Source organism: Ictidomys tridecemlineatus, chromosome 7 (assembly GCF_052094955.1).
Source record: "Ictidomys tridecemlineatus isolate mIctTri1 chromosome 7, mIctTri1.hap1, whole genome shotgun sequence".
In the NCBI taxonomy this organism is placed as follows: domain Eukaryota; kingdom Metazoa; phylum Chordata; class Mammalia; order Rodentia; family Sciuridae; genus Ictidomys; species Ictidomys tridecemlineatus.
Window position 1 is genome coordinate 1260486 of NC_135483.1, and position 121970 is coordinate 1382455.

General features: G+C 55.6%; 2 protein-coding genes across 3 annotated transcripts; both read left to right on the plus strand.

Annotated features, from left to right (window-relative positions):
- Positions 1–17580: 17580 nt before the first annotated feature.
- On the plus strand, positions 17581–101560 carry Zc3h3 (zinc finger CCCH-type containing 3). Of its 2 annotated transcripts, XM_013355930.4 has the most exons (12): positions 17581–17751; positions 18902–20219; positions 21895–22088; positions 49093–49246; positions 75160–75311; positions 80453–80495; positions 80570–80728; positions 80827–80896; positions 83258–83389; positions 98284–98468; positions 99052–99401; positions 101071–101560. In XM_013355930.4, exons 1-12 carry the CDS (start codon positions 17664–17666, stop codon positions 101100–101102), a joined length of 2877 nt encoding a protein of 958 aa, XP_013211384.2. In that variant the 5' UTR covers positions 17581–17663; the 3' UTR covers positions 101103–101560. The 2 variants fall into 2 exon arrangements, with proteins under 2 accessions (XP_013211384.2, XP_077872691.1); XM_078016565.1 differs by lacking the exons at positions 17581–17751; positions 18902–20219; positions 21895–22088; positions 75160–75311 and having other exon boundaries at positions 49114–49246.
- Positions 101561–103916: 2356 nt separating this feature from the next.
- On the plus strand, positions 103917–112770 carry Mafa (MAF bZIP transcription factor A). Its single transcript, XM_005316098.5, has one exon. It carries the CDS (start codon positions 110399–110401, stop codon positions 111479–111481), a length of 1083 nt encoding a protein of 360 aa, XP_005316155.1. The 5' UTR covers positions 103917–110398; the 3' UTR covers positions 111482–112770.
- The last annotated feature ends 9200 nt before the right edge of the window (positions 112771–121970 follow it).

A 121970-nucleotide genomic window follows, 5' to 3' on the forward strand; every position in this document is an offset into this window, starting at 1 on the left:
AATGGAGGAATTGTATAGTTCATGAAGAGTATCTAAAATGTGGAGCCTAGTAGCAGTACTGAAGTTGGCCTCAGGCCCCTCAGTGCCCCACTGTCTCAGTTTGCCGTGGGCTGGGTCGGTCCCCCAGCCTGCTCTAGATTGTGGACTAGGCTATTCTGGACTGAGCCCCAGGCCTGGTGCAGGGCCTCTGAGAGACTGCCCTTCTCCCTGGCCTGGTCATAACAGGGACAGCCACAGTCAGGTCTCTCCAGTGCTGTCTCCTGGCTCTCTCGGGAACTGTCCTGCAGACCAGGTGGGTCTAAGGTTTCATCTCAGGACATGCTGCTGGGCAGAGCAGGCCTCTCAGGACTAGTGGGCAAGGAGCCCACCCACATTAAAGTCCCTGGGTGGAGGCTGCGTGCTCCCTGCTGGGCAAGAGAGAGCAGCATATATGGGCACCGCCATGGTGCAGTCCCACAGAGAAGACTACTAGACTAACTGGGCATGTGCCATCCCCGGAGGCCACAGCGCTGGGCTGCTCCACTGTGCCCTAGCAGCTCCTCCTGAGGGGTCCAGGTCCTGGCTTGTACAAAGGTGTTGGAGAGCCAGCCTCTGCTCATCTGCTGACCCAAGTCCTGAAGCCCAACCTCAAGCCAGGCTGGGGGTGCCCAGGACAGGAGTGCGGTGGCATTCGGGGCCCTGGAACCCCTCCCCATCCCACCACCGTAGGCCTTGACCTGGAAGGCCTTCTGGGACCCACCTAAGTCCCCCACCTCACTCTGCCTGGCAGGGCTGGCCTGAGATGCACCCTGAAGCATCTGCCACTCTTTCGTGCACTTGACAAATGGGATCTTCTAGTGGCAGTTTCTAGTGGTGACCAAGACAAGGTCTCTGCTTCACCTGAAGGCAATTTCTGGTGTGTGTGTTGGAAGCTGTAGCTGCAGACAAGTAGAAAATCAGATTCAAATAAAAAGGAAACATCACCTTGTGCAGGCAGAAGCCCAGAACTGCTGTGTACCCCAGGTCAAGCTCCACTGTCAGGGCCCCTGGGGGAAGTGGGCAATTTTGGGCTCTGTCCAGCCCACTTGCTGGACAGATGTCCTTGCTAGTGCTAGAAAAAGACTCCAGGAGGCTGAGTAGGGCCAAGTGTGTGTTTACACATATGCATATGTATGTGCATGTTGTATGTTGTTGTATGTGTTGGTGTATCGCTATAGGTGTGTGCACATACGCGTATGTGTGATTACACATGTACACGTATTCACGTTCCTATGCTCATAAACCTGCATTTGAGCACATGTGTGTGTGCATCTGTGTTTGTGTGTGTGCATTTGTCTGTGTGCTTGTGTGTGAGGTGCTAGGTTAGGGTGGTCCCCTGCGAGCAGGTGATCCTACTAGGCCTCTCCCTCCTCCAGCTCAGACTGGCTCCCTGGTCTTTTTCTGTGCCCAGCCTTGCCTCTCCAACACCTCCTGCCCTTATCTCCATCTCTCCAGATGGGCCAGCTCTAGTTCAAGGGCAGGAGGTGGAGGCCTCTTGTGTGCAGGGTGAGCCTTGTTGTGAGCTTCCAAAAAGGTGAGACAGGACAAGCCCTGGATTACTTTTCCAGAGGGCATAGATACCTTGCAGGGGAACGGGGTGGCAGCCACTGCAGGTCTCTGTCTGAGGCAGTGATACCAAGCAGTGCCATCTACAGCCAGGGGAAGCCACACAGTGGCCTTGGCAACTGAGGAAGCTGTCACCTGCCCTCGGCCTGCAGACAGTGTCCTGGGGTGGCCACAGTTTCCAGTTGGGCACTGGCCTAAACCAGACATTGAAGGAGTACTCCTTGTTCATGTTCTCTGCTCTTTTTCATATGCATTATTTTATTTATTTATTTTATGTGGTGCTGAGGATCGAACCCAGAGCCTTGCATGTGCTAGGTGAGTGCTCTGCCACTGAGCCGCAGCCCCAGCGCCATGTTTTCTGTTCTTTAGTAATAAACCAGACAGGAAATGCTGGGCTTCAAGGCTCCAGATTGAGGACATAGTCTGGTGGATATGAGAAAAGGCGGAAGGAAGAGAGCACAGGCCCGGCACTGGCATCGCTTCCCTCTCAGCCCATCGCACGCTGAGGGGCCCTGATTCTCCTGAGAGCCAGGGGCGGGACTCCTTGGAGGGCCCTGGGCAAGGTCTGAGTAGGCCCTCAGGGTCCAGAGTTGGGAAGACACAGTGTCCCTGGGTCTGAGCAGGGACCAATGGCTTCTGGCCAAGGTGGGCGGGTGGGCTGGGCACTGAGGAAGAGGAGCCTCACTGCGCAGCAGTGGCCTGCAAGGCTGGCCCCTTGCCTAGCGCTGTCCCTGGTCGTGAAGCTGGGAAGGAAGGGATGGGTGAGGCAGGTGGGGACCTGGATAGGCAAGTGGGGCGCCAGGGCTACCAGGGCCCTGGTGGCAAGCTGCGCTGCACCCGGGCTGTGGGACCCTGCTCCCTCGGGTGTCTGTGCTGGGCTCGGCTGGGGTATGTTTGGGTTGGCAGTTCAGGGGCCACCCCAGAGGCCCAGAGCAGAGGCTCCCAGCAATGTTGGTGGGGCGCAGGGAAGGTGGCTGGAGGGGTCTTGGCTCACACGCCTAGTGGAGATGGGAAATACCCCAGACTGGGTTCAGGCTGGTCAGTGGAGGGGAGAGGTCTGCAGGGTGATGTCGGGAGGCCGGTGGTTACAGGCCCCCGGCTCTGACATCCTGGGCAGCACTCCCAGGTGAAAGTGTTTCTTGTGGCTCTTAGTTCCCAGGACCCCCTTCGCTGGGGCAATGCCCCAGGTGGCCTTAGGAGGTAGGGCTGCAGAGGAGGGGGGTGGCCAGCCCCCCGCACACCCGAGGTGGGGTGGCACACAGCTCAAGAGAAAAGCTGCCTGGGCTCAGTGCAGAGAAAGTCTCCGCTGTGGACGAGGTGAGATGGGCGTTGGCAGCATGAGGGGAGTATGAGGGGAGGAGAGGGGAAAGGGTGGTCGAGCCTCAGGGTGGTCTCCTAGCTTGAGGTCCCTAATGGCAGTCCCTTCCCGCCCCAGACCTGCACCCGCCAGCCCTGCCAGAGGGTGTGTGGTCAGAAGGAAGCAGAAAAGAGACCCGAGGGAGGCTGGGCCTCAGCAAGCAGGTCCTGTGCGCCTGCCTGGGCAGGACTGGAGGCCTGCCTGTCCAGCCCGCTGGGCGGTGGGAGGCTGACCAGGGTCACGTGACCAGGTGGCGGGCTGGAACTCGCACTCGTGCTGACGGTGCGGGTGGCCCCAGTGTGGCTCTGGGTGCGCTGATCCTTCCCCTCTGAGGTGCACAGGACCCTGACGAGGTCACCGTGAAGGTCGGGTAAGCTGTGGCCTGGCATGTCCTGGGAAAGGCCACGCGGGCCCCTTGTACTTTGATATTCATGAACAATGTTCACTTGGGGTCTGTTCGCTACAGGAGACTGAGCCTGGAGGTTGCTCTACCACGGAGACCATCCATTGATACAGGGTCTCACTCCGTTGCTGAGACTGGCCTTGAGCTTACGATCCTCCTGCCTTGGCCTCCGGAGTCACCGGGATGACAGGCGTGGGCCGCTGCCCTGCTCACTTGGCATTTTTGTCCTTTGGGGGATTTCTCAAGAATGAGGTTGCTCCAGAGGCCTCCCCAGTCACATGCTTCCTGCAGACAGCCCGAGGCAGAGGTTCGGGAGGCTCTGCCCCCTGCTGACACAGAACAGAGGTGCCTGTGGTTTCTGTCTTGGCCAGTTTGACGGGCATCAGTTGTAGGCAGACCTGCTGAGATGGGTTTCTGAGGGTGGGCTGGGAAAGCCCCCGTGCCCCTTCCACAGCTGCACAGCCCTGATAAAAAAGGCAGTGGCTGTCAGGCCTCACCGGCCACCCGAGACTGGAGGTGGCAGAGGAGAACTCCTGGAGCGGGCAGCTTGGGATCATCCGAGTGGCTCAGCCTGCTACGTGCGTGTGGCACAGGGCTGGCAGCTGAGGCCTGGTGCTGGTGGTGTCTGTCAGCACAGGTGGTGTCGGTCACATGGCTGCTCTGACCGTCCCCGTGCAGTGGCTGGCTTGGACAGCAAGTCGGTGCTCACAGGTCAGGGTCTCGGGGGTTGACAGAGGGTCCTCTTGCTGTGAGCTGAGTCTCTGGCTTCTCCTGCCCGCCTCCTCCTCCTCCTCCTCCTCCTCCTCCTCCTCCTCCTCCTCCTCCTCCTTCTCCCCCCCCCTTTTTTTGGACTAGGAATGGAACCCAGGAGTACTTTACCACTGAGCCACATCCCTAGCCCTTTTTTTAAATTTTTGAGACAGGGTCTTGCTAAGTTGCTTAGGGCCTTGCTAAGTTGCTGAGGCTGGCTTTGAACTTGTAATCCTCCAGCCTCAGCCTCCTGAGTTGCTGGGATTATAGGTGTGAGCCACCGTACCCAATTCTGGCCTCACGATGGGGGTCAGGACTTCAACATATGAATTTGAGGGGGACATAAAAATATTTGTCCTAGGGGCTGGGGATGTGGCTCAAGTGGCAGCATGCTCGCCTGGCATGCGCAGGGCGCTGGGTTCGATCCTCAGCACCACATAAAAATAAAATGAAGATTTCGTGTCTGCCGAGAGCTGAAAAATAAATATTGAAAAATTCTCTCTCTCTCTCTCTCTTAAAAAAAGTTATATATATAAATATAAATAAATAAAACCCAGACACATGCTGCTCACCCTCCAGCAGGCCAGCCCTGGCTCCTTCGTGAGACAGAGGTTGCAGGCGTCCCCTGAAGTGGGGCAGGGCTGGCCAGGGCATCGCCCCTCCCCTCCTGAGCTTTGCAGGCTCTGGGGATCTTAATGTCTGGGTGTGGGCAGGGCCCATGGTCACCAATCCTGGAACATAGGTTATCCAGAGCTACCCATGGGCCTGTCCCACTGGCCACTCCTCTGGCTACCTTGAGGAGTAGTCCCAGGAAGGGAAGAGACAGAAACCTCAGCTGAGGGTCCAGCCAGGCATCCGGCCTTCTGAGTGCTGGGATTACAGGCATGTGTCGCCACACCTGGCAAATTTTTTAAAATGTTTGCTGAAGCTATTTAATTGTGCTTTTGAGACCCAGAGCTCCTGCCACACAGGGCCCAGCTGCTCTGTCCTCTCCCTAGGTCTCCTCTCTCTCTCTTCTTTTCCGCTTGGTGCCATGGTTTCCCCCTCTCCCTGCTTGTGACTGTTTCTGGTGAATACCTTGAGACAGCTCTTGGGCTGCAATGGTGGTTAACTGTAAGACCTCTCCATCTGATTTCAGTCTCTCTCTCTCCCTCTCCCCCTCCCCTCCCTCTCCCTCTCCCCCTCCCTCCCCTCCCCTCCCCTCCCCTCTCCCTCCCCCTCCCTCCCCCTCCCCTCCCTCTCCCCTCCCCTCCCCCTCCCCTCCCTCCCCCTCCCCCTCCCCCTCCCCCTCCCTCTCCCGCCATCCATACTAAGATAACTTGTAAGGATTGTTGCAAAATGTAAATTTAAAAAGGGAACAAGGGGGCTGGGTTGTGGCTTGGTGGTAGAGGACTCACCTAGCATGCTGAGCACTGGGCTCCATGTTTAGCACCAGATAAAAATAAAATAAAGGTATTGTGTTTCACTTACAACTTAAAAAAATATTTTAAAAAAAAGGAAACAAGGCAGGAAAGAACCAATAAGTCCGAAATAAGGAAACAACATGAAGCAAGTTATGGGTATGAGGCCACAATTTTGGTAATAAAGGTTCAAAATAAAAGAGAATATTTGGGGAGAAGAAATAATTTTCTATGACAAGGTTTTTGTTCTAAGATAAAATGCCAAAATGGAAAGAAAGAAAGATAAGGCAAACCAGAGAATCACAGCATGTGGCAGGGGATCTGAGATGTCACAGCTCAGAAAGGAAAGTGTGGCTAAGTCAGCTACAGGCAGGGAGGTCTACACTACATGCATGATGGAAAACCAGGGTCTGATTATGTTTAAAGTAGCTAGATTTTATGCTATAGCTGAGGTTTATATGGCTTAAAGAACAAAGCTTTTGTGTTTTATTGAGATAATTTCTTGTATTTTCTGTTGCATTTGTTAAGCCTTTTGATTACTTAGGAAAATGAGTCTTAGCAAAGCCAAGGTTTAAGTGTCTATTCATTCTATTTATTTATTTTTGAGTTGGAATCATTTTTAATAAATACAAAAAGTGAGCGCTGCCTTTTTTTTTTTTTTTACACACAGGTCTAATAGCCAGAATGTGCAGAAGAAGCGGGCCTCTGCTCTGTCCTCCACACTCACTGTCCCCATTTTGTGGCTGAAGCGGTAAACAGCTCCCTTCTCTTCAGTGCTTTACAAGACAGCCACCGTGCTCTTTGTCAGTTTTATAATATGTGCATGTCCCTCCCCAACATCGCCTTTCTTAAAAAATAAATAAAAGAAAGAAAGAAGAAAAGAAAGAAAATCAGGACCCTTCCCTCCGGTTGTGGGGCATCATTTCTGCCCCATAATGAGACAGACAGTGAGCCTCCCTGGGAGCAATGTACTGGAAGGGGTGAGGTGGCCAGCGAGCCCTCTGCACAGCTGCACTGCGGTGTCCCTGCGAGGACAGAAGGAACATTGAGGACAGCTGGAGGGCACGGTGGACAACGAGGGGAGAATTCTTCCCACCAGGTTGGGATCAATGTGCCACAGTTAATAGAGGTTTTTTTTTCTTCCCAAATAGTCAGCAGTTCAGATTGAATTGAATTTCAAATTTCTCCATGGAGACAGCTCCCAGAGCGCAGTCACCACCATCCTCCAGGTCTGGGCAGCTCCCCTGCAGCCTGACCAGCTGGTTAGCCTAGAGGTGGCGCTGGGTGACTTCTCTGTCTGAGGACGACGTCACACAGGAGGTGCTGTCCAGGCTGCCCTGGAAAACCCGGCCGTTTCTGAGCCACTAAGGGGGAGAGATAAAAAGTGGCTCGGCCGCCGACCGGACCCTCTCCGGGAACGTCTCCGACAGAGTCTCTCCGAAGGGTCCCATCTGGCTCATCCTCGTCCTCTTCCAGCTCTTCCTCGGTTTCCTCCGTCGCCTTCCGGGAACAATTCTTCGGGGACAGCAGCTCCCCAGCGCCGGCAGCAGCCAAGGTCGTGTGTCTGTTCATTTTAAGGTCTCTGAAGTGACCACTTAATGACTGATGAAATCGACCACAGTCCTTGTGAGTCGACACTGTGTCTGTGAGTCAAGCTGTGCTGCCAAGTCCGCTGTGTAGCCGAGCTTTCTCCAAACGTCACCACAAGCTCGTCCCTAAGTGTAAGGTCGCTCAGGCCTAGCAGGGCCAGGTGCCCCTAAGTGCTTTCTTTCACACAACGTGCACTGTATTTGGACCTTCAGCACATCAAATAGTCCAGAAGACTTTGGGCATTTCTGCCACTTTCATTCGGGACCATGAAGATGGAAAGAAACTTACCAGTTGGGAAGTCCACCATTAAAACGTGTTGAGCGCCTGTTTGCTCGGCGTGTTGGTGACTGTGATATTAGATGCACTTGGACATGATGCAATAGATCCATTTGTGGTCATTAGCACTGTTTCCTAGTCTTATTAGAGGTCTAAAGCTATTCTTTGATTTTTTTTTCAATTTTGTTAGTCTTTGTAGTCCTGTTAAAGGCAGAATCTCACAGTTATAGTTCTCCTACTGAGCTATGGATTCTAAATTTTGCTTCGAAAGTAAAAGCTAAACTAATACATAAAGGATTTCTGTGTAGCTGTGATGCTGTTCATGACTGTGGGTTAAACATGTCTGTGTTTCCCACGTTCACGGTCGGGAGAGCGTTTTCCCAAGCTGGTGTCTCCCAGACAAGACTCATTTGCAGGGACAGCTTTTCCCAGGCTTATGTCTGTGTGCTTCTGCTGTGTTTGACTCTCTCCTCTGTGCGCGCTACGGGACGTGCCTAAACACTGTCTCAGGCAGCACCACTCTGGAAATTAAACGACGGGGCACTAGTCACCTAGGAAGTGAACCTACAAACAAAACGCACTCTACTTTTTAAATATTAAAAGAAATATTTTTTTTATGGTACTGGGAATGAAACCCAGGGGAGCTCTACACTGAGCCATATCCCAGGCCTTCTTATTTTTTTATTTTGAGACGGTTTCTCACTAAGTCGCCCAGGCTGGCCTTGAACTTTCAACCCTCCTCCCTCAGCCTCCCATGGCACTAGGATTATAGGGCTGTGTCGCTGTGCCCAGCACGTTTTGTTTGTTTATTTATTTATTTTTCAGTATTAGGGATAGAACCAGGGGCATTTTACCACTGAGCTACATCCCCAGCCTTTTTTTTTTTTTTTTGAGCAGGGTCTAAGTTGCTCAGGGTCTTGGAATGCTGAGGCTGGTCTCAAACTTATGCTTCTCCTACCTCAGCCTCCTGAGTTGCTGGGATTATGCCTGGCTTCATTTCTTTTAGTTTTAATAGTAGATGGACACAATACATTTATTTTTTTTTAATGTGGTGCTGAGGATCAAACCCAGTGCCTCACACGTGCTAGGCAAGCACTCTACCAACTGAGCTACAGCCCCAGCCCTCATTTCTTTTAGTTTTAAAAGTCAAAGTTGCATTGAGATTTATTTGTGCCATTTAATGCTGTGCAATGGATAGAAATGGCCTGTGGTCAGTAGGTGACCCAGGGAGGATTGTGTTGTACATTCACACTGGGATGGTAAACTGGAGAGGGTGAGGATATGCTGCCTACAGTGGAATATCAAATCGCCTGACAGTTGCTAAATCATCCAATCCTGGCTGTTTGAAGTCCTTTGCCACCCACAGTTTCCTATCTCTGAAGCGCTGGTCAACAGATTCACAGAGACGCCTCTAATGACTGCTCTTCAATACGTCTTCCTGACAAGGAGAGACCCATTTTTCTGCAGACTAGTTGGATTTTCTTTAGATGCCATTGAGAAAATTGGCATATTATAAAATAAAATTTTGTTTTTTTGGTTTGGAACTATCATATGACCTGGATTGGCCTGTTGGCTTTTTATTTCTCTGTTAAAACTTATGGTTTCCTCTTAAAACTCTGCAGAAGTACTACCACTGATATTATCTGAGCCAGTGTTCTTGGCTGCTAGCCATCACCTGAGAACAGGGAAGTTAGATTGCGCCCTGGGCTCCAGCCACGCTCAGCCTGGGAGCTACTGCTCAGCCTGGGAGCTACTCCGTTGAGAACCGTGCTGCCCCCCCGGGTAGTTCTAGGGTTTTGATGCTGAGTCCAACATTCATTCTTTCCTTTTCAGTGTGGGACCACGCCCAGGACGGCATCCTGGCGAGCAGGGACAATGGAAACCTTCCACAGGTGTCGTCACGCCAGGGGAACTGGGCTGCATGAAGTAACCAGAGACAGAGAGACCTTTTTCTTTGGGTCCTGTGACGGCTCCTCTGACCTTAGGGGTCCATGAAAAGAGTGAGGAGCCCGTGCTGAACCCTTTTATTGGGGAGAAGCCATTCAAATGAGGCCAGGGGTCAGGTGTCAGGGGGTTGAGTCCAGCTTCCTGATGTCTGCTGTCAGCAGGTCAACTGACATCTAGGGAGGCCATGCCCATCTCATGAGCTGTGTGGGGATCATGGCAGAGCCAGGCCCAGCCCAACAGAGGGACAACGTCGGGCCTGTCCACCCTGTGGGCTCAGTGCCCATAGTCCACACACACAGCCCATGGCTGGCTTCCACATCTCCATATTGTCATCGCTCAAGGCTAGGGGCCCTCGGTTCCTATGTGGCAACTTCCGACATATTCCCCCTTTCTAAATATATAAAAAAAGAGCATTGGGGAATTATATCTTCCAGTCACTGGATTCTTGGTCCAAGGTCATCATGATCTACTATTGACACACAAATGAATTAGTAGAAAACAGATTTTAATAACATAATCAACTTGGAAGCTCCAGATTATTATTATTATTCTGCCAAACTCATCAGAATATTTTTAAACTTTTCCCAATTTTATTGGGAAGCATGGCATTTGGCCATAGTAACATAGACATGTTTATTTGGCATGGCATTTAAGCCTTTCCACAAACCACAGGGCAGAGGGGTCAGTCACATTATTCATTACAGTGGCTTCTATAGAGCATTTTAATTTAGTTCCCGTCCTTCCATCAGCACTTCTCTGACTGTGAAGGATCTTGGAAGTAATTTAAGTCAATTATTAAGAAAACCCATATGTTGTAAGTTTGAGACATAGCCATAAAGGCTGTATTGTAGAAGCAAGGAATAATATTTAAAGTAGTGACTTTAAGGATCATGAGACCAGCAGCTTGCCTAGTTCTGGTTAATTGACTTGCACCTGTTTCAAAGCCTGAATATTAACTTCAGCATATTATAGCTCTGAAATATCAGCTGGCAATAACTAGTGATACAGTAAGATAAGTTGTATTCTTACAGGCTACAGGATATTCATCATCCTTCCTCTTAATTCTCACATTTAGGGAGTTTATTGGTCTGTCAGTAATGTAAATATTTTGAAGGCAGAAGTCAAACATCAAAACATCCTTTTGGGTGCCATCTCACATAGAGTTAAAGTTTCTAGGAATTATGGCATCCTCATGTGATTGTTCTTGTCCATTTTAGAGACCAGCCTAAAATATCCACTATTTCTAGATATCTTATGTTCTACTGACATGCACAATCCATCCACTTAGGAAAGGTGCCAGTTTCTACTGTAGAATGATTAGGGCAACAATACATTGGTGGATATTTATGTAAATAACTGGTCTGTATAGGAAAAATCTATTTTTGTAATCTTTCTGACAATTGTTCAGACAGGTAAATATAGTCTTAATCTCTAAGGACCAGCATGATTGGCTGGTTTAGTTTCTGATATGCTGTCTTTTTCTCAAAGGATACTCCCAGACAGCCTGTTACCATAGGATCAACAGCTAGGGATAACTGACCATTACCGTCAGCACAATTCATCTAGTTTCCTTGGTGGGCTTTCCAGTCCACACCACAATGTACATTAAAAACAGACCTGGGAAATGGGTCCACAGAAGTCTCTTCATGATTTTTACTTACCTGACGAGCTCGTGAAGCTGCATGGTCACGAACTCTGCAGCTGGAAATTTACCTTTTTGGGCCAGGTTTCTCAGTCATTTTCACAATGACAGGTTTAAAGTCTATCTTTTGAAATCTGACTTAATTTACTGAATCATGTTCAGCAGCAGTGAAACTCTCAGAATCAAAGTTTAAGAAAAAGTTTTAAAACATTTTATAAGATCTAGTATGTGTCTGTGGAGTCCTGTTTCCCCCTTTCTTTATTTAGTAAAATTGAGCAAAGACCTTCTTTGTTAGTAGTAATTGAGGTTAGAGATGAAAATGAGAAGCTTTTTATTGATTGTAACTTCCTAATATATAGACTAGATAATTTATCCTAACGATTTAGAAAAAACCCTCAATCTCTTTCTGAGAGAAGGTCTCAAAATATCTCTGTGTTTCAGAATATTATCATTTAATTAGGTGTCTCTTAATTGTCTTTCAGAAAACATGATTAAGTTTACTTCCCAGTATAGGCAGTAGTATATTCATCTTACCATATTTTTATGGATAATAGGTCCAGTCAGAGAACTTATATAATATCAATAAATTTCCAACAAAGTTTGTAACTTTTATTGTTCAAAATTAACATACAACTTTAATTTGGAGAACTTCAGTCCTAATAAAATGTCCTCCCAAATCTCATAACTATCCAACAAACAAAAGTAATGTTCAAGAATCAGCAGTGTCGTCCAATCAATCAAATTTAGTCTCCAAGGAGAATTGTCAAAATTGGGATCAAAGTCAGCAGTTTAATATATTTAGTGTTTAATCAAGGATGTGAGTTTATTCACCAAAATGAATCCTTGTCTTAAACAGTAAGAATCACTAGGCAATAAAGACCTTCCTTAAAGGAAATAAACTTAACATCTTAATAGGTCTTTATCATGTCAAAATATGGACAAAATCTCAGCTCACATCAGGGAAATAGCCTGAAATAGCCGTGACTCAATCAGTTAGAATTTCTATAGTCAGTCCAGGACACATATGGTGAAGGCACCTCCCCGCTGCCCACTGATTGACAGAGTCACAGTGAGGATAAGTGCTTTGGGAAACCGAAACCATGAGACCCTTTTTTATGTCCTTGGGACTTTTCATGTTCATGCTCGTGTTCCTGACAGGAGGCCTGAGTATGCTTAATGCCCAACCAAATTAAACTTCAGAGGGCTAGAACCTAACAGGCAGTTCACGCCTTGAAGGCTGTTCTACCACCTCTCGGCATATCGGGGCAAAACAGAAGGCTGCTCTTCTGTGTCAGTACATTGAGGACAAAACTGATATAATGAACAATAATCATTTTCCAAAAGGTCATGAGAACTTTAGGCACCACATTAATTATATCACTAAGAACCCAAGCCCAAATTTCCAGCCCCTTAGAAAGCCTAATCATCATGCTTACTGCACAAAGCCCACCCTATGTAGTTTTATTTGATTAAGGGAAAGTCATGTTATGCACTTAGGAAAGTTAAGGTAAATAAAGATACATTCCCCTCTTTTCTATAAATCCTCTTTTACCTCACATAGGGACTTATGATGAACATAGTTAATATTGGCGGTAAGTGGACTGATGTTCAGAACTTGCCTTTCACTGAGAGAGATTACAAAAACATAAGAACTCGTGTACCTTGACCAAGAAACAAAGAAAGTCTTAGAGAAAGTAGTCCCAACCAGTTTTATAAGAATAAATGTAGGAATTGATTAAAGTAGCTTTATAAGACATATTTAGACATATGTTGGGACATTAGAGCAGGCTTCTGAGATGGTGTGCTCAGCAGATACGGACAAGACACAGTCAGTAAGACCAAACCCTCGTAACTTAGGGGACAGGACAATATTCTGCCCTGTTCTGCAAATATTAGGGACTCTCCCAGATTTGATAAGGAGCAAATTCTAGATGGGAAGGACACAAGTAGGCACAGAATCATCACTGAAGTAACTCGAAGTTACTTTTACGCTATCAGCATAGTAAAAAGCACACCCCAACATGAAGACTTAACCCATTTAGTTTTTAAAAATATTCTTTTTTTTTTGAGAGAGTGATAGAGAGAGAGAGAGAGAGAGAGAGAGAGAGAGAGAATTTTTTAATATTTATTTTTTAGTTATTGGCGGACACAACATCGTTGTTGGTATGTGGTGCTGAGGATCGAACCCGGGCCGCACGCACGCCAGAGGAGCGCGCTACCGCTTGAGCCACATTCCCAGCCCAAAAAATATTCTTTATTGTTGATGAAATTTTAAATTTTATTTATTTGTATGCGGTGCTGAGAATAGAACCCAGTGCCTCACACATGCTAGGCAAGCGCTCTACCACTAAGCCACAATTTCCCAGCCCAGTTCCAAGTTTTTAATTCTGCAAATATTTCAATGACATGGGTGCATTAAAGTACATTGGAAATCATTACCATCACCTGCAGCATATTTGTCGTTTATTATCAGTGAGGAAAAAAATACCTACAAACAGGACACGGGAACAATACACTATCCTAGAAATATATAAGCCATCCAACGAACAGGACATTGGGCGCACATCCCAGAGTTTACCGAGAAGCGGCTGTGACAACCTGCTCCACAACAGTGAGGAGGAGCCAACCTCCTCAGACACAGGATCACACTGAATTCCTGATGTCTGCTGTCTCCTTTGACTTGTTCTTACATCACTGTTCCCACAGTTTGAAGATAAGATGGCCTCTCATGTCCAGTCTGACCCCATTGTGGACAGTAGTAGCCCCAGGAGCATGACCCTTTCTTCCTTCTGGTGATTTAGAGAGCTAGGCAGATGGCTCTTCTGAAATCTAACAGATTTGAGATTTTTGTCTTTGTTCACAAATCTGTAAATAATTTATACGCTTATGATACGTGTATCAATTATTCAAGTGAAGAGTCCAATATCATTGTTTACCTCAAATAGAAGTGAAATACCTGGAAACCAATCAGGTCTATTGCACCACACTGAAATTGTTATAAGTACCTACTACCTGTGGTTGGGTACATTGGCTCATAATCTTTTAAAATGTCTATTTAATTGTAGATGGACACAATACCTTTATTTTACTTATTTTTATGTGGTGGTGAGGATCAAACCCAGTGCCTCACACGTGCTAGGCAAGTGCTCTACCGCTGAGCCCCAGCCCCAATGTTTTTTTTCCTTTTCTTTTGTACTGGGCATTAAACACAAGGGTGCCTTGCCTCTGGGCTGTATCCCCAGCCCTTTTCATTTTTGGGTCTGGAGCTCAACATGAGGGCACTGGGACTGCGGGATGTGCTGTGGTGCCCGCCTTCACCTGCTCTTCGCTGCAGTTCTCTACCATGGACAGCTGCGGAGTACTCCATTGTACTGTAGTTCATTCCAACAAGGACATGTTTATTATCCCACCATTTTACAGCAAGGACTTCATCATGAGCACTGAATCTGTAACCAGGTGACCCTCTTGCTTATTTTATCATCAAGGTCGTTGGTTTCAGAAGATACTTGTTCAGTCTGTTTTTCCTCACAGTGCCTGGTGCTTAGAATCCAACATTTCAAAGGTGTATCAACAAATCATAAGCAGTGAACAGACTGTTGGGAAAAAACGGTGTGATTCAGAGTGTGATTGTGTATTCTTGACTATTTCAAGCATTTATAGAACCACTTTATTCTCAAGGAAGAAAAGGAAAATTGATTTTTTTGGGGGGGTACCAGGGATTGAACTTAGAGGCACTCATCCACTGAGCCACATCCCCAACCCTATTTTGTATTTTATTTAGAGATAGGGACTCACTGAATTGCTTAGTCCCTTGCTTTTCGCTGAGGCTGGCTTTGAACTTGCGATCCTCCTTCCTCAGCTTCCTGAGCTGTTAGGGTTACAGGCATGTGCCATTGTGCCTGGCTGGAAAATGGATTTTGAGTAGATGACTAGAAATATTCAATTATACATCCAGTGTGCTTTTTGGTTTATTTTTATTACAGCATCAGGCATAAAACATTTATTTATATATCTAGCTTGCTATGACTATTAAAGGCAGTATAGTAACCAGGGCCTTAACAGCAAAAGAATGGCACAGAAAAGGGGTGTTTGAAGAGAGTGTAAAAAAATGAACATTTACAAAGATACAGACAGGATTGTGGGAACTGACCAGACATGGTGAACACCAGGGACTGCAAAAGAGGTGGCAATTATTACCCACCTGATTGTCCGCTGCTAGTAAAACCAGCCAGTGCTGAGGCAGCAGATGCTGTGCTCAGCCTCAGCCAGTCTTACAGGGTTAAAAGATGCACCTGAAAATTAGGACTTAAACAGTGGGCCATCACAACAGTCATGGAGATTGTGACACAACAATCATGGAGAATAACACTCTGACCCTCATCTCCTTTCTGGCTGTGCCTTTAATTGGGCAAGTCCAACAGGAAGCCAGAGGGAAAACACAGGCCATATAAGTCAGCCTCTTTGAACTCCAGGCAGAGGCAAAGATGAATTTTGATGTACAAAGAGGATAATGAGGGCAAGTGGATATTGCTTCTGTGGCCCAGAACTTTCAGGCAATCCAATGCCTGTTATTGTGCAGTCCACAGTGTCCCAGTGTCCTATGTGTAGGACAGTTATTTTCCACCATTGAATTTGAAATACAGTTTGAAATACAGTGCATTCCTTGAAATAAAATGACAACTCAGTTCTAAAAAATACTTCCATGATTTCTTATATTATGTATCAGTTCAGTACATAGTACATAATATTTTGTCATTAAAACTCTAAAAATAGTTACTTCAAAGTTACCATAGTAGCATATTTATTGCTTAGCTTTATAGGTGCTCCACCTCTGGGACAATGGGCAGATGGGTTAAGATGGTAAAGAGACATTGTAAGGATGGCCTTAAGTAACTCCATAGTCCCCACCAGGGAGGGGAGACCTCCAATATGGTCATCAGCCTGATAAAAGCAAGTCACTTCTCAAAATTCTGACAAACTCAAAGAGTGAAGTCTCTGTCACATTGCCCTCGCCCTGATAAAGGCAAGAGATGAGAAAATCAGGGTGGGAACCACCAGACCAGATGCCTTAAACTCAGGACAAATAATGTCACTGAGAAACCTGGTAACAGCTGATAGGGATTGAAAAAATTTAGTATAAATGATGGGACCAATGAATAGACATTCAGCCAGTGACACTGATACCCTGAGAGCCTGATGAGGCCCTGGACTGACATCCCAACTCTTCTCATCATCTGCCTGATCCTCTGCATCTTCCTCACCTCTTTCAAACTCTACAACCACATCTTAACCCTGGTGAGAACAGCAACTTCCCCTTATGACCCCCTCCTCATGGAGAAGCCTGCCTTGGTTCCTCATGTGATCACTGAGGTCTGAGAGAGTGTGTATCTGCTGGACTTAAAGCCTAAGGCTTGAGACTTTAGATCTGGCACTTGAGCTTAGCATGCAGAGGGAATGTCTGTCATGATTAAGTGGGGTTGCAGTGCTTGGAATTAACTTAGAATTGTTTGCTGTGGATTGATTATGTCTCTTTCAGTGCCCAGCATTAAGGATCACATGTTCTTGATTAAGAACCTACAGAGTGGGCTGGGGCTGTAGCTCCGGGCCGAGTGCCTGCCTCGCACGTGTGAGGCAATGGGTTTGATCCTCAGCACCACATAAAAATAAAACAAAGTTATTGTGTCCATTTACATCTAAAAAATTTTTTTAAAAAAGAACCTACAGAGTGAAATTGTATTGCGTGATTTGATTGAATAAAAATATTGAAAGGGGCAGAAGCGCATGGGCATTCTTTATTTCTCCCCCTCAACTGTATGAGTCGCATCTTTGCCCATTGAGACAGGTATGAATGGCACTCAAGAGGCACGATGAAGACCAGGCCCAGCGAAGACTGTGCCTCCGCCCTCATGACATCGAGCAGCAGTCCCGTGGATGTCATGAAAGCTGCACACCTTTGCCTTTGAGTCAGCCTGGGATGTCTGTCTCCCCCTCCTTTATGCTCAAGCCTAAGAATCAGGTCTTGTTTCTGCTTTGATCTGATTCTTCTGGCAGGGAGTAGTGGAGCCCACACTTTTACTCAGCATAGTTTTCAGAGTTCGTCCACGCGACAGCACAGGTCAATCTTCATTCCTTTCCAAGGTGAATAACACCCCATCACATGCACGTGGACATTCTGCTCTGCACACACGCTGGCGCTGCTTCCACCTGGCTGTGCTGACTGCCCAGTCGGGGCCTGCGGTTCTCCTGGGTGTCCACCAGGTGGGGGCTGGCCACAGTCCTACCTTTACCTTTCTGAGGAACCCCACGGCCGATTCCGGCGGCTGCACCTTCACGTTCCCAACAATGCACAAGGGTTTACACGTTTCAACACTTCTTTCCACCCACAAGCCAGGCTTTCATGTCTCCGTAAAAGGCCTCGGGGCGTTTCGATCGTTCTCTTCCGGCCGCAGCTTGGCGTCAGCAGACCCTCCCGGCCCAAAGCAACTGTTAACCGGTTCATCTCCACCCGGAGCCCCTCGAGAAGCTGCAGCTGACCCGTGCGCAGACACCGCGAGTCGCCGCTGCCGGCGCACCCTGATGACGTCACCCGCGGCTCTCTCTGCGCGTGCGCAGCCCCGCGTTGCTGAGGCGACGGCGCAAGTCTGCCGCCCGCGGTCTGGGTGCTCCCGGCGTTCTGCCGTTCCGACCCCGCCCGCCGGGCGCAGTCGCTCAGCGATGACGTTGCGGGGGCCTGGCCGGGCGTCGCGGACTCGGGAGATGGAGGAAAAGGAGCAGCTGCGGCGGCAGATCCGCCTCCTACAGGGTGGGTCGGCCCCGGCCGGGCCGGGCGTGCGTTCCCTTTTTTCCCCCTCACCGCTGGCGGGCCTCTCCGGAGTTGTAGACCTCGCCCGCGCTCTCTCGACGCTCGGGACCGCGGCGTCTGTGCGGGATCGGCCTGGCCCGGTTTCCGGCGGGTCCCGGGCCGGGCGTGGGCAGCGGGCCTTCCGGGCAGGGGCGGCCGGTCGCTCGGGGTAGCGCGCTGGCGCCCGGCTGGGCCCCGTCCTTCCCTCTGTACAGACGCAGCCCCTCGGATTCCAGGCCGACTCCCCAGCCCTCAGCGTCCTGCTTAGAACCCAAGTTGGTCTTTCTAGGCTTAAAACCCTTCCAGGTCATCCCCACAGAGGGAGGCCTCAGGAGTGAGAGTCCGGCGGGCTGCCTCCGCTGCCGCCGCTGGGCTTCCCTGGCACTCGCCCTGGCGGGCGCCTGGTCTGGAATGGCTTTCTGTTTGTCTGGGCAGGACCGGCCTGGGGGTGTCCGTAACTGGACGGCTGCCTGTTGATTTGGCAGCTGAGTGTTGGTGCCTGTGTCCTGCTTCCCTGCGCCAGGCCAGCCACTGGGGACTTCCTTGGAAAGCCTGTGGTGTCAGGCCTCCTGTTTTGGAGAAGACAGTGACACGTCAGGAAGGTCACCAGCCTGTGTATTGAGTGTTCTTTTATCTGCTGTCAAGTACCAGTGTTGGGGGCGTTGGTTCCATTACACTCCATAGAAATTATTAAGCATCCTTCCCCTCTGTGGGCAGAGCAGAGGTCCACTCTGGCTGACTTGTATCCTTGTCCAGAGATTGCAGCTTGGGACCTGGCTAGTCTCTGCATATGGAGTGACACTTCCCTTAAAGAATTGTGGAACTAACAAAGCAGCAAATAGAAACTGACCTACCACAGGGCTGCATTTTCAGGATAAACCAGCAGAAGTAATATTGAAATAGAACAGATGGGAAAAAGTCTTGTGCAAAAGACAGGCCTAGGGTTTTGAGCTGAATTGTTCCCAGGCATTGGGGGCTGCCCCCTGAATCAGGCAGGGACTCGGAGGCAGGGTGGGAGAGTATCTTGCCAGCTTATGACCCTCCCTTATAGTGATTAATGCTGCTGTATTCACACCTCTGGTTGACTGAGTCTGTAATTCTGTCTTCTCAGGTCTAATCGATGACTACAAAAACCTCCATGGCAATACCTCTGCCCCAGGCACCTCATCTGCTTCCCAGTGGCAGCCACCCTCTTACCACAGTGGCAGGGCCTTTGCTGCCCGCTACCCTCGTCCAAGCCGAAGGGGCTTCTCATCACACCATGGACCTGCATGGCGTAAGAAATACTCCCTTGTGAACCGGCCCCCGGGATCCTCAGAACCAGCTGGTGACCATGCTGTGCAAGCACCCCTCAAGGACGAAGGCAGCCAGGACCCTGACCCTCAGCCGTATGTTCTTGAGAGACAGGTCCAGCTCAGTCCAGATCAGAACATGGTCATCAAAATCAAACCACCATCAAAGTCTGGCTCCATAAGTACTTTAGGAGCCCAGCGGAGCTCTTTGGAAGACTATGAGGATATGCCCTGGAGTGACCAAAGACCCCAGGAAGGCGAGGGTGAGCCTCCTGTTGGGAAGCTGCAGCCCTTGAGGCCAGGAAGAGGCAGGGGGAGCTTCAGTGCTAAGGATCCCCTTTTGGTTTGCCAGAAGGAGCCTGGCAAGCCACGGGTTGTGAAGTCTGTGGGCAGTGTGAATGATGGCCCTGCGGAGCCCCGGCGGACGGTCAGTGAGAGCGCAGTTGTCGTCCAGGCCTGCTTGCAGTCCTCTACCTTACCCCCACGCACTGGGATGGCCCTGGGTCGGAAGGTGGGCCCTCATTCTGCAGCCAGTTGTGCTGTGCAGCCCCTTAGGGATGAAAGAGTGAATGCTGGCCATCCGGATCAGCCAGCTCCCTTGGGCTCAGTGGTGGCCCCAGCCAGATCAGTCTCAGGGCCCAGGCAGGCCCGGGAAACCTCACTGCTAGTGTCTTGTCGAACCAACAAGTTTCGGAAAAGCAATTACAAATGGGTGGCCTCCTCTGCAAAGAGCCCCCGGGCCACTCGGAGGTCTCTCAGTCCCAGAGCAGCTACAGAGAATGTGAGCAGGACCTCCTTTGGCACATCTGGAAAGACAGAGAGGCCACAGCCCAGAGCTGACCCAGAGGCCAGGCCCAGAAGGCTGGCCATGAACTCCAAGACCGGACCCTCTCCCAGCAAGTACAAGTGGAAGGCATCCAGCCCCTCTGCTTCCTCTTCTTCCTCCTTCCGTTGGCAGTCAGAGGCTGGCAGCAAGGATCATGCTTCTCAACTTTCCCCAGTTCCATCTAGGTCTCCACCAGGAGACAGGCCAGCAGTGGGACCTGGCAGCTTGAAGCCCCTCTTTGGGGAGACACCACTGTCAGCTTACAAAGTAAAGAGCCGCACCAAGATTGTCCGGAGGCGGGGCAGTACCAGGTGTGCATCTCCACTGCCCAGTGTCCCATCTGGATGCGCGGAGGGGGCTGGGACCAGCCAGATCCTTTTGGCCCCTGAGTTGTGGAGTTTGGGGCAAGCCCTTAGCCTCTGCTCCCTCCAAGAGTGTTGGGAGGGAGGGCCTACCTCCAGGGAGGGGCAGCGAGGGTTGGAGCTCATGGTGGGCATGATCAGCACCACTGGCTTGTGGGCCTGACCTAGGGGCTTCGTGTGTGGGATTGTGTCCAGTAGGCTGTAGGTGTTACTGTCCTTTAGAGCCATGTCACGCTTGAGACTCCTAAAGCTGCATAAGGGTAGGCTCAGGGTGACTAAGGAATTTGCTCTGGATCCAGCCAGGCAGTGGTGGGGTGGGAGCCTGGTCTCATGGCCAGAAGCTTATGAGGCATGGTTTCCCTTCCACATTTGTAGGTACAGATGGCATGGTACCAGTCTGGCTTCTGGGGAGCAGCCACCATAGATAGTCTGCCCAGAGTGCAGCAGGAGGGGGAGGCTGTGTGGGAGCCTGTGGTTGCCTCCAGTCTGGAGCTGGGACCATGCATCTGAGCTGGGTGGTGGCCTGGGGCTCTGTGCACTGGCCCTGAGGTTTGGGGGTGCTTGGGCCTTGGGCCCCACGAGGCCTGGCCCTATTGGGTGTTCTGCCCAGGGCCAGGTAGTCTGCTGCTCCAGTTCAATGCAGTGGTCAGCAGCTGGGTGGGGCTGGTGCACTGCAGCCTCTTGGGATTTCTCAGATTTGAGCTCTGGCCACCCTCAGAAAGTGACGAGGTGGCAGGTGGCCATCCCCAAAGGGAACAAAATGATCTTACATCCCAGTCACTCTCTTGGTGGTGGCCAGGTGACTCGATGGTGCTACCACCTCACAAGCATACAGTCCTTTCTGAGCTCCCCATCCTCATGAGTTATAGAGAGACTCAAAGATGATATTGTAGCCCAGAGTCTTATTCTGGGTTCTGAGACTTCATCAGATGAGCAGCTAACAAACAGAAGCATGAGGCTGCACCGCTAGGCAGAGTGTCTGCTGTGGAGTGTGCCTTCCCAGCCCTGCAGGAGCTCTTTCTTCTGTCTGACCTTTGTCTTTGGCTCAGGGTAGGCTCCCTTCCTCTGACCCCAGTCCCTGTTCTTCAAATTCTTGGAGAGTGGCTTTGCTGTACCATGCCTGTGCTTCCTCTGTTCTGGGGAGTGTGGAGAGGGAGCCTTGGGGCACCCCTCTCACAGGTGGGCGGGGTTGGCCTGTGGGCCTGGTGGCAGCTCCTCCTCAAGGGCTGCATCTCTTTCTGTTGCTGCTTGTCCCCACCCTGTGCAGGAGGTTATTGGACTGGGCAAGTGGGGCGGAGTAGGCATTCCAGGAGGGGTTGGTCTGAGGCCTCTGCCCTGGTGGGGAGTGTGGCAGCCTGCCCTGGCCCAGGTCTTCTGATTACGGATCTGCCTGCTTGCTCATCCTGGCTGCAGAGGGAAGGGGAGGGGGAGAAGGGAAGTGGACTAGCAGCCGGGTGGGCACTGCGTCAGACTGGGTAGGGAAGGCAGGGCTCTGGAAGAAACCACGGAGCTCTGCCGGCTTGTGTCTGGGTCCATGCCCTCCCATGAAGACTTGGGTAAGGAAGGGTGGGTGGACAGAGCCACCAGTGATTCCGCTGGTATCTGCTTGATTTTGTCTCCACAGCCTTCCTGGGGATAAGAAGAATGGCCCCTCACCTGCCACTACCAAGAGCCACCTTAACCTGCGGCGGAGACAGGTCCTTCGGGGGAAGAACAACCCTGTTCTGAAGAGGACTCCCAATAAGGGCCTGGTGCAGGTCACTAGGCATCGGCTGTGCCATCTGCCACCAAGCCGGGCCCACCTCCCCTCCAAGGAAGGTACGCCAGGGGAAGGGGCTCATCATGGGATGGGAATGGCTGCAAGCTGCACCCCTACCTGGGATTGAACCCAGAGGTTCATCTCCAGCCCCTTTTATTTTTTATGTTGAGACAGTGTCTGGTCTTGAACTTGCACTCTTTCTGCCTCAGCCTCCTCGGTTGCTGGAATTACAGTGGTGCACACCACATCTGACTCCTCCCTGGCCTTTTAGGAACCATGTTTGCTGTCTCCTGAACATGTTGTTGGAGGGCTGTGGACCCAGAGAGCTCTGCCTGGTGGGCAGCGGGAGGTCAGGTGATGAGTGCAGGAGAGGGACTGGGAGTGTTGTGCCTGGGTGGGGGCTAGTGCAGCTAGTCAGGAGTGTGGTAGCCTTTCTGCCCAGTCCTCAGTATGTACCCACTGCATCCCTCCTGTGGGAGGTGATGGGTAACGGCCCTTGTGCCCAGCCTCGCCTCCTCCAAGGGAGGCCCACAGGGCTCTGCTCCCCTGTCCTGGGCCATCCTGGAAGTCTTCGTTGCATTCTCCCAGAGTCACCTTCTGCTGTGAGCAGCTGGAAGCCTGTGGGAGGTCCTGAGAGCTCCCTGCGGTTGCCTGAGTAGATCCTGGCCTACAGGTTGTAGGTATGACTCCTCTGAGGACAGCCCTGTCCCCCACTGGGAGGAGACGTGTCAGGATACACTGACACTGGGGGGCCATCTCCAGGCCAGTGTGTGCTCCGGCATCTGTGGTGAGGGGTCTTGAGTCCTAGGGGTGGCACTCACCTGGTGTGGCCATGGGGAGCTGGGTTTGTCTGGGTATACCTAACCCTGTGGCATCTCCTGTCATTCTCCTTGGAGCACCTGGGCAAATGTGGCCAAGTGTGTGTAGAGTCTGGAAAGGGTGGGGTGCTTGGAGACTAGCAAGCATGGACATGGGCAGTCTGAGTGGATACTGGCTCTCATTCAGGAAATATTCTTGGCTGACCGGGAAGGTTCTGGGGAAGGCTCTGGGAGGGTCATTGCTGGGCAGAGCTGAGAGCCTGTGTGGAGAGCTGGGTACAGGAGTGTGGGGCCCACAGCCCAGCCAGAGGACTGAAGGGACTTGTGCAGCTGGGACTGGGGCTGCAGGCTCATGAGGCAGCAAAGTTGGAGGGTGCTGGCTGCTTGCTGTTTTGTGTGGCTGACTCCTGCCATGTGCTGGGGCCAGTGTGGATCTTCCCAGGTGACAGGGAGCCAGGGGAACCAAGAGGTACTTGGTGCTGCAGTGCAGTGGCTGGATGGGAGTGTGGAAAAAGACTTGACTGGACAGAGGGCAGGTGCTCATGATCAAGTAGGGAGGATAGGTGGAGGAGGACTCCAGCTTGGGGTGGAGCGGCCTGCAGGTGTCATGGGAAGGCAGGGTGGGAGGATGGCTGAGTGAGGTCCTCACTGGTGTCCTCTGAGTCAGCTCCACACTCTGTGCCTGCAGCTGGCCTGTTCGTTCTGGCCTGGGGCAGGGTGGGGTAAGGACTGGGGATGGTTCTGCTGGCAGGGGCTGGCACTGCCGTGAGCCCCATAGGTAGTCAGGCAGGAAGGAATGTGGATCCCTAGGTTCCCACCTCTCCCTGCTGGACAGTATGTAGCCTTGGGTCAGGCCTTGTTGGGAACTGTGGGGGCTGCTATGGTCACTGCCCTGATAGGACCAGGGGAGCGAGCAACCTCATAATCAAGTGTGGTGACTGTAAGGGAGGGCCTGTGGTGATGGGCCTCTGGGAAGGTCTCCTACCCCCTCCCCTGCCTGCCTACTCGCCAACCACATGTTGGTCACTTCGGGGCCAGGTGGCATGCTGGCTCCTAGGGGATGCTGGAGCCATGCTGTGGTGGTAAAGACAGGTGGCAATCTGCATCCTTATGGATGGGCTAGAAAGATGCTTTTGGGTGCTCAGTGTGTTCTGAAAATGTGGAAGCAGAAGAGTGTAGCAGTGAGTCTTGGGAAGGCTGGGCAGCGTTGACCAGGTGTTTGGGAGGGCTTCTCTGAGGAGGGGACCTGAATGAAGAGAGAGCAAGTAACTCTCAGTTCTGCAAGTGGAGGGCAGGGTGGGGCTGAGTTTCCTGTGTTCCAGGAACAGAAGGGAGGCTGTGTAGCTGACATGTTGTCTCAGGTGAGGGGACCAGACAATGTGAAAGTTCTTGTAGGTTCCAGTAAGAAAAAGAGGGTTGCTTCTGGTTACATTGGGAAGCCAGGGTGGGACAGAAGAGGGTGAGGGTTAGCTGGGACTTGGGTCGTGTTTTCATGGATAGCAGGTGGTGGTGTTGGCCCACAGTACCCTGGAGGCTGGAGCAGGTTATGAGTCATAGGCCTGCACGTGTGGCCTTCTGTACCAGGCTATGTGAGTGTCTTCACCTCCCACGTGGGCAGGGGCCTCTGGAAGACGGACATAAGAGGTGTGAGATGCTGAGGCGCACCAGGTGGTCCCAGAGACTGCCACCCGAAACTTGGACAGCAGAGGCCACGAGCTGGGATGGCTGCAGGAGGACAGGGGCCTGGTTAGGGCATCATGAGAGGGGGTGGGAGTGAGGACAAGCATCTCCCTGGGTTGGGACCTAGGCGGAGCCCGGGTAATCCTGAAGCCAACATGAGGCTTCCCCAGGTTCCTCCTGCAAGGGCTGCTGTCTCCCTCCCTCCTGGCTAGGGCTGTCTTGGGTCCCCAAGCTGGGGATCTTGCTCAGATGTAGTTCTGCCTCCAAGAGGGTGTGGAACCCAAGGTTGTGTGGCTCCTAGGTAGCAGTTCCTCCCAGTGGATGGGGTCGCTGGTCAGGGGCTGCCCCTTCATCTGGCTGGAATATTCTTTTCCCATTTTCCTCCAGAAAATGCTTAGCCCCAGCTCCAGCTCTCCAGGGAAGCAGTGTCTTGATGTCCAGGGAGGGACCTGACCTAATGGGCTTCTGTGCCTGGGAGGGAGGGAGAGGGGCCTTTGGCAGTTGCAGGGCAGCCCTGCCTTGTGGCCTTGATGCCAGCAGAGGGCGCACTTGCCTCTCTTATTCTTAAGTCCACCTTTTTCTAGTAATTGATTGCCTAATTTCCTCTTTATGTGAAAGAAAGCAGATATCAAGTAATTTGCAGCAATAACCTGCTAATGCTGGGCCAGTATCGAAACTCCCCTGTTCATTTCAAGTGGCAGATAAAACACTAATACATAATTATCCTTGCAAATTGGATTGTTTTAAATAACCAAAAGGCTACGGCCAGGAGAAAGCGATCCCATCTCCCTCGAGTTACTCTTGCAGCGTAATTGCCGCGTTCAATCAATTTCCCTGGCATTAGAAATTCCATCACAATCAACATTAAGCTTTATTCATTGTGATGGCTAAGAGCCGGGCCATTTCTCCTCTTTTTCTTAACTGGCAAAATTAATCAGGGAAAAGATTTTAAACATTTACCCGTGCGAAAGAGGTCAGCCCTGCCACTATATTGCTCAGCAGATAAGGGGGCTAATAAAAAGAAAATTGAATTACTAATGATCACCAGGAACGAGTATATAAAACCTGGCAATCGCCAGTTCAGGAGAAGGGAGAATCAATTTTCTTGGGACAAGGTGCGCTCATTTTTTATTTTGGCGCATATTATCAGCAATTTAATTTGAGAGCACATAAACAGGAGGAAACAGTTAGGGAATAATGAGCCCCGAGGTGTAAAGTGCCGCAGGATATATGCTGTACACAATTTATTTGGCACAACAGATAATCACTTTAATTGAATTCAAAACTGCATTGTTCAGCAGCCGTGTGGCCGCTGAGCCCGAGGACTGAGAGTGTCAGGAAGGTTCCAGCCTGACTCAGGGAGTCACTTCCTGACCCTGCCTCCTCTGCCTTCAAAGAGTTCTCTGGGCCCCAGAGATTTAGAATCAGAGTTTGACTGGAGTCGGGTGGCGGGGGGGCGGCTTAGGGTACCCTCTTGACCCTGTGCCCCTTGTCTCTGTCTCTTCCTTCCCTTTCTCCTGGGGTTGAAGGGTTAAGATTCTGTCGGCCCCTATGGGGCTGGAGCGTGTGGTGGGTCTGAGTGGAGATCTGCCTGATTGTCTGCTGTGGATATTGCAGGAGAGCCTGGGGCAAGCGGGGTGAGACCTTTAGGGGTTGCAAAATGGTGCCTGATTTACTGTCCCCGTAATTCTTGCCATCAGTTACCCAGTGTGATAACCATCCATCTGGGCTCTCACTCTGGTATAGGCATGTGGGGCCTGAGGGGCTCAGGGTCAGCTCTGATGCTCATTCTCCTCAGGCCCAGACAGGCCCAGCCAGGCCCAGTGCTGTGTCTGGCTGCCTGAGGAGACCGTGCAGGCTGCTGAGCTGCCCTCAGCGGGGGTGCTGCCTGGGGTGCTGCACCCCAGGCTAGGGTGCTGCTTGATGCCAACAAGTCAATGTTTCCTTTTCTCTTGCTGTTCTGGGACTTGAAGCCAGGGCCTTGGTGTGCTAGGCAAGCCTCTGCCATGGAGCTACATCCCCAACCCATTTAATTTTGTTTAAAAATAGGGTCCTACTAGGTTGCTGAGGCTGGCCTCAAATTTGTACTCCCTCTGCCTCAGCCTAGATACTCTAGATACTCAGCCCAATATCTAAACCCTTCACTACTCACCAGTTTGCTGTTCTGCCCTTCCCAGCCCTAGGCTGGCATCACTGTTGTACAGCTTTGTGTCATCGGGCCTGGCTTAGTTGGGGATTCCTAACAGCCACTTGGAAATGTCTGCTGCTGTGTGCCAAGGAAAAAACTTTGTGGAGATCTGCTGGGGTGGGAGGCCCTTCTACTTTTCTGCTCAGAGTTGTGGGTATGTAGTCACAGCCCACCTCTTCTCCTGCTCTCCATGGTGAGCCTGGGGCCCCGCCCAGGAAGCAGCAACTTTGGCAGATGAGTTGCTAGAGTGGAGGGCTTGGATGAGGCCTTGCTGAAGGTGGATGGGGCTGGGGTTCCCACAGGCATACCTGCCATGGGCAGAAAGGGCTGGTTTCATGGTGTTCTTACATGTGACAATTTGTGACAGTAGGCTGGCCCAAGACCTGTAGGTTTCACAGGCTTTCACATAAGCCACCCAGGCAGAATCATCTGCCTCTGGCCTAGAGTTCACTGGCATATGACAGGTGATTCCCACCTTGTCCTTAGTCCACAGTGCTGGCTCTGTGGGTATGGAGGAACCACTTTCACCATTTATGGACAAGAAGCAGGATCACCCTCAGGCACTGGCAGAATGGGCAGGAGTGGATCTTGACCCCCCCTCTGGCTGGGGCCCACTGCCCTTCTTAGAGTCAAGCGCTTCAAGAAAGTGCTCAGGGAGTCTTCCCTATGTGACCTCTGTTGACCTCCTCTTAGCTCCCTGCTGCCCTGCCCAGTTTCTAGGCCCTTCACCACTCACCAGTTTGCTGTCCTCTCCTCCCCAGCCCTAGGGCTGTCACCTATGGAGAGGCTGGGGGCCCCTCGGGCATACAGTGCTTTCTGGGCACTGGTCTGCCCCCCAGCCTCTGTCCACCTGAAGGCAGTTTCCCCAGTCTGTTGGTGGGGGTGTGTCTACAGACTATTTGATACTCTTCTCTCATGCCCTCCTGGCTGTGTGCACAGTGTGCTTAGGCTTGAAGGACCTGCCCATCAAGGCCCTTCCTCCCATCCTTAGAGGTCCCTGGGGCTTCAGGAGTGGAAGCCTGGTCAGGGCGGCTTGGGTCCTTGCCCAGTCCCCGCATGGGCATTGAGCCTTGGCAATGCTGGTGGCCACTTTTCTTCTATGTCAGGCAAAGGCATGGGTTCTCCCTGTGGGGGAGCAGAGAGCTGCGGTCATGGACCCAAGTCCGCCACCTCTCCCTGCCTGTGGGCAGAGATGTGTGCTGTTCTGCAGCCCCAGCTGAGCAGACAGATGCCATAGAGGACATGTGCCAGGGTCCAAGGTGCTGGCTTCGAGAGTGTTCACAGTGGCTCGCTGTGCCTGACACGGTAGGGCTCAGGGCCAGTGTGCTCAGCAGGGAGGCTGAGCTGGGTGACCGCCTTTGTTGCTGGGTGCTGGGAGCAGGCTGTATTCAGGATGCCAGGTACATCCTGACTTTGAGTGTTCAGGCTTGGTGCTGGCATTCGCCTCGCTGGGGAACTTGGGCCCCTTGTGTTTGTAGTGCGGATATCTGATTCCCTATCTGTAAAGTGGCCAAGGGTTGATTCTCCTGGGATTGGGAGGTTAAGGGGTAGAACTCTGGGGTGCTTTGGACCAGCCCTGCATTCCTGCATGCTGCGTGGCTGCTGGAGATGCTGCCTGGGAGCTGTGCTGGCACCTTGGGGGTCTGCGATCCATCATTGCTCACTGGTGTGCAGCTGGGCTGTTCGATTTTACTATGGCGAACACCGTTAAAGGGCGTGAGAGCAGTTAAATCTGGAGTCCTGCTTTCATAAGGGAAAAAGAAAATGCTGAATTAGGCTCTGGGAAAGGCAGCCGCAGCGATCCTTGGATCTTGCATAAATTATCAGGCGCGCTGGAGGCCTCCAGTTTTACGTTTGTCGTGGCCGTTCTAATGAATTATTCCACAAGAATTGGCATGGGATTGCACATGTGTGCTGCCCATGGTGCCATCATAGCCTTGAAGTCAAGACCTGGGGCTGGCTTCCCTTGGTGTCTCTGCATAGCACTGGTGGCCCTGCTGTCAGAAGGAAAAGCCCCAGCCCAGCATGCCTTGTCTTCCTGCCACTGTCCCTTATTGTGCCATCCCTGCTCTTGTTGGAGACCCAGTGGCACTGATGTGACTCTTGGTATGCGGTCCTCAAGGGCAGAGGGAGACTGTGTGGCTGGGTCTCTAGCTGGAAGATGGAAGGACCTGGTGGCAGCAGGCTCAGTTCCTGGGATTGGGGTCAGGGGACATTGTGAGCAGAGTGTGTGGTGAGCGTGAGGAGGCTTGAGTTTGTGCACAAACGAGGCATCATCCTCTGACCCTGGGAGGGCGTTCTTGAGGCCAGCTGCCCCTTTGGCTCTTCTCAGCTCCCACTGTTAAGAATATCTTCCTGCTATAGTGGGAAGATGCCAGATCCCTCCTGCCCCTTCCCCTGTTCAGGCCAAGTATGTCCTGCCCTCCCGAGTGGGGAGCTGCCATGCAGAGGCGGCACCTGGCCTGGTCCTGTCTAGTGTAGGACACTCAGTGGAAAAAGTTTTGGGGTCCCCTCAGAATTGCACTGCAGGCTCTGGGGCAGTACCCCATGGTTGGTCAGGGGACAACTGGGGCCATGGGGTCTAAGAGATGCCTGCTAAGACTCTGAGGGACAGTTGCTAAGTGGGGAGTCCCTCTCCCTGCGCTGTGGGCTAAGCTGCTTGAGAGAGTGCCAGTGAGATCCTTTCTCCAAATAAAGATTAAAGGGGCTGGGGATGTAGCTCAGTGGTAAGGTGCCCCTGGTGCAGTCACCAGTGCCAAAAAAAAAAAAAGCATGGTCTTCAGTGCCGGAAAGTCAGTGTTGGTTGTGCTGTTGAAGACTTCTGTGTTCTTACAACTCTGGAGGGGAGGGCTGATTCTGGTTTTCCACAGTCTAACACAGGGTTGTGTTAGAATCTTCCAGTGTGCTTGTGAATTTCTTCAGTTCCAGGTGTCAATCTGACATTAACTATCTTGAGGATACTTTGCTGGGTGCAGACCAATCTGGAATTTTATTTCCCTAGTGATTGAGGCTTTGAATATTGGGATGTGTTCTGTGTCTTTTGTAGTGTTCCTCGCCTTGTTCCTCGCCTAGTTCCTCGCCTCAAAGCCTGCTCTGCTGACACTGTGTAGCTACTTTAGTTCATGTTTGCAGCATGTGTGAGCCTACACACATACGTACATGTGTGTGTATGAGAAGTTTGTATATGTACACATTTATTTTCACCTTTTCTCTATTATGTTTGGACTTTTTATATAGCAAAGTGTTGGGTTTTTTTTTTTTTTTGGTACTGGGGATTGAACTCGGGGCCACTCAACCACTGAGCCACATCCCCAGCCCTATTTTGTATTTTATTTAGAGAAGGGTCTCACTGAGTTGCTTAGTGTCTCACCAAGCCTGAGGCTGGCTTTGAACTTGCAATCCTCCTGTTTCAGCCTCCCCTGCCACTGGGATTATAGGTGTGTGCCACTGCACCTGGCTAAGAGTTGTTTTTTCAAAATTCTTTCAAAAATATTTAGTCTAAGCAGCTCGGGGGGCTGAGGCAGGAGGATTGCGAGTTCAAAGTCAGCCTCAACAACTTAGTGAGGCTCTAAGCAACTCTGTGAGACCTTGTCTCCAAATAAAATATAAAAAGGGTGGGGATGTGACTCAGTGGTTAAGTGTCCTTGGGTTCAATATCCTCAGTACCCCCATCCCCCACAAGATTTAGTATGTACTTTTGATGTGTTAATTAGCATAAATTAAAATCTGCCATTTTATTTTTTATTGTGTACTTTTTCTTTGTTTCACCAGCTCTGTATCTTTTCTTTATTTCTTTTTTTGGGATATTTGAAAGTTTTCATTTTCTCTTTAATGGCTTGTTACTGTGTGTTCTTTCATTCTGCATCTAGCAGTCCCCTCAGGTGACAGTGTGCATTCATGTCATCACTGGTGCTTGTACACAGCATGGTCCCTAGTTGGATGGTGGCAGCTTAGAATGCGTCCCTTGGCTTCTCGCCTTCCCCGTCACGCACTGGCACTGTGGTGATGATAACTCTCCCTGTGTTCCAGAAGGCATGAGGCAGAACTTGCAGCCAGCGTCTGTGCGGACTTACTCATGTGTTTGTTCTTCCTTTTCTTTCTATTCCTTTCTCTGCTTATGGTTGAAGAATATCCCTTAATAATGCAGGTCTACTTGGGACCAGTTCCTGCAATATGTGTTTGTTGAAAAATGTCTTTAGGGCTGGGGCTCAGTGGTAGGGCACTTACCTACCACGTGCAATGTATTCTGTTCCCAGCAACATGCGCACGCGCACACACACACACACACACACACACACACACACACACACACACAGACCAGCTAGATGTGGTGACGCATGCCTGTAATCCCAACATGCAGAGGCTGAGGCAGGAGGATCTTGCGTTCAAAGCCAGCCTCAGCAACTTAGTGAGGCCCTAAGCAACTTAGCAAGACCCTGTCTCACAAAAAAAAAAAAAAAAAAAGGCTGGGTAGGTAACTCAGTGGTTAAGTGTGAGTTCAATCCCTGGTACCAAGAAAGTAAAATAAAAATAAAAATATTGTATCCCACAAATACATAGGATTATTTTATTTTATTTTAGGTACTGAGGATTGAACCCAGGGGGACTTAACCTCTTAGACACATCCAGTCCTTTTTATATTTTCTTTAGAGGCAGAGTCTTGCTTAGGGCCTTGCTAAATTGCTGAGGCTGGCTTTGAACTTAGAATCCTCCTGCCTCAGCCTCCTGGGTGGCTGGGATTATAGGAGTGCGCTACCACGTCTGGCCATACAATAATTTAAAACAATTTTACATTTGTCTTAGTTTCTCAATCTTTTTTTCTTTGAGAAGAACTCTTGTGCTTGCTTCAGCAGCACATATGCCCAAACTGGAAGGATGTACCAGTGAGCATGGCCCTGCCCAAGGATGGCATGTATGTTCATGACACAGGCCTCGCTCAGTTGCTCAGACTGGGTTTGGAATTGTGATCCTCCTGCCTCAGCCTCCTGGGGAGCTGAGATTACAAGTGTGCACAGCTGCAGCAGAGTGCTTTTGCTGGTTAAAGAATTTTAGGGATGGACTGAGGATATAGATCATTGATGCAGTACTTGCCTAGCCCATGTGAGGCCTGTGTTTAAGTCCTAGCACTGCAAAAAAAAAAAAAATACAAATAAAAAAGTAAAGAAGAGATTTTAGGATGGCCACTGTTTGTGTGTGTGTGTGTGTTCCTTGGTGCTCTGTCTCATGGCCCCTGACGCCGCTGCTGCTGTTGAGGCCAGCTGGCCTGCCTGGGAAAGCGTGACCTCTCTCTTCCCCTCGGTATGATTTTCCTCCACCTTTGGTTTTCAGCACTTTTGCTGAGATGTGCTTAGGTGTGCTTTTAATTTATCCTGCCTAAGGTTTGCAGTAGTTCTAATTTACTTATTTGCCATGTTGCATTGTATGATTTGCCATTAAATCCATTCCTTGAGTTCTCAATTTCAGTTAACTGTTTTTAAATTCTAAAATTTCTATTTGTCTTTTAAAATAATTTCTAGGTCTCCACCAAAAATTTGCAGTCTTGTCTTTTTAATTCCTTGAACACATATACTTGTCTGTAAAAGTCAGGGTCTGGCTAAGTTGCTGAGGCTGGCCTCAAACTTGTTCCTCCTGCCTCAGGATCTTGAGAGGTGGAGATTCCAAAGGACACACCCAAATTCATCTAATTATTTTTTAGAGAGAGAGAGAGAATTTTAATATTTATTTTTAGTTTTCAGCGGACATAACATCTTTGTTTGTATGTGGTGTTGAGGATAGAACCCAGGCCGCACGCATGCCAGGCAAGTGCACTACCGCTTGAGCCACACCCCCAGCCCTCTAATTATTTTTTAAAGTTCAAGTGTGTAAAAGAAAAAATTAATGCTACTTTATATGTGTGTGATGCTGATTGACTCCAGGGTCTCACACATGCTAGGCAAGTGCTGTATCCTAAACATACCCTCAACTCCCTGTCCTTTTAAAGACCACAATTATTGGGATGTTTTTTCCACTGTCTGTTGTTATTTTTCTTTGTATATTTTGGTCATTTTGTGTATGCAAATTTTGGAGATAATTTGAAGCTGGATAATGTCTTCTTCCTCCAGATGGGCAACAGGACCTACAGAGTCAAGGGCAGTGTGGGGTCGTGACCGAGGAGTGAGAATGCCTAGCAGGCTGTCTGGTAGTGTCCTGCTGAGAGGGTGAGCTGGCCTGTACACTTGGAGCCCTGGGCAGCCTGTGGGGCCCTTCATGGGCCTGTACCTCCCCCTCAGCAGCATTGCTCACTGAGCCTGATGGTGTAGTATGGTGGACAGGGTCCATGTCAGGACCAGGGGCCGTGGTGGGCAGCCAGAGCTCTTGCAGCCCAGCCCTGCAGCTGGTGGTCCACTTTCCCATCTATAGGCAGGTGCATTGGAGCCTCTACCAACTGGATAGTGGGAGAGGAAGGGCTGCTCTGTGTGTTGGTGACCTGTATTGGAGACCAGGTGGCTCACTGATCTATGGCCTGTCAGGATTCTTCACTGAAGTGGTGGGAGGGCTGCTTGGTGGATGGGCAGCCTTCCTCCTGCAGCTCCTCACCTTGGAGAGGTTTGTGGAGCGTCCTTGAGTAGCTGGAGTGGGACTTGAGGCATGGAGGCTGGGCTGAGGAGGAGGTGCTGTGGCTGGTGCGCCTTGCCAAGGACATCTGGAGTGTGCATCTGAAAGTCCCTGGGGGCTGCTCAGTGAGGCTGGGTGCTCTCTGATGATGCCCATGCAGGAGGCCCCTCAGGGAACCCCAGGGAGATCCTAGGTTTCAGGGTGGCCCAGGACCCTAGTGCTCATGCTGTGAGGGAGTGGGGAGTGGTCTCCAGTTCTAACTGAGGTCCTTGGCAGGATGTCCCTGTAGGATGGAGGGGGCTCTGCTGGTTTTAGGTAGGGCTCTGGGTGAGGTCCACTTGTAGGGGTTAAGGGTGACCCACAGGGTGAGGCTAGACTGGGTGGGTCTTGTCCCAACTCTTGCATCCCACTGTGGCTGGGGCAGCCCTCGGCCAGGTAGCCTGGGGAGAGCAGGGCCAGGGTTGATGGAGGACTTCTTCCTGGGAGACCTGGCCAGGCCCGTTTCTCTGCTCCTCACGGGAGCCACTGTGCTGGCTGTCAGTGTTTGCTGGCTGGCTGGCCATCCTCGTTTGGAGCCCCCAGGCCCCTCAGCCTCCCCACCTCCATGACTGAAGCTCCCTGGCCTGTGTACTCCTGGGAGCATGTCAATGTGGCATTCCCTCTTAGGATGGGTTCCAAGGATGGCCTTGCCTGCTGGACTCTGAGCTGAGAGCTTTCCCTTCTTTTGTTGCTGAACCACTTTGGTGGCTCTGCCTAAGGAGGAATACCAGCTGTGTGGGTGCCGCTGTTTCAGAAAGGGCCAGGCTGTGTGTGCCTTTTCAGCTGTCAGAGCTTCTAGATGTTAGGAAGATCCTGAGAGAGGAGTCTCTGTACACTGTGACCTTCTGCTCCACACACTCTGTGTGCTTGGAGAGGGCGGTGGCCAATAGTGCCCTCAGTGATTGCCAACCGTGACTCTGTTGCTGACAAGAAACTTACTCCCTGCAGGAGACTAGTGCCTTCGCCAGTCGTGAGCAGAGCAGAGCCTCCTGGGTGGCAGAGTCAGTGATGCCAAGAGGGACTGAGAAAGAACAGTAGCCACATCTGGGCCCTGTAGAGCCACCTGGGTATCACCTGCAACGTGGCCCAGGGCTTCCGAGGGCCCATGATCTTCCAAATTTAACAGTCTAAGTGCATAGAATTGATGGAATGTGTAAAGGAAATCTATAACTGGGTACAATGACTATAAATCCAGCAGCTTCTGATCATTAAGTGTCCAGTTATTTGTGGGTTTGCTTGAAAGTCTTTCTCTCAGACCTGGCAGGAAGGAGTCCTGGCTTTGGAGATAAGCCCTGTGCCTCAGGCTCCCTTTTGGAGCTTCTGACTTAGGGGGTCTGTACAGAGACAAGGGGATGGGCATGGCCCACATACTTGCTTCCACTGCTGGCTAGTCCTTGCAGCCTTGGGGTAAGATGTCCAGCTCAGGGAGGTGGTCAGGTCATCCTGCTAAGGGGGGTCTCCTGGCTAGAGGCAGACTGCCGCCCTCCCCATTCTCTCTTATCTCCTCCAGGTTGCTGAGTACCAGAGCCACACAGCCATAGTGCAAGGGAGCATGGCTTGCCCACTTTGCCCTGAGGGCTGCGCATGTGGAGGTATTGGTTCTGTGCCCAGACCTTGCGGGCCCAGTTTTCTCTCCTGGGGCCAGTGGACAGGCCGTCATGGACCCCTTGAGCCACCTTTGCTCTGTATCTTATCTCGGGCTTTACTTTCCCTTCTGTTGGTGTGAGGGGAGTGGGCTCTGGGGATGGGGCTGTGAGTTCTGAGCCCCTCAGCCAGGTGGATGTGGTAGTGCAGTGGAGCCCAGGCCAGGCTGTGCTCCTGCCTGTGTCTAGGCCAGGCCCTCCCCAGGTGGTTCTCTCTGGGACCATGAAGGTCCCAGCCTGGCTTTGGGGAGTGCATTTGGGTTTGGCAGCTGTTGTGTTCTGGGATCAGCTCTCACCCATTGCAGCTGTGCTGAGGGGAAGGACTGCAGGAGTGGGGCTCAGGGCCACCTAGGCCTGCTCTGTCTTGGTCACCGTGCTCCAGGGCCCATCTGAAACGTGCTGAGGGGCATCCATGGGGTATGGCACTGTGCGTTGCTGTCTGTGTCCCTAGCACACTTGCTTCTCCCAGCCCATTAACATGTGGGCCTAGAAGGAATCTGGGAGATATGCTGCCCCAAGTGCCCTGCTTGCCTATGTGTGGACAGGGAGACTGCCCCAGGGTCAGGCTGCTGTGTACAAGTTGGGCTGGAATAGACCAGAGTTCTGGCTCCCATCCAGGGCTGTACCCTCCCTCCCTGCATCTATGCAGGTCCTCCAGGCTGCTGTGGGCTCTGTGGCCAGGACCCCCAGCTCCTAGCAGCCTGTCTGTGGGCTCCGCTCCTGTGGGTCAGTCCTGGGCTGCTGTTTTCTTCTCATGCATGATGTGTTCTGAACTGCATGGGTCTGCAGCAGCCATGGGACCTGGCAGCTTTCTTCTAATTGCCCTCTCTGCCTCAGCTGCAGAGCAGTTAAGTGGTAGGTGTCCAAGGGAGTGAGCAGTAGCCTTGGCTCCTGTGTCAGGGTGAGGCTGCCTGTAGAGAATGGGGCAAAGCATGACTGCAGCTACTTCCTAGAGCCCAGCAACTAGAAGAAAGCTTTGTAAAGACTTGGGGGACCCAGCAGCTGGCAGAGACGCTTTGTGTGTGACTCACAGGATGCCCTGGAGTTCTGAATGGCCCTGTGAAGATCCCAATGTGGGCCATGAGGTGGCTGCAGATTCACACTGCTGCCTTGCCTCCTACCTATCTGGGAGCCATGATGCTGACCTGGGAGGGCCTCGAGAATCTCAGCTGGGCCTACAGAAAAGAAAGGAAGGACTGTACACCTTGTAGGGACTCTAAACTGCTCGGCCCTGCTCTGCCTGGACTTCTGAGGACTTGGGCAGGAAGTGCTCCCCTGGCTGAGAGTGAGTTCTAGGGTGTCTGGTGAGCCCCTCTGAACTGTGGCCGTATCACAAATTTCTGCCATTACATGCCTAGAAGGTTGCAATAGGATCAGGGCTCTGTGGGGCATGTGCGGTGCAGGTGGTCATTGCTGGGCCCTTCCTTGGGCCCTGGAGGAGGCTACCTAGCCTCTGTGTCTTCCAGGTGAGTGGGGACAGCAGTATTGTCCCCATACCTGAGCTTAGGAGCCCAGTCAAGTTCCTCCTACCAGGTCTAGTGGGTGGGGTTAGGTGGGCCGCCGGATTGTTGGTGCCCATTTAGATGTTGCAGGCTGGCTGCTGTGCCACAACCCCTGTGGCACCTGAAATACCATTGCCCAGAGTGAGGAGGGGTTGGAGCCCCTGGTTCTCACGCCAGGCAGATGAGTTAGGGGGGCTGCAGCTGATGAGGCCTGTTTGGGGACCTATCTCCAGCCTGACACTGCAGCTGTTTGCCCTAACCCTAACCTAATGTGGACTGCCCTGGTGTCCACAGCCTCCTCAGCCCAGCACACCCCTCGCCTCCGCTCTCCCTTACTCCTTCCTGCCAAGGCCCTTGCAGGGAGGAAGATCCTTTGCTTCCATAGGCTTGGGTTGGGCTGTGCTGTGCCAAGCCCCTTTCTCTCTGGGACATTCTGTGCCTGGCCTGGTGTGGCTCCCTTGCTCCCTGCTCTATCAACCTCTCTGCTCCCAGATATCTCTTCCAAGATATCCCTGGGAGCCAGGAGCAAGCACTGCTGCTGCCGCGGCTGGGGGACTCCAGAGAAGAGGATGGCCCTGCTTTCAAGGGCAGTGTTGCCTTAATGGGCTGGCATACCAGCAAAGCTCTATTGCCAGCTGGTGGAGCCCCAGTCTCCCCGTGGTCTTTGTTGGGCTAGGGTAAGAGAAGGTCTTGCCATCTTCTCAAGGGCCCTGGGCTGTGCTGTTAGCTCAGTGCTGCAGCTCTATAGGCAGTTTTTGTTTGTGCATGTGTGCATGCTAAAGCAAAATCAAGTGTATAAATGCCTTTTAGAAGCTGTGACATGAGCTGAGGCAGTCCTAAGGGTGTGGCTTTACCCTGCCATCTCCAGCCACCATGGTGGGTGTGTTCCTGGTGCTGTCCACAGGGCAGGCTGTGTGGCCCACAGATGAATGGGGCCTAGCACACCCATTGCCTGACTCCAGGGGCTCCCCTCGCTGCCCTGTAGCCCTGCTCCTCTGGCCACCAGAATGTCAAGGAGTGGCCCAGAGGGAAACTGAAGAGTGATCAAGAAAGTCTTGGTGGTCTGGGGTTCCGAAGGAACATACAGTTCCCCCCTGACTGCAGCTGCTTTGTGTAGATAATGACTCCAGGCTCTCTCAGAAGCATCTTCCCTGGGCTGTGACTGGGAAGCAGAGGAGAGATGCAGGAGAAGGCCAGCTGAGGCGCACAGGACGCCCTGTCCTGTGGGAGCTACAAGGTGGGACTGCACATTGAAGCTGGGGCCACAGGACACCTGGCCATTCAGACTGTTGTCTGTCCTCAACCTCAGAGTCCAGCCTGGCACTGTCCTTGTGAGGGTCAGGTGCAGCTCATGGCCAGGGTTGGGGGGAATACTCTCAGTGCTCCCTGGGGCAAATTGAGGCTGGTTCCTAGCCTGGCTACCCAAGAACCACCTAGCGGCTTCAGTGGTTTGGATTCCTGGGCAGTCTCCTGCACACTGGGTCCCAGGGTCCCACCTCCCCTGTGGCACCTACATCACTGGTGCTCACTTTGAAAGGCCTGAAGCCCTGTGGATGGGCCTCCCCTGCAGCAGTTCTATGATGGAGGGGATGCAGGTCTATGCTGAGGGGCTGCTTCTAAGGTCTGAGGAGGCCCCAGGGGCTCTTCCTGAGTTTCACTTAGGCCTGAGCTACTGTGCGAGCCCTGGCAGGTCTTGTCCTCTGGGGCTGCCCTGTTACCCACACACGTCTGGGAGTCTGGTCAGCTCATGAATACAGGGGGCCCAGGGTCCTGGGGACATAAGCATCCTGTGGAAAAGAGGGGTCGCCCAGCTGTATGAGTTGGGATCATGGTGTATATAGGGATAGAAATGCCAAGCTGAGGAGCAAGTTGCCCTTTCTTCCCACGTGTGCTGCCATAGCTGGGCCTAGACATTTAGAGAGGGAGCAGGAGTCAGAGCAGACAGGGTGAAGAGGCCACAGTGGTCCAGCCTGGGCTCCCAGCCCCAGGGAAGAAGTGTCCTATCCCAGGTGCTCCTTGGGGTCTGAGATCAGACAGGATGTTGGGGGGAGGCCACGCTCCATCCAGGCAGCCCAGGAGTGTGGGAGCAGTCTGGGTGTGGCCCTGAGCTGGGAGGGGCTGCTGGGAAGGGAGGAAGAGCTGGGGCGGAGAACTTGCCCAGTGAGCTCACGTTGGCTTGGCCCCTTTCTCAGGAGGGCCTGGGGGGAGGTGAGGCAGGGTTCACGCCTGGTTCACACCCTGTCAGGGCCCTGCTCTGGGCCTCACCTGGTCTGTGGTCACCCTCTGAGAATCCCCTCAACTGCCCCTGCACTGTTCACTCCAGTCTGTAGAGGCCAGGAAGACTCCTCAGGTGTCGCCTTCCTGGTCTGACAGGCTCTGCTGACCCACCTTGCGACGGAGGACACGCAGCACATGGGAGACCCTGTGCTGTTGGGCCATGCCACCTCCTTTCTCCCCTGCCCTGCTTTTGAGGTCAGGTAGAGCGTTGGCTAAAGGCGAGTGAAGACCCACCCTCTGTAATCTATAGTGACTGTCACACAGCAAACTACTCCCATTTCATACAGGCGGGTCAGGTGTCAGCGCGCGATCGATGGCTTGCGCACAATAATTACAGGAACTAGCTGCTTGTGTTGCTCGAGTGACTTTAGGAAGAGTAGGGTCTCAATCTTCCCTCTAATAGGGCTCTGACAGTCCGAGGCAGCAGTGGCGGCTTCGGTGGCGCCGTGTCTTAGGCTGACAGTGTTGTCATTAAACACCAGGTAGCGTGGAACAACAGAGAACATGGATCCCACACAGGGGGACAGGGCAACTGGCAGCAGTTATTTGTCATCACTGAGCTGCCCAAACTCGTCAGACTGCCGTGCGGACAGCTGCTTAGGGTGACTTATGGCCCTGTCTGGGCTGCTGTTGTGATTGGATAACCTGTAAGCGTTTGTCAAAGACGGATCCCCATTTCCATGGTGTTTCGAGGAAGGCTGGTGAGCAGCCAGCTGTGGGCCGGGTGCAGGGCTTTCCCTTCCTATGGCAGCCACTTGCCCACATCACCTGGGATGCTCCCAAGTGGCTGGAGCTTCTCAGTCCCCAACCAGGCTCCCTGGATGGGCCTGGGTTATGACACTTGATAGACCCACTCCTCCGCTCAGGGCTTGGATCATTCTGCCATCTCTGTCGGGGTGAGCGCGCGCACATGCACACGCACATTCATGTCACTATCTTACATAGATTCTGACTGGGAGGCAAGAGGCCTGGCCCTGCAGCCATCTGTGTGACTAGCGTTTCCCTCTGTGCTGGCCAGTTTTCTGCCCATGTGGGATCATGTAGGGTTGTTCTAGCAGCTGATGAGCCCACTGTCTACTCTGCCTTGCTAAGTGACCTGCTGGCCCAGGGAGCCTCTGGTGGCCTCAGCATTCAGGATCAGGGTATTTGAGGGTGCTTAGAATGGGATCCAGCTGCCCTGCTTTGGCCATCACTAGGTGTGAGGTACTCAGCCCTCTGCTGATAATAGGCCTGTTCCCGGGTTTGAAGCCCTGGAAACATCAAGTGCAAGAAAAGTGGAGTGATTTATTAGACTCATAAAAATTCATACTTTGTGATTCCAGTTATCCCACATCTGAAGCTTGTTAGACCACAGTCCCTGGCAGCTCCTGCCGCGCCAGGGTGGGGGCGGGGTGCTCACCAGCAGCCCCTGCCTTAGCTGCCATCCTGGTTCATTTAGAGAAATGGACAGGACCCTGGAAGCACATGAACGACCATTCTCAAAGGAGGGTGGGCAGGGGTCTTTGTTAGGTGAATACTGCTGAGTTATCATGGCAAGAACAGGAGGCAGCCATGTCCCCTGGTACCCTCTGCACCTGCAACTTGGACTGGAAGTGGCCTGGAGCTGAGACACTGAGTATGGGTAGGCCCTGGGGTGGGCGGTGCCCCTGTGTGCAAGCAGGTAGGGCTCTGTGGGCACCAGTGGAGGTTGTCATGGAGGATGTGGGGTGCCGCCTCAATTGTTTCCAGGCTGGGGACTGTGGGAGTTGAGCCCTTTTATATCCTTGAGAGGCCCCTGCAAAGGCTGTTTGTACGGGTGCCCACTTAGCCTGGCCCGATCTGGACCTGTTTCCTGGCATCATGGGCAGGCTGTTCCTCACCTCTAAGGCCTTGCCAGCTTCCCCTAGTATACTGAGAGGCTGGTGTGCCCCTCAGCTCTGCTTTGTGGCTGTCACTGTTGAGTTCTGCCAGGGTGTGGGGGATGGAGGGCTCTCCCTTCTCAGGGCAGGGATATTCTATCTGAAGTGACCAGAACCAGGCAGAAACAACCCTCTGCCACATCCTTCCCTGCAGAACAGTGGAGGGGCCTGGAGGAGGCCTCCTGCTGGGCCCACTTTGCTTCTGCTTTCCCCAGGAGCTGTCTGGCCTCCACTGCCCCCTGGGCCACCAGCAGGGAAAGGGTATCATGCATGATCAGCTCACAGTGCCGTGCTCATCACCACCGATCACTGCTTTCCCCTTGCTGCACCCTGAGGGCCCTGCTACTGGCCACCTGCCAAGACGGAGGGCCAGAGGCAAGGTGGGTGGGGCATTCTCCTGCAGGGTCCATGCTCTTTCAGGAGGAGAGCAGCTGCTGCAGATGTCTGGCTGGGTGCTGGGAGGAAGAGGCAGAGGCTGGGATTCTGGATTGGGCAGGGTAAGGCAGGAGCCCATGGGCAGGCCTCGGTCCAGGCTAAGAGTCTGACCTTCACATCAGCTGGGTTCATATGGTAGAGTTGGTTACACTGCCTCTCCAAGACCAGACGCACAGGGCTCTTCCCTGTCCCTTGCTTGCTGCTCTCCATTTCATCTCTCTCATCTTCTTCACTTCTCTTCTCCTCTGTCTGGGCCTGTCTGCAGCCATTCTTTGCCATCTGTCTTTGGGAGCTGAGACATGCACCAAGCCCTGAACTGCCCACCCAGCAGGCTCCCTTCCCCTGGACGTGGGATGCTGAGAAACCACCTTGCCTGGTGTCTGTAGGAAGCAGGCTGATGGTGCCTCATATGGGCACCTCACCCCCCAGACACACCCCTAGGCTGTCAGCTCAGGGGCTTCAGGGCTGGGTCCCTGGGACTGTTATTCCCTCTGGCTGGCCCCAGAGCACAGTGCCCTAGTCCTAGCGTGGTGACGTGGCTTAGGTTGGCACAGAACTGAGGCAGCTACAGGAGTGAGAGATTCAGGCAGGGCATAAGTGGCCCTGCTCCTGTCATTTTATAGGAGCTGCTGGTCTGTCTGCCTGATAAGTGGGTAGCTGAGCCATGGAAGTAGGAAATGACCCCACACAATGTGCCCTTTGTGTGCACTTGCGGTTTGGGCAGGAGCAAGCCTGCTGTGTGGCAAAGCCACAGTCAGATACTGAGGGCTGAGGGTGTGAGGCTCCAGGCTGTGACTCCAGACACGTTTTGTTATGGGTCTGCTGTGGGTGGAGCAGGCTGGGGAGAAGCAGGCCTGAGCCAGGAGGGACCACAGTGGCAGCCTGGGATGGGTGGAGTGGTGGGGTCAGATGGCCTAGGTGTCCCACAAAGAGTGCGGGGCCCCACTGTGACATGAGTATTTGAGCTCACGCTATTCCGCTATCTTCTTGGCTTCCTCCCACAAATGTGCATGTCAAATGGCTCCTCTGGAAGCCCTGCCTCTTGAAACATGTCTCAGTGGAGTGGCCCTCACTCTGGGGCGGGGGTGAGACACTGTGATAGGGAATTGGCCGGCTTCGTCTTCCACTCCTTGGCTGGATCTTGCTGTGGCTCCAGACCCCGGCAGTCCTCTCCATCCCAGCAGGCCACACATAGGCTATAACGTGCTGAACTGGGCTGCCCTGCCTGGGATACCCCAGGCTTGTGGGTAGGACCTCCCTGCCTGTGCTGGACAGAGCCTCTCCTACCCCAGGAGAGGCACTTTGCCTATGCCACCCTCAGTGAGGGACAGGAAATCCCGCTGACACTGCCTCTACTCTGGCTGCAGTAATGGGTACTGTGCTCCCGCCAGGCCTGCAGCCTTTGCAGACAGCTCAGATGTACGTCACGGTTTTAAATGCTGGAGCAGAGGCCTCTCAGAAATGTATGCCACACAGTTCTGTTTAAGATTTTGTAGCCATTTTTCTAAGAGTGCAATTCAGCAATTGTTGGAGAGGAGGCTGCCTGACAGACCTTGCTGGCACTGCGTGCTGCACTGGCTCTGTAGGCAGGGCCCCAGAGTGCGTGCGGGCTTTGCGTGCCTTTGCCTGTGTGAAGTGTGCGGCCCGTGTGCAGCAGCCTAGGGGAACTTGGGGTTCCTCTTGACTACAGCAAAGGAGAAAGGGCCTCCATTGCCCCCATCCAGGAAGTGGGACTTGGATGGAGTGAAACTAGAGGCCTGAAGGGATGGGAGCCCCATTGTGCTGTCTTGGGGCCCTCTGAGAATCTATCCAGCAGTCACTGAGCTCAGGTTTTTCCTCCCTCCTACTATTCTCTGCATCTTGCACATCCTGGCCCAGATAGGCTGCCGGGCCCCTCTTCCCACTGTTGTCCAGCCTTGCCCTTCAGCACTCTCTTAATCTGAATAAGGAGGGACAGTATAGTCCCTTAGGCTGAGCCTTTGAGCTAGGTGCTTACTGAGTGCTGGGTGAGCACATACCAGCCAAGGTTCGGGGGAGCCTCCCAACTCCTAGCCACCCCCAGCTTCGCTCCCTGCTTCTGCGAGCAGGAGCCAGGGCACTCCTGCCTAGGACTGTCCCTACTTCTTAAGGCCCTGCACTTCTCCAGTAATCCTGGCCTGTGCCTGGAAACCCCAGCCTCTCGTGCCCCTTCGAAGCCAGGCTCAGAGTTGCTCTGGAGGTGCACTTCCTGGTGTCACTCATTGGTGTACCCTGCGCTGTGGAACACTGTCTGTTGTAACCACACTGATTGGCAACTAAAGACTGATCTGGGAGGAGGCTTCTGCCTTAAGTCCTGCAGCTATGAGTGTGGAGGTGTGGCCACCTGAGCTGTGGGTGGCAGAACTGGTGCCTGAGGTAGATGGAGGAAGAGGCCTTACAGGGGAGGTTGGCACAGGAGAGGTGTGGGTGGTGGTGCATGTGTCCGATAGGGAGCGCTTGACCTGGGACCTCTGCCTTCCCTACCTGTCTATCAAGCACTCAGCAGCCCTCTGCCACCCAGCTGTGCAGTGGAGGGATGAGGCCCGTGGCTGTTGCTCACTGCTCGCACCTCAGGCTCAGGTCACCTCTCTCAGGGCACGGGTACCAGGATAGGCCCTAGGCTGGCACACAGCTGGCATTTTGTCAGAAACGACAGTGCTAGTGGGGGAAGGAAAGGCCCTTTGGACTACCGGTGCCAGGAAAAGCAGTTAGGGCCTGTGGAAGCTGCTGTGGCTGGTAATGCTGACTGCTTAGGGCTGCTGTGCCAGAGCTTGGGGTGGGGTTGGCCCCAGGGCCCTCCCTTCAAGGGGACATCAGAGGCCAAGGGAAAGGGTGCTGTCAGCTGAGATGTAAGTGGACTGGGAGGGAGGAAGGTGTATGGAGCAGGAGAGCAGAAATCAATATGGTTTCTAAAGGGCTGAGCCGTGACAGCCTTTGAGGGCTGTCTTCAGCCAGGGAAGGGTACATAGACAGTTTGGAGATATTGAAGAAGTGTCAGGGTAGCTGTCGATAAAAAGCAGATTAGGCAATATACAAAGAAAGTTGAATCATACCAGATTGGGGGCAGAAGCCTGACCGGATGGAAAGCCTGAGCCCAGCAGCTATCCCTGTGGCCTGCCCTCAGCCCAGAAAAGGCCCTCAGCCTGGGCAACACTGCAGAGGCCTGAGAAGCTAGCACCTGATTGCCCCTGCCCTGCCCACTCTGCCTGCATATGGGCCTACTCCCTAGGGCCCCTGTTGTTAGGAACTTGATGTGGTTTCCAGGGTCCCTTTGGGCAGGTCATATTCTCCCTGGAGGCCCTATCTTCCTGGCCCACTGGCATGGGTGACTCGTGGCTGACCCCTGCAAATTCTGTGCTCAGGTGCGAGTCAGGGACCATTTCCTAGTTGTTTTCATCCCCAAGCTGGGACTAGGGGCTTCTAGAACAGGGCAATGGGGACAGCTCCTCCTGTCTTCCTGTGGGCCACCTTAGTACAGAGGCCTGCTGCTCCCCTGCCTGTTTCTGGGGCTCTGGTGTCAGTGGGGTCTAGGGGTTGCTGGACAGGAAGCTGGGTCTGCGGCTTCTTCCTGAGCGCCAACTTGTGTTGTGCTTTCTTGATACAGCTGGTGCTGCTTCCTCGGCTCCTAGGCTGGTTTGTGGAGGAGGAGGGGGCAAGCTCTTCTCTCTTGGGTTCACCTCAAATGGTTCTTTGCACAAAGTAGTAGTTCCAGGTTCATCTTATTCATTAACCAGTTGTGAAATTAGCAACTCATTTTCTTTAGCTAGTTATTTCCCTTTGTGGTTCCATAAAAATCTGAACTGTTTCTCAACTCTCATCTGCACTAAAGCAGATTTAGAGTGTGGCCTTCCAGCCTAGATGCCCTTCAGTAGATGAATGGATAAAGAAAATGTGGTGTGTATACACACACACACACTGGAATATTATTCAGCATTAAAAGAGAATGAAGTCCTGGCATTTGCAGGTAAGTGGATGAAGCTGGAGAATATAATGCTAACTAAAGTTAGCCACTCCCCCCAAAACAAATGCTGAATGATTTCTCTGATTTAAGGATGCTGATTTGTAATATGCTGCCTGGGCGGGGTGGGGGGGGGATGGGAGGATTAAATGAACTCTAGATAGGGCAAAGGGGAGAAGGGGAAGGGAGGGGGCAAGGGAGTAGGAAAGACGGTGGAATGTGATGGTGGAATGCGATGGTTATAAGTACATGCATGAAGGCACGAAGGATGTGACTCTACTTTGTATACAACCAGAAATATGAAAAATTGTGTGATATATGTGTAATGTGAGTTGTGATGCATTCTGTTGTCATATGTGACAAATTAAAAAAAAAAAAAAAAAAAAAGAGTGTGACCTTGGTCTGAAGGACTCCGCCATCTGTGGTGGAGCCACCTAAGGAGGGAAAGCCAGGTTAGTGTACCTGCATGCAGACTGTGAGCAGCGAGTGATGGGGTAGAATCTGACTGCTGGGCTCCTGTCACCTCCTGTTACCCAGTGCAGTCCCACCTCTCTGGGCCCAGTGGCCTCCTCCCCGTCTTCTCTCCAGGAATGAAGTACTCCTGTACAACTAGCTTTTGGGGTGCCTTCAGGCTACCCCTGCGGGCCCCCAGCGCTTCCTGGGAGTAGGGGAGAGGAGGAGGATGCAGCCTGCAGTTGGGCAGTGTTGTGGGCAGGAGCTGGAGCCCTCTGATAGATGGGGCTCATATCCCATTCAAATATGATGCCAGCAGTTTTTCTGTAGTTTGTCTTCCATTGCGGTAGTAAAGTTTTTAATTAGGAAAGCTAATGAGATCGATTAGTCATTAGAAGTGACCTCTGGACGGCGGGCGGAGAGGGCTGCGTGTGTGGGCCTGATAACGCGGAGCGGGCATTGGCGGCAATAAAGGCACAAGGGGCTTGATTTGAGTGAAGCGTGCCGTTGGGATACATCATGCAGAGAAAAAAATCACAGCCCTGGGAGTCTGTAATGAAGGGAATTAAACCAACATCCTATCTAAATAACATGATTATCTACACAAAACCCTCAGCCAGCAAGGGGTGGGCGGCCTGTGTCCTTCCTGTCTGCAAGCTGGGCTGTCCAGCGGCCCTGCAGCTTTGCCTTCTGCCCACGGGGCGGCCCCAGCCTGCTTCTGGAGTCTCTGTGTACCAGGCAAAGTCTTAGGAGTCCTGCCTGGCTCCTGCCTGGCTCTGGGGCCTGGCCCAGGTTGACCCCACAGCCCATTTGTTTAGCTTGTGTCCTCTAGGGTCACTAAGTGCATTCACACTGCCATCTGGGAAGGGCAGGACGAAGTCCCCCGCTGGGCAGGCTGTAGGGGACGTAGCTCCACTGTGGGGCCAGCGAGGGTTGTGTCCTCCCTTCTGTGTCCCACTCCGATGGGAGGCCTGCCCCCCAGGACCACAGGAGAGGTGAGGATTTGTGGGAAGCACACCTCCCAACCCTGACCAGTGACTAGAGGCCACTTTCTAAAAGGGGGTCAGCTTTGTTACTTGCATTTTCTTGGCAGGGTCATTGGGCTCTAGTGAGTCAGCGCAGGAAGTTAGTGAAGACGTCTGACCTGATGGTGGGCCCAGCGGATAGGGCAGGCCAGAGCCTCAGCTCCCTGCTGCCATCCAGGTGCTGCCTGCTCCTGTTTGTTCCATCTGGGGACGAGCTTCTGGAATTCAGAGTGGTGTCTTCTGGGTAGAGGGGGCAAGGGGCTTCCTAGAGGAGGTAGTATCTGCCAGACCAGGGGGAGAGAATGGACTTTGACCTCTGAGGTCAGGATAAGGCGAAGATGTGCATTGGGGATTGGGAGCAGAGCCTGGCCAGGTCTGGGGTCTCCCTGGCCCAGGCTAAAGGAGGGGAGCACAGGCCCCAGTGGGCTAGAGCCTAGCTGTGTGGTACCAAGGGGTGTGCCTGTGCCTGGCTTTGTGGTCTGTCCCAGCAGTAAGGTAGGCAGCCCTTGGAGGCCTGAATGGAATGTAGTCAGAGGTGGCTGCAGAACAGCAGGTGGGTGGCCTGATGCCTCCCTGTACACCTGGGCACCCTGGGGTTGGGGAACAGGCAGGTGGAGCCCTAAGCTGTGTTCTGGTGGGCACCCCCTCCCCGGCAAGATGCCACACAAGAGAGTGGGGGAAAGAGAGAAACAGGCAGGAGCTGGACCAGGCTGTCCTCTTCTTTCAGACAGAAGCAGGGAGCCTGGGGCTGGTCTCCTGGGGGTTGAGGTCGACTTGGGGTTATTGATAACTTAAGGAATCTCATGTTCTTGAGATCTTAGTTGGAACTAGCTATTATTGATTTTTGTTGGTCTCTCCTTGCTTGTAAGACCTTGAAAATTCAATTCAACAAACATTTATTTATTGACACCCACTATATACCAGGCTGTCCCTGGTGTACCAAGCACGTTTAGCTGAGGGCTAAAGATTCACTGGCTTTGGTCTCTCAGTGAGGACCAGGGGATTCCAAGTTCCCTTTTTTCCCCTGCTACCCCAGAGTCACTGTCATCATAGGCTTGGGGGGTGGGGGGCGCAGGCAGGGAAGGGGAGAGACAGCAAGGGGGACAGACAGAGAGAGGGGAGGTGGAGGGCTTCTGTTGCCGGGCGTGGTGGCAGGCATAAGGAGCTGGTTGCATCCAGTTGTCGCTGTGGCCTCCCCTCAGTGGGCGGCTGCCTCTAGTTTGTGCCTTCAATCCTGGGGACTAGAAGTGGTCCCATATCCACCACTCTCAGGCCACCTGGCCCCACCATCCCCCTGATCCAGGCTGGGCAGGTGCAGCCTACACTCCCTCCCCTTGCGCCACTGGGGCAGGCTCTCTGGGTGGCTTTGCCCTCTGGGTGGCCTTGCCCTCTGCCTGACCCACCAGCATGTGGGCTAGTGGAGGCCTTGGTAGAGGTTACAACCCCAGTAGAAGTTGGGGGGACCCTGAGGGGCTTTTGCCAACATCTGGACGAGGAGGGGCAATAGCACTTCAGGCTGCATGGGTGAGGGCACACTGGGCACGGGGCTCATCTGCTCCCTGCTCTTCCTGAGGACTACATGGCCGTGGTGCCACCTCAGGAGTCTGGGCTGAGGGAGGTTTGCTGGTGCAGAGCTCTGGGCAGGGGGTCAGAGGAACTGTAGCAGCTGCTGCTTTGCATATAGTGCAGGGAGGGGGGCCAGGTGAGGGTCCCCAGGGCAAGGGGAAGCTGGGCACAGACTAGAGGGAAGCCAAGGCCACCCAGGCAGACCAGGCAGGGGCTCCTGCTTGGGGCCATGTGCCCAGGGCTGGAGGGACAGCCATGAGAGGTGGCCGCATAAGCTTTAATTATCTGGGCAGTTAGAGCTGTACATTATGAAAGTCGGGCAATTAGACTCGTTCCTTGAAGCTATGGAGAAATTGCCGGCTATCAAGTGGAAAGGAACTCAGGCAAAACAGATCCTTGCTAATTGCCTGAAACATTCAGCAAGAAAAAAAGCTGTTGTGGATATCGCCCTGCAGAATGTTATGAAAACAGTGATTAAGTACATAAATCTGCCTGGGCTGGTAGTGGCAAGGTGCCTGGAGAGCAGGTGAGCTCTCTGGGACCCCTCCCACGTGTGGGGCCACAATGCGGGAGCGCCATCTGCCCCAGCCTCCTGTACCAGCCCTGGAGTTTGGAGCCTGGGGGGGCAATGGGGGTTCCCCATATGGATGTTCACCTGGGATGCCCCGCTGTGGGCTGTTACCTGGCTTGCTGGGCTTCTCTGCTTTCCCCTAGGCTAGGCGGTCGGTCACTCAGCATTCTCACCCTGCCTGTCAGGTGACTGTGACTATGAGGATATGTGGAGTCTGTGCCCCACTCTCCTGGAGGCCACACCGAACCCTTGGCTGCCAGGCTCTCTGGGACCATGGGCCATGTAGGACCAGGTTGGAGCCAGCGGGTGATATGATGGCCAGCTCAAGGGCAGCCTTGGGCCCCTGGACCCCTGCTGACCTCCTCTAAGCTGACCTGTGCCCTGACTTTTCTCTGTAGTGGCCGGCATGCACTCCTTGCGGACTCCACCCGCCAGCAAGGTGATCAAGACTCGCTACCGCATCGTCAAGAAGACGCCAGCTTCTTCTCTCAGTGCCCCACCCTTCACCCTGTCTTCACCCTCCTGGCGAGCCAGGCGGCTCTCGCTGTCCAGGTAGGAGGACCTGGCCCAGACTCCTGGGCTGTTTGGGCATTGGGGGCTGCAGGTGGGGTCCCAGGGGTGCAGGAACAGAGTGCGCCCAGGGAGCTGCATGGTGTATAGCATGTTGGCTATACACCATGGCAAACAGCCTGTTTTTTCTGTTTGTTTGGCAATTTGTGCACCAGATATATGGCCAGCTTGTGTGTACTGCACGCACACAGAAACACTTACGCTTGTGCGTGTGCACGTGTGCACACACCCTCCCCTGTTGTTGGCAAGCCTGTTAGCTGGTGGAGCCTCCTGTGCAGTGCTATGGAAGCAGCCACTGCCCAGACAGTTGGGGACCCCATGATGGTCTTCCCTTGGTCATCTCTCAGAGAGAAACTTCTGTGGAGAGGCCAGGCCCTGAGTAGCCTATCTGGAAGCTGCCAGTGTGTCAGTTGTCGAGGGCAGTGCTGTGTGGCTCCTCCTTGCCCTGCCCTGGCTGGAGCACATGCTGACCTGCTGCGCCTGCTGTGTCCAAAAGCTGTGGGGGGTGGGGGCACGGGTGGGCAGCCCCCAAAGAGGAGCCTGTGCTGCCTTCTTGGGGCCTCCCTCTGGTTGAGGTCTTGCCACCCACTAATAGAGGTGGCCCAACTTCTGGGCCCCCAGAAGCCAGGCCCTGGAAGACACAAGAGTCCCTTCCTTTTGTTGCAATGGGAGCATCCCACCTCCAGCCTGGGGAGGAGTGGTGGGGAGATGGGAAGCAGGTAGTGGCCAAGTCCAGCTCTGGGGGATGGAGGGGCCAGAGGCTGTGGGGCAGGCCCACTGGGCCAAGTGATGCATGTAGGGTCCTGCCACCCTCTATATGGTGGCTGCTTGGCCATTTCCCCTACTGCTCCCCAAAGGATTCCAGGCCTGAGGCCAATCCCAGGGGATACACCAGGCTGTGTGGACAGAGCCCTGTCTGGGTCTGGGGCCTGTGGCAGGCCAGCCCACCCAGTTTTCTGTCTGAGGCCTACTGGCCTCCCTTACTTCTGGCAACACTAGGTTTGGCCCTGATGCTTTTCTGGAGGCAATAGCTGGAAGTATATTTTAAATTAATTTTACTGCACTTTTTGTAATATTTTTGTTTTAAATAGATTTATATGCATCTTGGGGGCTATTTCTACAAATTTATGAAGATAATTTTTACTCTCTCGATAAGGTTAAATTTACACCTGCTATTTCCATATTAATTCACATTGCTAAGTGGATCTAATTTTCTTCCGTTTCTCTATCTGGTGAGCATGGCCTTTCCTAATGCAATTTCCCCCTCACTAAATCACTGTGATCGGGAGTCATGATCGAGCTAAATTAACTTAAATTAATTTACTTAATAAGAGCTCCAGATCATCGTGAATGAGGTTCAGATTTATGGGTTTTCAGCTCCTGAGAACCTCCCCTCCTGTGATCGGCATTTGGCCTGATGCCCCTCTTCTCCCAGGGGCATGCATGGTCAGGGGCCTGAGGTGACCTTCCTCAGGGACCTGAGGCCAGGCCCTAGTGGGTGAGCAGGTCCTGCAGGAAGGTGGCTGGTGTGGCCCAAGGGTTGCATGTGCACCTGCACCATGCATGTCAGCTGTGAGTTGCAAGACCTTCTGCGGAACTGAGCTCATAAGGTAGAGAGTAGGCAGTGGCTCAGCTGTGAGTGTGGCTGGGCAGGAGGCAGGGAGGACAGTGCCCTTGAAGGGCTCAAGTCCCTCAGTCCTTGTCCAGTAGCCTGACTGTGGGCTCCTGGCCTCAGTGCCCTTCCTGCACATGGAAGCAGGGTGGAGCTTCCCCTGGGAGGGTGTGTGAAGAGGCCCTTTCTCTCTTTCCTGACTGCCTCACCCTGGTTCTGTCCAACACCTTGTTAGACATCCAGGACCCTTGAGGTTATGATCCCTGGGCCTGGGGTGGGTTGGGGAAGGGAGCTGAGCTGAAGGATGAATGAAGGTCTCTGGAGGCCTAGCTAGAGGGGTTGCCAGTGGGCTGGGCCTTCTTTCCCCAAGGTCATCATGCCCTGATGTGGCTGCCTGCTCAGCAGTGTGGCTGCCAACCAGCTGCCTGGCCTGCTATTGGCTGCATGTGCCTGGGCCTGACTTGTTGAGGTAGCAGAAAGAGCCTGACTCTGGGTCCAGTGGCTGAGCTGGTGCCTGACTTCCTACTGCCTGTGCTCCATCAGAGCCAGGGCCACCTGCATGTGGTTGGCAGGTTCACCTCACTGTGGCCTTGACCCTGCAGTTACTCTGCCCCTCCCTGAGCAGTGGGAGGGATTAGGCCAGTGATGGGACTCAGGCTACCACAGACTAAAGGCTACTGCAGTGGTAAGAAAGCAGGGCTGGCTGCCTGAACTCTACTTACCCGTGCTCGGTCCCCCACCCTGGGAGGCAGGCTGTAGACACAGGTGGGAAGTGAGGCAGGGTGGCCCAGTGGCCAGGTGCTAGCTCAAGTGTGGGGTGGCCCCTGCTCACCCCTGGCAGACACTCACTGTGTTGCAGATTTGGTCACTCGAGAGGGAAGGGGAACCTGCCATCTCACGATGGGCTGAGTTACCATGGGCAAGTCTCTTTCCACTTGGAGCCTCAGTTTCTTATTCTGCCCTTGTGAGGGGATGGCAGGTGGTTAAGTGCAGTGGCCATGGGCACCTGTGTGGAGTCAGATGGGGCCTCAGAGTCCTTGGGGCTGCTGCCTGGTGAGCAGCCTGTTGGCCACGTGCTGAGCAGGCCTCCTCAGCTCCACACAACTCCTGCTCCTTGGCTTTGGCATGTCCCTCCCCTCCTTGGAGAGGTTTTCCAGGCTTGAGTCTGGTGGAAAGCACAGGACAAGACTGCACCTTGAGGGCCTGGAATTTTGTTGATTGAGGAGGGGACAGGGAAATGGCAGCACAGTTTATGGGGAAGCTTGGGCAGGTCCCCCAGAACTCCTCCCTTGCTGCCTATGGCAGCTCTTGCCAGTCCTCTCCTGGGGCCTTTCTGTGCCCCTCCCTTCCTTCTGTTCCCTGCTGAGTGCCAAGGCTTTTACAACTTGGAGAGGAGTCTGGGAGAGGCCCTGGATCTGCTGGACCAGCCAGAGCCCTCAGGACCCCTCCTCAGGCCTCACTGTTGTGCTGGGAAGGGGAGCTCTTTGTGCCCTGGGCTGTCAGCGCTCCTCTTGTTCTGGGGAGAGGACACAGGGTGATCATCTGTACTGCTTTGGGGAAGTTGCAGAAGCTCTTCTTCCCCTCGCTGTGGCAGCTCCAAGGCCTGAGATGGGTGGTGGCATAGCTGCCCACTGCGGCTGTTGCCCCCACTCTTTTGCCCTGTGAGGCATTTGCTCTCGGCACCTTAGAAAGGTGGCAGGCATTGTGAGCCATGTTGACAGCCATGCTCACAGGAAGGGATGGGCAGCTCCCTCCTACCACTAGCGCTCTCTGCACTGGACATGGAGCAACAGGGGCACAGAAGGTCATCTGGGAGTCAGCTGGTGGCCTTAGATTGTCTCAGCTGGTCAGTGTTTGTCCCTGTCCAGACAGGAGGCCAGAGGCTGCTGAGCAGAGCCCTTAGGTCTTCTGGGTGCTGCCAGCCAGCACCTCTGAGGATCCATGTGCCCACTGAGGCCATTTGCCCTGGCCGGACAAGCATGTATAAGCCAGGGACAGAGAGAGAGAGGGCAAAAAGGACTCTGCCTTTGAGAGGCAGTGTCGGTGGTTTAACGTCCATCCTGTCCTGCAGATGTCTGGCCTTGAGGCTGCTTGGGTGTAGGGACAGGAGATGATGGGAGCAGTGCAGGCCATGTGCCACCCAGCCCTAGGAGGCTGTTGTGTAGGATCAGGTTGCTCTGTGGAATGAGGTGCCCATCTCCTGCCTGGGGAACTAGACTGGACAGGTTCAACAGGACAGAGCTGTTGCTCAGGTCCAGTCCCTGGGAACCCACAGCATAGGCTGCCCTGCACTCCCCCATCTTCCTGTGGCAGTCCTGAGGACTGAATCACCACTGACGCCTGGCCACAGGGCCAGGGGAGCCAGACCAGAACCAGCCCAGGGGCTGCAAGCGTGTCTGTGCAGGCCTGGGATCTGAGGTGCACAGGCAGGAGGCCAGCAGAGGGTCCCTCCCGAGCCCTCCCAGGACTGGGGCTTACATCCACGAGTCAGTTTTTTGTTGTTCTGAGATTTGTGGATTTGCTGTGTCGTCGCCAGCTCCCAGCAAGTTCATTAATCTGAACTGAAGATGAAATGTGACTTATATCCCTAAACTGCCTGTCACTTTTTTTCTCTCTCTAAATTCGTTTGACATGAAAGTGCGAAATAAACAGAAGCTGCTGTGCTTAAGCAGATGAATCGGAGGCTTTTCCATCCGACTACAAATGGTCCTGTCACAGGCTCTTGCAGGCTGGGCTGTCTTATTTTATTTTATTTTATTTTGTGTCTGAGCAGTAAATCTTAAGTAATCTCTGTGCAGTTTGACGAGGTTTAGGCCAAGATTTTGAAAGGCTCTGAAACACTTCCCCGAAGTGACGTCTCATTAAAGAGGATTCAGGCTGGCGACGGGAGGCGTCCCTGCCGCGGTAGTCCTGGCTCCCGTGTGCTCCCCTCTGTGTGTCTCCTTAATGAGGGGTTTGCCCACACAGCCCAGCCACCAGCCACTGCACTGCTCTGCCTCCTGCCTGCTCCATGGTACACGGTGACCCTGACAGCATCACCAGCTGCCCACTTAACAGCAGGCATTCTCCTCTCGAGGCTCAGGAAGCTGGCAGTCTGAGAGATCAGGGTGCCCACAGATTCAGTGTCTGGTGAGGGCCTATTCTGGTTTACTGGGGGACTTCTGTCGTTGTCACAGGCAAGGAGAGAAAGGGAAAGGAAGAGGAAGGAGAGGAGGGAGAAGCTGTGAGGCATGCTCTCTGGGCTAGGGCTTCCACACAGGGACTTTAAGGGGTACAAACATTCAGTCCATGCCAAGGTGTGCCCTGCCAAGACCAACTGGAGCTGAGATTCCACAGCCTCCTGATGGGCCCAAAGGGTGTGTTGTGCGAGGAGCCTGGGGTGACCCTCACAAGACCGGTGCTCCCTCCTCCAGGACTGCTTCCCTCACAGTCCTCCCTGGGTCTGCACTGCCTTGGCAGGCCTGCCTCGTGCCTTCACCCTCTGGTCCCTGACAGTGTTTAGAGCCCTGCTTGGCTCAGCCCAGGCTGGGACCCTGTTACAGGCTAGCTGGGAATGGCCCCAGACACCAAGGGTGGCAGAAATGTAGGTTTAGTGGCTTGCAGGGATCTGCAGGGACCTAGACAGCAGGTCCTGGGGGGAAGGCAGTCAGGAAGCAGGTGGTTTCAGGAACAGCCTCTGCTGGAGAGTCCCTGAGACCGTGGATTTGGGGTGGATGGGTGGATTTGGGGTGGCAGGCTCATAGAAGGTTCCTCTGGAGGCAGGGCCCACACGGATGGGGCAAAGGCAGCACAGTCTATGCCAGTAGGGCCTTCCTGTAGGCTTGGCGAAGGACCCAGAATGTTTGCTGACATCTGGTGATGAGACGTGGAGGGATTGGGTTTATGTGAAAGGCAGTCCCACGGCCTGGCCAGGGGGGTATTAGGGTAGGTGAGAAGCAGCTGCCAAGATAGTAGCATTGCTCTGGACACACCTCAGAGCCATCTGTGGACATCTCCAGGGTTTGCTCCTAGCGGGTGAGTTGCCTGTTCCCCCAACTTTTCCCTGGTCATTGAGCCCAGGATGCTTTGGACCTTCGCCCAACCCTAACCCCTAGAGGTAGGGGGTGTTGAAGGGCTGCTGTCAGCCGTGCCTGGTTCAGTCCAGTCCCCAAGCACCTGGGTAGTGGCCCAGGGCCCCACAGTGGCTGTGCTTGTGAGTAGTTCATACAAACAGTCTAAAGGACCCTGGAGCTGAAGACAGTGCCGCATGCCTGTGAAATGCTTAGAATAATGGGATTGACATTTCTGGTTTGGGTTAATGGAGAAGCAGAATTTTGAATTGGTTCTATTAAAAATGAAAGTGTCTCTGTCTCAGGGAAGGAGCCCTTTCCACTGCTTTTGTGTTGAGTGCCAGCACCGGTACTGGTCCAGAAGGCCTGCTTCAGGGCCAGCCTACAAGGGCCAAGGGCAGCTGTGACCCAGAAAGCTCTGCCAGACCTGCAGCCAGGGCTGTCCTGGTTTTGTGTTGTGAGAAGGGGTGGCCTGGCCTGGACCCTCTGCCCTGCCAAGTGTGCTTCCTCGGCTGGGCAGGGCTTTCCTGCTGGTCTCAGCAGAGGGGCTGTATAGGATCATGGTGCCTCGTGTAGCTGCCTGGCTCCATGCCTAACTCCTCAGGAAAGAGCCCTTGGCCTGGGCTGCTCCATGCCTGCTTTCCAGGGTCCTCAGGGAAGCTGCTGCTGGGTGGTGTCTGTTGTGTCAGCACAGTGCCAGGGAAAGCCCCCTGTGGAGTGTCACAGGAAGCTCTTCCCCACGAGTCCTCCCCTTGTAGGCTTTGAGTGCTGGGAGCCAGCTTAGCCAAACGCTTCCTAGGAGGTAGACTGCATGGACTGCTGCCTTCATCCTGTCTTCTGTCTACCCCAGTCTCCGTTTCCGCTTTCCAAACACTGAGCTTTGGGGTGCCCCACAGGCTGTGAGTGGTGGAGGAAAGGGTGGCACTGCCATAGCAGAGCTGGGCCTGGACAGGCTACTCTCCCAGCTGAAGTCTTGTTGAAGGCTGAAGTCCCTCAGTGCCACAGACTATCAGGCCTGCTTGTCCCTCGTCCTGGAACCCAGGACACCCAGTTCTCCTGAGGCTTCCCCTGAGGCCTGGAGCTTCTCTTCCAAGTCCCTCAGCATTCACAGCAACTTTGGGCTTAGTGGGGGCCCTGACCGGTAGGGTCCCCAAGAAGGCAGACCTGCATGGTGTGAGCAGGTCAAGGGGCTTCTCACGAGAGTCTCTGGGACTTGCGTATAAACCATGGCTCTGCCCTTCAGCCTTCCTTCTCTATCCCCTGGTCCCAGGAAGCCCTGTTCCAGATCCTCCACTGTGCCTGTCACTCTTACAGGGTTGTCCTAGCCCAGCTCCATTTCCCAGTCCCCTTGAACTATGGGGTATCAATAGGCCTGGGTAGCGATGGCAGGACAACAGGGGACCTCCATCCAGGAGTATGGTGCCACATGTGGAGAACATGGTTAGGAGCATTGCTGTCCATTTTGGGTGCCTGGTACTCCTCGAGATCTAGGAGCCACCACAACCTCCCTGACCCCCTTTCCTCACCTCAGTATCAGCATTAAAGACACAAGTCAAGACACCCACAGCATTGCCCTAGGCCAGGAGGTCTGGATGCAAGCAATCTGAAGTACTTCTTCAAGGACAAGAGGAAAGGGTGCAGTGTCTGGTACTGCAAATTCTGGGAGAGCCAGGCCTCCGAATGGTCAGCATAGAGGGGCTCTTGTGGGGGCTGAGGTTTTTAACTAGGTCACCCTTGTATTTTACTTGCCTGGAGACATCAGAGAAGCCCAGTGGAGGAACATTCTGCACCATATCTGGCCTCCACTCTAGGCACGTGAGCAGGGCAAGACCAGGCAAGGCCTTGGCATCCCCTTCTGCCTAAAGGTTGATGCTCAGCCACAGAGACATGCCCTCAAGTGCCAATTTGAGGGGCACAGAGGTTCCAGTCAGAGCCTTTGCAGCTTGGGTCAGAACCTGGCAGTAAGCAGGGCCTGGCTTCTTGGGAGACGAAGCCTCGCTGCCCAGGGCCTCGGTCAGAGGCACTGTTTCCCCTGGCCAGGGTCCAGGGCTCCTGCTTTGTTCCTTTGCTCATCCTGTAGTTCTTTCACTCACCAGTGCTGTTTGAGGCCTGCTCCTGACTCAGGGCCCTGCCTGACTGGACGCTGTAACACAGCAGATCACCATCCCCTGGGCTGAGAGGTACAGCAGGGCCTGGATACTGCTCTCAGGGCCTCTTGGTAGCTGTGGCCCCTGTCAGTGAGTGAGCAGCCATGTGCATAGTTGGGGCTCCCTGGCATAGGAAGTGGCATCCCCATGCTGGGAGACGCCAAGGAGCCCACACAGGAGGCCAGGCAAGTGCCTACACAGAGGCTCCACGGAACCTCGAGCAGAGGGAGCTGGCCTTGGAGGGCAAGTGTGAGGTTCTAGAGTGACTGAGTGGCCCTGGACATGGTAGGCCAGCTTCCCTGTTCTGGCTCCCCTTGTGGGATGGTCAGCTGGCTGGCATAACATCCGAGTCCAGGCTTGGTCTGGCCACTGAGTGCCCAGAGCCCTGCTGACTACGGCACAGTGTCTACCCTGCCCACCCGAGGCCTGTTAAGACCTCAGCCTGTAGACAACTGCTTCTGACAGGTCTGAAAGGCTGTGGCACTATGTCTGGGCAGGTGGATGATGCTGGCCCAGGGCTGCCACATGCCTGAAGCTGACCTGCTCTTTGGCTTCTGGCCCAAGGGAACCGCAGGCTGCCTCTCTCCTCACTTTGTGTTAGTAGGAGAGAGGAGTGTCGCCCTGTGGTTCCTGGGTTCATTCTCCTTCCCTCTCCTAACTAGTCTTGTGTTTAATATCTTTAGATTACTTGGTATTTTGATATACTTCTACACTTACATAAAAGTTGCAAAAATATTTCATATAATCTCCACACATACTTTACCTGAATTTACCAGTTGTTGGCATTTGTCCCAATCTCTTTGTTGTACCGTTTGGAGCCTGTGTGCCCCTTGTGCTTGCATGTGAGGGCATGTCTCTGGCTGACATCAGCCTCCAAGCAGGAGGGGCCTCTGAGGCCGTGTGTAGTCTTGCTACACGCACATGTTCAGAGTAGAGACCAGGTGTGCGGAATGTCCCTCCACTGGACTCATCTGATGCCTGCAGAATGAGGTATTTTGACAGGGAAACTATGGCCAGTGGTGTGTGTCCCTGGGCTGCCCTGCATGGACACTAGGGCCAGAGCTGCTGGCTGGCTTCTGAAGTGCAGAGTGCTCTGAGCAGCATGGGGAGAACAGAGCACTCCCGCATCCTGCGGTTTTTTTACATCTTTTTGTGGCTTTCTCGCCCCTACCTTCCTTCTGTGCTGCTTGGTGGCACTGACAAAGCAGTGACCCCTTGCTTTGTCCTACATGCGTCTTATTTATAACAGCTCAGGGCCCACGTTGCTACAATCTGTTGTTATCATCATTTATTTTGGTCTGTGCTTGGCCTGGGAAGCATTTCCCGGCCACCCTGGGACCTTGGACGTGGCTGTTTTTCCCTGGGTGCTACCTCACTCTCTGCCTGACAGGGTGCTTCAGAGTCACCCTGGACTTCCTTTCCATGCCCTGGATGTGCAGTATCATGGCTCCCTGCCATGCTGTGAGGTCCAGCTGGTTCTCTAGGATGCACAGGACAGCCCCGATGGCCAAGTACCAGTAGTGCTGAGACCCAGGCTTGGGCGAGCACGTCCTGCTGTGCGTCATTGCTCCTGGCCCTCGGGTCTCGCCCTCACATGCGCACAGGTGCCTGCTTGTAGTGTCAGTCACACTCTAACCCTACTGCCTGGGGTGGGCGACCCTCCTCCACCAGCCTCAATTCGTGGCCATGTGCTTATTCACTCAAGCCTGAAGTGCAGGTTTTAGAACTGCAGTTACCACCGAGAAAAGAAGCATACCAACCAGAGTTTCCATTGGTTCTTGGTTCTTTCTTGAGGTAAAATTTGCATACTGTTAGACGTGGAAGTCCAGGTGTCCAAATTCGTGAGTGGACAGGTGTCTGTGCGTGTAGTGTGTGCCTCTGTGGAGGTGCACTCCTGTCTCCCTGCCAGTGTGCCTCTAGCCTTGGCAGTGCCCCGTTCAGATTCTGCACAGTGGGCTGGCTCGCCTGTTCTGGAGTGACACGTGTGTGACCGTCCCTGCCTTGCTAGCCCAGTGGGGGACCTGACTCTGTGGTTGCTGGTTACTGTCAAGGTGTGTCCTTCACCTTGTGCTACATGGTGCATGGATCCTCTTTGGGTGGGCTCTAGAGCTGGTATTGGTTCGGGAAGCATGAGTGAGGGCTGCTGGCGCCTGTTGCCCTTCAGTGTGGCATCCAGATGAGCACTTCCCTGCCAGCCCAGCTCTTGATAGGAGCTGCTGGGGCCTGGGCAAAGTGCCTGTCAAGATTGTATGAAGTGGGCCAGCCTCGTCCCAAAGCAGTGGACCCTTTCTGTTCCCGCCAGGCTTGCGGTCTTGGTTGCCTTGGCTTTCACACTGTGGCCTGTGGCACCGTCTGTGGTTCCCCTGGTGACTGATGATGCTCATGGGCTACCTCGAAGCTCTGTCTTCCTCTGTGAGAGAGGTGTCCATGTTGAGTGTGTGTTTTGTTTTGTCTTCCATCCCTAAGCCATAGGAGCGCGTGCCTCCCCTTGCTGGGTCAGCCTAATTGGGGCTTAGTTTTAGGTGCAAGAGTCCCATGGTGGGCACAGGGATGGGGGCTTGTGGCCTCGGGGGCTCATGTTTCTCTGACTGTCATTCCCTGCTTGTCTGCTGGGGCTCCACTCAAGGCCTGCGCCCTCCCTCAGCCTCTGTTCAGTGTCAAGTGAGGATGCAGAACACCCAGATGAGCACTTCCCTGCCAGCCCAGCTCTTGATAGGTGCTGCTGCCCACCAGTATCGCTGAACTCCAGGCCCTGGTTGTGCTGACTCTGCTAGGACCCACTTGGGGGCTACAGGCTCCTTGCCATTTTGTGTGGGCCAGGGTCCCGTGCTCACATCTCAGGGACATTGTTGACCCTCTGTTCCCTGCCTACTCACATGTGTCCCTCTTAAACCTGGCCAGACACTGGGCTGACTGAGCACATCTGTCCCTACTGCCAGGGTTGCTCATTCATGTTCTAGCTGACATTCTGGAATTTGAGAATCAGGTAAAGAAACCAAAGCATGATGTTTGCTGCAGGAGGCAGGAGTCTGCAGAGGCGGCCCCCGGCCCCTGTGAAGGAGGAGTCTGGTGGGCCCCAGGTGTGGTCAGCCTGTGAGCAAGGGTCTCAAGCCCACACTGGCCCAGTGGAGGGCACATGGGGATGACTCCCAGAGCCCCTTCCCTTGCCCCATGTTTCCCAGGCTTCCCCACATGGTGCTGAAGCAGGTCTCCTTAGGCAGGTTTTTTAGAATTTTATTTTATGAGAACAGGCGGTTACGGCTCCCCAAGTGCTGTAAAAGTTAATGTGATGGCCTCCCTGCGCCTGTGCTCATTTTTATAATTTTTTATTTTATGAAACAGGACAGGGAGCTTAGTGACTTATTACTATTCATTTCGTTTCAATGCAGTAAATATTGATTCAGTTGGGGGTTTTCAATTTAAACCACTCGGCGATTATATAAAATATTACTGGCCTCTGAAATTATGCTTACCGATCCCTTCGGCTGCTCATTAAGGAAGGAGTGCAATTTTTAGACCCCTTTGCCTTCATCATTCTAATAAATGGGCCGAGATACGTTTTTGCACGGAAGGTGCCACAGACACTGCTGGCAGGGGCTTGACAGCACCGTGCAGCTCTTAATTTGGAAGTCGTTCTGAAGCGCGCCATGGTTATTTATTTATTTCTGTCTGTTGGAGGCAGACCGGCTGGCCTTGTAGCTCAGGCCCTCAGTGGAACTGGGGCTGTAGGGCTGAGCTGGCAGCCTTCCTAGCTGGATGCCTGCTGCCCCTGCTGGCTACGGGCAGCCCAGGACCCCATGTCCTCCTTTGGCCTTTGGAAGAGGGATGGAGAGGAGAGCCAGCCTTCCCCAGGGCATGAGCTGCACCGAGCAGCACCCCAAGGCTGGGACATCCCTGAAGGTCAGCTGAATCCTTGGGACCTCATCCAGAGAAAGGGAGGGGACTTTTTCTAAGAGATCTTAGAACCAACCCTGCTGACAGGTGGGCCAGAGTCAGGCCTGAGACAGGAGCCCCTGGATGCCGGGCCCTGTTGGTGCCCAAGACAGCTCTTCCTGCTCCTTTGCTGTCTGATAGTGCGTGCGCACCACACAGTGCCCACACAGATGTGGGCAGGAAGTTGCAGTGCTCCCCAGGCCACCCTGGCACCAGAGCAGGAGGCCAGTTGGCACTTCTGGGTCCACTTCTGTTCTTAGCCAGTCTGTCTCCACCTGGATGGGCAGCTTCTGGTGGGGAGCTCTTGGTTGGCCCTGCAGCCAGGGTAAGACTGAGAGTGCCCCGGTAGGCTGCAGGGACCCCTGCTCTCAGGCAGAGGCAGGGCCTGAGCCATATCCCAGCTGCCTCCCAAGATAGCACAGGTGCCTGGAATGGGGCAGGGCAGGGCTGAGGCCCGTGGACTCTTCTGCCACTCCATGGCAGCCCCCTGCAACTTGGCAGTCAGTTTGTACCTCTACTTCCTCAGTGGGCTGTGAGACAAGCCTGTGGCTGGAGCGGGTGTGACACCAGCTGAGGGGAAGGGGGAGGGTTGGTCCAGGGGTGAGGAGGAGCTTAACAGTTGGGGTCATGATCTTGGGCCCTGGAATTGGCTTATGGGAGGGAGGGCAGGACAGGTACAGCACCCTTCTGCTCCCATCTCAGGTGGAGACCTGCTCTCCAACCCAGTGGGCCTCCTGTGGTCTCAGTGGCCCTCTAGTGCAGCAATAGGTTGGTGGAGTGGGTGGTGAGGAGGGCACCTGGAGGGCACTGGAGGTGCTGGGAGCAACAGTCCCACAAAGACTCATGCCCTTACCTCTTCCCTGCCCTGAACTCTGCCCTGAGGCCTTCTGCATGGCCTCTGTCTTCTGCTGGCCCCTTTCCTGTCTGTCTTCCAGGCCCTCTCTTGGCTCAGTTTCTGTGCTGTGCGTTTGGCGTCTGCCTGTCTGTCTTTTCTGCTCATTTCTCTGGCCCTGCTCCTGCTCCACCATGCCACTTTCCTCTGTGGCAGTCCTCTGTGCCCTCATTTTCTCTTTTCTCTCTGCATCCAGCCATACTCTCGGGTGCTGTGGCCCCAGCAGGGGACGCGGGCCGCTCCCAGTGTTCCTGGGGAGTGTGCTTTGGGCGGGGGAGGTGGGGCTCCCCAGCAGAGGCGCACTCCTACCGCAGCGCTCCTGAGTGCAGGCCTGAGGGACAGCCTAGGCTCCACGCCCCGCTCCTCCCAGGCCCACCCACCCTGTCCTCTCTGGCTGGAACCTTGCAGTCCCATGTATTCCCTGATTCCCACCCTGACAGTCACCCAACCCCTGCTGAGCTAGGTTGGTAGCGAGGGACTGGGGCATCCATCAAGGGTGAGGAGATTCTCATTGTACCCCCTGGGGCTGCCCTCGAAGGGGCTGACTGTGGCACCCACTCTTGAGCCCTGTGTACAGCACATGGACTCTGATCCATGGGATGGGAGAGTGACGTCTTGGCCCTTCTCACTGGCTTGTGGGCAGCTGTGGTCCTGCTGCAGGCCTCTAGGCTGGCCTCCAGGAGGAGCATCGCAAAGTCAGGCAGGTGTGACTTCTGGGTCTGGCTGTGGATGGGCATCCCTGCCCTGTTGTGGGTGAGCCCTGAGTGGCAAGACTAAGGAAGGCTCTGTGAGACACTGCCACAGCAAAGCCACAGGCAACATGTGGCCTTCCTGTGGTTTGCAGTAACCCACAGGGATGGGCCCTGGGAAGCGCAGTGCCAGAGCTGGCAGGTGTGCGCTTTCATCTGGCCCAAGGTGGTTGGCAAGGAGTGCCCAGAAGTGCCCGATAAGTCTCTCCTGTGGGATTTGTGGGGAGCCGCCCACAGCCTGAGGGGAGTCCACCGCCTGCCTCCCCAACCGCACTGATCCAGTAGGAGGGTCCTTTGAGACATGGAGTAGAGGAGAGCGGAGGCACCAACCTGACAGCAGGAGACAAATTGCCCTCGTCACAGCGCCACCTGGCTGCTCTACTCCATTAAATACCATTTTAAGTGGCACTTTTACCCTGGTTTTAGAGGTGGTAGTAAAGTATTGTTCGAATAATCAATATCATACCTAACTCCTCACATATATCAACCCTTCAGCCGATCACCTCATCGCTTCACCTCTCAGGCCTGGGACCAGGGTCTGACTGGCAGGCAGGTATGGCCATGCCCAGGGCCTGGGGGAGCACGGCACCTCAGGGGACAGGCTCATGTGCTGCCTGCCATACTGCAGGGCTCAGGTGGGCTACCAGGTTCCTGCTGTGCACTGTTGAGTAGGAGGGTGCCAGGGTCATGACATAGTGGGATGGAGGAGGGAACGAGGCTCCCGAAGTGCACTGGGCCCCTGGGAGGTGGGGCGAGGTCCTTCCCTTGGGCTGTCCTTCCCCATCTCTCTACCTTGCCTCTCCTCTCCATCCTCGTATTGCTGTGTCCTCAGAGATGGTACTTCAGTGACACCTATCTCCACTCCCCTCCCACAGTTTAGGGGCCCTTGGTGAGGGGTCTCTCCTTGTGCCCATGAGGGAGGTGGGCTTCCTGCCCCTGGCTCCTGAGGCTTCTTCCTTCCATGCCACCCTCCCCCAGCCCTGAGGCTGTTGTGCCACCTGGGGCAGTTTTAAGGAGTCAGGTTAGGGGTGTTTCCTGAGGTGCAGGCGGACTGGGGTCCAGCCAGGCCTGTTGTTTTGCTGCTTTCCCCAAGTCAGCAGGGTGCCTGTGGCTGCCTGTCCACTCCCCAGAGCTGGCAGCCCCCAGTGTAATTTGCGGTGGGATGTCTGTTAAGATTGCGTCCACTTCCCAAGTCAGCACTTAATTGGCAAGGCGCTTGATTTAACAGCGTGGGAGCCTCCACCGGAAAAATGGCTTGAATAAATCACTGCCCGACGCCAGAAAATAGATATAATCTCAGCATTAACTACATTAATAGTAGCAGGAGCCGAATTAAGAAAGCCATAAAGCACAGGCGGGGAGCATAAATTATGGCCCGCTCCTCCCCTCGGGTCTGAGAGGGTGGGCCTGGGCAGGGCGGGGGCTCCAAGGCACAGGCCCATCTGTGGTCAGCCTGGGATAGAAGGGAGATGCAGGCCTGTGGCCTTGGCCTTCCCCACTGTTCCCCCACTCCACAGGGCTACAGGCATGTGACCAAGTGCTGGGCCTGGGGGGACGGGGGGCTCCTGGGAGGTTGGCTGGTGGCTCAGCCCTTCCATCCTGGCTCCCGCTTGTGCCAGCAGGTGTCAGGATGGCCCTTGTGTGCATGCCTGTGGAGCAGAGTGCAGAACAGGGCTGGGGTCTCACTGAGAAGCCCCCATAAATTATGTGCCCCCTGTCTGGATGCAGAGGTGGCACAGCTGGGCCACCTGCTGCCGTCCACCTGGGGCCTGGTCTTCCTTATTCTTATGGGGGCCTAGGTGGCCTCTCCACTGACTGGGCCACTGCATGGGCCTGGTGGCCTGGGCATTCACTGGTTTAGGGACGGCCAGGCCAGGCATGCCTTTCAGACAGATCAGTGCTTGGACAGCGAGCAGAGGAGAGTGTGTCCCGGGCTTCATTTTAGTTTGGCTCATAGCCTTTCTCAGGTTCGTTTTTGTCTCTGGCCTGCCTCCTCCCTGCAGATCTGAAGTGCCCTTTCGGTGCTGAGGATGTCCCTGGGTCCTTTCCTCATGGTCCTTTTGTCTTTCGGTGTGTGAGGATTCACGCTGGAAGCTCTTTGCTTTTTCCCTGCACTGAGTCGGCTTGCTCAGAGACTGATGTGTTTGGTGCTCAGAGCAGCTTCCTCCTGCCGGCTGGGTGCTGCAGCAGCCCCAGTACCTCTGGCCTCTGGGGCCCCAGAGTGTACAGTCGTGGAAGCATAGGGTGGGAGCAAAATGGCTGTTCCCATTGCCCAACACTGCTGTGCACTGGATTGTGCTTCACCAGAGCCCCTAAGTGCTGAAGCCCAGACCCTGGTTTGACTGTCTCTGAGATGAGGTCTTCAGGAGGCATAAAGGTAAGGATCAGTCAGGTGTGTGTGGTTGTCGTCAGGCTGAGTGGCTGCTTGTGAGGAGAGGAAGAGATGATGCCCACAGGAGGGGCAGCCCCATGAGAGCAGTGGGAGGGAAGGCGCTGCCTGCAGCCAAGAGAGCCTCACCAGAAAGCCAGGGGGCAGCCCGTGCCTGCCCCCCAGCCTGGGTCTCCAGGCTCTGGGTGTGCAGTGTGGCACCGACCTTCCCTGCCAGCTGGGTTGTGCCCCGCTGTGCAGATGGGCCATTCTGTGTCTGTGTTGCTGTTGACGGGTGCAGGGTGCCTTCAGCTGTGCTGGGCATGTCTCTGGGTGGCGGGGAGCTGTGTTCCTGTGGAGCTGCTGCCTCCGGAAGGGATGCTGAGCCCGCTGGTCTCCCTTGGTGATGCCTCAGCCTTGGTCACTCCAGCGCAACTGTTCAGGGGTCCAGGGCCCTGGCCAGCTCCTCTAGGTCATCTTTCCTGGTGGAGTCATGCTGGTGATGTGTGGTGGCATTGCACAGAGGTCTTACTTGGTGTCTCCTGATGACCAAGGGATGCTGAGCATGTTTTTGTACGCTCAGTGCTCCACGGCTGTGCTTTTTGGGGGAGCGCCTCTCGGATCCTTTGTTTCTCTTCACATTCGCCTTATTGATCTGTTGGAGTTCGTTGTGTATCATGGACACAGTCCTCTCTCACAGGAACTCTACTGCCAAGCCACACCCCGTTGCTAAGACTTGGTTTTTAATGATGTCTGGTTTATTGATCATTTCTTTTACAAATAGTGCTTTTGTATTCTGCGTATGAAATATTTGCCTACACAAGGTTATTGGAACATGCACATTTAAACCTGTGATCCTTTTGGAGTGTTTTTTTGTTGGGTTGTGTTTTTTTTTGTTTTGTTTTTTGGTGCCCAAGATTGAACTCAGGGGCACTTAACCACTGAGCCACATCCCCAACCATTTTTTATGTTTTTATTTAGAGATACGGTCTCACTGAGTTGCTTAGGGCCTCACTAAGTTGCTGAGGCTGGCTTTGAATTTGAGGATCTTGCCTCAGCCTCCCAAGCCTCTGGGATTATAGGCGCCCAGCTTGAGTTAATTTTTGCTTGTGACCAGAAGTAGGTGTGGTTCAAGGTTCTTTTGTTTCCTCACGGAGATACTCTGTTGAAATGAGCCTGACTTGTCCAAGTGCAGGGGTATCAGCTCTCACCCAGGTACAGGAGGTTAGGGCTGTCTCTGGCCTTCCCATCCTTACCATAGACTCATTGATCTATGTTCTTCGTGATTCCTGGATGTTTATTCTTCCAGGTGAAGTTCAGGAATGTTGGGTCCTGACCTCAGCCTTCCCCAGCAACCATCCTCCAAACCAGCAGCATGTGCTCTATATTCTTGCCATCTCACCCACTTGGGCAAGGTCCTAGGAGGCCGAGCCTCACTGCATGTGCCTCCTGTTCTCAGTACCTCAGGAGCAGCCTTGTGCTGGGCTTCTTTCTGTGAGCCTCTCACCCCCGCTGTGGAGATCTCCCTGCGTGTTCCACCCGGGTCTTGCTGATGCCAGGAGGCTGTGGGTTTCCATGTGTCTTTACTTTTCGATCAGCCACCTATTCACCCTCTGAATCTAATGCACTCTGTTGTGCCTCATAGGCCTTCCCTGCATGTGTGGTGGCAAGGCTTCCTGGCTGCATTAGGGCCTACTGAGGTCATCAACTCGTCCAGGCGGCCAGCTGGACTTGCTGTCTGATCCTAGGAGATCTGTTTCACAGGTCAGGAGAGTGTCGCTGTGAACCCGCTTGGAAACCAGGCCCAGCCCTTCCCCTCATGAGCTGCACACGTCAAGTGGGTTCTGGGTCACCAGCCAGGAAACCTGGGTGGCACTAAGTACAGACGATTGAGGGCACTGTCCAGGGCCCATGCCAGCCATGCCCGCAGAGGGCGAGTGCACCGGCCACAGGGCCCCAGCTTTCTGCCCATGGAGCTGAACTCTGCTTTCTGGAGTAGGGCCATTAAGGTCCAGCAGTACCTGTTTTTTGCAGTTGACGTACAAAGCACCAATAGCTTCAGCTGAAATGGATTTTTAAAAGTGTCATTTTATGGAGAATTTTACTTTCCATCTTGTTGTTTATTAGGCTCTTAAAGGGAAAGCTTGTAATGCATCCATTGATCGAAATACCAATTGAATAGATGTGAGCACATAAAACACATAGAATAGTCCGGGTCCTTCATGATGGAGCAGCAGCGTTTGTAATGGAGGCAGTGCAATTAGTATCGCCCACCACCACGCCAGCTGGGATGGGGGGGGCCCTGAATCGTTGTCATTCACGACGGGGGAGCGACGGTGGGGCTGGGTCCCTCCCTCCCACCTGAAGGAGGCCCGAGGTGCTGCAGTAGAGCCCTGCCAAGGAGCCCAGCCCTGCCCTCTGCCCTAGCTCAGTCTGTGTCCTTACACACACCTGCCTGCAGCCCTTTCCACCGGCCAACCTGCCAGAGCCCAGGCCGTGGCCTCCTTTCCCTGCTTAGCACTGGGCCTGGGTCGCCCGTTGCCTGCCACTGTGAGCCTGGTATCACATCATCCCATTGTAGGGATGACGCCTGGAGGCTTGGAGGCCTCAGGGCCTCTGGTCCAGCCCAAGGCCCTTTTCCTCAATGTGGCCCCAGGACTCCAGCGGTCTCAACTCCCACATAGGCCTGTGGCCCTGTTGCCCACCTGCTAGAGGCTTGTCTTGGGTAGCTGAGCTGCTGGACAGCCTCCACACGCATGCCATGGGTGGACCTGAGGCCGCCCAGTGCAGCCTGAGCAGTCCTCAGTCAGGTCCTGTAGCCTTGGAGCAGGAGCTGCCGTGTCCTCATGGTTTGGCCATGGGCTTTGGGGCATGGTGGGCTGGGCACAAGAGGCGGCAGTTAAGTGGCAGATGGAGTAAGGTTTTTTGAGGTCAGGAGGCCATAGCCATCATGAATTGATGCCTGTGTGTCCTCTGAGTCATCAGATTTCAGCTCGGTAATGCAGAGGCAGGCCTGGTCCATGGGCACATAGTCAATGGGTCCCCAGAGCACCGAGCCTGCTTAGTCACCCTAGCCTCATGCCTCTGCCCTCCTAGGCCCTCCCCTGAAGGACTGTCCTCATCCAGGGACCTAGGGTACTGGACTGCCCCAGGTCGCGTGGGCTTGACCTGCTGAGGTGAGTCCTCTAGTTGGGGCATATGAGGCCTAGGCTCAGGGGCCTTGCTGTGCAGCAAGAAGGAGGCGGCGAGCTGGTCCACCCCACTACTCACACGCACACCTGCACGTGCACACACACATCACACCTACTCAGCGTGCACATACACACCATCATGCATACACTCGCCCATGCTCACCCTCCCTGGCTGAGCAGTATGGTGGGCCGTCGTCGTTTCCGGTGGAAAGCCCCGCTAAGCAGTTTAGTGCCTGTCACGGCGGCTTCGCCTGACCTACTTGGGGATTCGCCGTGCGAGCTGCCTCTTCTGCTGACTGCGCACTCCCGCTAGCTCAGCTTCGAGCTTCAAAAACCGTGCTCCATTTCCTGAAAAATGCTTCCCTGGTCGTTTTCTCTGCTCCCCCGCTGGCCTGCCCATCTCTTGCATTGTCACCAGTGGCCAGAGTGCCCTGGCTTAGGGGACAACTGGCTCTGCAGCCCATGCACTACCCCTCCCCAACCGACCACATTGGGGTCAGCACCCTACTTGGAGGGCTTTAGTTCCTGGCCCTGTGTACCCTCTAACCCCTGTCCTTCTCTCCATTCCCCCACTCCCTGTGTGCTCAGCCTGTGCTGCCAGGCTGTGTCCCTCACTGGCTCATCATGGCTGGCTTCTGCCAAGCAAGCCTGCCTCATTCCTGTCTCCCTTTGCCTTGCCTGTAACAGACCCCTCCTCTGCTGAACACCTCTCCCCAGAGGTTATGGGAGCCCTAGGGGTGGTATCCACAGCCATCCCCAGGCCCTGCCCCACAACCAGCATTTGTCCCCTTGGCACAGATTATAGAGCTGTCTGCAAACCTCATAGCACAGGCAGGCACCCAGCAGACATGGCCAGGCCTCAGGGAGTCCTGGCAACAGGCTGTGGCTGCTGGACAGCCCCCCAGGCTTGAGAGTCCCATGTTCATCGTGGATCAGGGAAGGCTTCCCGTAGGCTGTGGCTCCTGAGCTTGGGCTCAGACCTGCTCAGAACACCAGGCAGGCACACCATGTGTGCAGCCGGCCAGTGCCAGGAGGGAGCACAGTACTTTGTAGGATGTGGAACTTTCCAGGGGGCTGGCATTCTGGACTGGTGGGAGGGGATAGAAGCAGTGGCCAGGGAAGACCCAAGGTCCAAGCCCACAGGGCCTTGTGACAATGAGGGGACCCACTGCAGGGTTTGAGGGGACTCAATCAAACATGTAGTTTCATACCAATGTTCAGAGCAAGTTCTGAGCTGGGGAACCACCCCCGCCAGGAGCTGTGCAGCAGAGCAGGGACCCCAGCCTGCCCAGGAGAGGCCAGGCTGGCTCTGCAGTGTTGGCCGAGGTTGCTTGGCAGCCGTGCAGTTGGGGCAGAAGCCTGGACTGATGAGGGCTTTGCATGGTCAGCCCCCAGGCAGAGCCAGGCTGAGATTCTGGGGGTTGGGGGTGAGTTTGTGAGGGAGAGGAGTGATCCAGGGTGAGAGGAGGGCAGGGGAGGGGGACCAGCAAGGCATTTCTATCTTTTTAACAGGTAAGACTCAAGGGTGGTGGATGACAGCAGGATCCAGAGTAGGGCTGGGAGAAGCCAAGTCCTAGGTGGGGGCTCCTCACTGAGGGGGCTGACAGGATGCCTGTCTCAGTTTTCTTCCCAGCGTCCAGTTTTCCTTTGGGCCTACGGCACTATATGTGGCCTTGTGTGTAGGAATGAAATCCAGCCCCTGTCCCTGTGGTGCCACAGGTCTCTCCCATCCACTCCTCTCCCTGGCCTGGACTCAGTGCTGAATGACCCTGGTTCCTACATCTGGGCCTTGGGGCCAGATGAGGGGTTGGTTCTTGAGAGGCCCACTTTCTAGGGCCCAGCCCTGTTCTTGGAGAATCTGTGCCCACCTGATCTCCAGTGTTTGTTTAAAGTGCTATTGAATCTGGTCAGCATGGGACACAGCATCCAAGTTTGAAAATTGCCTGGCTGTGGCCTGTGCCTCCTGGGTCCACCTTATTGTACCTGCCTGTAGTCTCCTAGAGGCCCTCTTGGCCCCTTTACCACCTGTACCTGAATCAACCACTGTCCCCCCACCCCGTCCTAGTAGGCTGGCCTCTAGGAGAGGGGTCTGTTCTTTCTCGTCAGTCCCGAGGCTGGATCGCATGCACAGAGAAGGCACGGGGCCGAGAGGCTGCTGCTTAGGCTCTTGAGATGCAGAGGGGCCCGACTCCCTGGAGGGCTGACTTTTGCAGGGGGGCAGGTGGAAGCCCTCAGGAGGAGCCGCTGTTCATCATGTGAGTGTCCACCAAGCCTCAGGCTGCTGCTGCTAGTGTGCGGGAGCCACCCCTGTTGTGCATGTGTGCATGCATGGGCGTATACTGCTGGAGCATGTGGAGGCTGTTTGCTCGTCTGGTGGGCACTCCCATGCCCTGCCCAAGAGGCCGCCAGTCTGGTCTCAGGCCAGCATGCTTGCATGTCAGTGTCCAAGAGGTGGGAGTCTTAGGTAAATCCCTGCCACAGCCACACAGGGAGCCCTGGCATCTTGTGTTGGAGGTTATGCTGACCCTCCCCAGTGGCGCCTCAGGGAGGGCAGAGCATGGTGTCCAGTGTTGGCCCTTAAACCCAAGTGTGGGTTGGAGCGTGTGAGAGCCCAGCAAGTGGGCACTCCGGGGCCTTCGCTCAGAGACCCAGCAGATACATCGGGGATGCACTGAGATGACTTCTGGGCTAAGTAGAACTTAATGGCCTCAAGAACAGCCTCCCTCTGTCCTGCCCAGACCCCTCAGAAGTAAGAGCCAGGCTCAGCTGCCCCTCTGTCCTGAACAGCCTCTTTCCTGGAAGTTGCCAGTGCTTCTGAGGAGTGGACGCAGTCTTTCTGCAGACCTAGTTTTGTGGCGTGTGTGCCTGTGTGTCTTTCTCCCCCCACCACCACTTTTCATCTGAAATGTTATCTCCCCCCACCCTGTCCGTCCTTTGTGCCCCCCCAGGGGGAGAGGGGAGGCCCAGCCTCACCCCGGTGTAGTCAAGGTTATGGTGATAAATCCTGGGGCATTGTCACTTCTATTCGGAGTAAATTGGCTGGCCGCTTTCGGGCTGAAGGAAAGATAATTTGCTGTAGTATTTCAAATGGATTAGAAATGGATTTGAAGGGAAAGTTCATGCCTCCCATTACAAAGGCGAGGAAGAAGACTATCTTAAGGCACTGTTCCCTCCCTGGCCTTCATTATCCACGCTTAATACCTTTCCTATTTTCCAGCGTTAATGAAATTTCCTGGCGGCATGGGCCTGCCGGACGGATGGGAGAAGCCTTTAGATCTGCGGCTCCGTTGCAGAAAAGGAATTACAGAGCGGTGCCGTGAGGGCAGGCGCTCGCAGGGTCCTTGGCCCCGCTATTATCTCATTAATTCTATCCCCTCTTCTCTGTACAGTTCGTTTCTAAAGGCTGTCCTCTCCATTAGGGTGACAATTTACTGGAGTGCTGTGACACCCATGGCAGTGAAAAGCTACAAGGCCCCGCCCCGCACCCTGCCTTGCAGACTCAAAAGCCAGTAGGGCTGATGGAGAGGTGTGGGAAGGGGCAGAGGGCGAGCCCTTGCAGCCCTTCCTGACCTCAGGCCTCCCCAGGGGCTGCCCACATCAGCTTCCTAAGTGCAAGTGCTCAATGCAAGGCTCCTGGCCTTCTGGGAGAGCCGAGCAGTGGGCAGCCCTGTCCCCATCCCCTGGAGGCCTGAGCTCCACCGCTGCTCCCAGACTTGGGTCCACAGGCCTGTTGATCCTCGGCTGGGGATTGCCACCCCTCTGGTCTGCCCACATGGGTCCACAGATGTCCTGTAGCTACATTCAAAATCCAGGAAGTGGATTTTAGGAGGGAACAGAGGGGGACAGATGGGTTGCTCATGATTGTCTTTAAGAATAAGCATATGGAATGACCAAGAACTTGGCTCTGGACAGAGGGTGGAAAGCTGTCTTCTACAAAACTGATCCTCCACCTACCACCACCTGGCCCAGGCCCCCCGCTGGCTCCTGGCTTCCTCAAGGTGGGCCCTCTGTAGGCCTCATGGGCAGAGACTCATGTTACTGGGGAAACCCCTCCCTGTCCTGCTGGTGGGGCAGGGACCCTGTGGCTTCGTCACATTGCTTTTAGTGCCGGGCTCTGCCTATGCAGCTGCCCTTAGGGAGGGGCAGGTGGAGAACAGGTTCAGCACCTGCCCCAGGACACCTCTGGAGAGAGGCCTGGCGGGGTCCTCAGTTGGGACACATTTCTACAGGTGAATTCTCACAGGGCTGGGCCTTGGATAGCGGTTGGGCACAGGTCTGGCTGCCTCCTGTCCCTCATGTTTTCTGGTGGCCAGGGACAAACAGCCATGCTTGGGAGAAGGGGGTGATTGGAAGGGTTGTTGTGAGGGCAGGACCTGCCTGGATCCCAGGTCAGGGCCCAAGAGGCAGAGATGTGACTGGCCTGGTGGGGAGGGGGAAAAATGGTATACCTAGGGACTCTGGGCAGTGAGACAGTTAGGGTAGTGAGGGCCAGGGCAGTCCTAGGGGCCTGCCAGACCCCTGAGCTCAGTTTTGGACTCAGGATTTGGGATCAAGATAGACATCACTCATGTGGCACCCACCTTTGAGCCTCCAGAACCAGCAGGGCTCTGGTATGGGAGAAGACCTCTCGTGTTGTGGCCGCCACTCCTCGTGCCTCAGCCCCTAGTGCAAGCCCAGGGTATAGGGCCGGTGCCCATGGGGTTCCGAAGTCTGATGGGAACCTGGAGCTTGGGGTCTGGCCCACTTTACCCTGTCCTGGAAGGGCACAGGGGTCCAGCAGGTGCTTCTCTCCTGCCCAGACAGAACCCTGGGGGAACCACAGGAGCATGTGATGGGTGCCCTTTGGCTGGACTCTTTCCCTCTAAGACCAGTGTTCGTAAACTTGAATTTTAATTAAGGGAAACTGGGTCAAGTGCCTTCCTCGGCCTGCCTGCCTGTTTGTACTTACACTGCAGCTTTGGTCCCCAGAGTGCTCGCTCACTTCGCTCACATTATCTCACTAATGGGGCCACAGAGGCCACCAGCTAGTGAGAGCTGCCCCAGCTTGCAGATTGAGAGACCAAGGTCCATAGAGACAGTGGTGCTGAGCTCAGGGGACAGCAGTAGTCTGAGAACAGGGCTGTTGCACCCCTCAGCACCCACATTTCTGAGTGGCTTCCCATGGGTGGCAGGGTGAGCTGTGTGTGAGTGCTGTGACCAGGCCATCTACAACTCACCTGTCCAGCCAAGCAAGTGAGCCCCACCTGCTGTTCCTCAGCAGCCCCAATCTGAGATCACTCCTCCTTGGCCTGGATGACTGGGGAAGGGTGTCCTACAACTGCAGAACCAGGCACTCCCCACGGGAGCATTTTTCATAGCTTGCTTCCCTCAGGAACTGGGCTGTGGGCTGCAGGACAGTGAGGGCCGGTGGGAAGGGCATAGCCCTGCACATTCCTGGGTTGACTGACCTTCCCTCCCACTTGAGCTGTCCCCTTGACTGCTCCCTGAGCTGATACGAAGGCTGCCTTGGACCCTGTTGATAGATAGCTGTGCCCGTGGCTGGGCGCGGTGGCCCACACAGGAGGATAGAAAGTTTGAGGCCAGCCTTAGCAACTTAGACTATGTCTCAAAAAAGCGGGGGCTGGGGATGTAGCTCAGTGGTTAAAAAAAAAAATACAACTGTGCCCATGGCCCAGACTTGCCACAGGGTGCCACATAACCAGTCGAAGGTCATGTTGTGTCCCAAGCAGAGCATGAGCACATATAGAATCTGGGCTTGATTTGTGGAAACACCTCACTTTTGAAATGCTTCCTGAGTCAACTGGTCTCTGTGCCAGGACCCTGGGCTCACCTGGCTGCTGGGCACTGAGTCCTCTCCTCGGGGAGAGCCTGCTCCTGTCACAGCTGGGCAGAGGCTGCTGGGCTGGTGGGCAGCTGCAGGAGCCTTCTCTCAGAGTGGCGTCATCACAGCCTTTCCCCATCCTGGTCTGCGCTCTGGTCTCCCTTGGGGAATGCGGGGCGTCTGGCAGGATGGGGCTAGGAAGGGAGTAGGGCGGCCACTGGGACTGGAGGTCCTTCTAGCCCACATCTCTCCTCCTGGCCTGCACTCCGCTCATCCTGTGGCTGCTCTGGGACTCTTGAGCCCGTGGCCTCCAGGGAACTCTTTCCCCAGATGGCTAACCTGATTGGGTCTGCCAGCTGCCCCACAGGCCCTAGTGCAGGGCTCTCTCAGGGAGAGGGATGAGGAAGGGAAGGACAAGTGGCACTCCTACTGACCCTGTGACCTCTGGGGCAGGTCTGAGAAAGGGGGCCACCAGCCTTAGCAGAGACTTCAGTAATGCCTTCTACAGGTGACAAGTGACCAGGCCATTCCCTGCATCCCATCAAGGTGTAGGTACCACCGGGCGAGGTGGCACACTCCTGTAATCCCAGTGGCTTGGGAGACTGAGGCAGGAGGATCGCGAGTTCAAAGCCAGCCTCAGAAAAAATGAGGTGCTAAGCAACTCAGCGAGACCCAGTCTCTAAATAAAATACAACATAGGGCTGGGGATGAGGCTCAGTGGTCGAGTGCCCCTGGGTTCAATCCCTGGTACAAAAAAAAAAAAAAAAAAAAAGATGATGTCAGTACCCTGGCAACTGTCCTCCCTGAAGTTTGGGGGTCAGCCCAGGCTAACTGTGTCCAAGGGAAGGGCCTTCCCCATCGCCCCGAGGGGACCCCCGGATCCCAGCCAGGTTGGGCAACACCACCTTCTGTTACTTCTTGTCAGAATTCCCTGCTGCCACAAAAGCACCCCTGCAAAGGGGCAGGGGACAGAGGCCTGGTGGCTGGACTCCTGGCCCAGGACTGCCCTGACTGCAGGGTGTCCCAGGCACCAAGTGCTCTAGGCTGGCCTGGCTTCCCTGACCTTGGCATTAACCACCAAAGCTCCAAGCCTTCCTGGGTCCCATCTGATGGGCATTTTGCTGTCTCTGCAGGTCCTTGGTGCTGAACCGCCTGCGTCCTACTGTGACCGGGGGCGGGAAAGCCCCACCTGGGTCCCCTCGGTGGGGCAAAGGCTACCGCTGCATTGGAGGAGTGATGTACAAGGTGTCTGCCAACAAGCTGTCTAAGACCTCCGGCCGGCCAGGTGATGGGGGCAGCAGGGCCATCTTGGGCACTGGGGAGCATGTGATGGGGTACTGCAGGCCAGCTTGTCTGTGAAGGCCTCGACCAGCTCCAGCCGCCTCCCTCAGGCCTGGAGCTCACGGTGCTCCCTAGGGGAGCACAGCCCAGCTGGACGAGCTCTCCTCTTGTATATGTGCCAGCCTTGGTAGGCCAATGGGACAGCATGGCAGGGAGGGCACCGGGAGGCTGCAGCCCTGCCGTCCCCTGGGAAGGCCAGCGCCTGCCTCTCGCTTGGCCGAGCAGCCTCTGGTTTTCCATGAGCTTTGCTCATGGACAGAAGATAAGCCAGGTGTAGGGAGCACGCCTGGGCGGGCGAGCACCTGGGGCCTCATGCCTCTTTGCCAACTGTCACAGGTCCAAACCTCCCTGCCCAGGAGACAGGCACGAAAAAGGAAGTGCTCTGGACATGATCATTGCATAAATTAGCTAGAGGAATGTTTGGGTTTCAGTTTTACCTCCTCGTCCATCAAAAAAAGGATTATAGGCCAGCCTTGGGACCCAACAGCCCCACCTACCCACCAGAGGGGCTGGGGGAAGAAGAGGCTTGTCCCAGGAGGAAGTGGGGTGCCCAAGGCAGCGTCTGCAGCGGGCAAGGCAGATATAAGGGAGCCTTCCTCCCAGAAGCTGGCCCCTCTGGCTGCTCCCACCCGACTGTGTTCCCAAGGCCTGTCTCCAGGGCCCAGTGGCTTCCAAGCTGCCAGTTTTCTAGCCAGGATGTACTGGGGAGGTGGTTCCTGACAGTGGCATTTGGGCTGGGAAGAGCCAGGTAAATTCTCCAGAGGGCTTGGCTCTGCTCTGCCCCTGGGCCTATTCTCTTCTCTCCGCGCCTGTGGTCTCACCTCTGCCTCACTCTTCCAGTGTTCAGTGACCAGGTCTTCTGACCACCAAGGGGATGCTGCCTTGGGTTGGGGTACAGGTCCTCTCATCACCCTGAGTGCCCACTCTGGTCACTTCTGACCCCAGAGCCATGCCTGCTAAAGGAGTGACCACTGCCTACTGGCAGCAGCATTTCTGGCCCTGCTGCAGTCTCTGTGCCCGGACCCTGCCGTGTAGCCATCGCCAGACCAGAACATTCACACCAGGGCTCAGTGGTTCCTCTGGACTCTCCTCAGGGTCCTGACCTCAGGCCTTTGCACTATCTTGTGGCTGGGTCCTGCTGCCCACATGTGCTGCACTGGGTATGACTGTGGGGTGGGGCTGTACCCACTGTCCTGACTCTTCACATCCCCTCATGGCCACAGAAGATGGTGGGAGAGATCTGAAGGCCAGCAGGGGAGTGGTAGGTTTGGACCTGGTCTCTTCATAGATGCGGTGTCCTTTACTGAAGCCAGGCTGCTGTCCTGAGGCTGGTGGAGCTTGAGGAGGGAGGGCTGGGCTGTCACTGCTCACTGGGAAGCTGCCTCCTGCTCCCGGGACCCCCGGGCCAAATGCTGAGCTCGCAGAATCCACCTTCCCACTTGCACACGTGGTAGAGCCCTGGTGGCCACAGAGCTCCTGACATCACCAGGCCGTGGACAGTCTGTCCTGGGCACCCTTGCCCACTGGCCTCCGTTCTGGCTTGGCACTCTTCTGTCCTGGCAGCCGCCCAGAGCCTGCCACTGTGGAGCCCAGCTGTATGAGGGAGCATCAGGAGAGAGCAGGGCGGGTCCCAGGGCCTCCTCCCTGCAGGCTGCAGGTGGTGGGGTTGGGGGGTCATGGCCTACCGCCAAGCAGGGCTGTAATTGTTCATGTCCTGCAGACCAGCCTTGGCAGCCACTGGAGGCAGTCCTGGGCTTGGCCTTCCCTCCTGGGAAGGGGTGTGGGGCAAACGGGCAGAGGCGGCCTGACAAAGCCACACCCTTCCAAGGAGGTAGTAGACAGGGAAGTAGCGGGCGAACGGGGCAGCTCCAGCTGCTTGGACCCCTGCATGGCCACCACTTCACTGTGAGGAGGAAGGTGGATGGTCCCCAGCTGTGGGCTGCTGCTGACTGGCCCACTTAGATGAGTTATAATTAAAGAAATAAATTTCCTCCCCTGGTGTCAGCGAAACTTTGACTTCAACAAGAAAATGTAGCCCTCCTTGGAGGGAGAGGGATTCCTTCTCCCCTCTCAGCTGCCCTTTTGGATCCACAAGAATAGTCAGCATCTGCTCCTGGTTGCCCTGGGTTGCTTTAGCTAATCTCCTCCCTCCCAGGCCCACCTTCCACCCAAAGGGCACAACCCTTAGATCCCTTCCCACATACTTTGGCCCGGAACCTGTATCCTCAGCTGACTGGTTTATACTGGGGCCACCAAGAGCCTGGCCGTCTCTGCAGTGGGGTACAAGTGCCAAGTCTGTCGATAGAGCTGCTGGGCTCAGGCTCGGCTCACGCTGGATGCAGGGCTGGCTCTGGGATTGTTCTGAGCTCCCAGACCTGTGGGTCAAGTGAGGCAGAAGCGGGTTGTGGTCCCCACCTGGTTGCTGACTACCTATCGCGTGTTCTGGGCAGGTGGGCTTTCTGTGGATCCTCATCTGTGCCCTTCTCACTCCTCCTAGGTGCCACAAGGTCATAGAAGGGCACATGAGGGAGGCCCTGCCAACTGCTGCCCCCAGAGTCAGAGCTGCTGGGTCACTGAGGCCCTGCCCCTTGCTGCCTGTCCCTGGGGCGCCCTCTGCTGTTTTGGTCTTCTTCCCAGGCCTGCCAGGTGCTCTCAGCTGAGCAGGCCCCGGCTTGGGTAGCTCCTCCTCTGACTTCCTGGGAATGGACAGGCCAGCCTGGCAGTGGGCCTGGGGATGGCATGTGAGCTCGTCCCTGTGCTCCCCAGGCTGTGCAGGGCTAGTGAGAGCCAGGGGTACTGAGGACCTGCCCAGTGGTTCCCTTGGAGGGCCCATGGGCAGGAGGCAGGAAGCAGATGGGGGTACCAGGCATGGGTGGTGCTGGAGGGAGCCAGTGTCTATTTTGGGAAGCACCAGGAAAGTGAAGTTCTCTAGAATGTGCAGCAGAGGCAGCACCTCGCGCTCCCGAGGTCGGGGCTCGCCTGAGTTTTCTGCACCTCCACTTGCCTGTTTTAAGCTACTTCTGCTTTATGTGCATTTTTAACACTGTGCAGCATTTGGAAAGGTGCCTCCCGTTCTTGTCAAAACTCCCACCATGAGCCCCACACTGGCGTGCTTTTAAGAGCAGAAAGTGGAAAGAGGAAGAAAACTGCCCCCCTCAGGTCCTAACAGGCATCACGTGACACCACCGTGTCCCTGACTGGGAGCAGATGGCGCCAGTGTCACCAGCAGCCTGGGTGACAGCCCAGGAAACAAGAGCTCATTGACAGGCTATCAAATTGCACGTCATTCACTGTGAAGGCTGGCAGGTGCAAGGGTGCGTCTGTGCCACCTGGACAGGCATCCACTGCCACCCTATGGACAGGTGTCCCCAGCTGGGAACATAGGCCATCCTGGGCATCCCCACCCCACCCCATCCCTGCACCCCTTTGTCTTTGTTGATTCCCCCCCATCCCCTCATCCCTCCTTGTGCCCTCATCCCCCTACCCCCAGGCATCATTTCCAGCCCTGACTCGCCCAGCTGTCCAGGCTTGGGCCACCCTGCAGCAGAACTCCTCCTTCCCACTGGGGATCTTGCTGCTTAACCCTGGAGATGCCCTTTCTGAACTTGGGGATGCCGAGGCTGAGGGTAGGAGATCCACTGGTCTGAGGCACCCACAGAGCTCCAGCAGTGCAGTGCCAGGTCTTCCCTCAGGGTCTCCTGCAACTCAGAGCAGCAGGAAGCCTTCGCCTGGTGGGCACAGTCTGTGCTTGGCCTGCTCCCGCTGTCTCTGGAGGGCCAGGGTGTGACAGCACCACCCAGCGTGGCCCAGGGAACTCCAAGGGCTGAGCAACTAACTCCTGGATGCCAAGGAAGGAGGGTCTGAGGTCTCAGCCAGTGGGGTGTGAAGGAGTTGAGGTTTGGAGAGGCCATGGGTCATGCCAGAACCTGGAGAGAGGGGCCACACTGGAGATGGGCTCACAGATGCCCTGGGGGAGGGGAGCTCTGAAGCATGGTCCCCGAGACCTGCACTGGCAGTCTGCTGTGAGAGCAGGGACTAGCTGAGTGAGTCTAGGCACCCTGGAACATCCCTTTTAAAAACCCCAGATGGTTTTGTCATCACCTCAGGCCCTCAGAATTTCTGCATGATGTCACTTCTACCTCTTAGCACCGTATTCATTTCAGCAGCTGCCCTGTAGGAAACGGGATCTGGTCTGGGAAGGGTCATGTGCGTATTTGAGGAACCCAGGAAAATAGTCTGAGTAGGCCCTGCCCTGCCTGAGCCTCCCCGCAATCCTGGGACTGGCCTGTGCCTTTAAAAGGCAGGCCCCTCCTTTTGCAGGCCCCCTTCCTCACTGACCACTGTCCCCCATGTTGGTCCCTTTAATTCTAAGGGGACCCCAATTCATGTCACTGCTATCCTCACACCATATTAATGATCTCAGAAAAGCTCAGCCCATCTGATCTTCAGTCTCATCTTCATGCTTGGGATTTTAGGGACTATCTGGAAAGGTACCTCCAAAATTACAAGTGATAAGCCACACTTGCACCTGGGCCAGACCCCTGAGGTGAGGCTCCCACCAAACCATCTGTATTTCCAAAGACAGGCCCCATGTGGTCCACATTCACTGCCTTGTCTAAGCAAACCCCTCCCGGTCCTACTCTGGGGCTCTGGCAGGAGGAGGTGCCCCCACCAGTGTCAAAGCCTGGAAAGAGCCTCAGCCTGAGGACCTGCCCCATGAGACGCCTGGCTGCCAGGGTGGGCTTGTTGGTGGGCAGAAACCAGCTGGTGGGATAGCCCATCCAGCCTCAGATGTGGCTTGGGAAACCTAGCTGGCTGCAGGCTACTCACTTATCCCTGAGCAGTCCAGTCCCCTGCAGGGGGCTGCCTGGCATGCCAGCTCTGAGGGCGCCAACAGGAGCCCTGCCTGGCCCCAACCATGATGCTGTGTCCCTAGAGGGCGGGGCTGCGGGCAGCCTTCTGTAGGAGGCAGCAGTGCCGGAGCTCAGGGCTGAGGACCCTGAGGGGGTATTGGCCAGGTGGATCAGTGGAAAGAGGGTGGGCTGGGCTGTGGCCTGACAGGACCGTCTCCTCTCCCTGCTACAGGCCGAATGGATCCTACCAGCAGCTGTAGCCGCTCCCATGCCAGGTGCGTCCCTCGGGGGCTGGGCAGGTGGGGCTCACTGCTCATCCTTGGGCTCATGAATCTCTTGCTGTCCACAGCCGAGCGATCCAGCGCAGCTTGGCCATCATCCGCCAGGCGAGGCAGAAGAGAGAGAAGAGGAAGGAGTACTGCATGTACTACAACCGTTTTGGCAGGTGCAACCATGGCGAGCGCTGCCCCTACATCCACGACCCTGAGAAGGTGGCCGTGTGCACCAGGTGCCCACCTGGCTTCGCCCCGGGTGAGGGAGTCTGTGTGGGGTCTTGCCTCCATCCCTGCCAGCCTTCTCCAACTTCCCTGTCCTGTGCTACCACAGGTTTGTCCGGGGAACATGCAAGAAGACAGATGGGACCTGTCCCTTTTCCCACCATGTGTCCAAAGAGAAGGTAAATGCTATTGCTTGTCCCCTGAGCCTTGGCCAGCAGCCCTGCCCCTGTGGGCCCTTCATCCCCATGTGTGGGCGGTGCCATGGCTGCCTTTTAGCTGAAGTAGCTAACTGGGGATTTTGGGGGGGGTCCCACGCACCACACATAGGGGTCAGTCTTTCCTGTCCCTCCAGCACCCAGCCTTGCCAGATGTGTAGGCCCCCCAGTGATGCCAGGCTCCTTTCCATCACCGCCTCATGCACAGGAGAAGGTGGCCCTGTGCGTGCCCCTGTAGTACAGGACCAAGACCTCACCTACCTCCTCAGGCCTGGATTTGGCTAGTAGTGGGTATTTTGAGAGTTCTTCTGGAGGCTGCAGGTTCCCCTAGGCAGAAGTGGGGACAGGAGAGCCGCCACAGGGAACTGGGAAGGGACCACCTATAGGGCGGCCATGTCTGGAAGGGTTCAGGTGTTCTGGCCTGCATGACTCCATAGACTTATTCAAGCCAGGGAGGGTCCCCTACCTGGGGGATTGAGAGTGCTGAGGTCTGCGATTCATGCTGGCTAAAGCTCCCAGAGCCTGGGGCAGGAGGCCAGGGGGCCTTGCCCCATGCCCAGGCCTGACCACAGGCCCTGGGAACCCAGCCTGGCCATGGGCATAGGGAAGGGCTGGGTGTGGGGCTGCAGCTGAAGGAGGCGTGTGGGCAAGGCCCACTGCTGCTCCGACAGCTTTTCCCCTTGAGGAGCTTGGAGAGAATCAGCATTTTTCTCCCTAATCGCGCTTCGAAACTCTGTCGTGAGCAATTTGGAAATTCACGTCGAGTTTCGGGTTCATTAAGCACCAGCTCCAAAGCCGGTGCACACTCCACGCTGTCTAATGTGTGGGCCCGCACCAGCGCCCTGAATTAATGTTATTGTTATTTGTGTGGACGTGGTAGGGTGCAAACAAGGTTAATTGAAATGAGAACGCAGTTTCCTCTTGGTAACAGCCCCGCTCTGACAGCCAGGAGGAGCTCCGTTTGGTGTAAGAGTTGGCTTTATTATCCCTTTTTATTAGAGCTAATTTGGGCTCTATATCAAAAACCACATTAAGGGAATTGTCTGCAGCCGCACCACCACCAGCCCCAAACAGGGCCCCCAGCCCCTCTCCCCTCTGCGGCTGCAGTTAAAAGACAATTAAAAATAAACTCTTGCTCAGTAAATCACCCTTTGTTTCTTTGATTTCTCCCTCCTTCCCCCTTAGCTCCAGGGCTGCTGCCCGGGCCTTTTCTTCCCTTCTTGGCCCTCAGACAGGTTCCTGCCCCTACCTTATGTTTCACCCTAGAAAAGTGACATTTTACAGCTTCTGGGTGCCCCAGAACCATGGAGGGCTCCCCAAGCCCACCGCCGGCCTCAGTGCTGAGCAACGTGGGCAAGCCAGGACTCTCAGTGTGGGCAAGGAGGTGACTCCCTGGGGGTGAGAGTGGGGGTCTGACCCAGGGCTCAGGAGGGGGTCCCAGGGAAGTCCTGCTGAGGCCTTCGGGTGGGCTCCATACTGGACCAGGGCAAGTGACACCACTGCACTCTCCCAGATGTCCCAGGAAGGAGCTGGTGTCCGGCCCACAAGGGGAGCAGGGAGTCTCCTGGAAGTTTTAGAAACATCCCCTGCTTCCTTCCCTGGGTGACCCCACCCAGCTCCTGTTCACGAAGGCCTCAGTTTTCCCCCTAGGAGAGGGGTGGATTGCACTTCTTACCTCTCCCAACCCAGATGGTGATAACAAGCAGCAGCCCTGGCCAGAGGTCAGGGGGGCCTGCAGCTCTGTGCTGGGGAAGGAAGAGGGAAAGTCAGGCTGGGCTCATAAACCTCTATGCAGCCTGTCAGGGGCATCCATGCTGCCTATACTGGGCCCTCAGATCTCCCCTGAGCCCCTCCTGCTGCCAGGCTTCAGTGCCACCCTGTGGTCAGGGCCAGACCAAGCCTGCTCCAAGACACGTGTCAGGTGGCTAGAGAATCTCCAGCTTGATGCCTGGCCCCAAGGCTCTCCTGTGTGAACACTGGCCCCGTGGCCTGTGACTCCTGGGCATCCGGGCCACGGTTAGTGGCTGGAAGTCCAGACTGCCGTCTTGCCCTGGACATTGAGGGATTTGGGGGATAGTATACCTGCCCCAAGACCCCTCAGGCTGACAGAGTGAGGGTAGATGTGCTTCTGGGTCACCTAGGAAGGGGGGTCTGACTGTGAGCAAGCAGCTCCCTTGCCCAGCAGGATGCATCCACTTCACCCCTGTGGGAGCCACAGTGGGACCCTGGACAGGGCCTCTGCGTCCTTGTGCTGCTGCCTGTAGAGCGGCTGTGGTTGCTAGGACGTGGGTCGCTGGCCCTCACCGTCTGCCCTCCCTCCCGCAGATGCCTGTGTGCTCCTACTTTCTGAAGGGGATCTGCAGCAACAGTGACTGCCCCTACAGCCACGTGTACGTGTCTCGGAAGGCCGAGGTCTGCAGCGACTTCCTCAAAGGTTACTGCCCACTGGGTGCCAAGGTGAGGCCTGCAGGCAGGCATGGGCAGCCTCCCACAGCCCTGACCTTACGTCTCCCTCACAGGCGACTCTGGCCCAGTGACTTGCCAGGGGCTTGTGCAGTGTGAACTGAGGAAAGCGAGGCCAGAGTACCCAGGTCCCCCAGGGAAGCAGGGTCTACAGTGGGTTCACCCCACTGCATGGTGGGCCAGGGATGCAATGGCTGGGGAGGCAAAACCCCTGAGAGACTGCTGTGGGGTGAAGGGGACATTGAAGATTAGGGTTGGAAGAGCTGTGGGTAGATATGGAGCCGTGGCCATCTTAGGGTGGCAGGTATTGGCAGCCCACACCCACATAGCCTGGGATGGAAGGGCTGGGCAGAGCCGAGGGGTTGTCCAGAGGGGCAGGTGAGCCTAGGGTGAGCTGAGGCTGGACCTACTGGAAGTAAGTGGGCAGTGCCAGGTGGGCAGTTAGTGAACTGCTCTCAGGGGATTGGCTTGCCTTGTCCCAGCCCCTCACAATTGCCTGTCTGGCTGCCAGGGCAGCTCAGTCTCGCCTGTGGCTGAGCACCTGTGGGGAACTTCCTTGGCCGAGCAAGTGGGAAGGCCTTCCCATCATTCACTAGGATCCTTCCTGATTCAGGGGGCTGGCCAGAGGTCCCTGCAGGCCTGACCCAGTGGGACCCTTTTCCCCAGCCTCCCACAAGACCTGGGCCAGGGGCCATAGAGAGAACTCTTCAGTCCCTGGCACCCTGAGAGCATCTGTGTTGCACAACCCAGGGGCCTTATGGCAAGGCCCACTGCTGCCCCTTCTAGCTGCAAAGCCTGGGAACATGGTCCTGTGGTGGGCCTGCAGATTAGAGGGAGGACCCCCAATGAAGGTGAGGTCACCAGGCACCAGGGTTGTGTGGGTGCTGGGCCACGCCCCCCCAAGAGCTGGAAAGGCCCAGGTGGCAGGCACAGGAGCACCTCCCTCACTGGCTGCACTTGAGAGGACCCACATAGGAGCTCACCAACACCTGCCCGGCCTCCCTAGAGGTCTGACATCCGCTTCCAGGGAGGACCTGAGACAGTGGGTCCCTGGAGCCAGCCCCGACTCCTGCTGCTGCACTGCCTGCTCACAACATGGGCCCTAACGTGGAGCTGGGGGTCGCCTTGATGGGTACCTGGGCACTGGGCAGGGAAACCCCTCAGGCCCTAGTCCAGGTAGGGGGGCAGGACCCATGGAGGCAACAGACAATTATTGTAAAATATTCCAATTTAAATCAAAGTATCAAAACGATATTTAAGTTCTGCTTCTATTAGTGGAAGTGCTTACTGTGTACGTTTCTGCGCGTCAGGCTGCGTCCTGCCACATGATGGATAGCAGCTTGTGATTACATAGAGGAAAGCGCTGAGCAGGCCAGATCCAGCAGCAGGGAGGCAGCAGCCTGGACCTGGAAGGGTTAATTTTATTCTCTAAATAATAGGAAAAATGCTGAGTCGTCACCTTGCGCCTGGAGTGCGAGTCCTCAGTGGGCCCCAGAGAGCTTGCGATATTCCACTGAATCAAGTGGAATTGTTAACCTTGCTTCTTGAAGCCATGCTTGTTAAAGAGGTGCACTCCCTTCTCTCCTGAATAATTCAGGCTGGGAGTAAATCTATGCTCCTTCCCTTTTCCCAGGCCCAGAAGTCAGCTTCCTCCAGACAGACAGCCCCAGGCCAGCTGTCCCCACCCTCCTGGGCTTTAGGACAGATTGGTGACTGCAGGCCAGTTGTCTTGCATGCCTCTCACCCTGGGGGTCTGACATGACCTCTGCCTAGAGCAGGGAGTGGCAGGTGTGGGCTGTGTTCCCTTTGCCTCCTGGCAGTAGTCACAGGGGCTAGCCTTGACCCGCTGGATAGATATGAGGCCAGTGAGGCTCTCTGCCTATCTCCTCCTGGTTTTGCACATTATGTGGGAATCTTGAAGCCCTTGATGTTTCCTTTCCTCCCACCACCGTGAGCGGGTGCCCTGCGTGGAAGAGCACTCTCGTCTGCCTCTCCGTTCTTCTGTGCGTCTGCATGCACTTTTAACTTACCGCTCCTGTTGCTCCTGCTTGGCTGCCCCAGGCCTTTGCTGCTAACTCCTGTTCCATGTGCAGCTCCGGAGTGTCTAGAGCTCTTCCCTCATTTCTGGTCTCACAGAAAGCTCCAGCTCTGGAATGGCCACTTGCCCAAGAGTCTTGGTTCCTTTGGGGCTTGTTTAAAACGGGTGTTCAGGTGTTGGATGTGGCAGAGCGCCCTGTCGCCAGCCCCGTGCGCAGAGCTGGGGATGCAGGTGTGCGTGTGGGCAGCTGTCCTTCTCAGGGTGTGTGTGTGTGTGTTCTGCTCAGCCTGCTTCGCCATGGCCTGGCAAGTGCTGGGTTTCAACTCCCGTAGTCTGCCCACTCTGGTGCTCCTGGAACCCCGCCCTTACCCTTCTGCTCTAAGCAGAGGTCACATCAGCTCCTCCAAGGGCCACTCAGAGTACCTGCTGTTCTGATGCAATGGTCCCATCGCCACACATCACCCTCGCCTGGTGTCCTCTGTTCAGTCAAAAATCCTTATTTTTTCTGTGGGGCGTAGACCTGGCGTGGTGTTCTTGGCTTGCAGGCTGTGGGTCTGTGCAGGGCCTGCCCCACCCACGCTCTCCGAGAGCCTCTGCCTCTGCTTCTGCTGGCTTCACTGGCCATGACAATCAAGGCAGTGTGGTGACAGGTCCTGCCACCCTCCAGGGCTGTTTCCTTTTTGTAAATTAGAAGGCCATTGTGGTAAAGGGGCCACACCCTTGCATGCTCACTGGGGTTAGTTAGTTGTTAATTGGCAAGTCAGCGGGGATCATACTCAGTGCTCCTCTTCTCCCCAAACTACTTCTCCACCTGTTTGTTATTTCCCCTCTGATTGTGGTGACCCTAAAAGAATAATAAAGTACTTTTCTTTTCGAGACAGAATTTACATACCATGTAATTCACACATTTAAGTGTAGAAACCCGTTTCGGTGGGTTCTGTGTTCTATACTGCTTCTATGTACAGTGCTCAGGACTGAGCCCAGGGCTCAAACACAGCAGGCAGCACTCGAGTGTGGAGCTGGACTGCAGGCCCCCACACTGTTAACTTTTTTTTTTTTTTTTTTTTGCACTAGAGATTGAACCCAGGGATGCTTAACCACCAAGCCGTGTCCCCAGTCCTTTTTTATATTTTATTAGGGTCTCACTGAGTTGCTGAGGCTGGGTTTGAACTTGGGATCCTTCTGCCTCGGACTCCTGGGATTGCAGGCTTGCCCCATGGCATTTAGCAACATTGTTGACTTTTTAAAAACTGCTACAGCAGGTGTGGTGGCTCACATCTGTAATCCTAGCTACTCAGAAGGCTGAGAAAGGAAGATCAAAAGTTCAAAGCCAGCCTCTCAGGGACTTGGCAAGACCTTGCCTCAAAATAAATTTTTAAAAAGTCTGGGGTGCAGCTCAGTGGTAGAGCATTTGCCTAGCATGTGGGAGGCCCTGGGTTCAATCTCTAAGACCACCAAAAAAATTTTTTTTGGTGCAATATGTATATAACAAAATTTACGATCTTCACCATCTTTAGTGGACAACTCAGTGGTGTGGACTTTTTTCATAGCCATGGCAGCTCCTCCAAGGGCCACTCAGAGTACCTGCTGTTCTGACGCAGTGGTGCCATCCATCGTTCCACGCCCCTGGGCCTCTGGAGACACAGTCAGCTGCGTACCCAGTCCTGCTCCAAAGCCAGAGGAGCTGGGAGCTGGCAGAGAGGCAGGGGCATCAGGGGCCAGCTCCAGCTCCAGCTCCAGCTCACGGGCTTGGGGGACACTCACCTCTGCTCCCAAGGGCACTGGGGGGAACCACGCTGTGGCCTAGCTCAGCCCTGGGCTGCAGGCCCCACTTTGGTCAGCCACGGCTCTAGGCTGCTCATGTTCATCGTGGGTCATTACAGCAGCTGGGTCACAAGAAGCCCAGGTTCTCAGCCCAGTTCAGCCAGGCTGCCTGGGTGGAGGTTTGAGGAGGCAGTGTTTGGGGCACACCCAGCCCCCAGAGGGGCCCAGGAAAGAGGGGGCACCGAGGCTCCTAGACCACAGCTGCCCAATACTGGACCTTTCAGAGGCCACTTACCATACTGGCCTGAAGTTGCAGGATGAGAACTCAGGAATGGAGGGCAGGGGAGAGGGTCAGGTGCCATTTCTAACCAAGAGGACAAAGAGCATATTTTGGTTGATCCTAGAAAAGCAGTCCAGAGGCTGAGATCCCAGAAAAGACAAGGACAGAAGGGAGCTTTGATCAGGAAACCTGGTCTCAGGTCTTCTGCCACCGTCCAGGCTTCTGACAGGATGGAGAGTTGAGGAGCCCCGAGTTCTGGGCCTGGGGTCCCTGGCTCCCTCACGCATGCCCGCAGGGGAGAGGCAGGGCAACAGGTTTTCTTTTTCTCTTTTCTTTCTGGTGCTGGCGGGGGCACCTCCCTGGGCATGCCTGCCACTGCACCCCTCCAACAGGCAGGAGCCTGCCAGGCATGGCAGTGGAGCCCCCCATGGGGCAGCTGACTCCCAAGCAGAGCTTTAGACAGAAAGGCTCCCAGCACCCCAGTGCCCTGGGGGCCTGTGGTCACGCAGTGAAGCTGAAGCCTGCACCAGTCCCCCCCCCCCCCAGCAGCCAGCTGAGCCTGGGGCAGGGCGGAACCCAGAGGTATTGTCCTATGGGCTCCTCACAGGACTCTGCAGAGTGAGAGGCTGAGGACAGTGCCGCAGCGCCCCCAGAGCCAGGAGGAGGCAGGAGCTGCTCTGGGGGCGCCAGGTATGGGAGGCAGCCCTGGTGGCCAGCTGAGTGAGGCCATCAGTGCTGGGCTGGCCAGCTGGCACAGGAGAGCAGGTGGGGCAGGCAGCCCGTGCCTGCAGAAGGTCTCTGCACAGTGTGGTGCAGCCATCACTGCTATCAGATGTTTCTAGAACTTTCTCATCACGCCAAGCAGGAACACTGAGAAATGTTAAGCAGTAACTCTCCTTTCCTCTTCACCCACAACCCCTGGCACCCTGTCCAAGGCATTTCCCATGAATGGCATCACACCATGTTTGTGACTTCTTCCACTGGCATCGTCTCTCAAGGTCCATCCGCATGGTGGTGGGTGTCAGCTTCACTCCGTCTCAGGGCTCAAGGGTATTCTATCCCGTGTGTGCACAGGTTCTCCTCATCTGTGCACACACGGTGGTTCTACCTTTGGGCTGCCGTGATAATGCCACAGTGATATTGGCACACATCCATCTGCCTTCACGAGCCTTGGTGTATACCCAGGAGTGGAGTTGCTGGACCATGTGGGGATCCTGTTTAGCTTATTGAGAAGCCACCCAGTTACATTCTGTGTGGCTGAACCCTTTCCCATCCCACCAGCAGTGCATGAGGGTTTACTTTCTCCATGTCCGCCTGCCTCTTGTTGAATTGGTAACAATTTTCCTGAAATTTTTAGAGTGTGTATATACGTATGTATATACACACACACACACACACACACACACACACACACGTATGTATGATCATGTCATCTGAAATCAGAGGTGATTTTGTATTCTCTGTTTCATTCAAAAGCCTTTTCTTACTTTTCCCTGCCTAATTGCTCTGGTTAGGACTTCCAGTACTGTGTCAGGTGGAAGTGGTGACAGTGGGCACCCTTGTCCTGTTCTTCATCTTGGAAGAGTGTTCATGTTTCGCCATTGAGTATGATGGTAGCACTGGGCTTTTCGTGTATGGCATTTATCATGCTGAGGACTTTCCCTTCTACCACTAGTTTGTTGGGTGTTTTTTATTACCAAAGGGTGTGGGAATTTGTCAAACCTTATTTTCTACATCAATTGAGATGATCTTGAGGGGGGCTTTTTCTTCATTCTATTAAGTCGGTCAGTTAATGACATGGACCACATTGAATCATAATCAGTCACAATCAACATATCGATGTTTGTATGTCAACCATCCTTGCATTCTGAAACCAGATCCCATGCAGTCATGACATACAATCCTTTTAACATATTGGAGAATTTGGTTTACAATTATTTTGTTCAGGATTTTCTCATTAATATTCATGAATGGATATTGGTCTGTGGTTTTCTTTTTCTCTTTTCTTTTTCTTTTTCTTTCTTTTTTTTTTTTTTTTTACTATTTTGCCCCAGTTTTTTTTAATTGATTTTTTAAAATAAATAACAGTGGAATGCATTACAACTCATATTACACACATAGAGGACAATTTTTCATACCTCTGGTTGTATATGAAGTATGTTCACACCAATTCATGTCCTCATACGTGTACTTTGGATGATGATGTCCATCACATTCCACTATCACTGCTAACCCCTGCCCTCTCCCCACTCTCCCTTCTCCTCCCATCCTTCTCCCCTATCTAGCCCGTGGTATTCTTATACTGTCTTTCTCTGGCTTTGATATGAGGATAATACTGGCCTTGCAGAATGAGTTAGTAAATTTTGGGGAAGAATTTGAGGAGAATTGGTGCTCATTCGCCAGTGAGGCCTTCTGCTCTCAGGTTTTCATTCTTGGGAGGTTCTTGATTACTGATTGAATCTCTTTAACTATATAAAGACTAATTCAGACTTATTTGAGTCAGTTTTGGTATAGATTGTGTATTTCTATAAATTGGTCCATTTCATCTAAATTATCAAATTTTTTAATTATTTCCCAGTTATTGTTTTGATGTCTTTCAGGTCTGTAGTGATCACAGTTTCAGGGCTGGGTATATAGCTCAGTTGGTAAAGTGCTTGCCTTTACCAACTAAAGTTCAATCCCCAGCATCACTGGAAAAAAAAAAATCTTTCCTGGTACTGGAAAGAGGTGACTTTAATGTTTTCATTAAAGTTTTTTTGCAAGAGACTTCAAGAGACTTGTCAACTTCATTGATCTTTTCAAAGATCCAGCTCTTCATTTCACTGATTTTTTCCATTTGTTTTTTTCTTTTGATTTCATTGCTTTCTGCTCTTACTGTGTTTCTGACTGCTTTGGGTCTGTTTTGCTCTTTTTCCCTTGTAGCTTTCCTGAGATGGGATCTTGATAATTAATTTGAAGTTTTTCCCTTTTTTTTTATAAGTTTTCTTTCTTTCTTTTTAAATTTTTTTTTAAGTTGTAGATGGACACAGTATCTTTATTTATTTGTTTGTTTGTTTGTTTGTTTTATGTGCTACTGAGAATCGAACCCAGGGTCTCACACCTGCGAGGCAAGTGCTCTACCACTGAGCGCAGCCCCAGCCCCAGCCCTGGAGTTTTCTTTCTCAGATACTAATACAACCACTCCTGATTTCTTTGGAAAAAGTCTGTGTGATACATCTTTTTTCCATCTTTTTATTTTCACTTTACCAATGTATTATGTTTGAAGTAACCATTCTTTTTTAAATTTTTTTTTATTTTAACTAGTTATACATGACAGCAGGATGCATTCATGCACTTTGATATATCATACATAGATGGGATATAATTTCTCATTTTTCTGAGTATACACGTTGCAAAATCATATTGGTCAAGCAGTCACATATACACATACAGTAATAATGTCTGTTTCATTCTCTGTCTCCTGTCCCCACTTCCCCTCCCATCCCCCCCCCATCTCTTTCCTCTACCTAATCTAAGGTAATGCTGTTCTTCCCTAGTACCTGCTCCTGCCCGCCTTACTATGAGTTAGCATCTGCACATTAGAGAAAACACTCGGCCTTTGGTTTTGTGGGATTGGCTTATTTAGCTTAGCTTGATATTCTCCAACTCCAACTATTTACTGGCAAATGCCATCCAATCATTTTTATAGACAGCAAATAGTTGTCACATTATTAAATCCACTATGCACTTGTTATCTTTTAATTAGTGTATTTATGCGATTTACACTTAGTGTAGTTTTGATCTATCGAGGCTTAAGTCTGTCATTGGTTTGGTTGTTTTTGTTCTTTCTGGTTTTGTCTTGTTCCTGCCTTCTGTGGATTACTTTTTAGAATTGTATTTTGATTTATCTATAGTATTTTTAGTATATGTCTTTATATAATTTTCTTAATGGTTTTCCTAGGTGTTTTATATTCATAACTAATCAAAGCCTACTGGTATTGGCATTTTATCAGTTTGAATCAAGTGTGGGAAGCGTTATGTCCCTTTAGCCTTCTCCATGTGTAGTTGTCCTAAGTGTTTTCTCCATGTACATTTAGAACCACATTAGACACTATTATAATTCTCACTTCCACCACAAACATGATTTAGAAAACTTGAGAAAGAAAATCCACTGTGTCTGTCCATATTTTTGTTTATCCTCTTCTTTATTCTTTCCTGCTGTTCAAGGGCTTTTTTTCACTATTATCTTTCTGTTTAGAGGACTTCTATATTCATTTTTTTTCCTTTTTTTTAACTGGAGATGGAGTCTTGCTGAGTTGTCTAGGTCAGCCTCTAATTGGTGGGCTCCAGTGATCTTCCCACTTCAGCCTCTGAAGTAGATGGAATTAGAGGTGTTACCACCACCTGTACCTGACCCTTACTTTTCATGGTAGATCAACTGATGACCAATTGTTTAACTTTTCTTTCATCTGAGAATATTTTGACTTCCCCTTTCTTCCTCGGGGTGGGGGCATATCTCCAAATGTAAGATTCTTGGTTGACAGTTCTTTCAGTTTGAAAAATGTCATGCTTCCTACTTCTGTCCTCCATGATGTCTGATAACTTCACTATTGTTTGAACATTTTTCCACTCCGGCTTCCTGCCATCAGCTCTCAGGCTCCTGTGTGTGTCCCCTTTCCTGTGGACAGGCCTGGATCTTTGTCCCCTCCCTGAGGCCCTCTTTCCCTGCTCTGCTTATGGCTAGATGTCTCTGCACACTTGCCATGGTCTCACCTGCATGGCTATCTTGGCCTGCGGGATGCCTTGGCACAGACCAGGGACACTGCACACCCTGGTCCTCGATGCTGCTAACCTCCCAGTCTCCTCCCTCCACCTCTCCCCGGGGCCACACCTGGCTCTGCCCCTCTCACAGCTCTGGCCTCCCACCTCTGCCTCCTGTTCCCCCCACTGGCAGATCTCGCACCTCTTCTGCCCTCCTCTTAAGCCCTCCCCAGACCTCTCACCACACACAGCTGCCCTCCAGCGTGCTCTTCCCAGCTGACCTGCCCACTCCAGCTCATGCTGCTCCCCAGTGAGCACCCCTCCCACAGCCTCAGCCCCTGTGCTCCTCCCTCCGGGGCCTCTCAGCCCTGTCCTGAAGTGGGCGGTTCCCTCCCCATGCTCGCTCATTTGGGGCTATTGATGGCTTTTAGACCAGGTCCCTCCTGTAGCCCTACTTCCTCCTCATCCTCTGCTGTCCCCATCTGCTGCGCCCATCCTTGGGCAGAGACCCGTTGCTGTGGAGCTTCTTCCTCCCATGGCCTCAGTGCCTTGGGATGAATACAGGGCCCACCCAACGACACCAGACCCCACCTTCCGCCCACTCTGGCCTCACTGGGTACCTCTGGTGACTTGTACTGCCCCACTTCAGCACAAAGCTCATGGTCACTTATTGTGTTTAATGAACATTTACTTTGGAATCATTTTAGATTTACCAAAAACATGCAGAGCCTCCAGGGAGCTCCCGCCTCCCATCCTGATGACACCCTGCGTGACCACAGCTAGTATCCAGACTCCGGAGCCAGCAGGGGCACAGCCCTGCCAGCCTCCGCCAGCCTCCCTCAAGGCTGCACGGACGGGGTTTCCTTGCTCCCTGATGCCCATTTCTGTCCCAGGGTGCAGCACGGTGTGTAGTCCCCGTCCCCCGCGTCAGGGTGAACCAGGAGCAGGTGAGGGAGGCCTGGACTTGGCCAGGCCAGCAAGAGTGGGGTGAGGGTCTGGAACATCTTCTTTGGACAGTGGGAAGGAGGCTGGTGTGTCCACTGTGAACAGGGTCCACCAACAGTTCATCTGTGGAGATGGTGCTGGCCATGGCTTAGGGCCTGTGTCAAGCACTGGGTGATGTGGAGGGGCAGTGGCCCTGGACCTCTCTGGTGTGGGGGTTGCTGTGGACAAGCCATTGGGCACAGTCACCCAGAGATGAGTATGCCGAGCAGACCCACCTGGTCCCTGCAGGCCATCTGCCAGCACAGCCACCCCCCATGGCTGCCCTGGCCTAGAGTGGCAACCAATGAGGAAGGGCCCCTCTGCCCGCCATGTGCAAGGCCTCGCGGTCTGATATGTGCTCCATGGGGCGGAACACAGCCTGACACCACTGTGGGATTTCCTTGAAGGCCCCTGATGACCTTCCTCAGTGTCCTGAGGTGGGTGAGGAAGCCGGTGACTAGTGAATTGCTTGAACATGGCTTTGGCTTCGCAGGCCTCTGACCTGACGCTCAGGTACCACGCCACAGCCCCTCAGCACAGCAGGACCTGCCTCCAGCCGCCCTCCGGGTGGCCCAGCCTCCTTCCCTCCTGGCCACTGAGAGCGCTGGCCAGTGTTGTGCCTGTCGGTCTGCATTTCTGACCTGAGGTGAGGCCGGCCCTCTTCCCGGGAGCCCTCATACCTCTCTTGGGGGCCTTTCTGGTGAGGGGTGGGCATCTTCAGGAGGTTTGCGAGTGTAAGATATGGATGTCACTGAAGTATAAACGGGTACTCGGTTTCTGTAGCCACACCATGGCGCGCATCTTCTTCCAGTGTGTGGTGTGGTTTTTTGTCTCTCTGTGGTATGATTTAAAGAACAGAAGTTCCTAACTTTAATGGATGTAGCTTTATCAGTCTTTTCCTTTGCAGTTTGCACCCTTAGTATCTTGTACAAGAAAACCTTCTGTACGCCAATGCATGCTAAATTGCCTTCTGTCTTTAGGACTAGGATCTTATTTTTTGAGATACTGGGAATTGAACCCAGGGCCTCTCTACACTAGGCAAGCTTATGTCCCGCGCCACACCCCAGGGCAGGGCTGGGACTTGGAATCCTCTGGAACTGGGTTTGGCCGGGATGCGAGGCAGAACCCAGCCCACTTGGCACAGTGCCCTGCTGCAGGCAGCCGTGCTCCCAGTGGTCCTCGTGCCAGTCTGCCAGTCCAGCCCTTGCATGAGTGCAGGGTGCCTCCAGCTCCCTTCTCCTCACGGCTGGCTGTGCCTGAGCCAGTACCACACTTAAGTTATCTGAGCTACGTGACTCAGTGGTGGAGTGCTTGACCAGCATGTGCAAGGCCCTGGGTTCTATCCCCAGGAATGCAAAAATTCAAAAATAATTCATAATAAAGCAAGTTCCTTCACCTCACTGATTTCCTTTGGGAGGTTTTCATGGTTCTTACCTTTTATTCTTCCAAACATGTATTTTAACCTCTTTTTTTTTTTTTTTTTTGCTGTGCTAGAGATTGAGCCCAGGGTCTCACATATGCTAGGCAAAAGAATGTTTTAAATCTACTTTATTAAGTTAAAAAAAAATATTTTGGCCAAGTGTGTAGCACATGCCTATAATCCCAGTGACTCGAAAGGTGAGGCAGGAGGATCTCAAATTCAAGGCCAGCCTGGGCAACTTTGAGACCCTGTCTCAAACTAAAAATAACAAGTCTGGTGCAGTTCCCCGGAGTTCAGTCCCCAGTACCAAGAACGAAACACAGAAAGGCCCCTTGGGGCTCTAACAGGCGTCGTCCGGACCCTGTGGTGGAGGTGGTGATAGCTGCTGCTGCCTATGCCACAGTGAGCCTTGTGGACAGGAGGGTGGCACCCATCCTTCCTGTGCAGGCCTCTCTTGGATGTCTAGAGTTCCTGTTTTCTGATAGGTGTACCTCTGGCATGTTGTTTTGGGGGGGAGGGTTGGTACTGGGGGTTGAATAGGGCTTCACAGATGCTAGGTGAGTGCTCTGTCACTGAGCTCAATCCCTTTTTATTTTATTTTGAGACAAGTTCTCACTAAGTTGCAGAGGCTGACCTTGAACATGGGATCCTCCTGCCTCAGCCTCCTTAATAACTGGGATGACAAGCTGGGCTGCCATGCCCAGCTTCTTATTTCTTTTTCTTTTTTTTAATATTTATTTTTCAGTTGTAGTTGGACACAGTACCTTTATATTTATTTATTTATTTCTATGTGGTGCTGAGGATCGAATCCAGGACCTCACACATGCTGGGCGAGAGGTCTACCACTGAGCCACAGCCACAGCCCGTATTCTTTTGAGTCCAAATGCATTTTCTTGCCTGGTGCACTGACTCGGATCCAGGACATGCGGATTGGTGGCCATGGGGTTTCTGGCCTTTCCCATTGACAGTGATACTTTATGGAAGGCTGTCTAGAGTATGCTAAGGAGTCCCCTTCCACCACTAATTAGCTAAGTGTTCCTTTTTTCAACTTTGAATCAAGGCTGAATTTTATTAAATACTGTTGTCCTATTTACTGAGGTGTTCATATGACTCTGCCCTTTGAGCCTGTTAACGTACTATTAATCTCTGTTTATTGATTTTTCTTTTTCTTTTTGTCACTCTGTTTTTGTGCACTGACTTTCTGGTGTCAAACCAGCCTTGCATTCCACCTGATCCTGGGAGATCAGTGTCTCCGTATGTTACAGACCATCTCTGGCTTGGGGAGGCGGGGTGCTCTGGCACCCTTTTTTGTAAGGTTGTCCCAAGTGGACTTTTATCATATGGTCCTGGTCAGGTTTTGGTTTTACAACTTTTCTGGCCTCATAAGCAAACAGTTTTTTTCTGTTTTCCCATTCTATGAGTCAGTTTATGAAAGATCAGAATTATGTGCCTCATAAATATGTTAGAACTCTGGGATATAGCTTTCTTTGCTTCTCAACTACTGATGGAGATTCTGTTATGGTTGTAACAAGACGCAGGTTTGAGTGTTCTTCCTGTTGGTCTGTCTGGAGCTGGATGTGCCCGTCTGTCCCGAGGTGCTGGCCTGTGGTCTGTCCTCCTGCTCCCCGCTTCTCGTCTCACCTGACATGCCCCTGGCATCAGGGTTTCCCAGGAGCAGCCTGGTGCAACCTGGGTCTGATTTCTGCCCAAGTCCGCTGCCTCCCTGTAACGTCACACCCGTGTGTGAGGCTCTGGTTGCCCCACTGGGTGCCGAGTGTCATCGGCCCCGCACCCCTAGTTGGATTAATCATTCAATGATAGTTTCCCTACTGCAGGTCTTGCAAGCTGGGGGCGGGGGGGCGGTGGCCAGCTGGCTGTGCTTGCCCTTGCCCTTGTGCTCCTAGGGGCTCTTCCTCCTTGTACCTTCTCCTCCTGGCTCTCGGGTGGCCTGGGGAATGTCTTTACCCTCCACCTTAGAGTTCTGGTTGTCTTCAGAGCAGCACTGTCTGGTGGCAACACGTGAGCCCCATGGGTAGTTTGAGCTGGAGGGTGCAGCTCCATGGCAGGGGCTTGCCCAGCATGAGCAAGGCCCCGGGTTCATCCCCAGCAACAAATAAATAAGTGAAAAAGGGAAAATAATAGGTGAGATATACTTTATTAAGCACAGTATATCACAACATGTAACTAAGGAAAAAATTGCAAATTTGGTATTTTACCTTCTTGTTTTTCTGTTGAGTCTAAACTCCGAAGTCTGGCCTCCACACAGGCTGGGTCTTGGGCCCAGAGCCACCTTGTGGAGCTGGACCCACTCTGTCCAGCACCCCGTCCACTCCTGCGCCTCTGTCATCTGCTGTGGAGCCCTGGTGACGTCCCTAAGGCACTTGCTGGCCAGCACGAGCAAGCACCTCTGCTCACAGGGCCTGGGCTCATGTGCGTCCTGCCGGTGGGCCTCTTCCTGCCTGCCTGGGCTCTGGCTGTGCTGTCCCCTTCTCCTCTGCCTGCCACACTGCCCTGGGTTTCAGGGCCCTGTGTTACTGGCCAGGCCCAGCACAGAGGGGACTTGACTCTGTGGGGATGAGTGAGTGAATTGGGAGCTCTTGCCCAAGCTGCTCTCTCTGTGGCAGGGTAGGTGACTACGGGGCAAGATGGGCATGGGGCAGGGGCAAGGTGTCTGCCTGGCCAGCCCGCTCACTGCAGCCGGCCCCTCATGCTCCACACGCCGTCCCCCATTAGGCCCTCAATCCTGGGTGCTGGAAGCAGGGCCAGGCTGGTTCTGTGGGGCCTGAGATGAAAAGCCTCAAGGTGGGATCTGCGCTGGGGCCCTGGCCTGGTGTTGAGTTGGACTCGGTGGGCTCTGTAGGTTCTGTGGGATCTAAGTTCAAGGTGGAGCGGCCTGTCACCAGTCTAGGGGAGACACAGTAGGGGTGCTGCAGGCCAAGTGGATTGTGGCTCCCTCCTCCAAGTTGTGCCTATCTGAGCCAGCTGCAGCAGGGTGGGGGGACACAGTGGGGAGACTTTGTCCCTAATAAAACCTTGGACTCAGGTGGGAGGTAGGAGTGAGGGGCCAGGAAGGAAGGCCCTGAGTGCCCATCCCCATCCTGGAGCCGCTCAGTAGGGTGCAGCCAAGGCTTCTCGCCTCCCTGTGGCCTGGTAACAGAGCCGAGGCCCAGTGGCTGCCCGGAGCACCTGCCTGCTGGCGCCCCTTCTCCTCTGGGTATAATTAGCCCCACGACAGGTGCTGTGGATCGAGTGCCCAACCCAGCCCTGACCCAGTGCTGCCCGGCCTTAGCCGACCTGCCGCACCCCATGGCCCGGGCTCCAGCCTGAACCCTGCCTGGCAAGGTCCCCTGAGGCCTCAAGCCCCACCTGCCTTCCTCTGGGCTTTCACCACACCCACCAGGATGGACAGGCTGTCAAGTGGGGGTGGTAGACAGGCAGAGCCCTGGACAGTGGCCTGGCCTCAGGCTCTGGGAGTCCTCAGGATGGCCGGTCCCTCAGGCCATGTCCAGGGGCCCAGCAAGCCACTTGGCCTGGTGACCTCATCCTTCCAGTGAGACACCTCCAGCGCGAGACCCAGGGGGCACCCTGCAGCTGCAGGGACGCCTCCCAGTGCCATGCACAGCGTCCGTGCAGCACACCCAGCTGTGTCCCTTCTCCCCCAGTGCAAGAAGAAGCACACACTGCTGTGCCCGGACTTTGCCCGTAGGGGTGCATGTCCTCGGGGCACCCAGTGCCAGCTGCTCCATCGCAACCAGAAGCGCCATGGCCGGCGGGCAGCTACGCCCCCCACCCCAGGGCCCAGCGAAACAACTCTCAGGAGCAGAATGTCAGCTGGCCACGGACCCAGGTGATGGGGTGGTGGGTGCTGCATTGTTTGTGACAGAGGTGGCCCAACCCTCCCCTGGGGACATTGACCCTCTGGGGTGAGTCCCCACCCAGTAACTTCTTGTAACTGCAGATCCAAAAACAAATGTCAGTCTGAGGCAGGAAATGGAGTGGAGGTCCCTGAGCTTCAGACCCAAGGGTGTCCCAGACAATGGAGGGAGGTGGGGGCTTTCAGAAACCCACTCCCCAGAAGAGGGAATGGAGCTGGGCTCCCAGGAGGGGCTTGTGGAATGGCGAGCCCCCTGTAGATGAGGAAACTGGCTGCAGACAGGGACAAAACAGCACGGAGCAGAGTTTCCCACTAGCTAGCCGACCCCGGCTGCCTCAGCCAGAGGCCCTGAGACCAGCCTGTCCTTGGGGCCTAGGGTCAAGCTGGGACCTGGGTGGAGACACCTGTGGCTGCTGTGACAGGAAGTGGGGGCCAGGGGCCAGGAGACCTGTCACTGGGATAGTTGCAACAGGAGATTGCTAGTGCCCTCAGAGCCCCTGACTGCCAGGCAGCTGCCCACCCTTACTGCTGCTCTCTTCCTTTCCCTTTCCTACAGGAAGCCCTCGGCTACCCAGCGTCCCACCAGACAGACGCCCAGCTCCCCCACCTCCAGGGCTGCAGTCCCACCCTCTCCCTCCCTCTCCCCCTCCCCCTCCCCACAGGCTTTGGCTTCAGCCTCGCCATTGTCATCAAAGGCTTCCTCCCCCTCCACCCCCTCCGCCCCCTCCTCTCCCCCCTCTACTTTGGACCAGGAGGAGCCATCTCTCCAAGAGAGAGCCGCCTCATCCAGGACAGGCTCAGGTAGCCTCTGCAAGCTGCCGTCCTTCATCTCCCTGCAGTCCTCGCCAAGTCCAGGAGGCCATCCCGGGGTCCGGGCTCCAAGAGGCCCCCTCATCAAGGACTCAGGTAGGCAGCCTGGCTGTTCTTGAACCCGGCTGGTGCCACCAGGGGTCATTTTAAATATGCACTTCGACCCCACCAAGGGGGTCTCCAGGTGGGGGCTGGTGAGTCAGTGAGTGCCCTGTATGCCTCTGCTGGCAAGGGGCAGGGCCAGTGCATCAGTGGCCACCATGCGCATCAGTGGCCACCATGCAGACCACCCCAGCCAAGGGCTGATTTAATTAGAAAGCACCCATTTTCTGTTAATTTGTTCTGGAAGATCTCCGCACACTCCTGGAGAGAACAGATGTTCCCTCTCCCCAATGAGCATTTGGGGCTTGGTAAATGGCTCCACTCAGCCTTGTTTAGGAGAGAAAAGAGGATTTTATGGCTGCAAACGACCCTTTCTGTAAACATTTTACAGCTCTCTGCGTGTTTGAGTGACGATAAACCCCACGCAGCTCGGCGGGCTGCAAATTTGCGACCATACGGCTATCATTTTATTGTCATATTTCACGGTCGTAACGTTAATGGAAGATGCTTGCTGCAGGCTTCTCTAACAGCCCCGCTGAGCACACTCGAGCCCTGCGTGGAGGGGCTGCCTCCTGGCATCCTGGTGGAGCGCAGAGACACAGCCGGGCCTCCTCCCAGTCCGACCCAGGAGGAGCACCAGCTCCTCCCATCTGGGTGGCCCCTCAGCAGGGAGCAGCTGGGGACCCTGAGGCAGCCATCTCTTTATGTTTTTTTTTAAAGGTCAGGAACCCAACAGCCTGTCCCAGGACCAGAGGAGGCATGGGGTGCCGGAGGCCCTGCATGTAGCCTGGGTGGTCAGGAGAAAGACTTCAAGGCCATGCAGGATTTGGCCAAGAGGGCAGCGTGAGGGGCAGGTGTAGTCAGGTCTGGGGCAGTCTAGCAGGAAGCCCCCGTGGAGGGGCAGGCCAGTGGCATCTAGGCCTGCTGCTGCTGCTGGCCTGGCACCCAGCTCTGGTTCAGCTGAGTAGGGATGTCAGAAGGAACCTTGCAGGGGCACGTGGGTGTCATGCCTGTGGGCAGCAGTACCAGTCCACAGGCTGCTGTTACCCCTGAGAGGGTCCCCGACAGACCTGGAACATGTATGGGAGGGAGGAGAGGCTGATGCCCAGTGAGCATATACCTGCCTGGGATGTGCCCCTCCCTCCTGAGGCCCCTGCCCTGGAACCGTGTCCTTCCCACACATCCTGTTAGGGCCTTGCCCAACTCACCCTGTGGATTCTCGGCTCAGCCCCTGCCCGTGTGCCTGCGTGTGTGTGTGTGTGTGTGTGTGTGTGTGTGTGTGTGTGTACGCGCGCGTCTGGCAGCCTTCTTCCCAGGTGTGAGCAGTGTGTGCCCTTGCGTCTCTGTGCACCTGATATTTATAGCTCAGCCTGCAGAGTATTGTGGCTCCCGCCTGTGGAGGGACTGCCCAAGCCCAGGAAGGCCCCTGGACCTGCAGAGACCCAAAGACTCCTTCCCATCTTGATCCCTCAGGCAGAGGCTTGCCAGGGCTCTGCAGCAGCAGACAGGCAGTGGGCAGGGACTGGGAGGCGGTGGCCTGGTCTTTAAAACCCCGTTGGGCAGGCCTGGGCTTATGAGCCCTAACTAGAAATTTGGGGGATGGATGTGGTGGTCCCTCCTGGCCGGGGTTACCTAGCACCTGACCTTTGCCCTCTCTATGCAGGGAAGCCACTACACATCAAACCGCGTCTGTGAGGACCCCAGGGACCAGCCCACACCTACCTCAGACCTTCACCCCTGGAGAGGATAGAGGCTCTGTCCATCACTCTGCCCCCGCAGAGGAGCCACCTGCCACCAAGTCCCCCAGGGACCGCAGGGGCGCCACTCTGCCTGCCTGGCTCTCTGCCTTCTGCAGCCTGTGCGCCCAGGGCCTTGTCTTCCTCCTTGGGGCCAGCCCTGTGCAGCAGGCAACCTGCCCTACCCTCCCTGCCCCTGGGCCTCAGTCCCGCACCCAGGACTTGCCCCCCACCCTCTACCCCGTGGGGTGCTGTGTGGGCTTTACCCCCAGGCCTGTACCTCCCTGTGGGTAGGGCAGCAGCCCTGCGATGTATGTCCCTTGCCCTTCCCACCCGGGACCCCTGCCAGGGGAAGAGGCCATTGGCCAGGCCCCCAGCAGGCATTTTATGTTCAGCAATAAAGGTTCTGTCCTGTGTCGTTGGCCCATCCTGACTACCCCATGCCCACAGGGCCCTGGCTCGGAGGGAGATGGGCAGCTAGAGAGCAGAGACCCCAGGTGGCCGAGAGGGTTGGAGGCAATCTCTCTGGATGCCCAGGTCAGCACAGCTTGGGGTCAGGAGGGGCACTCTGGGGACATGAGTGGGAAAGGCTAGAGTCAAGGCAGGAGCAGAGGAGGCCCAACCACCCAGAGAGGACTCAGTACAGGGTGAGGCTGGAGGGCACAGGGCTATTGGGGTATCTACCCTGCAGACTCTCCCAGAGCCCCCCCCCCCCAGGGAGGCAGCTCAGCTGTCCCGGGTGATCATCCAGGACCTCAGACTGCTGTATAGGCCCCTCAACCTCTGACCACACCATGTCCACCAGATCTCTGCCCATGAAGTGGGCCTCATGACACCAGCCTCAAAGGGGGCCAGGACCAAGGCTGATTGGTCTCCGTCCCCACCTCGTGGGCCCTCTGCAGCTGTATCTGACAGGATAGCAGATGCTGGAACCTGGACTTGGCAGGAAGGACAGCCCCAGCCCCAGCCCCTGCCCCGCCCCGGCCGAGGCTGAAGAGAGCCCCTGCTGCTGACCTCTGGAGCCTGAGCCAAGAGGGCCTCCCAGTGGCCTCCAGATACACCTGGGGGCAATCGTTTGCAAGGCCCGTGTCCATGTCTGACCACACACCACCCCTGGCCACCTTGCTAGGGTCCTTTCATGCCCACATGGCCTCATGGGGTGAGCAGATTGTTAGGTGGCTGCCTTTGAGCCTGCCTGCCTTGGCGGGCAGGGTCCAGGCTGGGGGCTAGCAAGGGACTGCAGGGCTGGGGCCTGCACAGCAGCAGCAGGCTCTGGCAACCAGGGCCAGACAGCCAGAGCATAGAGCCGCCTCCCGGGACAGTCTGGACGGACCCAGGAGATGGCAGAGGCGAGGGCACCCTCAGGGCACTCAGAAGTGCTACCCATAACGGCACTGGTGGCTCTGGTCCCAGGTGGCCAGCCGCAGGGCTGCCTCACCTGCTCCCACAGGCTCCCCACGGAGAGCAGGCCTTTGACAGCTTGCAGTCATCCCTGTCTCCCTGGGCCGAGGGGACACAGGTCTGGCCAGCCAGATGGAGAGCTGTAGTGGTTTGCACACACCATCAGCAAAGTAGACTCAGGCTGGCGTTGCAGGTCAGACTCCCTGGAAACTTCTGGCTTCACGGGTGGTCACAGGTGGACGTGGGCACATTCTCAATCCTCGTGGTCATGCCCCCAGTGGTCTCCACTGCAATTGGGTCCTAGCAGCCCAGGAGACAGCCATACGGGCAACCATCACCCATTTGCCTGCCAGGAACCACAGGGAGACCCACCCCACAGGTCTGCTGTTGTAGCCCCAGTTCCACAAGCGCTGGACAGCCACACGGCCCACACAGGACCTGGGCATCACAAGGAGGTGGTGAGGTATGGTGCTGGCTTAGGCCCACTGCCCCTGCCCCTGGTGCTATCCACTGCCTGCAGCTGCTGGTTGAGGCCCAGGAAGATGTGGCACTGCCCTCCGGAAGTCTGCATGGAGTCCTGGTTCTCCACTGCTCTGGGATGCCACTGGGGGTCAGTGTAGCCGCGGGCCCTGCCTGATTACGGCCCCTGCGCTTCTTCCAAGTCCAGTGTGCCTATTGGTCACCCTGGGCACATGTCAATCATCAGGTGATAGAGACTGACCAAAGGACCCTGGAGGCCACTTGCCCCTGGCTCCATGGTGACCATGACTTTCATACTGCTTGGGGCCAGCAGAGACCTGGAGGCAGGTGGGGTCAGCCAAGCACCCACCCAGACTGGGGGTAGTAAAAATGACATTTAGGAGGGACCTGGGACCAACTCTCCTAAGTCTCCCTTGGGTCTCTAGAGCAGGTCCCCATTCCGAGCCTCCTAGGACAGCTGAGGGCTGAGGGCTCCTGAGGCTGAGGCGGGGATACCTGCTGGTAGTACCAAAGCCGAGATGCGGGGGACATGGGACGTAGGCTGCCTTGTGTCAGGTGGGCAGCCAGCCTGTGGCCTATCTTCACACAAGCTTCCCTTCCAGTGCCAAGGAAGAACACAGGCAGACCCAGGTCCACACAAGCAGTAGCAGGTTGGTGGCCTGGGGACCAGCTGGATAGGGACCCTGCAGCAGAAACATGTGGAACCCCAAGGCTGTAAGTGACCTGGGCGGTCCTCAGACTGCTGGCAGGGCGGGACAAGGCTCCATGCAGGGCTCCACTGTCCAGCCCCCAGCCAAGTAAGTGTCTTCCCACCACAGCTGACAGGAGGCCCTGGCTGTGGCATCCTCTCCAGGGAACTTGAGGGACGCCTCGAGGTGGTGGGGCAGAGTCAACTGGCAGAGGGAAGTGGGCCTGGGGGTATAGGCAAAAAGTGACCCCCAGGTGTGCCTCTGCCGCCCCCCTGTGCCTGGAAGAGGTGGACTCACCTGGGGCTGGGAGGGGCCAGGAAGGATGTCCCCCTGGCTAGTTGGAGCCCCTTTCTGTTTCTGCACTGTCCTGGTTGGTCTTGCTGCTCCCTACCCTGTGTTCCCCAGGGCAGAGGGCACTCTGTCCCCAGGAGGGGGGAAGCATGGATATGTTCATGCCTGGGTGCACACCCCAGGAAGGTTCTGGGCGTCCCCGTAAGTGCTGGGGCAGGAAAGGAGGCTGCCAGGCGGGGAGCAGCTGAGGCCCCTTCCAGGAAGCCGGCCTGTGTGAGCTGGCGCTCTCCGCCCTGTCCTGAGGCCCCGCAGCCCCAGCCCCAGCGTTTGTAGTGATGGATCCTCAAAGCCCTGGCTTGGGGTAACCAGGCACTCACCACCTGTCCAAGAGCTGCGTTCCCATGACAGGAATGGAACAGGACCTGGGCAGCCTTTGTGCACCGTGGGCCTGTCCAGAGCACTTCCTGAGGGCACTGCAGTGGCTTTGACAAGCTCCACCTGCCCTGCCTGGAATCAAGCAGACCAGTCCTGCACACGACCCCCTCCCCTCTGCCAGGCCAGCCTACTACCCACCCAGAGCCTCCGTGGTCCACCAGTCCCCATGCCTGCTGCCACAGCTCCAGCTTCTTTTGTTATATGATTTAGATGTGTTGGTTCTTGTTGTGACACTAGGGATTGAGCCCAGGGGCGCTTTACCACTGAGCCACATCCCAGTCCTTTTTGTTTTGTATTTTGAGACGGCCTCACTTAATTGTCCAGGTACCTTGAACTTGTGATCCTCCAGCCTCAGCTTCCAGAGTAACTGGGATTATAGGTGTGGCCACTGCACCTGACTCAGTAGCTGCCACCTTCCAGATCCCATTCCAGCTGGCCCCTCCCAGAAACAAGCTCCCTCCCCTCCCTGAAGGGCTGGCCACCCCTTCATCTGCTCCCGTCTAGGAGAGGACTGTCCTCCGTACCTTCTCACTCTGAAGCCAACCTTCACCTTATGGGCGAGCCTGGCCTTAAGGTGGCCCTATGCCCCTGCCTGCTGGGGTTCACACCTGTCGTGCTATTTTAGTCAACTGTGACCAAAAAAAACCTGATAAGAACAATTAGAGGAGAAAAAGTTTATTTGGGGGCTCACAGTTTCGGAGGTCTCAGTCCATAGACAGTGGACTCCATTCTTTGGGGCCTGAGGTGAGGCAGAATATCATGGTGGAAGAGTGTGGCACAGGGACTAGCTGGGGACACGGCACTGGGAAACAGAGACTAAACTCAGGTCACAACATACAAACCACAAAGGCACACCCCCCCTGCCGCACTCACCGGCGGCGCGTCCCTGTTGGGCTTCTTGCACTGAGCAGGCTGAGGCTCTCACAACCCAGCAACTTTCACCTCCAAACAAGCTTTGGGGGGACACCTCATTTCCAGACCATCACAGGTGCCCTTTCCTGGGGGCAGCACCTGTGGCCTGCTATTCACCAATAGTCCATGCCAAGGCGGAGGGAGGTCTGGGTTGGGTTTGTCACTGTCAGTCACCACTGGACCTAAGACCAGTGGCCTAGCCCCTGCTGGCCTGGGGAAGCTGGAGACCGCCCGCGGTGGGAGCCCCATGTGGCAAGGAGCCCAGGCAGCCTCCAGCCGCCAGCCAGCCAGGAATGGTGTTTTCTGCAGCCAGACTGTGCTGGGGAGGACCCTTGGTCTTAGTCAGCTTTTTTGCTGCTGTGACGAAAGGACCCAACCAGATGAACTTCAGAGGAGGAAAGTTTACTTGAGGGCTCACAGTTTCAGGACGTAGTCCATAGGAGGTGGCTGCATTCCTTGGGGCTCGAGGCAAGGCAGAACATGATGGCCGGAGAGTGTGGCAGAGCAAAGCAGCTCACAGCATGATCAGGAAGCAGAGAGAGGTTCCACTCTCAAGATGAAAAAATACAGGGCTGAGGACACAGCTCAGTTGATAGAGTGCTTACCTCACATGCACAAGGCCCTGGGTTCAATCCCCAGCACCACCAAAAAGGAAAAAGATATTTTTTATATGTCCCATAGCCACGCCCCGATGCTCACATCCTCCACCCACACTCACTCTGTCACTTCACTGACCACTCACTCCGTAGATCCCTATCGGGTTAAGACTCTTACAACCCACTCGTTTCTCCTCTGAACATCTTGCGTTGGCTCACATGTGAGCTTTTAGGGGGGGCACCTCATGTCCAAACCATAATACCCTCCCCTGACCCAGAAAGCATGTGGTGAGCCGTGCCTGAGCAGTGGGAAACTATTGACTAGTTACCTGTGAGCTCCTTTCTGTCCTCTGAAGCCTGCCCTGGCAGCTGCATTTTCCAAGTGTGTCCCCTTAAGGTTTGGGGGTGGCTTCAGATGCACAGCCTTGCTCTCTGGGATGCTTCTGAGGGGAGCCAGCCAACACGCTGAGTGGAAGGCCCCAGGCACAGGCTCACAGTGTGGGGACACCCTTCCAGCCCCACCCGCCAGGCCCCTGTGGGAAGACACTGCCCATGCCTGCCTCACTCCAAAGTCCCGTCACCCCAGCCTCCCCGTCCTCTCAGCTGTCGGGATCAGGGACAGCTGTCCCCACACTCCCAGGACAGATGTCCTGACAGAGCCCGTGGACACAGTGAGAGGCCACATTGAGACGCTAAGCTCCAGGGGCTTGCTCTTCAACAGGAATCCCTGACATATAGTAGGTGCTCAGTGAAGATTTATGGGAAGCCTTTGACACCAAGCCCCCCAGGGAGCCGCTGAGGACGGGAAGGTGGGCGTGATGGGAAGCAGCCCCAAGGCCCAGGGCCTTTCTTTCTACCTTCTCTGCAGTCCCCCAGGGCCTGGCAGGAGTGCCCACTGGTCTACCAGGGGCCAGTCTCACTCTGCAGGGTGTCTGCAGGGTCCAGCTGGACTGGGAGTCCTCTGAAGCCTCACCCAGGGGGACCACCCAGCCTGACAGATCAACAAACAAGAAGGTGCTGTGCCCTCAGACCAAGCACCAAGGGCTAACAAGCTGCAGGGAGGCGGGGAGGACAAGAGCCCGGCTCCCACGTGGAGGCCAAGCTCAGGTGGCTCTGTGGGCTCAAAGAACTTCTAAAAGCCAGTCCGACCTGCTGGCCTCCAGAGGCCAAGTGCGGGGCTATGAAGAAGCTTGGTCCAGGAAGTAGGGGCTGGTGCTCTGCCCAGGAGGCCCCCACCACCCCAGGCGGCTTCAGAGGACTGAACCCTGCCGTCTCCCTGCACCTCCCACCTGCCAGCTCTGAAGTCCTTGCTCACCACCACTGGTGGCACCCTGGTCACTTCATCTCACTGTTGGTCACCAGGGTGGTCCTGGGAGAGCTGACCAGACCTCCCTCTACCCACCACAGTGCCCGCCCTTGTTTCCTGCACCAACTGCTTCCTCTGCCCTGCCGGGAGGGCTCTTGTTCCTGCAACCCCCAACCCCTGCCTTGGGTGAGAAAATGAATGAGTGACCTGTGCTTGGTGCAGGGACAGGCAGGGGTGGGGGATGGGGAGGTGAGGGTGACTGGCTCAGGTTTCTACAACCAGAGTCCAGGGCAGGTTGTCCTGCCTAGAGGAAGAGTTGGAGTGGGTTGGGGTGGACAGGGGTCAGGGCCAATCAGCAAAGCTGTCCCAGCCTTATCGAGCTTCCTGCACCTCATGGCAAGATGAGGCTCTGGGTGGGTTTGGGGTGTTGCTGACCATAGCACAGGGATCCCTGGGCCTGAGGCTGGGAGCTGTGGCCCCGGGAGAGCTCCTACCTGCCTGGGGGCAGGCTCCTCCACCATTCTCTCCCTGGCACCCTCCTGGGATTGTGACTGAACCCCCTCACCTTGTCCACAGGACTTGGAGCCACACCTGAGGCAGACCCCGGGTGGACAGCCTGCCCAATGCCAGCATCCCCCCTTCATCTGCTCCCTTTCCAGCGTGCCTAAGCATCACACAGGACGCAGTACCCAGCAGGCCGCTGGGCCGCTGCAGGAGGCACCTGCTCCCACTCCTACAGTGGGCTGCTCCAGCTGATCCACAGCCTCCTCTGAACACAGGTGGACAAATGGACCCACTCCCTGGCCTCAATGTCCAACCAACCCAGTGGTCAGTGTCAGCACCTGGCAGGGGCTGTGAGTCTGCACCTGCCACAGGTCATCTTTGGCAAGGCCGGTTACTTTTCAGGGCCCCTTTTCCCCATCACCTGGAGGGAGCTGTGAAGCCACAGGCACAGCATGTGTTCCACCAAAGCAGCCTCCTTCAGGGGCGGAGGTGGCCGTGGGAGCTCAGGCTGCCCAGGGCCCTTTTCAGAGAGGAAGGCCTGGATTTCCAAATCGTCAGCCCCAGCCCCACCCTGAGGAATGGCGGTGAGGAGGGTCAAAGAGCGCCCTTGGAATGTCACTTCAGACCCCTGGCATTCTCTGCAGATGTGGGCATGGAACCCAGGGTCTCCATAGGCAAGTGCTCTGCCACTGAGCCACACCCCCAGCCCCTGCCTGGCATTTTTATAAAAGACACTTGTAGAGGGAGCACAGCAAAGCCCTGGTGACAACCTGCTGGCATGCCTGCCAGCCCTGTGACTTCCTGTGTACACCCTTCCAGTCTTTCTTTCTGTGCATAGGTGATTACTTTTTTTTTTTTTTTTAGGTACTTGGAATTGAACCTGGGGAGCTCTGCCACTGAGCTCCATCCCCAGCCCTTTCTATTTTTGAGATAGGCTCTTCCTAAATTGCCCACCCTCCTGCCTCAGCCTCCCGAGTTGCTGGGATTACAGGTATGCACCATCCTCCCTGCAGATAGTCACATTTAAAATCTAGTTTTTGTTCTGTTTTTGGTGTTTTCTTTTTTGTGGTGCTGGTGCTAGTGAACCCAGTGTGCTCTACCCGCTATAGGGATGAGCTGCATCTCCAGTCCTTTCTATTTTATTTTGTGACAGGTTTTCACTAAGTTGCCAAGGAAGGCCTAGAATTTGCCATCCTCCTGCCTCAGCCTTCCCAGTTTCTGGGATCACAATAAAATTTAGTTTTTTAATTATCAGTTATAAAAAAGTACACCCTCCCATCATGCTTCCCTGGGGCCCCCAGGGTCCCCATCCTTGTCCCCTTGTTCTCTGGCTCCGTGCGGCCCCGCACCCTGCGGGTTTCTCCTTGCGCTAGGCTGCCTCCCGCAGGTGTCAGGCCCCGCGCGCTGGGAAGCAGCGGTCACTGGGCTTCCCAACACGATCGGTCCATCCGCTCCTACGCAGCAAGGCGTAGGCAGCACCTCGGAGGACGCCCGGCCCTCTGTCCCCCACGCTCCAGGGACCTTAGCGCCCCTTGCACCCGGGCCTCGGCACCGCGGTGGCCCCACGCATTCCTCTCCACCCGAGCCGCGAGCTCAGCGCCCAGCGAGTCCCACGTGCAGGGCGTCCCGCCGCCCGGGGTGCCAGCAACTTTGTTGACTGAATTCCTGAACCCGCCCGAACCGCGGGTCTAAAAATAGCCGGCGCGGCGAGCTCGAGGACAGCGCAGTCATTCCGTGTCAGGATGCCCGGAGATCCCCGCGTGCGGACGCCGCCAGCGGAGCGGGACGTGGCTCCAGGCCCGCGGAGCCCTAGGGGACCGCGGAGGCTCGGCCGGACGGGTGGCCTAAGGGACCCTGAGGCGCCCAAGGGTCTCCTGAACACTGTCTTCTGTGCTCCCGGAACTCTCCCGTCCCAGGGTTGCGGACGCGAGGCTGCGGGAGGTCGCAGGCCGCCTAGCAGCCAGGCACCACCGCGCCCCCAGGCTCTCCGAGATTGCAGTCCTCCGCCACGGCCGCCAGGGGGCCCTGCCCGCTTCTCTTGCCGGCGGCCTATCCCCACCCCTTCCCACAGCTGTTTCCCGCAGGAGACTGACAGCTGGGCTCCGGGTTGCCATGGGGATAAGCAAATGAGAACGGCAGGGCTGGGGCTCCGATTGGCCCGGGGGCGCGTGCCCCCTCCCGGGGAGGCGGGCCTGGGCGCTCGGCTCTATAAAGGCGCGCGAGGCTCCGCGCTCCGCCGTGGGAGGCGGGGCCGGACAGCAGCGCAGGCGGGGCGTGGGGCGGGGCAGCAGGGCCCGAGGCGTGGCCGCACAGCCACCAGCCGGACAGGGACAGCAGAGGACGAGGACAAGGAGGAGGAGCAGGTGTCGGGCGGTGCGCCCGCCGCCCGCCGGGAGCGGGCCCCGGGCCGCCCTAGAAGCCCGGCTGGCGATCGTTCCCGGCGCACCACTCCCGAGTTGGCTGTACGAAACTTTTCCCTGCGCCATTAGGTGCCCCAACCCGGAGCCCGCGCCCCGCCCACGCTCGCCCCCGCCGGGACCACAGCCCTTGGGGAGCTCCGCAGGCGAAAGGCCCGCCGCTACTACCCCCGCCGCCCGTCGGGGCGCGGCCGGGTGCGGCGGCGGGGCTGGGGCCCCGGGCGATGGCCGCGGAGCTGGCGATGGGCGCTGAGCTGCCAAGCAGCCCACTGGCCATCGAGTACGTCAACGACTTCGACCTGATGAAGTTCGAGGTGAAGAAGGAGCCGCCTGAGGCCGAGCGCTTCTGCCACCGCTTGCCACCCGGCTCGCTCTCCTCGACGCCGCTCAGCACGCCCTGCTCCTCCGTTCCCTCCTCGCCCAGCTTCTGTGCGCCCAGCCCCGGCACCAGCGGCGGCGGCGGAGCGGGCGGCGGCGGCGGCGCAGCACAGGCCGGCGGTGCCCCGGGGCCTCCGAGCGGAGGCCCAGGCGCCGTCGGGGGCGCCTCTGGAAAGCCAGCGCTGGAGGATCTGTACTGGATGAGTGGCTACCAGCACCACCTCAACCCGGAGGCGCTCAACTTGACGCCCGAGGACGCGGTGGAGGCACTCATTGGCAGTGGTCACCACGCCGGGCACCATGGGGCACATCACCCGGCCGCCGCGGCCTACGAGGCCTTCCGGGGCCAGGGCTTCGCGGGCAGCGGCGGCGCGGACGACATGGGCACAGGCCACCACCACGGCGCACACCACACTGCCCACCACCACCACGCCGCCCACCATCATCACCACCACCACCACCACAGCAGCACAGGCCACCACGGTGCCGCGGGCCATGGCGGCGGCGGCGGCGCTGGCCACCACGTGCGCCTGGAGGAGCGCTTCTCCGACGACCAGCTGGTGTCTATGTCGGTACGCGAGCTGAACCGGCAGCTCCGTGGCTTCAGCAAGGAGGAGGTCATCCGGCTGAAGCAGAAGCGGCGCACACTAAAGAACCGCGGCTACGCACAGTCGTGCCGCTTCAAGCGGGTGCAGCAGCGGCACATTCTGGAGAGCGAGAAGTGCCAACTCCAGAGCCAGGTGGAGCAGCTGAAGCTGGAGGTGGGGCGCCTGGCCAAGGAGCGGGACCTGTACAAGGAGAAATACGAGAAGCTGGCGGGCCGGGGCGGCCCCGGGGGCGCGGGCGGGGCCGGTTTCCCGCGAGAGCCCTCGCCGGCGCAGCCCGGCCCCGGCGGGGCCAAGGGTGCACCGCCCGACTTCTTCCTGTGAGCGCCGGACCCCGGCCCGCACCGCCACCGGGGACAAGTTCGCGCGGGCAGCCGACACCTCGGCTCGGACTCAATGGCTCGGGGCGCGTGCAAGGGGCCAGTGCAGCCGCATACGCGGTGGTCAGCCTGCGCTGGGACCGGCGCGCCTCTCCGCGAAGCCCGCGGTGCCGGGTGGAGGCCCTCCTCACCGCCTGCGCCCTCCTGCTCCGCGCGGTCTTGGGGTCGTAGTCCTGACGTTGCCGCGATCCCGCCGCACGCGGAGGACGGCCATGTCCAGGGAAGCCCGGGCCAGGTCTAACCTCCTCGCAAGCGTCCACTTGTACATATGTCGAGCGCGGCTCTCCGTTTCGACCTTCGGCCGTCCGCCCGCTGGGGGGCCGCGCGGCGGTGTCCTCTCGGGCAGCCTCTTCTTGCCCCGCGCGCCGCCTCTGATTTCTGCCTCCCCTTTCCTTGCCCTTTTTTACTCTTCCTCCTTTTTAAACCGGTCTTGTTTTCGAAGCATTTATTTATTTTGCTTGGTGATTGGAAAAGAAAACCCAGAAGAAGCCCCCTCCTTTCCCAGCCGGTGTTCCCTCGCGGTCCGCGAGTCCCCGCATGCGTCGCTCGCTCGCTCGGGGGCCGGTTCCCTGCCTGCCCGGCTGCCCGCTTGTCCCCCACCCCGCCGGCGTTCCCTGGAGACCGAAGCCGAGGGACGCCGGCGCCGCGTTCGGTCCTGCTGCCCTGCTGTACTCGACGGGGGGGAGGGGGGTGGGGGTCCTGTGCTCAGCCGGGTGGGGGCTGGCCCGGACTCCCGCGCTGCTATATCTCTATGCACCAGATCGTATTTATGATTCCTGGGGAAATATATCTTATTTTAACTCTCAAGAGAAGTGAAAGAAAATAAAGTAATGCACAGTATTTCTAAAAGAAAGAATTTAAAGAGGAGGGTTAGGCCTGAACCTCCTGGCATGGTCGGGTAGAGAAAGTGTTTTAATTTGAATTGTGTTTCGTTGTTTGTGGAATCTTTTTAAAAAGCTTGTCCGCTTTTTGGACTGTCCCGGAGAGAGAACGGGAGGCGGCAGCTCTAAGCTGGTGGAAGCTCCCGCGGTCAGGTCAGGGGACCTGGTTCTCCCAGGCCCACGGTGGGGACTCCAGCGACACTGCACCCTCCACGGCTCTTGCTGGGCCTTCGGGCAGTAGCCACTCGTCAAAAGTTTTGTTGTGTTGCTGTTTTTTGGTTTTGTTTTGTTTTCATTTGCTACGAAACTGAGGAAAGAACACACACAAACAATAAATCCGTTTAGATCCAAAGTCTCAGGAGCCTGGCTGTTTTGTTTGTGGCTTTCATTTTTGCCATGCTTCTTCCTGAAAAGTAAGAAAAGAGATTCCTGGATTGGGCTTTGCTTTATTTCCGGGTGACCCCAAACTAACGTGGTGGAAACTGGCTGTGCGGAATGAGGAGGCTGACCAGGCTCGCCAGGCAAGCCCGGGAAGGTTCTGGCCCTGTGCTCCCACCAACACCTACCGAGGTTCAGGGTGGGTGTAGGACGGTTATGTCCTGGTGGCAGGAACCGCCCCAGCTCCCCTAAACCTGCTGGTTTCCTCTGGAGTGGCCACTGGCCTCTGTCCACTGAAGGGCTGACTGTTCTCCCCTTCACCGCGGCCAGGGTTCTTGGGGTTCCTGCTGTCAGATTTGGAGGGACTGCTCACCTCTCCTTGAAGGTTCCAGGACACGCCTCTCTCCAGAGGGTGGCTTTTGCCTGGGGAAGCAGAGGTTCCCTTTTCCCCGGGGGCACTTCGGTGGCTCAATCCCAGGTCCCAGAAAAGGCAGGTCCGACCTGCTCTTGGTGGGGGTTGAGCAAAATCCCAGGTTGGGGGAGCCTGGGTCTCCGATGGAGGAAATGCCGAGGGAAGAGAAGGAATTCAGGCCCTCGGGCGGGCGGGGCTTTGTTAAAGGGAGTGTTTCAGAAGCTACTGTGTGAGAGTGTGACAGGGGAGTGCAGGCTCCGCCAGGGCTCCGCCAGGCTGTGCAGGAAAGTCCTCAGGCCAGAGTATCTACCTACAGAAGACACTCTCCCAAGAGGGCAGCGAGTGGTGGGTGTGCAGCCGGGACGCTGGTCTGGTTTTGGTAGTTGGAAGTCCTAGTCAAGCACAGAGGACATGGGACACCGCAGTCACCATTCTGAGGAGTCTTTACACAGTGCCTTCATCCTGGAAGAGAAAGTGCAAGCATAGGGCCGAGGCTGGACACTGGGCAGCGTGTGCAGGGGCTGTCCTGTGCAGGGCAGTCTTTTTCTGGGGGGAGGGGTGGCGGCAGCAGCGGCACTCACCTTCCCTTCCCTGCCTTGGCCTTCCAGAGCGCAGCACCTGGCCTCTGGACCTCTAAGGGTGCCTGGAAGCAGGTGCCTGGGGGCTTGGCTGCAAGCCTGCTGGGGGCAGGACGCAGCAGCCTGGCAGCAACCTCAGCAGCCACCAGCTTTTCTCTGCAGCCAGGGCCCGGGTTTGACTTCTCTTTCCTCTTCCTCCCTCTCTCCCTCTTTTTTATTTTATTTATTTATTTATTTAAGTAGTAGTTGGACACGATACCTTTATTGTATTTGTTTATTTTTATGTTGTGCCGGGAATTGAACCCAGTGCCTCATGCATGTTAGGCGAACGCTCTGCCACTGAGCCATGGGCCACAACCCGGCCCCCTCTCCCTCTTTTCTCTGGTTTCCAGCCAGGACGAGGAGGAGCTGACAAAGGAACTGGACAGCAGGGCTGCGTGGGGTGAGCGGAGTGCTTGCTTTAGGTTGGCAGACCTTTTTTAGAAGCCATTTGGCGGCCCGGCCCCAGCCCCAGCCCCAGCCCCTGTGGGACGCACCTGACTGCAGCCGTGGCCTGCAGAGGAGGGAAGCGCCTGGCCTGTGTATGGTGCCACAGCACATGCTGCGGGCTCCTCTGCACAGGCCTCCCGTGGCCCAGCTGGGAACCAGGGGTGGGGAAAGGGGAGGCTCAGACCACTCTAGTTGTTTTGGTCAGAGAGGTTTGGGTGGGCTGGCTGGGGCCAGGAAAGTTGGCAGGTTTAGAGCCCACCTTGCAGGGCCTCTGGACATCAAGGGCAGGAAGTTTCCTGAAGAGCCGCTGCCGAGCAAGCCTGCATACAAGTGCCAGGAGTGTGTGTGTGTCTGCACGGCAGGGTGTGTGCGGGTCTGTGCAGGAGTGTGGGGGCAGTGGCAGCACAGGGGCTCTGGGCCAGAGCCACTTGGGCCCTTGGTCAGAGAGGGTGCTAGAGGGAACTGGGCCTGAAGCCAGGGTGACCACTGTGCAGGGCAGCAGGACAAGCGTCTGCCTGGCTCTTGGTTCCCCCAGCCCCTCTCCAGCCCTGCTGACACCTGGATGTTCCAAGAGGAGGGCCTATGTGTCCCAGTATCTCCAGCCGTGACATCTGGAGCCCGAACCTGCTGGGCCCCCCTCACACCTGGCTGACAAGGCTGCCTAGGGCCCACCAGGCCACCTCCTCACCCCTTCCTGCCTCTTGAAATCCCAGTAGGATCTACAATAATGACAGTAAAACCAGCCAAGTAAACCCGGAGGCGGCCTCTGTGCTCTGGTGGGTAGAAGGAGGAAGCTGGGCTGGGGGTTGGGTGACCCTCCCAGCAGATGCGGAGGCTGAGGCAGCAGGAGGACCTTCTGTTCCAGGGCTGCCCTGCTTCCCACTTGCTGCCATGGGGGAGAGAGGCTGCAGAGGGTGAAGCGTGTGGTCCATGCACTGGGTGGGCCTGGGGAAGGAGAGGGCCCCTGCTCCCACAGGACCACCAGGTTCCCATGCCCAGCGCTCCTTCCCCTGGAATCCCCAGATGCTGGGCCCACGGTAGCCCCTGCACCAGCCACCCCTGCTTCCAGCCCCAGCTGAAACAAGCCCACCCTAGGAAGCCCAGCCCCCTACTCTCTACTCTACCCTTCCCTGGACCCTGGCCTAACTCCCAGCTGGGCTTCTGCTAGGGTCCCCCAACAACACCACACACACATTCTTGGCCAGACCCCTGACCCTCCAGTGGGTCAAGATCTTCACAAAGCCTCTGAGGACCTGGACGCAGACACCAGTGCTGCAGGGAGGCCCATCCTAGCCCTGGCCTCCGGTCCCTGAAGCTGGCCGGTCGCAGCCTGTTTCTGAGGCCCAGGCTGCTCTACTGGGGCACCCACAACCCTCCAGCCTCTGCGCTGCCTCCTCCTGCCTCCCTGTGCTTCCCCTTGGCCGCAGGCAGGCCCCTCTGCCTCCTGGGTACAGCTGGCTCTAAGGCTGGGCAGGGCAAGGCCGAGGTATCCCTCCTATCCCCAGAGGAGAGGCCCCTGCAGCACAGGTGCACCCCTGGGCCTGCCCAGCACACACGGCCACATGCACGCTCAGACTCAGCCACAGCTGAGTAAGGGCATAGACCCACAGGCACGTGCCAGCAGATGCAGTCGCACACACAGACCCCTCATACCTCATCCTGTTCACGTGGCCACTGCAGGCTCTGATGCGGGCCGCCTACCCAGTCATGGTTCTGCCCTTAGCCAGTCTGCAGTCAGCCTGTCTACCTGCCCTGGCCTCTGCCACCTCTCTCCCAGCCTGTCCTCGAGGCCACCAGGGAGTTCTAATATCTCTTCCAGATGGAGGCCTTGCTCCCTGCTGCTCACCATTGAAGCTAATTTGGCCCTCCTAGGGTCCTGCTCCATTCCAGGGACAAAGGAGGGGTACAAAGACCAGCCCCCCACTTGGGCCATCTCCAACCAGCCCAACAACTGTGTCTGTGCCTGAGCTGGGGGCTCTTTATTGGCAGCCTGACTGCTCATTGGAGACCTGGTCAGCCTGGGCAGGAAGCTGTGAAGTGTCCACCAGCAGGTCTCACAGTCACACCAAGGGGTTCCTCCAGAAAGGGTCATGAGTAGGGCCAGGAGCCTGGGACCCCACACTGCTACCCCAGCCCCCAGGAAAGGTGAAGCCCCTCCCATCCTGGCACAGGGCTCCTGACCCAGGGCCAGGGACGTGGTCAGGAAGTGTCAGGAGGAAGCTGGTTTCACCCCCTCCCCTGCCAGCTGCTCTGGGAAGCAGGGCTGTGGGTGCTTTGAAGCTGGGTGTGGGGGTGACAGCTGACTGTTGGACAGGGGAGGGCCATCGGTCCTGCAGGGTCCACTGCTCTTCTCCTGCCCATCCTCCACCCCTGCCTGCCACTCGGACTGCAGGACCAGCCCTGCCTCTCCTGTCCCTGGCCCAGCTGCCTGGTCAGCAGTTCCTGAGGCCACGGAGCTGGGCCAGGGCCCAGGGAGGCCCTGCCAGGGTGTAGGAACAAGGCTCTCACAGAAGCAAGCCCAGCCCAGTTCCTGGTCCCCACAGAGGCCCACCTCCCCAATCCTGCTGCCCCTGAATCCAGGGAGGGGTGAACTGGGAGAAACTCTTGACAGGCTCTGGTGGGGAGGATTCTGTTACGGAACATTGATTAAGCATCTTCCATGGATGGCGGAGGGCTCTTCTAGGGGTGGGGACATGAACTCAGAGCCTGCCACCTGGAGGTAACGGCATCATTTTGGAGGGAGGTGGTGGGAGGCATCCAGCAAGATGGCAGGTGCAGGTCGGCTCCGCAGGAGAGGGATCCCAGATAGTGCTCAGGGCAGGGCCTGGAGGGGATAGAACCCCAGCCTAGGGAGGTAGAGGGAGCTGAGGGGCGAGTAGGGGAGAAGGGGTGCAAAGTTTGGGGACCTCAGAAGACAGGAAGGTGGGCCCATGTCATGGAGTGGTGCCCTGGCGGCGGCCGGCAGCTGGACTGTGCAGGGCAGCAGCAGGGGAGTTTAGACAGCTGTGCGTGAGCAGGGACAGCCTGAGGCTGTGGCCAAGGCTGGAAGGAAGCAGGGCTGGGGGGTGCTGGGGGTGGGCAGGGTGGGGCCTGGCTGAGCCCAGCTCTTGGCAAGCTCAAGGTGGAGGGTGTGTGGCTCTTGCAGGAACCCAGCAGTGACCCTAGGGGCCACCAAGATGAGAGTTCCTGCCAGATGGAGGGAGAGGGCAGCAGGGGTGGGAGAGGACCCACTGGCCCAAGAGGGCAGGTGTAAGAGATGGGGCTGGGTAGGGAAGGCAAGTCAGGGCCAAGGAAGGGGACCCTTATGTGGGGTAAGGGGAGCAGGCCGAGGTCTGCAGGCAGGTATGGAGGTGAGCCCACCCAGGGTCAAATCAGGAGGCAGGAGGCAGCGTTCTGCGCCCCTGCACAGGCACCTGTGCACGCCTGCCGCACCGTTCGCGCACCCCACACCTGCTGCACGCGCACCGCACCTGTCGCACACGCACCGCACCTCCAGAGCTCAAGTTTGCAGTGCGCATGCTCAGCAGTCTGTAGGGTGCAGTGACAGGGTAATTTGTGTCTGGAGGGCTCAGCGCCTACTTAATTCACAGTGACACCACTCAGCTGCTGAGGGCTCGGGCTGTCACAGCCAATTAGCCTGCAGCCAGGAGGGGCACTGGGCAGGTTGTGGGAGTGTGGGCAGGGGGGTGGGTCCTGGGAGCTGCTGAAGTGGGGGACCTGCTCAAGCCCCCAGAAAGGGGGAAGGAGGTGCCAGCCCCAAGAGCAGCTCCATGCCCTGCCTCAGGGCAGCCCTCCTGCTGTCCCTCTCAGCCTGGAGCTCCCCCACCCTTGCCCCCACCCCCAGGCTGGCCTCTGTGACTCCAGTGCCCTTGCCAGGTGATACTGGGTCGGGTGACCTGAGGCCATTTGGAGTCAGCCTCGAGTGATTTCTCCTCCTCCTCAGCCTCCACCTTCCCAGCGAAGCAACTGGGCTGCCCTCTGCCACCCATCCATCCTACACCCTTTCTGTTGCAGGCAGGCAGGCCCCAAGGGGAGTAGCAGAAGGGTCACCCACCCAGACCCCACCCCAACTTCCATCTGATGTCCCTGGTCTCCTCTCTTTAACCCCAGGACCCTCAAGCCTGCTCTCCAGGAGGACCTGGCCCTCACCTAAGGCTCCCTGTACCCTGTTTCTTCCTCCAGGTGTGTTCTTCCTTATCCCAATCCCCCAAGTCTCTGCTCTTTTCTGGGGCTCAGGTCAGTGGACAGCTTGTGTGTTCCTGGAGTGTCCAGCGCCCAGCCTGGGGGGCCACCCTCCATTCTGTGCTGCTGGCCAGGCCAGGCACTAAACCCTGACTGGGGGCAGAGGGAGGAGGTCAGGCAGAGAAGGAAGGGCAGGCTGAGAGGGTGAGGCCAGCAGCAGATGGAGAAGGGCTGGGGTCTCTTGCCCCTCTGCTGCAGCTGGGGAGAGCTGTGCTTTGCCTGGGTGTGGGGCACAGGGTGTGGACAGGTGGCACTTCAGGCACTTGGTCTCAGTGGGGTCAGGTGTGTGAGGCTGCCCCAGGAAGCTTGGAGCACAGGGGGAGGGGGGAGGGAGATGGGGGGCTGGACAGTGAAGAGGAAGGGCAGGGCTGGGAGGGGGAAGGAGCAGGGGGAAGGGCAGGGGAAGGAGGGGGATGGGGGAAGGTAAGGGGGAGGGCCAATGGTGGGGAGTGGGGAGGAAGGGGGCGCAGGGAGGAGTGGACCCTGTGAGCCCGGAAAGGCCTGCAGGTGCCCTTTCTCTGGAGTGCCTGGGAGAGGGTGGTCTTGGCCTTGGAGGGGGGTTAAGACAGGTGGGTGGGCAGAGGCTGGGCCCAGGGTCTCAGTCCTGCTTGGATGGTGCGGGTAGTGTGGGCACCTCCCCTGCTCCAGCCCCAGTCCCCACCAGACTGGAGGCTGGCCCCGGCGGCGAGGCTGAGCCCACTCCCGGGTCTGGGCTTTGCTGAGGAAGCTCAACCTCCCTGGGTTCCTCCTCTCATCTGTAAAGAGAAATCAAGCCTTTCCACCCACCTCCATCTGCGTAGGGACTGTGTGGTCCGAAAAGGGGGTCTTGGCCAGCCTTTTGCCCACTGGGAGGCTTCCTGGAGGAGGAGGCGTGGAGCAGGTGTGTGGGACGGCTCCTGGTCCACAGCAGGGATGCCTGGACCATGTCTGTAGAGAGGCTGGGGGAACTTGGCTCCTGGCAGGAGGCCCCGGAGCCGCCTGTCCTGTGGGGCCTGACCTGTGGGCCTCTGCCCAGGTCCTGCAGCCTCCGCTCCCCTCACACAGTGGCCACTGCTGTGCTCCTTCACTCCTGTTAAGCCCATCTTCTCTGGGCACCTTGTGGCAGGCACCAGCCACTCCTGACGGCACTCATGCAGCTGCCAGGCCTCCTTCCTGCCTCACCCCGCGGCCACCCCTCTCTTGGGGGCTCTCCGCCTGCTTCCTGAGGACAGGACCCAGGCAGGTCTGAGGTGGCCTCCGTGCTGGCGCCCGGCGGACGGAGGTGCTGGGGTGGAACTGCTGTCAGGAGCCGGCTCCCTCCAGGGCCGCGTCCTTGGCTCCTGAGTTCGTTCTTGCTGCTGATCTTTGGACCATTTTTTCTCTCTGGAGACTTTTTTGGGACACCCCTTGGCATAGGTGGCCTGAAGCTCCAGGATGTCCTGCTGGGTCTCCCGGCTCTCCTGCCCCGCCCTCACCTTGCCCCAGTCCTCCCCCCTTTCCTTCCCTCTTTTACTCACTCCTCTCGGAAGCTGTCCCTGGTCACCTGATGTTTTCTGACTCTCCTCTCCTGTTTCCGTTACCTGTTCTGTCTTCTGGCTGGCTGGCTGGCACATCTCCTCACCGAGCGTCTCTGGTTCTCTGATTGCCTTCTCTCCCTCTCTGGTCGTCTCTGTCTCCGCCTCTCCCCCTTTCTGTCTCTGTCTCTGTCTCTCATCTCTGTCTCTCCTCTGATGTCTCCCCCATCTCTGTCCCTGTCTCTCCTTCTCTCTGTCTCTTTCTGTCTCTTGTTTCCTTTTTGCCGCTGAGATCCGTGTGCCTCTGGGCCAGCCAGCATGTCCCAAACCCTGGCCAGTCAGTCCTCGATGACTCTGGTTGGGGGTCCTGTGGCCTCGCTGCAACTCAGCTCTTGTGACAGTGGCCCTCGCCTCTTGGACGTGTCCTGAGGATTCCATCAGCTGGCTCTGTCCCGATGTCCACAGTGTCCACAGTGCTGGCCCCACAGGGCTGGCCGTGGTGCCGTCCTCCTCTGCTCTCCTCATGGTGGGCCCTTCGGCGCCTCCTGCTGGTGCTCAGCTTCCTGTGCGGGTTCCAGGTGGGGCATGTGGCCTTCTGGGGCCCAGGGCAGCAGTCAGGGGCCCAGTTCTCCCCTGTGGCCGGGAGGTCCCTCAGGGAGGCCCCTCACCCTCCTGCCTGCTGCGTGCCTTTTCACAGGAGGAGGGCTGTGCTGTGTGGGACTGTCACCTGATCCTCCAGTGAGCCTGGCCCAGGTTGTTTCTCCAGGTCCCCTGTGGCTGGGAGAGGCCACAGGAGGAATCTGGTAGTGGTACCACAGGTCACCAGCCAGGCCCCCAGCTGAGCCTTGGGGCTCTTCCCCTGGCGCTGGGGACACTGACCCTGGGCCCCAGGACTCTCCCCCCTGAGTGCAGCGGCTCCCAGTTCCCACAGGCGGCACCTCCGTGACATTTCTGTCGGTTTTGTTGGGAGACTCTGGCTGGTGCTCAGTGGCAGGCTCCCAGGTTCCTGGGACCTGCAGGCCCTCTGGGGGGTCCTCTGGGAGCCCAGGCCAGGGCTACCCCAGGGCCAAGAGGCTGGGGAGGGGCAAGAAAGGGGTGGGGGACTTCCTGGGGCCGCTGGAGAGGGGGCTGAGGCAGGACCAGCTACCTGCCCCCCTGCTGCTGGACGTCTCCTGGCTCCAGGCAGTGGCAGAGGGTTAGGTCAACCAACAGGAGCTGCCCCTGCCTCCCATCCCTTGTCCCCATTAAGGGGACAATGGGAGAATAAGCACTTTTCTTTCTTCATTTCCCCCGCTGCTGCTAATATCATACTGATGATAATTCCTCTTTAATGGGCTATTTGCAGTAATTATGATACACTGAGTGAGTAATTGCATCTGACTCTGAGCATCCACCATGGGCGAGGAGGGACACAGCCCTCTGCCCTCCAGGCCTAGGTAGCTGTGCCCTCTGACTGCCACCAGTCCCCAGCTCAGGGCCTCTTGACTTTGCAGGGGCTGCAGGCCACCAGTTTCCCTGACCTAATGGGCCTCCCTCCAGAGCCAGGGAGGGGCTGTACATCCTGGAACAGGGCAAGACCTTCCTCCCTGGGGGCCACTCTCGGATCCCATCTGAGTCCAGCTTGCTCACCAAAATTCCCCAGAGGGCGCTGAGGCCCCCTGTGGGTGGCTCCGAGGTCCTGTGGGCTCTGCCATGCGGGCCCTGGTTGGCCTGGTTTGCTAAGGCCTGTCCCTGCTTGGGCCTGGCTGTGGCCCCTGCAGACCTGTTCAATGAACAGGGAATGAATGCAGAGGCTTCCGGCCCAGCAGGGTTGTGCAGGTGGACGACAGAGGGACCTTCTCCTTGGGCCTCCTTTGTGGGCAGTTGCTCCACATCCACGCTGCCCCTCTTCCCACCCAGACTGGCCCCTGCGGCTGCCCTCACTGGCAAGCCAGCTGTGTTTGGGCCCTCCCCTGTGCCT

Bases quoted from the DNA above. Each gene is read 5' to 3' on its own strand.
- Mafa (XM_005316098.5), top strand. From the start codon at position 110,399: ATGGCCGCGGAGCTGGCGATGGGCGCTGAGCTGCCAAGCAGCCCACTG.
- Zc3h3 (XM_013355930.4), top strand. From the start codon at position 17,664: ATGACGTTGCGGGGGCCTGGCCGGGCGTCGCGGACTCGGGAGATGGAG. The intron at 49,247-75,159 runs GTAGGAGGACCT...CTGTCTCTGCAG, and splicing joins AGGCGGCTCTCGCTGTCCAG to GTCCTTGGTGCTGAACCGCC. The intron at 83,390-98,283 runs GTGAGGCCTGCA...CTTCTCCCCCAG, and splicing joins ACTGCCCACTGGGTGCCAAG to TGCAAGAAGAAGCACACACT.